Below are 144,179 nucleotides of genomic sequence, written 5' to 3'. Positions count from 1 at the left end.
GGAAGATGGTCGATGTTATAGAGGAAGGCAAAATAACAGATGGCGTGGCGATCGTAAATGGAATTATTACTTTTAGCTTAATAATTTTATCAAGATGATTCCTTATGCCTTTTTTTACTGTACATAATTTATTTTGATAACTTGATATTTGATAAATTGTTTTAAATATTATGTGAGTTAAGAACAGTTTAGATGTCATACATTTTATATGAAGAATTAAGATAAAAGCTTGCATGAAATAAAAAACATACTTCTTTAATATTGTCGTGCAATTCCCATCAAAGTTTTATAACGTCTTTTTCAGAATATGTATTCGAAGTCTCATACTTGTCCGGAAAAATTCCGTCTAGAATGTTCAACCTTATCCACATGACAGGAAGCATACAGCTTTGCTTGTTAATCCGAGTTTAATTTAAACGCTCTGTCTAAACTAATTGGCCCTTTCATTAAGCAGTGCTTAGGATACATCGCCTTAATTACAATGTAGCTTCATTTTAGCAATTTTAACACCTGATAGAAGTGTAGTATGTTCTTGTTGAAATGAAGACTCGTCTTATCTTTGTCACGTGTGACATTTAATTATTGACATTGTAATGGAATAATTTGGTTGAGTGAAATAAAAATAAAAAAACTTGACCACCGGAACATGTTATATTTTTCACAATACCGAAAGCACACGTTTTTTTATCATTATCAACAGCACTGCAGCCCTTTCTTCATCTATCTTCATCCTTTTTTACAAATTAATATGCAGTTATAAATATATTGTGTTAGTATAATATCATATGTTGTAAATAAGAGAAAAATATAAATTTGTTATTATGTGTTCACGGGCCGTAACCTGGTCTTTTGAGGCTTACACGGGGACTTGGGTCAAACATTGATCAAACATTGCCTTTTGAGAGGTTTCTTCTAATTTTGTATGGGACACAATCCAAAGCTAATTATTATTATTTATATACATACATATATGTTTACATATCTCGCTTTAATTTGTTTTTTTTTTCAAATCGAAATAAAAGTTATAATATGATGGTATAAACAAAGTGGCAAAAAAGTTCTTCATTGCAATAGCTCATCAATACTCGCCTGGTATTATATCAATTTGATTACTCATAACGCAGTCTGCCAATTGCCACATTGCGCATGATTTATTGAATACCATTGATGGCTCCATCGAATTTGTATCAATTTATAGCCAATTAACGAGATAAATCATTTAATATTAATGTAGATTTAGTTTACTTATTTCAATTGTCCTAAGATCTTTTAGGTAAAAAAGAAGGCGGGCATGCTGCATTTAAAAAAAGATTTAAGAAGAAGCCCACCTATGTCCAGCAGTGGGACACTAATGATAGCTCGGAGCGGTGGTGGTCCGGTGATTAAGACCGTTCCGTAATCGAAAGTGTTGTGCCACATTAGTTGGCATACCAATCTGACTGTAGTACGAGTAATTTTCATCGACCACCACTTGCTTGTGAAGGCTCGTGAAGGAAGACATCGCGAGGAAATCTGCGCGTTGGTGGGCCGTTTAGTTCCCAAGTGTGGAGGAAATCAGGTGCTTGGTGGCTTGAATATAATCTTACACAAGTACAGATATTAGCAATAACACACTCGATGCGAATGACTAATAAAGACTAGGAAAAAGCTAAGTTAGTTAGCCCCAAGGTAAGTCTGATAATTTTTTTATGCCACATATGCTGCCAACTCAAAAATGCTGTATTTTATACGATAGTATATAGGTAGAGACAAACGTACAAGATATATATTAAAATAATTTTCTATCTTGACCTAACCGGCAATCGCACACGGGACCTCCATCGTGAGTGTGATGACCATTATTCCACAGACGTCCATAATATAAATTTAATCTCTATTTAATCAATTAATAACCAGATTCTCATGATTCTCAATTTTATTATAACATAAATAATAATCAACATGTAATTCTTCTTCATAGTCGTATTCCTCAGGGTCCTCTGGCTGAGGGTCGTGGTTATTACTTGAAATGAAACACACACAACAACTTTCTTGGTATTATTAATGGAGTGGTTTGCCATTGCCTTCTCCATTTCACAGACAAGTTAATAATCAACCAGTGTGCAGGTTTCCTCATGAGGTTTACCTTCACTAGAAGCAAGTGGTGGTCGATGAAAACTAACTATATATGAGTCAGATCGATATAGAAACTCATGTGGCACGAGTAGGATTCGAACTTGGGACCTTTCGATCCACAGGCGGGCGTCTTAACCATTACACCACCGCCGCGTCCAACATATAATACCATAGCTATGTCTTTTGCTGTCAATTCCAGAATATCAAAATCATATCATTAATTTTATGTAGTTGATACGATTAATATCAAACAGTGTATTTAATGTTTTTTTTTCGACTATTGTGCAGGTTTATGTTTTTTAAAATATATTTCTTAATTGATTGTCATTGAAACGACAATGCCAGAGTTTGCATGTAATTTGGTCCCAACTTAGAATAACTATGTGTGATAGATCGTTGGAAGATATTTTAGACGATGATGACGTCCGACCGATTTCGGTCATGGAGACAAGTTTGCCAATTTTGAACTCGCTGGTATCTTGTGGTCGCATATGGCTTATGTATTGGTGAGACAATTCAATGTAACTTTAATAACGGTGTGCTCACATGCCCGCGATGCATGAGAACGTTCACTAATACACGTGTGAGATACCAGTTTAATGAATGACACGTACTTTTTATTGTTTTTTTTTTCTCTCTATTGTACTAATTCCTTAGTTCATCAGCAGTAGAACTTAGAAAACTATACTAGTATTGACAAGCTAACAAAAATTGGAATTACCAAGTGATTTTTTAAGCGACGCAACCTCAATTAATAATTATCAAGTTCACCATACATTGTGGTCTCCGAAATTCACTATCCTTGGCTCTGTCTATTCCGTTAGGATAGAGACGTGATATAGATACTTTATTTATATAGTTACCAAGTGCATGTACTAAAAAAAAACAGATTTAACCCGAGAAATATAGGTACAAATAATTCACCAGACCGCAGTGACCTGGCCAGATGCACTTAGGCAAATTGCACCCTATTTAGAGCTTGATTCGATTACGATGCAAGCACGGCGAGAAGCGAGCGATACAGTACATGTAAAGAGGATATAATTATCAAGTGTTCATTGCTAACACTGGTATCAGATTATGTTCAAGCCGTCTTAAAACATCTGTCATAACTTTTTGAGTGCAGATTTCTTCACGTTTTTCTTCATTGTAAGCAAGTACTGGTCTTAGAAAACTACCTTACATAAGTCATATTCGTATATAAATTCACGTGGTTCGTAGAATTCAAATCTGAAAATTTAGACCTTTCGGTCAAAGGTCCTACTAGTGAACCATTAACGCTTCACAGTTTGTTACAGTTTTCGCTTCAAAATTTGAAACAAATAAGAAAATGATATTACTATCGGTTTGTCTTTATTACAGTATGTCAAAGGCACAGCGTAGTATAAAATTATGAATTAAGAGATCTGACCCCAAATAAATTGTAATAAAGTAAAGACAAAGTAGAAGCAGAGCGTGTCAAGAGTTTCTTTCATGTGGAATGTAGGGATGTTTTCAAAACCTTTTGTTCAGTACATGTAAATATTCAGTCAATGCCTCAGCAAATCTCGTCCAACCCTTTGAATAAACGCGAAGGGCAAGGGGGCTGTAAACCCGGGTTAATCACACTCGCTCGTAAAACCTAACGTACGGAACAAAATTAGCTGTAATCGCAATAAATTAGCACAGACACGTCCTCTTCCTTTGCGGGTTTGACGGGGTCGTAGAAGTTGTAGGTATTTATGCTTTTGTTAAAGAGTTATGATTCTTTCGATGTGCACAGACTAAATATAGTAATTTTTAGATCGACCATAGACTTTTATATTAACACCGAAAAAATTATGAGTTATTTTGCAAGAATAGTCGTAACGTCAGATGAAACACTCGTATAATATAGGCTGTAAACAACAAAATTAGCTTTAAGCTATAGATTGTAACAACAATGCTATAAAAAAACAATGATTATATTTTATCATCTAGAAAGACGTTAACTATTGATAATAGGCCTCCATCAAAGACGTCCATATAGACTGAATGTGGCTTAAGTGCAGTGACCCGCGACTTTGACGATATCGTCGGATCACCTGGCTACGTTGCAGTCACCAGTTCGAAATCGCTCTCCCAGATCCCTTTGTTACATACAAAATTCAAAGCTTTGAGATATGAGTCTGTACTTCTTGAAAGACTGGCACTGCTAGTAATACTCTTGCTTTAGTAGTTAGCCTGGGCGACCATAATCACTGACCATTCGATGGATAATTTAATGTAATTCTAAGGTTTTTATCCTATTGAAGAATACAAATTATCGCAACAATTCTATGTGAAAACCGGTGAAAACAAAGTTGCGACTATACATCATACGTTTAGACAGGGGAGCGCAACCCGCAGGTTTTATTTTACTCCGACGAGAATTTATCGCTTCCACTTCCGATTGTACATTCGCGGTTCGTGTGTGCCGATATTTACCGATGTTTGCCGATGCTTATCGGAACGGTAATGGAACAGGAGTGTTACTTTTCACTGAAGTAATTATTCACGGTGGTGGTTCAATCACTTATAGAATGATTTTAATTGTCAATATTGAATAAAAGAAGTTTGTTATTCTTTTTTTGAACCGGTGGAATTGACTTTGCACATTATTCGTGTATCAAGGCACATGTTACATATTGGAATCGTCATTTGACGACCTCGGTGGCGTAGTGGTAAAGTTCTTGCCACTGAACCGAGAGGTCCCGGGTTCGATCCCCGGTCGGGTCATGATGGAAAATGATCTTTTTCTGATTGGCCCGGGTCTTGGATGTTTATCTATATGTGTATATATTATAAAATATTGTATCGTTGAGTTAATATCCCATAACACAAGTCTCGAACTTACTTTGGGGCTAGCTCAATCTGTGTGATTTGTCCTAATATATTTATTTATATTTATATCTTATTTACCCAAATATACAACAATGAGTCATTAATTGAAATAAATCAGACCATATTACGAAACTGCAGATTCAATCCAATATTATACATCCAATATTATAATATAACACACATTTCGTTGTACTGTGTTATTGTTTTGTTTTCTCGGGAAAACAGAACAATTTGAGCTATACTGAAAATCAGTAGCTAGTTCCTGGTTTTGATCTTCGAAGTCGACAATGTTGTTCAAAAATGGATTGATGGCTTGCCTCTCGATTTTTAGTCCCAGTTTGTGTTGTATGGGGAAAAAACCATTCGCAAATAATAATAATAGTGGTTGTTCTTCGGGGGTTATTTAAGCTGTCTTTTATGCTACTGTGGGTCACACCATACAAGCTTAAATTAGTTTTGTGTTTACACTATTTATTATGATTATTGTTTTTGTTTAAGATATATTACAGAAGAATAATAAAAATGTTATGTATCAATTCTTATTTTATCACTGTTTTGGTTTGAAATAATGACATCATCATAACATCGGGTGTGTCATTGCTAACGCTTGTGTCAGATTTCATTCAAGTCGCCTGAAGTCACCTGAAATAAAGTTTATGCAATCTTGATCATTTACACTTTTGACTTGGAGTTTGACTTTTAACCAACACAAAATCACTTTTATATTCTGCTGGTCATGTTTTCATTATATCAGTAAGTAACGATAAAAAAACACACCCAATACAATATAATGATATAATTACTACTGGCTTACAGTAATATTCGAAGATTTAAAACCAAGATTTATTGAATCACCAAAAGAGGGTTAACTTTAGTTAATCAAAATGGCCCATTAACCCTCAAATGCGAACGCATAAACTTAGCCTCGGCCATGTACGTAATTAGAGATATTAAATGGCTTTTTCTTGGCGTAGGTACTTGACGATTATGGCAATAAAATTAATCCGTGAATTGACTTATAATCATATATGTCGGCGCGGATATTAAAAGAGGCTTAATTGACTATATCGCGACACAGTATGTGACTTTGCCGCACCGGCAGCGGATGGCGCTAGTGTCGCAAACGTCACGTGCTAACGGAACGTCGGGGGCGACGCGTCGTTCGAGCTCGCATTCAGAGTTCGGCCGGCGCGAAGTGAACACGCCTTTATCGCGACGGATCGTTTGTCTCGTTATTGATTTTTGTTAATTTAAATTCAGAATTGTGTTAACGAAATTAAACTAAACATCTTGATTGCCGATCTGTGTTTTAGTTAGTTCCGAGTCAAAATAACGCCTCTGATAGTTAATTTCCCGACATATATTATAGTGACGCCGTGAAATCGTGACAATTAGGTTTCTGAATGAAAATTTTTCTTTCTCTTATTATCGAAAATGTTATTGCTAACACTGGTAATAGACTTTATTCAAGTCGCCTAAAAGCATCTGACATATCTTTCGACATCTAGTGGTAACTAGCCGTAACAAGTTGCATACATATTAATATAGGTATGTGAAAATGGAGAATTTATGACAACAAAATGTTTAGTTTTTGTTGAGATCAATGTGACTATCTGTGAACATATATTAAATATAAAATAAAATATAAAAGTCTAAAAATATAGGACGTTATACGGACGTATATACAGATATATAAATGCGGGACCTCTGACTCGGTCACGAGTTGACTCACAGTAGAGTGAAACAACTTCCTCAGTGTATATTTAGGTATTTGTTCAAGAGGGCTAGTTCAAACAGAGGACAGCAAATACAGATATGAAAATTATACGACTTTGGTAATTGAACTGTTAAGTTAGACAAGATTTATTTGAAGTTATACATTTAATTTAAGACTTTTAATTAATTAGAAACAAATGATAGATAGCTAATGATGCTCTTGACTGAATCAGATTTGTGTTCAGATTCTCCAAGATAAAAGTAAGGATTTTAACCTGCGACCATTCGTCTACACATCTTAAGTTCTAAACCACCAGACCAATTTCAGTTGTATATCCAACTCATAACATTATTACCTGTCGGCAAAAATACAACGACCCAATAATATTGACTATCTAGATCCTATACAAACATCATTGTTATTAAAATTTCAAAGCCTAAGGGTAGTGCGGCCATATTAGTGAATCCATAAGGCTGAGAATGTTTTTTGAACAGCTTACTCTATATTCACCGGACTTTTGTGTATTGGACGCCAAGTTTGTTTAGGATTTCGTGTTAATTTGTTTTAAATTTCCGAACGAGTAAGTTTCACTCAGAGGATTGGCTGAGCAGTTTACCCATATATCAATAAGTCCCGCTTGCATGTCAGTTCTGTTCAGCGCTTATCATAAAGAAAAGCCTAAATCGAACCCGACGTTGCTGCTGTTAAATGATTTTGACAAGAAAATAACTTTTCTAATTGACTTGAAACTTTCCAATTACCAATAGGAATAAAAGACGTAACAAAATTTACTGCATTCCATTATGCTCATTTGCCTATAACTATACTGTAAAAACGAACAATTGAAACATGCTTTTGAAAGAATAAAAAACATATTTCTCTAATCAAAACTTAGTAATTCAGCCTATAACGTCGTTATCAAACTAGACACAGACTAACGAAGTAAGAATATTCCCGTCGAATACAAACAAAGGTAACATAATGTTTCCCCAAAATATTTACAAGAGAATTCGCCGATAACAAATGTTAAGCACTAAATTAGAGACTGCGGCACTCAAAGTTGCCGAGTTGTCAGGAATCGCGCAAAAAGCTTTGCTATGTTTTATTAATGACGACACTGGAAAATATTTGACAGACATTATAAAGTAACAGACGCTTTAGTCGGTTTATGTCGTTCAAGTGATGAGAAACTACTAAAAATATAGGCAGCGTGAATTGTCGCCTATATCGTTAGAAGTTTTTGGATATACATTGCTAAATGGTTACTTCTTGTATCTGCCTGTCTGGATTAGACAATTTTCTTTAGATATGACACAAACTTAAAATACAATACGATGCTACTAATCATATCAACGACAAAGCCATTTGTCAAAGTTTTATCCCATTGTCTTTATACACTTTAGTTCATGATATGACGCAGAATAGACTCAGTGAAACAGTCAACTTTGCATCGTTAAAATTTAAGTTAATCTCAAAGTATACTGGCGCAACTAAGCTAAAAACTTTGAAAAATCTTTATAGCGTGTACAGTCAACAGCACATCAAGTTACCCTGCATGAACCTCAATGGCGCGCTAATAGAGGCGAGTTTGCAATGAATTTTGGTAGCTTGACGTACTGTTGAGTGTATGTGGTATCATCCCGCTCTCATTTTCGTGTGTTTCCGTTTACATTTGGAGCTGTGACGCCCCAAAGCCGTAACAATAATCAATTAAATTTAGAAAATTTGGTCCTATTATAGGGCGGGACCACACACTACAGTGTACGTGGTATCATCAAATCAGGATATACAAACAAAACGAAAACATTGAAACGTTTGAAAACTTTCCATTAAACGTGACGACAGCGACGGCTATAACTCAAGTCCGGTACAAGCAAAATTAGTGACTAAGTGTTCATTGCTTCTGTGAACACCGTGCTAAAATTGTTTGTCATGTTATTAATACGGTGACGACTTGAGAATTTCACTCCAAGAAATTGAAGAATTTACGCTATTTTAATTTAACTATTTACTTTGACTAATGTGAAGATGATAATAGAAACGTATTAACACAACTGATTTTTATAATTGACAAATAACAAAATAGGATTGCCTTACAAGCTCCTGTTCCCACGAAAGTGTAACGGTTTTCTCTTTAACAAAGAGTTACACGAAAGGGCCCTTCTTATTGTGACTATATGTTTATTACTTAGATACTACATACGTAGGTATGCAATTGATTTTATTGTAAATGTTGTTACTTTATAATAACAATCTAGATCATTCTCATGATTAACTCGTGTTTGATACTATGACTACATATATGTCCCGTTGGGATAGGCAAAGGTGGTTTGCGTCCATCTCTGCATAGTCTCACCGATTTCATGGGTGACCATGCTTCTTGTTATAAGACGAGGTTCATAAAAAGTAGAATGAACAATTTTATCTATACTGAAATGTATAAAAATAGTTTTTATTTCCTATAATTTTAAAATATTTAAATATGTATTAAAGTAAACACATTTTCTAAATAATTACACGTTGGCAACTTGTAGTTTGCCTTTAAATACTGTCACAACGAAAGCCACAAAAGCTTGCTAGCTGGAATTATCAGCCGTCTGCACAATAATTAGCAATTAGCCAACAGTTTGCCGCGCTACAGTCAAAGGACGTCGCGACTGCTGGTGGCGTTGCAGTACACAAGCTATTGCTTAATTTATGTTGTCTCCCTCCTGTGCGTTTTCCTGGTTCCTCCACCAGTCGTTGAGCATCGGAGCCCAGGGTCCGAATTCATACTTTTTCGTCCCCACTTCGCACGGTCGTCGGCATCCCTAGTTGTCAGACCAAACTTAATCTGTGTTCTCGTACTTTTTAGTTATATTGACGCATATTTTGCAAGCAATTCAATTGATTGTTTCAATATAAATTAACTGAGAACAAAACGTATTCATTACAAGCTAAGAATACCTTGAGAAACAAATAGAGAGGAATAATAGAAAAAATATTATACAGAGAATTAATATTATATAGAGGTATAATAGAAAATCTATTTCGAAAATTACTTTTTTACATGTACTTTTGTCCTTTTACTTCATGTCGATATTAATAATTGTTTTTTTTTTCACTCAAAAGCATGCATGCAAGCACGCCTTTTGACGCGTGTGTAAGAAGGCTAATTACGACATTTTCCACGCCACAACAATATTCCAGCAAACCAAGCAAGCGCTTGTTCGCGACAGCTCTTTGGCGACAAGCTCAGCCTTAGAAATTACGCTTATAGTTAATTATTCCTAGAATGCACAGACTCACGTCATTGTAGGCTTTGAAGATGGCTGTTTTAGGGAACGCGGGTTGAAATTTAAAGTAGTTAATAGTTTTTGTTTAAAGCAAAAAAACGGGGAAATAGTATATAATAATAGTAATAGTAAATAATTCGATTAATATACTATTAAATAAATAAATAAATAAATAAATAGATTGATTGAGCTAGCCCCAAAGTAAGTTCGAGACTTAATTGTGTTATGGGATACTAACTCAACGATACTTTATTTTATAACAAATACATATATAGATAAACATCCAAGACCCAGGCCAATCAGAAAAAGATCATTTTCCATCATGACCCGACCTGGGACCTCTCGGTTCAGAGGCAAGTACTTTACCACTGCGCCACTGAGGTCGCCTATTGATATTGATGTACAAACCTGTTAAAGTCGTTTAACCAGTCTTTAATATTTACTATGTATAGTCAACAATTTTTCATGTATATAAATTAATGAATCTCCTAAAGCTAAATTCCTTTCCTCGAGCTGAACTAATCAAAGATTCGGTCGGGATTAGACGACTCAAACAGATTAAAGTTTCAAGTCGTCTGGGTAACGAGGTTAGTACGGAAATAATTCGATGAAGGCCTATGTATTCTGTGTCCACATAAAACTAACTTAATCGACAATTAGATTGAGTAAAATAACCAATAATTTTGTTTCCTATAAATTTATTTCTGTACATTAAATCCCAATTCCACTAATATTATAAAAGCGAAAGTTTCTGAATACATGTGTTACGTTTTCACGCTAACCGTCAATATAATTTTTATAAATCTGATATCTTGGATCAACATACACGATGCTTTTCCAATCCGAAAGTACGTGATTCCCGTAGGATTTTGTAAGAAAATCTGATAGGATATGGCGCTTTATCAAGTAGATGGCGTTTCTGAGCATAAAAGTAGTTTTTTTTAGTAATTGCGCGGGTAACAATTTGAACCATTGTCAGTATTGCACCACCGAGCTCTCACTCTTTAAGTTTTAGTACTACTTATCTGTAAACATTTTCACAGTTTAATGCTCAGCTTAATCGGCATTATTCAAGAGAAATATTTCATGTTACATTAAAACACAATGTGGGTAATACAAATAAAATGAATTAAAACATCTAAATATTATCTTATGTAAAAAAGTCACAGCGTCTTGTCCATCCCTAGCTTGACACGCGTAGGATATCTTATTGTGACAAGAATGCCTCTCACCAAGTAGCGAATTCAACTGCCACATCTTTATAAGTAATGGGCATAGCGTCCAAAATGCCATGTATCGACTTTTAAATATTATTGTAATGGCTAGTGATCTGGATTGCGACAGTTTGTATACAACAAGGGGCAATTGACCGGGCATTTTAGTGCGTTAAATTTTAGCCCAATAGGGCTGACGATAGTCGATTTGAAACAGTTCAATTATAGGTCACTTTGTTTTGTGTACAATCTACAGGATTACTGACATTGGTAACCCTTAACTAAAACCCAACTCGGTTTCTAAATTTAACGTTTACGTTTTAATCGCATCACAATGCTATTCTTATTAATTCTAAAAACTTTAATTTACGAGTATAATAAATAACCCCAACCCTTATTCATAGAAATTTAATGTTTATATGTTTTGTTTGTATTGTAGAATATATTAATTCATGTCTTGTTGCCCGATTTCTATTTAGTTAATACTAGATGTTGCGCGGGGCTTTGCTCCCGTGGGAAATTTCAGATAAAAATATATAATAGTCTGTAGCATTCTTGGATAATGTACCTTTCTAATAATGGTGAAAGAATTTTTGAAATCGGTTCAGTAGTTTCGGAGATTACCCGCCTCAAACATCAAACTCACAAACGCTTACCTCTTTATAATGATAGTATAGATTTGCAGATACTATAGTTTGATATCAATCGTCCCTCAGGTAGGTAGATTACAAAGATATTACCTACGAATAATGTACGTCTAAATAGCACTTTTATCATCGTCGAACAAAAAACCAATATGAACAGTTTCACGAATAAAAATTGGATAGAGTTGAAAACCGTTGACCGTTCAGCTTAGTTTTAAAACGTGTTTAAAAAAGGTAAATTAATAACTGGACGTCGAGCCGGGCGGGCTTTTCCGATTTCGGATACATTTTTTGTATCTTTCAATCCTGATTTGGTCTATTTTTTTTTTAACTTTTAACTTTTCATCCTATATGTAGTCTGCTATTTAACTATTAAAATAGTATTTATTTACAAAGATAGTTTGCATTTTTTTTTCCTTTTGTTCCTCAAAGTAGTATAAAAAAAAAAAAATAACACTATGTTCTGATTACAGCTTGTAATGCAATTAATTATGTTATTTAAGTATCTCTATCTCTCTCTCTTTCTCTTTCTCTCTCTCTCATATCTGAGCGATTCCCCGGTTCCTTCACACGTTGAGCGTCGGAGCACAAAAGGTCCGTTATCTCTTTCAGTCGCAAATATATTTTTACATATTTACCGAATCCATGTGAAGTGAGTGGGTGTATGTTTGCTCAACTTTTGTGAAATAAGCATGAGGTAATATATCAGAAGCTAAAGTTAGGTACACACGAGTATATGTGTAACCCAATTAACTTTAGCTTTAGCACAAATTAAAGAAAATTCAGAGAGAAATCGTGTAAAATTTGCAAAATAGGTTGTCTCTCTTGTTGTTTTTTCCTTTCTATTTTAGTACTAATTTCTCTTCTATATCTGGGAGCTTACTCTCTTATTGCGATCCAGTTCAGGACCTAAACTGTACTGCATCGCAAATTCGCACCATCGAGTAATTTATGAATAAGAGTTGATGGTAGACCTGCTGCTACGTCTTTTCCGTCTTACATTTTCAATATATTTTTTTTATCATAAAAATATGTTATTTTATGACAACCAAAAATAATATAACTTATTGGAATACAGCCTTTAAACGTGGTGGCTGTCCACCAACATACTTAACCAGAGTTTGAAATGTGGTGCCATAAAAAGGTTAGATAAAATATGTTTGGAATTTGGAAATTTTCCACAAGAGCGATGCCTCGAGATACACTAACTGTGTCTCGCGGCGTCGCTCTTGTGCCAAGTTTATGCAATGCGAAGTGTCACTTTCTGCTAATTCCCTTAATTTGTATAGTTAACAACCCGACTTTCTCAAACCGCTCTGACGAAGCATCCGGTCTTTCATCGTGATAAATTATCTTGCAGACTTTTTATTGTAATAAATGATGGATACCCTGTCTCTAGTTTAGTCCTTTTTATACCGTAAGTAATTTTATTAAATTGTGTGATGTATATATATACGTTACTCTTAATTTATCTTCGAATGAATAAATTTGGATATTATTCTTCGGGTAATTTACAAAAAAAAACACGCCTAACCTGTTATTCATAAAAAAGTTAAAAAATACTTTACCCTAAAATATGTTTTGTCACTAGACGACCTCGGTGGCGTAGTGGCAAAGTGTTTGCCTCTGAACCGAGAGGTCCCGGGTTCGATCCCCGGTCGAGTCATGATGGAAAATGATCTTTTGCTGATTGACCCGGGTCTTGGTAGTTTATATGTATTTGTTATAAAAATATAGTATCGTTGAGTTAGTATCCCATAACACAAGTCTCGAACTTACTTTGAGACTAGCTGTGTGATTTGTCCTAATATATTTATTTATAGTTTAATTTAACTATCACACTTTACACTATTTGCCATTGACAGAAAGAGACAAAACATACTTTAGCTTAAAGTTTGTTATAACTTTTTATGAACAGGGTAAGAATATCCACTTGCTAAGGTCCTTATTACTTCCATGGGCCGTAGTAAGTGTACGTAATCTATACCGTATAAGCACTGTGTAAGTGAGCTATACCTTATTAGTAAACCGTGTAAGTAACCTATACTGAATTATTTTATTATTTCAGCATGTGATATTTAACATGAGGTTCCAACAAACAAGCAGGTGTACATTCATTATCATCATCGAGTGTGTTATTGCTAACACTGGTGTCAGATTTTATTCAAGTCCCCTAAAGGCATCTGACATGACTTATCTACTTACCTCCATCTAGTATGGCAGGTAGTCGCATGTACACTCGTGAACTAAACTGTCCACATGTGTGCAGGTTTCCTCACGATGTTTTCCTTCACCGGAAGCTAGTAGTGGTCTATGAAAGCTACTATATATGAGTCAGATTGGTATACAAACTCGTGTGGCACGAGTAGGATATGAACCTGAGACCATTCGATCCACAGGCGGGCGTCTTAACCATAATACCACCACCGCTTCAAGGTGTACATTAAATGCAATTGACATAGCAAATGCTATTATAAATGACAATTGTTTTGTAATGTGAAACTAATGAATTTGTCTAATTAATTAATCTGATAAAAATCTTAGATTGAAGAAATATGTAGATATGTTTTTGTTTTATCAATTTAGATTACAGATAAATCGATAAAGTTTCGGATTCTTCGAGTAAAAAGGCCGTGTTCAGGATGGATGTTTATTGCGTGCGAAACCGGATGAAGAATTAAAGAGAAAGAGAGACGGCCTAGCCGCGTACATTGCTTATAAATCATTGATTTAGCGATATCTAGTATTACCGTCTGTAATTAGTAAGAAACGAATTTTTATGATTTCTAAACAAGCCATTACTATATTTCAAATAAAGAAAATACTATCTGTAAGACCATTATGCCTAGATGGCGCTTTTTACAATTTCAATAATTATACATATATTATCTCATACAATCAATTCAGACGAGGTAAGAAATTTATCATTATTATATACCTATTTCAATAGTTTTGTATTCTATTTAAATAATTTTGAATTGCAATCAATATTACACTGAGACTTAATTATGAATTTTAGCTAATTATGAGAATTTATATTATACTCCAGAATTTAATTATTAACCTATTTTAACTTAATAAATACAGATGAAAGTAATAAGACCATCAATGGAATTTTAATTTAATAAAATTTAGCTACAAACTACTAGTATTTCGAAACGACCACTGCGGAGGAGAAGTTTAAAGTCAATAATAATGTACAATCACTTATCTTCCCGTGTTCCCGAATACATTAGGTGTTGTGATGCCCCAAAGCCCAGGTTGAGCCTAAAAATGATAATAAATTTAGAAGATTTGGCTAACTTTACAACAGGCTGCCTGCCTGACGTCAACCTCTATGGTAATGCTATTGTTGCCTATGAGCTGTTAAGGTTATGTGTCCCTTAGTCGCCTCCAATGACATCCGCGAGAGGCAATGGAGTGGTCCTATTCTAGAGCGGGACCACACGCCCAAATAATTATGTACAATATTTCCTATTGTTCCGTGATCTGTGCGCAAAACCAATAATCACATAATATCAACTAAATGGACGGGATGCTAGAGGTATTTTGGTTGGCTGGTCATGCTCGTCCGCCCGTGGAAACTGAACTACAGGGAATACATTAATGAATATTGAGTATTGAGGATATTGGTATACAAAGTTTTTTTTTAATAATTAATTTTGACTCGGGAAAATTTGTTGGGTTTCTGTTTGACCATCTAATTTTTTAAATCTCTGCTTTAAAAACTATTTTTAACTAAGGGTTCATAGTTGCTTTTCAATAAACCCTCATTAAAGCAACGTGATATAATTAAGGCGACCACTGGCTACTGTACACTAAATAGGTCTCCCACTAATCTTGTTAAGGCGAAAAATTTTGCCTCGCAAAAATTCTCTTTGAATCCTTTGACGGCAGAGTGTCGACGTAATGCCATGAAAGCGGTAGTAGGCTGCTCACACACTAGTTTTGTGGCAATGGAAATGTTGTTTACAACACCCGTTCATATGTGCACATTACTGCGAACTGCTAAGATTTGAAATTCCCTCTCTGCGTCGATATTTCCAGAATTCTTAAACTTAGGGATCTTTAATGTTACAATAAATATACTTTTTTAAGCCTGCAGGCTTAAAAAAGTTTATTATTATGTATAGTATGGCTTATTTGTCGCTCAAATTATCGATAAAAAAAAACGGAAATCTTGAATTTTTGACGTCTTACGATTTTTTGATCAGGTCACTGGCGGGCTGTTCTGAGTTTAAAATTTTATACTCATCACAAAGAGTGCACAACGCTGCTAAAGAAGTTTTCGCTTCAAAAATTCGGCGGCGTCAAAGAGACTTACGGTTGTAGAACAGTATTTCTATCGCAGAATCTTATCGGTAGTTCCAAAAATTGGTGCGATAAATAAAACAAACTCTTCGTAGTTAAACATTAGTAAAAGACACCAAAAAGAAAGGTGAGAGCTTGAAAGAAAATATCCTTCATAAACTTAATAAAATAATTTGGAAATTTAAAACATTTACTTGTAAGTGTGCAATCAGCTTTAAGCTAAAAGGTATTTGCATTAAACTTACCGTTTGAAAAGAATATACCAATGTTCCCGAGGGTAAGATGGCGGAACACCTGAGCGAAATAAATTATGTTAGTCCGAGACAGAGCGTAGTTTTACTTACCTATATTATGAATATTTCTGACTGTTACTTATTTCTCCTGTCAGTGGGACAGTTTCCAGGAAATTTATGTAGGCACGTAATGTAGGTGTCTAAGAGGGAAATATAAAAAAGGTCTCTAAAAGGATTTGTGCGCAGCGCACAATAAGTCTTATTTGTTCTTTTTTATTATTTAATGAATTTGAAGTGGATGCTAGATCAAATTTTGCTCGATATGGGTCAACTTAACCTGTATTTTAAATATAAGTGTCAATGAAAAAAAAAATATTTCTCAATCTATTTTGTGTGCAAAAATAAGTTATTTTATTGTATAAATGTTACAATTCAGTTGTATAATAGGATAATAGGTAAAATAAATCCCTTTAGCACGTATAAAATTATCCAAACGGCTAACAAAAGCCATCAAATAAGCCAAGAGCCGAAAGAAGATGTTTAACTTAATATCCTATTGGATCCTTTCGAAATCACCCATGAATATAGAACGCACCTTTTCGAGGTCGCATTCCCCTATAGATTTCGTCGCTTTAATCGTTTATAGATATCCTTTCGACCAAGAAAGAGGGATTAACACAGGTATATAGCGGACAGAGCAATAAAATACAAAAAATTGTGAATATAATCCTTTTCATCTACGCTATTTGCAAAACAGCAACCTACATTGACGTATTTATAGTGGTATAGAGGCGAGTTGTTATAGTTAAAACGGTAATGGATGAAGTTCAAGGCAAACTGGTTGTTATAGTTTAGTAATGTGGTAATGGAAGGTTCATGTATTCTTCGCACACTTCTTTTTGCTTGTAAGGAATTCATTTCGAGAATTGTTGTGAAACATTCTTATTTTAGTGAGATGTACCTATATTTTGTTTTAGGAAAAATAAGACCTTTAAAATAGATTCAAGTTTGCTATTTTGAACCGTTTTTTTTTTGTAGAAGGTAGATTTAAAAAAAAGAAATATTATTAAGCCAAAATTACTAAAACAAGGGTATGAATAAATTTATAAATTTAGTATGTTCATTACACAGAAAAGAACACATATTTAATTCTACATCTCTATCAAAGCTTTTTCAGGCTTCGATGCGTAAATCCAGGATATTTTCCAAATTCGAAAAAACAATCGGCAGGATCTCGCATACAAAAAAGCGGAAGTGAGATCAACAGGTGGAAACGGGAAAGTGAGGTGTAACGAGAAAATTACCGAGACTGTATTTGCGTCCGGGTGCAGATTTGTCCCGGAAGTTGCTCTCGCTCGCTCATTCCGCTCTTCCGGTCCCCACTCGCTAGCGCGTGATTTTTTTTTTTCGATTTATATATTTGTTTTGTTTACGTACACGATTTCATTTATATAACTTTGTTATCTAAGGTACACTCGAAACGTAGGTAATTATAAAAAAAAACAAATACCTTGTAGTGCATCAGGAATGTTTGCTGCTGCCCACACAAATCACTTTTATGCTATCATATGCAAACGCGTGGCCTCTCTGATGGGACGCCTTCGCGGCAGTAGCAGCCACATCCTGAACGCGCTGAGTGCAAAGTTGGACAGTCCAATACTGTCTGAAGCACTGGAAAGAATCTTGGCCTCAACAGGCCAGTTTCCGATTTGTCCCATAGATGTAAACGCTAACATATTATTATAAATATAGATTTATTTAAAACGTAAAAGATTCTTAATATTGATATGACAATAACTTACGCAATAACTTAAGACAGAAGGTCCCTTAAGCAGGGACTAAATAAATTAACTGACTTGGTATTACATGGATCTCACAACATTTTACGGTGGAAAAACTGAGCTGCGAGACTTGGGTTATTACAGCATGTTTTTCACGACAAAATGGAGCATTCTGAGGTGATTTTCGGTATGTCGTTGAAAATTTATTGTACACAATACGTAACGTCGGACTGACTGAAAATAAATAAATAAATATATTAGGACAAATCACACAGATTGGCCTAGCCCCAAAAGTAAGTTCGAGACTTGTGTTATGGGATACTAACTCAACGATACTATATTTTATAACAAATACACATATAGATAAACATCCAAGACTCGGGCCAATCAGAAAAAGATCATCTTCCATCATGACCCGACCGGGGATTGAACCCGGGACCTCTAGGTTTAGAGGTAAGCACTTTACCACTGCGCCACCAAGGTCGTCAATCGTCGTCAAAATAAAATACTGGTTTTTGAGTAATGAATTAAAAATGTTCGTTCCAATCTGAACGTACACGTTTGGTTCTAGGAATCAGAAGGCGTGTCGCGCGATAGTCAGCGCGATATAGAATGATGAATGTTTGTGCGGTTCGTGTCATTTGTGTACTTTGTTTACTGAGAGGGTGTGCATGCATATCGCAAACATAATGTTGAAGTTGCAAGTTATTGTTTTATGTGGTATGCAAGTAGTAGTAATGGCTATATGTTACTTAGTCGTCTCGTACGACTTCCACGGTATTTCCAAGACGATAAGACTCACTGCATGGATATGCATATGCATATTCAGTTATTTTTTCAAATTAAAATCCTACAAATATTATAGATGTGAAAGTTTGTTTGAGTTGTATGTTTGTTACTCTTTCACGCAATATCTAATGAACGGATTATTATGAAATTTAGTACACGGGTAGATTATAACTTAGAATAACACATAGAGTACTTTTATCTCGAAATTCCCACGGTAGTGAAGTCCCGGGGCTAGTAATGCATATTTATGAAATTCACAAGCTCCTGGATAAGATAGTGCTTACCAACGAGCTCTTTTAAGTAAGAAGCGAGTCACAGATAAGAGCGACCATTTTTCCTCCGAAGAATTAACCTACAATTTGTCTACGTCTAGTGTGTACAGTCAACTGCATATCAAGTTGCCTTATATGGAATTCTACGTGATGGTAATAGATACGAATTTGGCCTAACTTCTGGTGGATCTTGATGTGCTAAAACTGTACGCTGTTTTTGTTGGCACGTCGGGCGTTTGAAAAAGGTTTGGGTTTCTCCTTATAAAATTGAATGTGATACGAAATTCTAAATAAGGATTCATTTGTTTAATCTGGTTACTTGTGAGTGAGTGGAACTGAAATTATTCTTCAATTTTTTAGAACTTTTAATAGTCGGTAATATATTTGCATCATTCATACAACTACATTCATCAACATTTTTTTTCCATATACGCAATATTTTTTGCTTACAAGTTGTCACCACAATTATATTCCAAATAGAATAAAAAGCTTACTATAAAGTAGAAGACTTTACATTAATTTACAAATGGTATAGTATGGCGTTTAAAATTTATAACAAAATATCACAACAACTTAAAGATCAAATTTTTTTTTTTTTAAAAAAGCACCTCAGGTCCTTGCTGATTGATGAATGTTATTATAATTTGAACGATTTTTTTAATGATAGATTTAGATAAAAATTTTGTTAATTCAGTTAATTTTATTTATTCGATTTTGTTTTGTGGGATGATAGCATGCTCTCTATTTAAATTTGCATACCCGTGGACGGTGAAACATGTAGGATTAAGTTTTTCTTTTAACACCACATTGTACAAAAATGTAAATTCATATTTTTGCAAATAAATAATCTTTGTCTTTATCAAAAGACAGACATGACGTATCATGCTCAAAATATATTTTAAAACATTTTAATAACTCCAAAACCCCACCACCATATTATTTGCTCTATCCATCATTAACACGACCGATTCTTAAGATCCGTATTACATTACTTATTACAAATTCATACAACGTAAACATGTGATGTTTTTATTGAATTTAATCTACAACATAAGTCACAACGATGAAACAAATGTTTTGTTTTTATTCAAGATCATACGTATAGATTACATAGTAACAGTTCAAAATCAGCTGACATATTTTACATAACATAAAACAGATTAAAAAAGCGATGTTCATTCACCTCAGCTTTATGTAAAATATGACCAAAATCTTCCCGTTCTTTGATTTACACGATTGCAGACAGTTGATTCATCATTTGCATGCGATAAAATCGAGTTATTTTGTACCGCATTCAGAATTAAAATGACTAATGACCTATCAATGAGATAAAAGGAAAATGATATTATTTTATCGTGAAATTGGTGCTTTTTGCGTTAAGCAAAGAAAATAAACTGTCAAAAAAATAAAAGTACAACATATTTTTATACCTCTTAATTGTATTATTTGTTTATATTATTATCTATCATATAAAGCCACATATGAATAGGTACCTCGTTGTCTACAATATGAATTGGACTGAATGAAATAATAAATTTTTTGATTGATCTTAAAAGATATAATTATTCTTCAATGTCAAAAACAAATTCCCAATTTCAATTGGCAAAACAAATGTTGAAAGTCAAAAGTCTATTCCGAATTAGTAAGATATTTTAAACATCTATATTTCTGGACACAAAAGATCAAGTACTATAGAAAGGGTCCCCGTCAAACCCTTTTCAGTGGCAGTCAGTGCGCGAGTTTAGAACAAATGATTGCAAAGATTTTACAACGTTATTTTGAGATCTGTATTCCTGTTTTATTTGTATACCGTTTATTAATAGAAAAAATCCTTAAAGTTGTTAAGTTTCACTGTTCACTCCTCCTTTACTTTGCTCACACTTTGTTGTTTTTAGTTGGTTGCATTCGAGGCTTTGATATCGCAAGCCCTAGGCTTTGTAAAGAGCGGCGTTAGAAAAGTAAAGTTTAGTGTAAAAAACAAAAGCTTTAGTGTTGTGTACTTTTTGTGATGGGTAAAATATGTTTAATTCGCGTTAGGACACGTGACCCTGATCGAAAATTCGTAAGATGTCAAAAATGCACAACATTAATATTTAAGTTTTCACTTCTGCCGGCATTCCCGGAGTGCAACACGTTTTTAAAGTGAAAACTTCTTTAGCGCCGTTGTGCACTTTTGGTAATGGGTTAAAAATTTAAACTTGCGTCAGGACCCCGTGACCCTGAAAATGTACCCTGTACGAAAATTCGCAACATGTAAAAAATGCACAACATTGCACTCTCGCAGTGCAACCCGGTTTTATTTATATTTGGCTTTGATCCTCACCGTCTACGTAACGTCAACTTTCCATAGAAATGCTATGCATTGCTTATCAATATATAAATAAATAAATAAATAAATAAATAAATAAATAAATTATCAGTTACCAACGCTATACTTCGCTATTGAGACATCTTGGAGTGGTTCTACTTTCCTATGAAACCACATGCTACCTTTTATGTATTATAGTTCTTATAAAGTTCATTTTACTCTTTTTTAAAAGTGAGAATATGGAACTAAAATTCTGATATTCCAACAAAAACGGAGCTCGTGAGCGCAAATAATAAAATGACGTACCTACATCTGTAGCTGTCACTCAAAAAACCAGACGTGTTTGTGTAAGATATGAGAGTGCCCTTTATTCACCCTGACTATTTTTCAAATGGCGTCCTTTAAAGGGTTCCTTGTTCGTGGGATAATGCCTGCAGGCAGTTTTTCGGTCTGTCTACATCCTTTCATAGTTCATTTCTTTGCAGCCTGTGTAGTCTATAGCTTTTCTTGTCTGTGTAGACATTATAAGAAGCAATGAATGTTAAACATATTTTTATCTTGCTATACCTAGGTCACAGACAAAATTAAATAGGTATTTAATAATACAACAATAACAAAATAGCTTAGGTAAGCTATCGCTTAGATTTTTGTCTTTTGTGTGCGGTATTTTATAACCACTATAATTTATAATTATTAATTAATAATTTTATTTTGTTATTTCATTTAAATGGTACAGTCACCGGTTAGACAGTACGTTACATCTATGAATTCTTAATTTTATATGTAAAAAATACTATACACAACTCTTCAAATCAAAGATCAATATAAATTGGACAAATTTTGATACAAAATGGAAGGTATGTACTCGTGCAGGACTTTTCAAAAACCCAAATACAAGTAAGATTGTTTGTAATTCGAGGACTGTAGCCAAGGAAGCCATCAACAACTATATAGCTACAACGTAGTTAATGTCAATGTACAGCTAATCCATTTCAAATGTCCTCATAAAAAGTGACACATTGCAGTGTTATCGTCGAGTCGACGTATTTTCAAACACGTGGTCTTGTCAAAGGATTCTAGATCGTAATGTTATAGGTGTTAGATATAGATTTATTATGCAATTGCTCTGACCTTAAGGGTCGCAGACGTACAATAAGATTTTACTTTTTTCACCAAATTGCTTGCTAAGTGCTCACTCGTCTCGACCCACCTTAAATGTAAACGCACTCAACAAACTTTTATTTAAGTGAGTTTGCAAGTCTGTCTGTAATCAAATTGTAATTATTTTGACTCGGTTTTCAAATTCACTTAATTCTGGAAGAGGACTCACTATAAGCAAAAAAGTATGGATGTATGTTCGTTGGGTTACTGACTCACAGTCCAAATAATGGAGTAAAGTTTGGTAAATACTAAATAAATAATTTACTTCGATCTTCGTGGCGTGTAGTCCAGCCCTGGACTTGAACCACTCCATATCATTTCGCATTCTATAAAATATTTTAAAAAATCCAAACCGAAAAGGTCCATGGCTTCGGGACATCGCAGCACGAAGTGTAACCAGGAAAATGCAAAGATGAAAGAGATAGGTAATTTTATTTCATTAAGTGCAGCACCGAGGCGTAGCCTACTATAACGGAAGCAATTAATGATAAAAATATTGAGAAATAGCCATGAAAAACTTCGGGGCCAGTTTTTGAAGTCGCCCAAAATGAAGTGAGCCATAAAAATGGTCCTCTTCCAGCCAATAAAGTGTCTGCTCTGGACGCGCGCGTCCGCCCATCTCTCGTTTTGTCGTTAAACTCGCTTAATTTGTGGCCATGTGCTCGTCTTTTTAATATCTTCTGCTATATCCTTTCGGTTATTTATTGGGGATTTATGATATTACGTTATAAACGATGGCATTTAATTAATGTACTTCTTAAGCCTGTACATCAATCTGACTTATGCCGGTTATCATCATCGGTTCATCCATCACAATCAACTTCCAGTGCAAAACAGCATACGAAAACAACTTTGTTGAAAGTTCGATTCACTAGTGTATTATCCGACTGTTGCTAATATATCTTTAGATATTTAGGAAAAAAGTAACACCGAAATTACTCGAATAGAAAGTCTTTTACAAAAATATGAAATTTACGACAAAAAAAATCTCCATGAGAGAATGAAATACTCAGGGAATTCAAACAGCAATTTAAAATAGAATAACCGTTTAAAATATATAAAGAGTATATAAACGGTCAGAATATAAATGTTAAGGGTTGGACGGTCGCCAGCGAAGCCGAGCGATCCAGTGCCCACACACAATACTATGGTGTCTGCTAGATTTTGAAGATCTGGAATCGAAACTGAGTATTTCAGGTCGGATTTTTATAAGAGATACTTATAAGACAGTCTTACAATGTCAGTTATGAACCGAAGATAATATTTTTTTGCTTTATTTAATGTAAATTTTTTGGTAATGATTGTACCACCGCAAATAAATATATTTCTATGGTAATATTAATGACGTTCCAACTGAATTGTTGGTGGCATTAAATAAGGGTTAGTCCATTTAGTTATGTGGTATAACAGAATCGACAAAAAATTCAATATGATAACTTTGTGAATTATAAATAACAGGTTTAGAATATGGATATTCTAAACCTGTTGAATAGTAAAACAAAATGGATTTTGTTTTACTATTCAATATTTTGTTTCGCCCAAAATCACAACTTTAATGGATTTTAGCGAATTATTCGCATAAAAACTTTGTACAATTTACTCTTACATAAAAATAATACTATAGAGCATTTTTGGATTCAGCTTTGTGTTTTTGTTGTCGTTTATTTTACTAACAATTGAGTAATTCATTATCATTTCAATAATGTACAATTTTATTCGAAACTCCCAACGAATGCTCAATAACAACCACCGTATCGAGAAAGCAATCGAACGTGCAGTAATTTGATTTCCTAATTTACCAAAGCCTTTAGAACGCTCCCAGGCGCCGATTGGTTAAATAACTTCTATATACATTTACTCGCTAAACGAAGACCGACTCAAATGGAATAGTCTTGTAGCGCCCGAGATTTTTCTATATATAATTTACTTCTGTAATAAAACCTTCGCCATTTTCTATCTTGATTTTAATTGTCAGTTCATTTGAACTTTTATATTGTATTTGCTTTTGTGTTATTATTTTTTAAGATCCTGTTAAATAAGATTGTTTGGTAAAAGGAAAAATATGTGAAATTTGACTTATCAATCCAGAATATCACGCAATGAAAAGTCGGTATGTAAGTATAATTAGACAAAAGTTAATTCGAACAGTTGTGACAAGCGTATGTCACTAACTTTAGAAAACTTTGTAAATCTTTAACTAGGTAACTAAACTATAAAAAGTATTTATATTTAAGTAACTGTCACTAAACATATTGATGGTGATTTATAATTTGACAGTTATTGTGAAATTTGATAGTTATATACTATGTGAAATGACGACATTCTAAAAAACCAATGAATTGTTTTGCATTGCCTTTTAATAAATCGTCAACTATAGCATGTCTCAAATTGTTTTTTTATCAAAATAGAAATATAATAGAATAGAAAAATAACAGTAATAAACATGACAGACTGTATACATCTGAATCACAACAAGAATCACAAATGCATTGGGGTGGAAATCAGAGCGCTGTCATTACGATCCATAAATTTTCTTGAGAAAGGAAAAATTTCCAAAATCAATAATTTATAAAATTGACCTTACCAAAGTACAGATTAATTATTTTAAAGTCAGATAGTAAAAATAATTCTTGTCTATGTTAAAATTTTAAAAATCGTAATGAAAACGCGACCGTAGCTGTCGAAACGAAACGTTCTGAGAAACACACTTTATTTTTCGGGACTGTTGTATTTTGCCGCCTGTAGTCATACTGTTTCTCTTACCCTTCGAACTAGAACATAAAATTTTAGGTGGCAGATGAGATTAAGATACCTATGAAGACGAACTATGTACCGAGTATACCTCGGGTAACAGATTCTTTCACTACAATTTGAGTCGTAATACAAAGCGTACTTATTACAACTAACCTTTTATGTAGGTGTTTGTTATGGCGAACGGTTAAATCGAGTTGCATTCTTTGAGGTCGCAGCCAGACAGATAAATAATTGGTTCATGCGCAGGCCAGCTACCGTAAGTAGTAGCTATTTTATTTATTTTTTCCGTTACACTCAGTCTTCTAAGAAATCTGGAAGAACAATTTAATACACTGAAGAGCGGAACTACCTACAAGTGCTATTACCACTGTTGATTTTGTTTTGTTTCATAGTAAATCTACACCAGATCTGAAACTATGTAATTAAGACTTGTATTTTGTTGTGAAAATAATGTTTAATTTACCTATCTAAATTTATTTTACTGATACTTTGCATACAAATAATTTTCATTGATTTATAAATGTTACAATACTCGTATATGTGTTGACAGCACTAATATTTCCAACTAGTAAATTAGCAGTTTTTGTGTCATATTTATTAATTATCTGCGGTGACTACTTCTCATTGATGGCACTCTCACAGGTCGCAGGCCTATTTGCTTGCTTAGTAGTGTACAAAAGTCCTTCACTAGTACAAAAACCTTTATATTACAGAAGCGTATTTACGAAGTCTTTTTTTGATTTATAAATTTTCGTCTAATACTTCTTCAAGCAATTCGTACCGTTTTTCATCTAGAATCAAAGCACAGTAGCCGTTACTAGCAGAGGTCAGTATTACGAAGCGCCACAAAAACGCGGGAAGTCATTAAGAAGTTTTTCCCGCGACAATGACTGATCGCTGCCGGAGCTCTTTTTATTCTAACAGTTCTGCCGAGTAACGATTAGCGGGTTTGCTTTTATTGTTTGTTGTAGTGGAATGTTTCTTGTCGAGAGATTGTGGTAGGAAAAGGGATAGAAAGATCGCTTTATTCAGTATAAATTATCACATCTTACCCACCCACACATTGAGCCTTCACACCTCGTGTTAAGGCAGGTAAACAAAAACATTACAATCTCCTTTTTAGTGGTATTTCTCCACGATTTTATTTTTACCAAATTGCGTGAACATGAAAAATGACACTTTTTTTTATAATTACTTGAATTTAATTATCATCATCATGAGGGCCTATCGGTGATCCAGTCTTGGATATAGGCCTCTTCAACTCTTGGCAGTCTTGCGCCCGACTCATCCAGTTTCGACCTCCGTGCCGTCGGATATCATCCACCCACAGCTGCGGAGTTTGCCGCGTCCTGTGGTCTCCATTCTAGAACTCGTATCGTCCACCGACCCTCTTGCATTCTCGCAATATATCCTGCCCATGCCCACATTTTCTTTGCTATAACAGCCATGACATCTCTAACTCTGGTGTAACTTGAATTTAATACTATATTTAAAATTGTATACTAAACTGAGGAATCTATCTAGACAATCACATTTCTAATATAAATGGGGTGGTAGGCAGGCAGTTTTTGTATAATGCCGCTGATAACAAAATTAAGAAAATGAACGGCCATGATTGATGACAATCATTCATCACAATCCATCGGCTCCACTGTTTACCTTTCAAGCTAAATATTGGATACACATGATTGAAGTTTTTTTAGATTAAGATGCTTTTCTAAGTGTGTATGACGAGAATGAAAATATGTATATAATAAGTAAATATAGGAAGCTTAATGTGTATTCGTATTATAAAGTGGTCCTTGCTGGATTGATAAATGTTATTATAATTTGAACGATTTTTTAAATTAAAATTTTGTTAATTTAGTTACTTTTTTTTATTCGATTTTGTTTTGTGGTATGATAGCGTGCTCTCCATTTAAATTTGCATACCCGTGGACGGTGAAACATGTAGGAATCAGCTTTTCTTTTAACACCACATTGTAAAAAAATGTATACTCATGTTTTTGCAAATAGTCTTTGTTTTTGTCTTCAACTGAACCAGTACACTGATTGACAGTTTAAGTTAATCGGCTTGTATGCAATTCTTGCTATTATATGCGGTAAATGACTTTAGGCGATTTGAACAAAATGTTACACAGGTGTTAGCAATTGACACATTCGAAAACTTAGCAATTAAAGACTCTTAAACCCTTCTGGCATGATAGGGACCAACACTGTTTGAATGGGTTTCTTTCGGCATTTCTTCTCAGCAGTGATCGTTCCGAAATGCTAGTAGTTTGTAGCTTTGGTAAATATCATTTAATTTAGAATATGACGTGAAAAAGTGCCTGTGAATGCCTAATTTCTGAACTAATGATTTGATTTTGATTTAGATTTCAAAAAAGAAACAAAGAAATTTCTATTCAAGGCCAAAGACCACGTCACTGTGTTCGTCAGGACAGCAGTATCAGATCCTGACTGATGACTGAAGCCAGTCGTAAATTAACGCGTGCTGGGCGCGGCTGCGTATTGCGGCTTACGCGAGCGTTTGCGATCGTGATGGATATGTAATTAGGAGTAATATATTGCTAGATCTATTATCAATTTTATTCAGAATAACTCTGTTTAGCTAAATGGCTTATTTATTTTATATCAGTCAGATTGTAATCAATGTATGAACGCGTTGAATACAACATGATTACAATGTAAATTCTGTCAAAATAAAAAAAATGCTTTAAATAAATAAACTGTGTAGTTTCACTTGCACACAATAACTCATTATTATCGTATCTCGATTCGTTATCTGAAGCCTTCATTGTTCGAATGTAGCGATTTCCATCGAAATTCCTGTAACAACCTCTTTGCTATTCAAGCACCTTTTGTTTTTATTATGAATGCTTTCGAGCGAGAGCATTTAATAATGTCGGTTTCAAATTTATTTGCCACGTCAACAAAAATTTTATTTGTTCTGTAACGTCAAATGTAAGAAAAATTCATACCAAAAAGTAGAATATGTAGATATAGAAAGAAAATAGGTATACCAACAGTCACACCAAAAGTAAACACTTTTATTAGAGAAAATTTTAGTATCAGTTTTCACTTTCATTATAAATTCTTTGGTTTTAACACAAAAAATAAAAGAAGATTGTACTATTAATTGGATGATTGTTTTAATCCAAGACTTCTAGGGTCTCGATTAAAACGTTCAGTTCCAATAATAGCAAAAGTAGTTTAAAGTTTTAATTATTTGATTCGGACTACCATCGCATCAGTTAAAGACTAGCAGATGAAATCTAAAATTATCCACTTATTTTGGAAGTCATCTACTACCATCTGACAAACAGAAAATTACTCGTATGCTATTTAAAAAATATTATGCTGTCCATATACAAAAGATGAAGCATTCCTACCAGCAATCATACAATAAAAAAAAAAACCCAAACGGCTTCAATCTTCAGTCTTAAAATTTTATGGCACGCAATATTTTTTTTTAACTTTTTCCGTCTAATTCTCCTTAATGACATACTTAGTCTGTAATGCACGGATTCTGTGGATATCTGGAAGCGGGAGTAATCTAATAATACTTATGTCTGCATTGAGAATCAGCCAATTAACTGGCCACTTGACATTCTGGTTTTAGAAAGGTTTCTTACTTTATTAGACTTTAAGAATTAAGTCTAAAACAATATTGAATAGATTAAGATACTCCACTAATAATTGTTGAAAATTTTAATCGGAAAAATTGATTAACAAGTACCCATTGAGTTGAAAAGATTTCAATTAATATATTTTCTGTGAAAAGCTTGCCAATTTTGAAAGTCTTATTCCATTTCAGAAAATGTAATTAAATAATATCTCAGTATATTGGAAATCATCATCATTTGCCTTACCTTGTCCCATCACCTGGGGTCGGCGCAAAATGTCTGTTCCCTCCACAATTCCATACTTTAAAATAACTGGCTAAAAGAACTACCTGTTATAAGGTGAGTGGTTTATAGACACTTAATATAAAAAATAGAACACTAGAGAATAAAAGAGCAACATCGCAGCAAACCACGATTGGATAGACCTTTTTAAACATGTTAAGGAAACAAAAATAATCATTTATATATTTTAAACTATAATTATACCAAAATGCGGATTCGAAAGTAACAAGGAGTTTCATTTTCAAAAACTCTCACGCCACTAATTTCGGATAACGTGTGTACTTAAGGGGATTTTTATCAATATATTTATTTCTTAGTGAAAAATAAAGCAACATTTTGACAGATTATGTCACACTACCTTTATGTAAAAGAAAATATTGGAAAGTTATAGTTTTCCATTACTCAATGTAGTCACAGTTTACTGAATCGAAACCGGTGGCCATCAAAATCGGTTTATTGAGCTGTGACCACATTGTATTATAGAAAACTGGTATACCTACTTTTTATTAAATTTTTCATTAATTGTGTATTTTTTTTTGATATCCAGTTTTTTTGGATAATCTGTTATGATATACTTATATGTTATTTTTCGCTAAGAAACAAAAGAAATTGATAGAAATGGTGGCGCCAGTGTGCAGTACATAGAGCCTTAACCAAGAGCTTCAGTATTCAGAATACGCTCTCATCTCACCTATCCATCCTATACACGGTCGAACAATCAGTTATTCTATAACAAGATTTACGGAGCAGCTCCAAGTTTTCTCGCACGTATAAAATTGATATAACTATTTATCATGGATCATCAATTTAACATGGATCCAGCCGTCTATGTCGGTCGTTAAACCTTCCAACCAAGCTTCTATGATAAAAACATTAGATCCTACTTCTGAAACTCGATGTTAGATGAAATAAATGTAAAATTTCACATTTGGTTAATTTTTCACTAAGTTTATTTATTTAAAACTTTGTAGCACAAAATTACAAGAAAATATACAAATGTGGACTAAGCCCATACCGGCATAACTACAGTATTCTCTGCCAGTCAATCATAAGACCAAGCAGACACAATGTGGTGCAATGAAGTGTTTCTAATAAATAACGTATTACACGAAAGAAAACTTTTTCCTAATGACTAAAGACTTTGTCAAAATCACGAATGAAATAAGCAACCACGATTTAATTGCTAGATAACTGAAACATATGTGGATAATTATCAACGAACTCCATATTGTCGCGAACAGTAACCACAACCTTTATTTCTTTGGAAATGAAAACATTTTAGGCGCGCTTCATTCGTTGCGTTCGAACGAAATAAATAAATGTAAAATTTACATTAGATAAATAACATGAGTGACCAAACAACAGAAGGATCAACAGGCCTGTTGATTCTTAATATTATTTTTCACTTGTTAGTACTTATATGTGACTATTAAGCAACTATACATTTTCGAGCGCCAATAGTAGAGGCTAATATAAAAAATGAATAAACCCAAGGGGTCTTGTTATAAGCAGCTAATGTCAGGTGCATTTTGCAGAGTCACGCGCGCAGCCCTGCATGCATCACATTAATAGCGGTGTCATATACACGAACTTGCGTCGAATAAGTTATGAATTTGGATGTTCACGCTGGAATATTCTGAAGCAATTTTAACACCAAGCGTTATTTAGATGCGCCGCCCTATCTTGCTTTGTGGCTGGGATTTCTTCAGCCACAGTGAAACTTCGAGCGAAGTTGTAACAATCCTTTAAGATCATAATTTCTGTCACAAGTAAGCTACTAATAGTCAAAATACTTTAAATTAATCAACATTTACTCTGTATTTTAAATATTAGTTTTTAGCTCTCAGCAAGTTTGTTTAAATGAACAGATGATGAAAATATTTCACCGAAACTGACATTGCAACCTAAGCAAAGTCATTCCAATCTAAAACGTTCTTTGTCAAAAATATTGAATTATAACATATTATATTTATAGAATTATTATATAATTATAAATATAGAATTATTATATAATAAAAAAAATAAATAAATAAATATATTAGGACAAATCACACAGATTGAACTAGCCCCAAAGTAAGTTCTAGTCTTGTGTTATGGGATACTAACTCAACGATGCTATATTTTATAACAAATACATATATAGATAAACATCCAAGACCCGGGTCAATCAGAAAAAGATCATTTTCCATCATGACCCGACCGGGGTTCGAACCCGGGACCTCTCGGTTCAGAGGCAAGCAATTTACCACTGGCCACCGAAGTAGTCATTATTCTATATAATTATATTATATAGAATTGTTATATAATTATAAACTGCTTAAAAGATATAGATAAATCAGAAAGTTTGACTGTAAACACGTATCACTAAGGAAGCTACTATTTTCTCCGTTCCAGATATAAGGTTATTTATATCGAGATCTATTTTCAAAAGTAGATTATTTCCGTCAATAAAAGCCAGCATTTTTTTATATTACACTAGCGGCCCTTCCCGGGTTCGTTCGGGTTTAACCATACCTAATTAATTATATACACCTAAATCTCGCTCAGGAATTACATTTTTTTAAAAACTGGCATCAAAAATACATTCATAGGGACATTTAGCGACCAGCGACTTTGTTTCGTACTATGCAGAAGTATATTTGAATAATTACTGGTAATATTTCGATTATGTATTTTATATCTCAAAATTAAATGATACTGAGATGAGCGCTAGCTGCAATTGTTAATTTTTGCTCAAGCTAAAAGGCCTCCACTACTGAAAGTCTTATAATGGACCTGTCAACTTCAATTCCGACGCTTCAGTCTATGGAGCATTTTATCGGTCGCCCCGGGAGCGGACTCGGGTATAATGCTCGATATTTTCTTTAAATTTTCCTTGGTTGGTATAAAGGTGGCGATAATTGTTTCTGACATCTTCTCTAGCAGAGAAGAAAATATTGTTATTACTACTTAGAAACTATTACGCGTATTTAAAAATTAACAAAATATTAAGCTGTAAATTTTAGAAATTCTGTGTCCGTATACTATTTTTAGATGCGTGAATTATTCATATATTTTTAATATGAATGTATTTATAATTCCTTTCAATTATCAATTTCCAAACAAAAGTTCTTCACTTAAATTAAAACATGAATATTGAAAAATCTAAAATAAAAAAAATGAGCAAGTAACATTTAATTCAAATCGATCGCTAGTTACACAGTTTGACTGTTGAGAGTTTTTGTAAGAATTCATTTTATTCCAGTTAGTTTAATTGTGCAGTCTGTGACTTTTTTAACTTAAGTAAATATCTAATACCCAGGTTCAGCCCTGCTTTCAGTTATGGGATTGGACGGGCATTCGAAGTTTCTGAGAAAACTCGAGTATTATATTATTTCTTCTACCTATAGTTTCCTCAGTATAAAAACATTTTTCTCTTGATTCATATTTTCCACATTTTGGTTTTCCTAAAACCTTTTCTCACGGCTCTTTCATACAAATGATAAAAGATATTGATAGATTGATATATAAAGGTTAGATTGTGTCAGAAAAAATATCAAATTTTCTTTCATTCTTGTGAATGATTTATTTATATTTTTCCAAATAAAATAGAAGATAATATGAAGGTTACTATCGTCCGTAATTGAATCGAACTTGTTATTAAAAATAATACTTATAACAATAATATTGGACTGATATGAGTCAAGTCCCGTAAGTATGATTAAAGCAACATGGAAATTAATTCAGTTACATTACTAAAATAAAATATATGGATAGCAAGTAAACTTTAATTTATTCTAATGAAAAAAAAATTGCTAAGCGGAATGGAAATTTTATTAATGATATGTCAACGAAGTTTCAAATATCATGCTGTCTTGCGCTTTGCTATATTACATCATATATGTAAAATGTGTTATGTGTATGTCTATTTATATGTAAACTCCACAAATAACATCATCATAGTTCCGAATTTCCCTTTCGAAAGCTCCCCCGCGGGCGTGCTTTAATTCATTTTATTGCTTGGCTCGCATGTTGCTAAATTAGGGTATGCAAGTTCGACTCCAGTTCCTCTCTGTGGGAACCTACAGCGTTATTATGTGTTACATTAGCGTGATAAAAAAATCACAACTTATACTTTTATATTGAGCCTTCATACTACTGTTGAAGTGGGAGATTAAATTTCCCGGCCTTCAGACTGTTACGTGACTACGTTCTATTTCTTGTCTTTCAATTATTCTTAAATATAGACAATATAATATAATTTAAAACTACAATATTTTCATTCGTGGTAGATTGAAAATCATAAATTAAGGAATCAAGTCTAGATAAAACAGCATTATCAAAGAGACAGTCTACGGTGTAGGCTTACGGGGTAATCAGAGCCTTTCCCGTAAGGCTCTAATTACCCCGTAAGACGAAAACAACCGGTTCTCGCATTTACTGTATTTATTTACTGAGAGGGTCAGCACTTTCCAATCATCGATTGTAATCCCGAGGATCTCCATTTTATCACGTGCAATCGTGTGAAGGTTTCAGAAATTCATTAAAAATTACGAAAATAACATTTTTAAATTGCTATTATTGAAATGTTAATGTTATTTCATCTAATTGCAACACGCATGTCTAAAAACGGATGCACACGAATCTATATTAAACCTTCTGCGGTAGACGGCATCTAGATATAGCTGGTACGATGAACACTACACCTAGTAGACTACACCAATAATCAGGCTACACCTGGGTTTCCCCCAGCTGTACCTAGGTGAAGCTGGCTTATCCTAGGTGCAGCCCTACTTCGTGTTTAACTGTCACAGCTGTGTAACTGGTAGTGTGTACTTTATATAGGTTTTGTTGTGTTTTTTGTTCTCGGACAGTACTGACCAAACAAACATACACCTTAGAGAATTTGAGAATTGACTACAAAAATGGTTTTTATTTTATTTCTTTTAATACTGCATCAATGTGACGACATTCATCATAACATCTATACCATTATTATAAAGAGGTAAACGTTGGTGAGTTTGTATGTTTGAGGCGGGTAATCTCCAAAACTACCGCACCGATTTCAAAAATACTTTCACCATTAGAAAGGTACATTACCCAAGGTTGCTATAGGCTATATGTTATCACAAAATTCCCACGGTAGCGAAGCCCCGGGCAACAAATAATTATTAATACTAGTAAAACTTAAGTACCTAAGTACCAAACCATTTTTAGAGATAACCAGTTTTCGAACGTCCCGGGTGAAGCTATGAATGCTTCGTTTCACTCGCAAGCCGGCATCTGGTTTGGATGCCTCTTCAGAAATTTAGACGTTTTCTCAGACGATTGAATCTGTGTTCCATTCCTGAATTTATTCTTTTACTTCTAAAACCTCATAAATTTGGCTTATTTGCTGCCAGATATAGCAAGCTATAGGCAAGCGTTATAGAGGTAGACGGACGTGGGTAATCTTTTTAAATAATGTTTGCTGCTATTTTATGTTGTTAAAATGCATTTTATCAAGTTTGTATTCACGCGAAGCAAAGTTCATGGTTAAAAGCGATTCTCCTACTGCAACATCTTGAAAGAAATTCGTGATCTTTCCTATTTTATTTGTATGAATGAATTCGGATCTTATGTATGATTGATTTGTTTTTTAGATTTGAATCTGATTGCATATTTAGATTCAGACACAATATCAACAATCACTAATAAATACTCTTAACCACAGACGTATATGTTTGTCACGTAAGCATAAAAGATTTTAAGAAGTAGATAAACAATTTATTGATCGGAAAAACATACATTTCCGTAAGTTAGCAGAAGATTGGCTTAATACTATGCTAAAGTTTCGACGATTGATGGCGCAATAAACGGAGTCATGTGCTGTTAAGTATACACTTTTGTTTTCATTGTTATTTTTACTTTGTCAAGGATATGAAACTGATACTGATTTTATGAGACTACAGAATGTATTAAAAGTATTAAAAGATAATAACGTTTATTTTATCTTGACAATAATTTCTTATTAACTAAGATATAGAAAATTTTGCACACGCTCAGGTGAAAAATAGATCGAAGGCTCTGTGAAGAGATTATTCCTTGAAATAGGTCCTATATAGCGCCTGGGTTATAGGTAACTAGGGTCCTCCCTGGGCATATTTGCAGGCAACCTTCGAGATATAAGATACTTATTTTGCCAAAACAAATTATTTTTTTATTTCTAAAAAGTAATTTGAATTTTCTTAGACTTACAAATTAAGTAGAAATCAAATTCCTCGCTTGTCTCTGAATATAACTAAAAAGGACGACTCCCAGTAGTCGACTAAGGAATTCGCAAAATGAATTGAACAATTAACAGTACCGTTTGAAGTATTTCGGACCTTTTCGGGAATGCGCACTTTCAACGGGGTAGTAATTAAAAATACGTATTTTGAATGAATTATTATAGTACATTTCTTGTGTATTCCTCTTCTAATCAAAGAGCTGTGTCTGTATGTATCAGAGAATAGACTTTATATTAGTTTTACATCATGCAAATATTTATTGAAAGAAATAAAAATGTCGACTGTTCTATATTTGTACAGTTTCGAAATATAATGTATTTGTCAAAAATAATCCTAACTTATTTATAAAAAAAATCTTCAGGGATGATATAATTATGTGCTAATGAAATGGAGACGGTGGAGCCTGGGCTTCGACGCCAAGGTGCTGAGGCAAAACATCAGGCCATAAATTAGGCAGTGTACGTGTGAAACATTTTTTTTTGTCCCCAGAGAGTTACTCCACTCCCCAAGGTAGTGTGCATATGAAAATATTTAAAAACTCACTAATAGTAAGCGTTTGCCTGGGGCCGCTGCAAGGGTGGCAGCTGAACTTAAAATGGCCAAGTATTCTATTTTATCCAATCAGTACGAGTTTGTTCCAGTTGCCGTGGAAACGGCTGGCCCATGGTGTTCGGAGGCGAAGCGCTTTGTTGGTGAGATAGGACGGCGTTTAAGGTGTCGTGGATGTGACTACCGCTCCGGATGGTACTTGGTTCAAAGGCTATCAATTGCTATCCAACGAGGAAACGCAACTAGCGTTATGGGTACTTTTGAACCGGGTACAATTCGGGGTGGCATTTTTGATTGACTTTGCAATTATTTATGTTTTATTTTGTTTTATAATTTGTATTTTTAATAAATGAATTAAATTTAAAAACTAGGTTACAATATTAGAAAAAAGTCTTAGTGGGCAATTACTTTTTTAACCTGCTATTTGATACAGGTTTGACCCGTGTGTGACCTTTGGTGTGGCAGTGGTGACCACTTACCATGATGCAGCATGTCTGTTTGCCTGCATGATATTATAAAGGAATATCTATGAAATGTTCAGATTAGAGATATCCCTTTCTATACCTTGTACTATTTATCACATAAAGAAAGAGTTATCTCACAGATAAAGTAATACGTTACGACACACGCCATATAGTCATAATAACCGTAACCTTCCGTGACCTTATTCCTTCAACGCTTTATCTCTCACTACCCTCATTTTATGTAATATTGATATTTCTTTATTGCCTTCGAGTAATTCTTCAGCCAAAAACTAGGTCGTTATCGATGTCACCTAACTTTTTATGGGAGTTTCCTAAAGAGCGGCTATATCGCCGAGCTATATTTCATCATTTTATAGACCGTAAATAAGTTATTATTGTCCGTATTATTTGCAAGTAATTCTACGTGTTTTATTTTATTTTCCATATCTCATGCAATCACTTTATTTCTCAACACAAAAATCTACACACACAAAACTAAAATTAATCTTACAAATGAGGGTAGTTTACAAGCTAATTGTAAAAAATATGTATAATCAAGGTAAAATAGATAAGCATACATATTTGGAATCATTATGATATACGAAAACGAAGATTTTTCGATGCATCGAGCTGCAAGACGAAGAGCCTCGTAAAACTCAATTGCTCAACTTGTTCTGCGCAAACTTTGCATGTGCTACTAACACTTCCTAAAGCTATGTAGGTTAAGTGTCAGTAATCGTATTGTTGGAGATGTAGATTAATTATCACAACTCACTGACTGGACCAGATTTATAAATAACTAGCTTATGCCTGCGGCTTCGCCCGCGTGAATTCCCCCCCAGGGGAACATTTATTTTTACGGGATGAAAAGTGCCATATGTCCTTTTCCTTACTTCAAATTACATATATGCAAAATTTAAAGAGGATTGCGTAAGCAGAAAAAGCGTAAAGGGGTAACAAACATACCTACTTTTGCATTTATATATAATATTAGTATTTTTGAAATACTTAAAAGCAACATACAGTTAATAGCAAAATTACTATTTATCAAAGTGTTAAAAAATAGTATTAAAATGTTAATTACAAATGGGTAAAGTGCGTTGAAACCTGCAAGATAGTTTGTACTTACATGAGTACAAACACAGGTTTTTCATAGTTTTTATAGATATTGTGTACCAATGTTGAAATTCTACTGTTTTTTTGCATTTACGAATGTTTAATCTCACAACCTAAATACTCACATCTTGGAACCGATTTGGATGTCGATATATGAAATTAATACTTTGATGATGTAACTTTTGTATTAATAAATAAATATATTAGGACAAATCACACAGATTGAGCTAGCCCCAAAGTAAGTTCGAAACTTGTGTATGGATACTAGCTCAACGATACTATATTTTATAACAAATACATATATAGATAAACATTCAAGACCCGAGCCAATCAGAACAAGATCATGAGCCGACCGGGGATTGAACCCGGGACCTCTCGGTTCGGAGGCAAGCAATTTACCACTAAGCCATCGAGGTCATCAATATCACAGGTAATGATATTATTTTAATAGAATATTATAATAAACACCAAAGTATATATCATTTATCCACCTTTTGAACATAGACAATGTGTTTAAACAGTTTAAACACCGTAAGAATATCGTAATGTCTGGAGACGCTTGACCTAATTCCATAGTTCCGGCGGAATATAGCGAGCTAGGAAACAGAGTCTTCAATATAATTAAATTAAATTACTCTCTGTTTTGAAAGAACATGTGGGAAAAGTGGTACTAGTTTAATAAAAGTCACTAATAAAACTATTCATTAATAACTGAACCACTAGCCAATACTAAATCGTATTTTCATTCTACATGTCAAAATTGTGAAACTAGTTTCAATGTTAACGGCTCCTTGGTCCTTTAGTTCTAGTAGGTACCTAAATAATCATCAATCAAATATACAATCAAACGACAAGACAAATATTTTTATTTATTTCATTAATGGCACTATGTTGTATTTAAAAATACTAATTAAATAAATGAGACAAATTAATATACATGTAGCGTAGCTTGAATTCTGAAATTACAGAATAAAATGTCACCTTTCTCCAACATAAGTGGCTTCTCGGCCATATATAATATCTGGCATATGATTTTACTTACGTGAACCTCAACTTACGGTCAAATTTGTATACGCATAGCCGACGAAACATGTAAGATTAAATTTTCTTTTAACACCATATTATAAAATTAGTAATAAAATTGTGTTTTTGCAAATAAATATTCTTTGTCGTTGTCTCGACCACAAACAGTTTAAAAAAAGGTTACTCGACCACCACTATTTTTGAGCAGAACTCAGACTCGGCCAGTGGTAGAGATATAAATGGCCGAGTAGCCACCTTCAACTCAATCCAAGTCCTATATTGAACACGAAAAATCCAATTGCAAATTCAAAAATAGGCATTCGTTTTACGTAGTTTTAAGTACTTAAAATGAACGGAAAACGGAGTTATGTAAAACAATGGTGGATAAATTAACGCAATTTGCTTATAAACATACGCATGTAAGCCTTCATATTTGAAATATTATTACCGCTCACTAAATACCTTCAGAAATTGCGGTGATTTTCGACATGCACACCGGGGACTCTGTATATTTGTCTACTCTGCGCCGCCGCCGGTACACAGTGCTTTCATGCATCGCTTGACTTATGATTTACTTTGCAAATACTGCTTTCGCGTTATTGTTCTGTTTTCTTTATTAGAACACTGGGTTTATTGTGGCCGAGCTAATTTATGATTGTTCGTGTTTAGAAAGAAAATGTTAAAAATATTTAGTTCGAAATGGACTTTGTAAATATATATTAAAGAAAAGTAAAACAAAGTAATGTTTTCGAAAGAATTTCTTTTCATTTTTTAAGTAGGCCACAGGATTTTTTTATATTTCACAATCACTGTAGTATACAGTCATATCGAGCCAAATTCGTAAAGTATAAAAAGAAAGGATAAAAGTTTGACATATTACATCATCTAACTTTGTTACTCAGTCGTATAATGATACTACTTGTACAAATTGTACAGAATTAAATTTAACTGCGTCTACATTAGCTGCGTCTACGCTGTAGGCGCTACAAGTGCTACGAAACGTAGCAAGTGCTACGAAACAGCAAATGCTAAATGTAAAATTTAAATTTGTCAGTCGAATTGTATTTTTTTATCAATGTGGTTGTGGTTTTAGAGTGTTTATGTTTTCTCACGATTTCCTGCTTTACTATACGGCAGCATGTACCAGACAACCGATTTCCGTATAAACTAATAGAAGAAAATATTAAAGCACAAATTCATTATCAGCAAAACAGCATCTTCCTTAGAGAGATATCACAAACAAAGATGTAAATTACCCTCCCAACTTACGGCGACCCCATGAAGTGCATCAAAAAGAAACTTGCCAAACATTCAGGCGAATATATTCCCCACAACAAAATTGTACACACATGTTTATCTCTTTACTCAAAGAAACATAGCCGGAAAAAATTCAGAGAAGGCTATCACGGTCCGATTCTTTGCGCTTTACAAAAATAAAAATGGAAAATATAAACTAAAGTCAACCTTACGTTGAAGTAATACAGTCGCGCAGAAAAGCGAAGAATTGTTTGTCAGCGTATGTAACTGTAAGGTCGTAAAAATAGCGTCCCGTTTACGAGACGATGATGGCCGAAGATTACCGAATTCGCCCGAGCGAAAGCCTCGGGTTAGAGCAGGGGAACGCATAAGGGCTTTCGAAAGGGTAAACATTTTAGGTATTACTAAAGTAGTTTCTAAGAACCTACTTTAGTAATACCTAAAATGTTTACATATCATTGACATACAAATTTGATAAAATCTTATGAAATCTAATAATAAAATTAAATTAAGTAAATCGTATGATATAAAGAAAAATATTGTAAAATATTTGTGTAAATACCGCAAAATGTTCCAATCGAACTCCTATAAGCAAAACAACCTTTATCCTAAAATAACAAAACGAAACATTTATACACGTGCAAAATTTAACTTAAAAGGATAAGAGTAAATATTTTTATTACGCGCAAAACAAATTGTTACTAGAACAATATTTATTCACAATAAGCTAACATTCCCATAAATCCGAAACACAATAACAGAATTAACTAGGATTTATCGCCGAGAGATGTTCAGAGGAACCTTTAACGAGCCTAGCGTCACGGCAGCTGAGAATTCGTCATGAATCGGTGTCCATCGTGCCGACAATCGGCACACGCCATTTTCATCTCTTTTTACGGAATCTGCGCGGGCAGACATGCGCAGAAGTGGCTTAGCCTCAAAAGCCGTCAGTGAAGCGGCGCGCCTTGCCGCAACGTGTTACAACCGCGCCCCGACGAATATTAATGCAATTTCAAAATTGGAACGCGACAGAAATTGCCAGTGATATTTTTTGAAAGTGTCAACACTTTTGTACGCGATTGACTCGTGCAAACGTTGTTAGGTGTAAGTGATTGATAGTGTATGTTTAAGTGAATATGTTTAGTGCGTGAGACTTTAACGGTAGTGGATTGAAAACCGGAGTTTCCTAATGGTGAGTTACGAATTATCTTTTGCTGAACTCTGTTCAGAGTAATTTAATATGTTAAAAGCTTTTCCTAGAGACGACAATATTTTATTATAGCAATATTGGTTGTTTTGAATCACGTTGAGACGTTATGAATGGCAATTTATTTAGGTTAGTTTATATACTTCACAAAAAATCTAAAATTATTTTTTTGGATTTTATAAATAATTTAATTACGTTTTCATAGTCTCCATGTACCTATGTGCTCCTCTATAGCAGCTAAAACTGTTTGAAATAGGTCACGTGTCAAATTTCACGGCGGAGTTTGTTGAAAAACTCGATAAATCGAGGTGACCTTGTTTTTACTATGTATAGTTTTTGGCAATGTGTGAATTACTTATATGTTTTAATATTAATTTTCTGATATAGTTTAATTACCTTATTACGTATAAGGTAATTAAATTATATCAGAAAATTATTTATTTCATATAGGTCGATCGAATGAATGTTATTGAAATTTCATAGGCCAGCTATACGTAAGATATTAAATATTTGTGTTAAACCTTGCAACATAGGTATTATGTTCGCGTAAATCTAAGAAACATTTGGTAAGTAAATATTTTAAATGGCTTAAATAACTACACACGACTAAATGTAATATTTCAAAATACGTGTTCTTTTAATCATTAGATAAAACAACGGATTTGTATTTACTATTTAGAATAGTCAATTTTAATCCATAGTTTAAGACCCGATAGTCGAACTGCCATTTTTTTCCAATTAATTATTTTGATTATATGATGTTTGGAATCGTATTTTTTTGCTGATTCCGATTTATTCTCTACAAAAAATCAGATTACGTCTTTTCAACTATATTTTGTTACGGTCGGTGTCTTTACCCGCGTGAATTTCCACTTGTATTAGAAGTTCATTACAACTGCCTCTAATATTCTTTACAGTCGTCTTCCTCACAGCCGGAGGTCATGGCCAAATTTTAATTTATTTATTTATTTGCTTCAAAATACTGTAGAATAAGTGTTACAGTAAATCATCGTACGAATACGTGTAATGCTTCTAAAATTCAAATTCAAAAAAATTCAAATTCAAATCATTTATTCAGAAATTAGACCTTCACAGGCACTTTTTCTCGTCAATCTTTATATTTATAGTTATTTCTCACAAGCTACAAACTACTGGCATTTCGGAACGACCACTGCTGAGAAGAAATGCCGAAAGAAACTCATTTGAACAGTGTTGGTCCCTATCATGCCAGATCGGCTTACCATTATTGTTTCTTACAATGTTTTTTTTTTCTTTCTAATAATATATAAAAGTACATAATGTACATAGTCTAAATAGCATGCAAATATTAAATATCATTAAGTGAAATTATGTGTTCATTCCACTTAATGATATATAATATTTGCAACGACATTCTTGACAATATTATTGGAGTGGCTTGCCATCCTTCTCCATTTTGCACACTAGATGATAAATTGTCAAAGTGCAAGTTTCTCACTATGTTTTCCTTCTACAAAAAGAAGTGTTGGTCGCATTAAGTACTATTATACAAACTCTCGTAGCTGAAGAATTATTCCAACGAGATTTTTCAGTTCACAGGCGGTCTTAACTATTACATCAACACCGCTTCAAGCATACCTATATATAGCATATATAGGTATGCTTGAAGTATATATGCATAGCTGTCTTAAACTGTCACATCGTACGTTACTCTCCGGACATATCTACAGGGTTACACCACTGCAACAATTACGTGATAAGGGTAAGACTATTGAAATATTCGGTTACGTTAAAAGGGTCACATTGGGGGTGAGATAAATAGATATTGTCATGTTTGAATGATGTTAGCTGGCGTGTTCTGACTATGGTCAAAACGTCGTAATTTAAACTGGGTATTATTTCTCGTGTTTCGTGACTTCATAATATAGATAGCAAACTTCGCCAGAAATAACAGTTCAAATTTAATATCTGTACTTCTGTATACATCCATAAAGGTCAATACACCAGCAATGGGTATATGCCTCTTATTCTTAAAAATGTTCAAGCATACTTTGAGCTAAAGTATGTTCTGTCGCGTTCAGTCAATTTTATTTATTTTATTTCCCCACACCATATGATTTTGTCATTGAACCGAGAGGTCCCGGGTTCGAACCCCGCTCGGGTCATGATGGAAAATGATTTTTTTCTGATTAGCCCTGGTCTTGGATGTTTATTATATGTATTTGTTATAAAATATAGTATCATTGAGTTAGTATCCCATAACACAAGTCTAGAACTTACTTTGGGGCTAGCTCAATCTGTGTGATTTGTCATAATATATTTATTTATTATTAATATTTATTATCTATACTATGCTAAATTGCTTTGCAGTTTATTAGCAAAATAAAGAAAAACCGTCTCACATAATCTAATTCTATATGATGTATGATACTTATTTTTATCTACAACAACAGCATTACACATTGCCAACGCCAAGATTTGCCACAATGTCAAACTATAGTGATAAAACATACTTTAGCTTAAACTATCCTTCAACATTTTTATGAATAAGAAGGTTAATAAATATAACAGGACGTATTTTTATTGGCTGTAACAGGTCACAGGCGATTAGACGTCTTGTGTTGAGTACTGAATAGAAAACAGGTTATGAAAGTCATGAATCTGTTTAGTGAGTTAATGTGCAAACAGTTCCATTGTTACATAATTGTAATGATTTATTAATTTTATGTGATTCGATTAATAAACCATTAATTTAGTTTACTCACAATGTCAAATTGTGCGATAGTGAAGAAATATACTTTAGCTTAAACTATCCTTAAACTTTTTAATGAATAAAAAGGAAACGAAAGATTACTATGATCATTTGTACATATTTGATTACTATATTAATCACAAAATAGAATTAACAATAAATACAAACAGAATCATATTAATTTGAACTAAAAACTATTTTAAAAAATAACTTATTTATACATCCTTATCAATTAAAAATATCTAGTGAAGGCCCTATAGTCAAGGTGCCCATCACACTGAGAGTATTATTTCCGTCAGTATCAAATCGACGTCGAATCATTCCTGATCAGAGTACCCCCGCAATGCATCGTAGTCAAATCAACACGTAGCGTGACTGAACACGCCTTTTAGTGTTATCACCATGAATCGAAACGGTTGCTTTTTGTAATACTTTTAGTTTACAGTGAAACACTGCGGTAACGTGGATATTTATATCAAAATTACATGCTACATGGCTAATATCAAAAGATTTTAATCCTTTATAGGTTTACTATATTGCTCAGCAATCAAAATTTTTTTAGTTCCCTTAATTCACTGTAATTTAGGAATCATGATCTAGGGATCATAGAATTTTTAGGGATCATAAAGATTTTGATCTAGGGATCATAAAAAGTAAAATATTGCTTCTTCTTCTTCGTCTTCTTTAGCCTTTCTCAACCACCTTGTTATAAGCCTCCTTGAAAACATTGTTTCTTAGCGTTACATCATCATGAATAACAGATAATGCATGTATAGTATATCAATTACATAAAATTATATTACCAATCTGCCTAGCTGGTTCCAACAGTGACACAGTTATAGCTATATCAAAAACAATGTAAAACTTGAGTAACGAATGAAAAAACATTTTTTTTTAAATAAACAAAGCAGCCGTGGAGCTATTAGCAGAATGACACACGGCCGGCCGACCAATTAGTGCCGAGTGACCGATAACTGGACCCTTCCTGAGCGAAGCTGGTAAAACGCCGATAAGCCGTATCTTTTTACCCTTTGTTGCTTTTTCCAATCACTAATTTTGAATGCAAAAATTTTCCCTTAAAGAGGTAAAAAACCCGCAACAAAAGCCGTTGTGTAGTTTTAAAGATCTAGGTACATAGATATAGATAGAAAACGGGAAGCGACTTTGTTTTATACTATGTCAACCAGAGGAAACATGAATTGTAGGTCGATTTTGCAGAATATTTTGACAGAACTCAAGACTATCTCCTTCTTTTCGACTGGAATTAACAATCAACCGGCGACAAGGACGTCACAGTATTTAATATTGAACTGATTTGTTTTGTTTGATCATTTGTTAGTTACAAAATGACTATAGGAAAACCAATACGAAATATTTGGATGAGTCATCTTACAATACATGAAATTAATAAAAAATAATTTCTAATAATATAGCAACCGGCAACATGCGATGACGAGAGGGCTTTATCTATACAGATTTGGCAGTTAACACTAACAATACCAATATTCAGACCAATCAAATAATATACGAGCTTCGAGCCAAGTCAACACTCATCCAAAATCATGTTAGACTGCATGTTTGTATGTCTAAACCGAGCCAAATGCCAGATTCGGCCCTAACTGCATGTTAGGCTACCCCGCAGAGGCTTTAATGCGCAGTAATAGAGGTGAGTTTGGTGCAATTTTAAAGGTTGATTTTCTGTTGACCGTACTGACGCTAAATGTTTCTGGGTCACCGCCAATTTCAGTTAAAATAAGTCCTGTTATTTCAAATTATACGTTGAATTTTTAGGCCATCGATATCTGATGAATTATTGATGGTAATTTTAATGGGAATTTTAGAATACAATTTGCTTAATTTATTTTTGTTGTTTATATGATCGGGTCGTTATAATTTATATCTATCATTGGATCTATAATTCTACATGCAAATCAATCTTGTCTGAGAGTTTTTCGGGATTTTTCCTCAGCCATTTAGAGTCAAATTTGGATTCTGGGTATTCCTTCATTTTTTATTTATTTACAAGATCTTAACCATCCTGTTATCATGTTTATACGTAACGACATAAAGCCAGTGCTTCTTGGGTGTGCTTCTTCTGCCAGAGCCAGGTGGAAGCAGCATAGCCAGACATTTGTTCCCCACGTAATTTGCCTGTTCATGCATTGTGACCTTGCTGTTGATAGCATATGATTCGTAGCATTGTGATGAGGCTGTACAATGCAGGTAAAATCAATTGCAATCTGTATTGCTGAATAAGTCTGCAATTCATCAGCTAGACCCCAATTCATGCAAATTTTTGAAAAGAATTTGCTTTTCAAATTGCGTCCTGAAAGCGGCAATAAATAAATGTTGTTTTATAATAATTTCTGAGTTTTTACAAGTTGATTTTACAATTTTGCTTTTAGTATTGTGTTAAACATTATTAAGATTTAATTGAAATTTATAAACAGCACAGATTTTCAAGTTTACTTTAGAGATGTTCAAGTTTAGATTCGGATCATTTATTGCAAGTCACAGGTTAAAAATATGTCACATAAAAAGAAAGTACAGGCCCTACAAGGGCCTGTACTTTCCACAGCAAACATTTAAAACAAAATAGCGAGTATGACTCAAATGTTTCCCTTTGTAATGTGTACCTATTTAAATTTTCCTTTGACGAGCTCTGTGACCTAATGGTCATCATACCGGAGTGCTATACTGTAGGTCCCAGGTTCGATCCCTGGTCAAGAAGGAGCATGATCTTTTTCAGATTGTACTGGGTTTGAGATGTTTATCTATATGTGTATACTTATATAGGCTGCGGTGAAGTTTGTTGCGCCGCTTCTTCTTCACCTGCGCTTTGGAAGCCGGCAGTAGATTTAGTTTCAAGTAATTTTTTGACGTCAATAAGTGATGTATATCATCCTAAATTGAATAAAGAATTTGAATTTTGAAAGAGAAGGAAGTGATACAGAAGTTTAAGGTACAAAATATATGAACCATTTCCTTTAAACAATCTTCAAAACCTACATTTAATATTTGGAGATGGAATATATGTATAATCTATTTTCGTTTTTTTTTGACTGAATACTAAACATATATGCATATATATATACATCTATATTTATATATACTATATACATATTTATAGGAAATTCAATAAATCAGTTAATGTTAAGTTAAAAGCAAAATCAGAGTTTAGATTCAGTAATGAATGAAGGAACGGGATAATTAATACAAAGTCAATTTAAACAGACGTCATACAACTATACAAGTTATCCAACCCGGCGTCACCTGCGAAGCCTGTAAATTGGCGTTGTTATGCAAATCGTGCTCTATAAACTGCCTTCAGGCTTCGACGCCACATGAGTGAGTATACACTGAAATTTATCTACTTACTGCTTTAAGATTTGGAAATTTAATACAATTTTATTATTCAAATTGATTGGATTATTGTTTAAAAACTTGTTAATAACAATTATTATCATCCAATAAATATATATAAACAAATATTGTTTTATGTTCAGTCGCCTGCAAAAGTCTTAATTTTGAAATTTTTTGCAAGGAAATAATTAGATAATATAACTTAACTGAACCTTTGCAGCTGTACCCTACTCAGTTTTAAGTACATTTTTGACGTCATTAGTCATGTATGTATACGTGTATCACCCACAAGTTGAATAGAGATATTGAAATTTATGCGACATTTTTTGAAGTGAAAACTTCTTTAGCGGCGTTGTGCACTTTTTGTGATGGGTGAAAAATGTTAAACTCGCGTCAGGACACGTGACCTGATGGAAAATTCGTAAGACGTCAAAAATGCACAACGTTAATATTCAAGTTTTCACTTCTGCCGGCAATCCCGGAGTGCAACACGTTTTTTTGAGGAAAATAGACAGGACGTTACTTGTTAATACAAGAAAATGCATAATTAATATAAACCAATATATTAAAACTGATGATGAAACATGTGATACTCACAAAAAAACCTTTTATGTAGACTTAAATCCATGTTTAATGAAATAAAGATCATTCAAAAAGTAGTAATAAAACCATGATTGTTAGCTTTTTCACTAGACCTTATCAGCTACTGTAATATTATATTTATTAAAATTTTATTACCAGTCGATCGCACAGAATCGAGACACAATAGACAAACAATTGATTTGCCGGCGCATTTGAAAATGCACTGGGGCTACGAAATATTAACCAACCGCTACGAACATATATGAACTTTCAATGAGTGTACTGATTACCATAATCAACTACGACAAATTTAATTTATTTGCACTGTATTAGAGTCGATTGAACTAGTTAATACTAACGTTGACTTTAATCTACGCGCCGCCGTCATTTGGCGTACTTTGTATTTTTGTACGCAGGATAAAGTTACCGTCAAGGTTGACTGGTGTAGCCGACTCTTAGTAAATTAAAGTTTCTAATCGGAAATGTAAATTTAAAAGCGTTAGCTATTGTAGTAGATATTCACTCATTGTATTACCGAAGGTTATGCGAAGAACTATGAATTTTACGGTCGCCATTCCCAGGGAATTGGTTTCCTTAATTATTCAGTTTATGCTTAGATTCTTGATGCAGTAATAAATTTAACTTTGAATTCGTTTGCATAATTTAAAACTAATTCTAGTGGCCAATAACTATATTACTAACCCTTTAGTAATAGTTAAGATAGAGATAACATACAAAGGAAAAGTTTAATGTAGTTTTTATTAGCGTGTGGTCCCGCCTTAGAATAAGAGCACATATATCTTCTTGTGGATGTCGTGTGAGGCGACTAAAGGATACATTGTTAGCCTTAACAGCCAAAAAGCAACGTGCCAGTAGTAATCCCAAAGAGCATTGACGTCAGTCATGATGGCCGGTATTAAAATCCCCTGTTGTCATTTCCGTAACTGTTTTTCATTACTCCTATGAAAACAGGAGCCTTTTTTCTTAATGATGCTCAAATCTTCAAATGTTTTTTTACGCAAACTTTAATACGGCCTGTGCAGCGTCACAGCTAAGAATGTAATTTGGAACAAGCGAAGATTTTCATAGAGAAATGACTGTTCTAATTTGTTTTTTATTTATTTATAAGTGTACTTACACTTATAATTCAATTTTTTTATGTCAGTCATTCATAAAATATAAAGACTTGACACAAACTATTTAGAAACAAAAGAAATATAGAAAAATCTAATACATTTGATCAAAGGTAACAAAGCGGCAAAAGTAATGTCCGAGTGTATTAACTAAAGTGTTCTATCTCCGGCCACTGGGACCTCCACGTGAGACAACACGAATGACCAGTTAATAAACCTGCAATGGGCTTATTAAACGGCCAGTGCCCTCCAGGGTAAACAAGGCATTTCCAAGATAAATCTCTAGGAACACACCGCATTGAAGCTTACTAGTGATGTGCCTGTAGTGGGAACAAGGTCTCATGTTTTACTGACAATAACAAATTGTAGTAGACAAAATGTAATTATTTGTTCAAAGGATGATAAAATTGACGTATTGACGTTCAAAAATTTACTTAAAACTAAGTCTACTGCCGACTTTAAGCGCAGGTGAAAAGAAGCGGCGCAACATTTTTTTGCGGGGGTTTCTCCAAAGATTCTTATTTTATTTATTATTTTATTTGTTTCTTATTTTATTTGTTTTATTGAATATTCCAAAAAAGGTGTACAAATGTATATTATTATAATATCATAAAAGATACAACTTACTAATTTATGTGAGCTGCTGAGTGTTATCTTTTTTATACGTTCGATTGTAACTCATCTTAGAAGAATTTCGATTAGTGAAATCGTTATTTTTTTTTTTTTGTTATATTTTCATCTAATGATTCTTTTAAACTAATAATTTTACCTATTTGTACCAAATGGGAACATTCCCAGCCACTTCTTTTGTTCCCAGAACGGCGCATCACTAAGTCGGAGCCATGAAATTACGTTCGCGCTGAAATTTATGACCGTTGAGTTTTGGGCCTTACAAGTTGAGAGTGTACTTTTATGAAACACAAGTTTGTTGAAGCAAATTGATTTTTTTTCGGCCTTGTGTCTTGTTTTATGTCAATTTGTTAACTTAGCCTTCACTTCCACAAGATGGAAAACGTTCTAGTATCTAAAGTCTACCGTATCTCTGTATAACATTGAACTAGTATTTAGTTACGGCACGTATTTTATACAAATAAATTAGTAACTTGAAACGTTAAAGCGAAAATGCCAAACAATAAAAATCCCACAAACTATTCTCTCCAAGGCATAACAACACAAATGAATTCTGTAACGAAATTGTCTTTTATAACATTGTACGTGAAAGCGGGGATTGTTGTGTTTTACTGCTCAGTTCTGACAAAGTACAGTGACGTATTGCTCTAAAAGAATTTGATTGTCATTCATAAATATCTATATTTTAAAACTAACAATTACTCTGTTTTTTCAAAATATATAATATTACTTAGTAATTTATTTTTTCATAAAACGCGCTAACAGTGTAAATATTTTTAAATGTCTTCTGAATTGTTTTATACGTGATACGTTGTAAGTATAAATATAGCTGAATTGGTTATACCATTTTGAAATAAAGAAAATATCGCTTACAAACGACTACAATTATCGACTATGTACAACAATCAATCTATCGTAACAGTCTAAAATTTCTAAAATTTATTTTTTTCGGAAGAAATATTTAAATGAAAAATACGAAAGTATTATTTTGATAAGTTATGGTATTTCTATGACGCCATCAGTCTTCGAAATCTTTGTCTCCGAAGAAACCCGTCAAGAGTAATTTTAGTCTGTGCGGAGTCAACGCTCACGTTATAAATATTGATTATGAAGGGTGATGTATAGTAGGTAACACGGAGATAACTTATCAATTTCTTGTTAGATTGCAACGGGATTAGATATAAATTTATAAAGTGAAGTTGTCGTCTCGAAATAGGTGAAACACAGGACCATCATGAACTATGAAACTGGCAAAATAATGAAGGACACGTGATTTTATAATGACAGATTTAACGAATATTCACCACGGAGGTTTGATCTCCAGTAAGGCCAAGAAAAAATGACCTTTCGTTCTCTCTCTGACCTGGGTCTATTGAGTAAGTATCCCAACATACAAGTTTTGAAATTGCTTTGTAATATCTCAATCTGTAAGATATCGTCTCCCGGTATATAAGTGTAACTATTTCCTTTTCTGCAGCCTTTTCTGCTATGGACTCAAACTATTCTGAGAATCATCTGATCTCTGTTGTTCTTTAGCTACCACGGAGTAAAATCACAAGGAAAATCGTTGGTTGGTTTCCAATTCAGTTAAAATTTTAACCGGTTTTCCTTAAAAATATTTCCTTTTTCAAATCGTGTTCGTCATAAAAAAAGTTAAGCTTGCCATTACAGGCGAGGCTTTAAAATCTACATAAAATTAGAAATTCTAGACAAAAAATATACCTATAAAATATAATATTACTCATTCCATAGACGTGCATATTAGAAATACACGAGAAGAAGGGCGCTCTTGATGCTCTTCATCTATCACTTTGTATGAGATTAGCCGTATTGAGCCGGGAACTTGTATGGAAATCTTCTATCTCATTTGGTTACACTCATCTGTCATCGATATCTTTCTTGGTCTATATTAGATATAAACTTGTGAAACGAAAAAACAAAAAATATTTTAAGTGTAACAATCAATAACCCCCTAACATTATTATATATAAATATTTACTCAAAATATAACCATAGCGCAGAACAAAAGCCAATGGCGCTCTCTCGTTCCCGAGGCCAAGAATCACTTTGATGTCGCTGAGCTAGAGTAAGTAAGTATAATATTCAATGACTTACACGCTCAACAGAATCCCTAGTTCCGATATTCCGCCGCGTCATGCAAATACCTCGACATAATTTTTGGCGCTACCCGAAAAGGCTTCGGGGATCAATATTTAATATCCGCAGCTAAGACCTAACCCAACAGAGTATATAAGGATAAAATACGTTGCATAATAATGTAAAAAAAAAACTTTGCCGAAAATTAATTTTAATTCGCCCTAATAGATTATAATAAATTAGCTGATTTCTTGGTAAAATCAGCATTATGAAACAAAAGGTTATATACAAAAAAAAACTTACTTATTTAAATACAATACACAATAAAAAAAATCTTAGTTCGCCGAAATGTTATTTTAATACAATTTAATTTAATTTCTATTATTTAGCTGATTTCTTGACAAAATTGTGTTAAGAAACAAAATATTATGGCCGTCAAAACTGAAAACCAAAAATATGACGAAACCAAGTTTTTGTCCTAAAATTGTTTTCATATTGTATTACATTAAGCTAATCAAATTTATGGCAAATGCTGTTATTACCTCTCATCTAACATTAAGACACAACTAAGAAGTTTCACAGTTATAATTCATCTAACATATTACACAACCAGCCAGTCTTACAATGGTTAAACAAATATTTTTCTCGACGCATAGTATTCTTATCTACAATTACAAAATCAAGAAGTTCAGTATATAAAGCGCCAAGAAGTATTATATTGACAAACAAGGTTACGCTCGTTTAAAATATGGCGTCTAAGTTAGGAATATAATAAACTTGTTATTATATTTCTAACATCTACAGTCACCTGTCGCTTCTCCCCATTCCCATAACTATGTGTCGCACACTACTGTAACATCCTGAGTTGCCGATCCCTAAAGGAATATTTTATGGCCCGACCTGGACCGATGATTAATTCCGGGATCGCAACAGCGTTGCTGATTGGATGTCGCTCTCAAATTATTTTGGCGGGAAATGGGACACGGGAAAAATTCAAGATATCATTTTCGTAACTTGATCGTGTAAGATTGGATTTTGAAATGTATTAGACAGTTAGTTGAAGCGGTGGATACGATGTAATGTTTAAGACTCCCGCCTGTGATTCGAAAGGTCTCTGGTTCGTATCCTACTTGTGCCATATGACTTTGTATACCAATCTGATTTATATATAGTAGTGCTATATATGGTTTGAGGAGAAGGGGTTCCCTTAGAGATTTTTTTAAAGATATTAATATTTTAACTTTACCCTCTTAATACATATTTGACAACATTATGCATGTCCGGAAAAATTTTAACTTATTTAAAAAAGTTGGTGATTACACTGATAGAGCCTTACGTAATAAAGATAAATTGTCTGTCCCCGGGCATCGGTTGGCCAAAGTTAGAACGTCTTTTGTTGGGAACTGTATCCGTTTTTATAACAAATTGCCTAAATGGATTCTTGATTACTTTGTAAAAAGGTATATTACAAGTCTGATGATTATGTGAACGACAATAATATCTAGCCCAAGCATGGTGCAGTATCCTCATAACATATGTAATTGATTTATGGCATTATTACGTACGTTTTGTACATTACGCTTTTTATTTATATATATATTTTGTGTGACAATTTTCAATAATTTTATTGGAAATACAACTTTTATTTTATTTATTTATTTATTCAAATTTTGACATTTTTAATAATGATGTAAATTCCTCCTCCTAATTTTTAATATATATATAAGACCTATATTTGTTAATTGACGTCCTTGGAGAAAAGGCTGCGGTGAAGTTTGTTGCGCCGCTTCTTCTTCACCTGCGCTTTGGAAGCCGGCAGTAGACTTAGTTTAAGTATTTTTCGACGTCAATAAGTGATGTATACCATCCTAAATTGAATAAAGAATTTTGAATTTGAATTTGAGTAGTTTTCATAGACCACCACTTGCTTCCGGTGAAGGAAAACATCGTGGGGAAAAGTGTGTATGCGACTACCTGCCACTAGATGGCGGTTAGTAGTCGTAAAAGTCATGTCAGATGCCTTTAGGCGACTTCAATAAAATCTGACACCAGTGTATTAGCAATAACACACTCGATATATATTAACTATTTACAAAATTCTCTATATACTACAATGCAAGACTCTGGCGGGTGTTAAAACTCCTAAATAAGTAGAATTTAAACCTGACACGTTTTGATAAAAAGGAAAACGCTTTACCACTCAACCACAACTGCTCTATAAAAATACTATTAACAAAATTACATCAAGTTTATTTATTAGACAAATTGGAAAATCCCCGACTTTTAATATTCATTTCGCTACAACTTTTGAACGGCCGCATAAAAATTTGCTATCAAATAATAATAAAAAAAACTCATCCAAATCGGTTTACGTTGATGAGCTACGGTACCACATACACAGACATACACACTTAGTGGTCAAACTTATTACACCCCTCTTTTTGTGTCGGGGGTTAATAAAAATTACTTTAAAAAATGCCAGAAAACCCTACTTCAGTAAAAACAGAGCCCAATTAAACAGGGAAATTAATATTTATGAAACTTTCAAGAATCACGTAATGAGTTCCATTTAAAGGGCATTTCATTGCAAACAGTATTTGGCGTGGATTCAAATTGGTTAACTTCATTGAATGTAATTGACCGTTAATGTTTGTTTGTAAAATGTGAAATGTTTATTCCTTTAATGTTTTGGTTTACATAAAGTTAGGTAATTTGTAACTATTTCGTTATGCAATGTCATGAAATCAAAATCGATTTGGTTTGTAATCAATTTTACAAACCAAAAAAACAAACCATATAGTATCAATTCTCGATGGTAATAAACTAGTAAAATGCTCAAAAGCTAGAAAACACCTAAAAATTATCTTCCGTAGTTTAAGCGAGTATTGATTTTAAGCCCGGCCGCGCCTCGTAACGTACGCCTCGCAAAGTATAAAATATGGAGAAAGAACACAATTATTACAAAATTTTAATGGTCTGGGCGTCTGACATAACATATTAGCGTTAACCTACTTCAGTAGGTTATGACGATCTCGTCGGCTTAGGGTCAATTGTGTATTGTGTAAGTTTTGTTTATTGAATGAACTTGAGACCTGAGCCTTGGATGTTTATCTATGTATATGTGTTATCTATATATATAAAACTCATGCTTTACTGACTGACTAACAGACAACGCACAAACTACCGGGCGTAGAAAGCTGAAATTTGGTTCATGTAGGTTCCTAGGACAGTGTAGGGGTGCACTTTAAGAAGGGATTTCCTGAAATTCCCACGGGAAACGGATTTTTACTCACATACGTAGTTATGCACATATTATATGTATATGTTATAAAACATGATATCATTAAGTTAGTATCCCATAAGTCTCGAACTTATATAATATCAAACAATATATGATTGTTATCATAGTATTGTTCTTTGTATTACATTAGTCTCTTCGATCCAAAGCCGGGCGTCTTAAACATTGTCGAACCATCTTTATGATAAACTATATAATAATATCCAAGTCAAGCGTGTATCCGTCTGTTCCACCATCACTACATCTCTGTAAAGTCTCTGTTCTATGCCATATTATTATCATATAGGTGTTATGTAAAAATTTCCGCTCTTGTGTGGAATGTCTAATGGGAAGGGTTGGGTAAGGTGGTGAGTTTTCGTGCTTGAGCTTGTGTTCACATGATCCTTGACTACTGTTCCTTTTGATGTCGACGCCGGTTTATTTTGATAATATGAGTAGTAACTCATTCTAATCTATATCAGGTATCTAATTGAAAATATATTTTTTGTTAATGTATTTCTGTGTGATTGTGTTCATTTTATAAAAATATATATATAACACTAGATGTAGCCCAGTGCTTCGCTCCCGTGGGAATTTTCAGCTAAAATATAAAATGTATACAGCCTATAGCAATTTTAGATAATGTACCTTTCTAGTGGTGAACGAATTTTTGAAATCAGTTCCGGAGATTCTCAGAGGTTTTCGGAGATTACCCGCCTCAAACATACAAACGTTTTTTTTTTTCTTTATAATAAAGTATATAGGATTATTTTGTGTCATTATTTTTTTTTAAGACTTGGACATAAGTTGATTACATTATATTAAAACTTCGAAATTTTGCTGTCAGTAATTTTGTAGATATTCTTCAAGTTACCTGGAAAGCCAATTATTTTTTAGACAAAGGTACTGTAGCGATTATGACCGCTATTAATTTTCAGATAACATTTAATACCTAAAGGTAATCTTATTCAGCTCTGGGGGCTGACTGCGTCAAAACATACATCAAATAAAATCTTGTTGGTTTTTCTGTTCTTCGTTCGAAATGCATTAAAAAGTTTTTTACAATGTAATGAAGGAGTATCATTCAACTAGCTGCTGTAGGGAAAAAATAAGTTTCTCCCTTGAGAAGGAAACTTATTTTTTGAGATGATATGATTACAGACTCGAAAAGAAAGAGACCAATCTGTCAAACTTTGACGTTAACTTTAACCTGCGCAGAATTTTTATCTAAGTTGCGGCGGCGTTCATATTAATATTAACGTCCAAGTTGGTTGGTGCAACCTACTCAAGCTTTCTGTTAGTTTGCAAACTCTAAGTAAAGCTTTGTGACGTGTAAGACTTTACTGAAGCTAATTGTCTTAAATGCTTACACCAGTAAAATTATGGCGCGAGAGTTTGCTGAATTCGATTGTTATTAATATTTCAGTGCATAAATTACTTTCATAGTATACAAAGGCAAAAAATAGACACAAATATACATATATGTGCAAAAAGCGGTCTTATAGCTGTTAGCAATTTCTTCCAATAATATAAAGTAATATGTGAACTAAGTTTTCATAATATTTATATAGAACGATATGTAAATAATATAAACCGTATTAAAATCATTATTTAATATAAGTTTTTACTACTCTTTTTTAGTTAATATAATTGGTTAGCGTACATCGTAAAAAATAATAAAATGTATTATTGAATCGAAAAATGGTCGGAATGGTCTTTTTCAAAAACGCGAGAGACAAATATTTTCCAGTGGAATTATACATTAAAATGTATTCCTCGCGTTTGCATTTTGATCACAAGAAATTTTCAATGATCGTCTATCCGATTGTTCACGGCTTTTAAATAATAAAAATTTAAATTGATGACGTCACAATATCTGATGGCCGTCAGCCGGTGACCCGGATCTTCACGCTCGGATGACCCGATTCTGCCGATTGTTATTGTCAGTATTTGTGATTTTATAGAAGCAAACTAACTAAATAAGCTGATTTTTGAGTATTTTTTCTAATGTAATACCACTCAATCTGCAAAGGGCCCGCGTGGTGGGTAATAGCATACTCCTTATCTATCCAGAAGGCCAACAGCTCTTGTTCGCCCTCAAAAGTTCTGATAATAAAAGTAAAATTATAAGTTTTATTCATAATTAATCATATATTTTAACTTGGTTATTTTAACTTGACACAACCCAATACACATTATAGAATATATTAATTGACATTACACCCACAATTTGAGTAAGCTGATGTTCATTATTCGTGCGTAAAGGTGGCTTACCACAACGTCAAATTACACACCATAGAACAGATTTCAATTCGCCGAATTCCTTTCAGAGCAGAGACTACAAAGCACCGAGGTGCTTTGTAATCTCTGCACTGAAATCTTTCAAGGAGAGAGAGAGATTCCCCATTTGAGAGCACATATTTTAATAGCTCCAACTTATTTGAAAAAAGCGTTATTTCGAAGAAATAATGATGTGTTTGATAGAATTCAAGGTAAACTCAACATTTGGAAAACAATATTAACGAACTACTAGTCTCACTATCATACCACAGATTTTGAACTTATAGCACGAAAACACCAACTTTTGAATTTAAAGTGGAAGTCTTGTGTTTTTAGTAAAATTTTAGTAAATAGTTTTTGTGTAGGGAATCAAAATAGATACTATTACAAGTGGGTTTACACAGGTTCACTTGTATCGGTGAAAATGTATGGGGGTCTTATAGTACAGCATTTCTACTTACGAACCCCACATAGATAGATATATATTTGACCCAGTTATCACCGATACACGCGTCTCAATCGTTTTTAATTAAGCCCGGTATCGACTTGTGTACACGTATTCAGTAGAGTCACTCACATTTGCTTGATACATTTCAGAATAAATTATTTATCGTTATTAGTATCAGTAGGCTTCTCAGTCTGTCTTTTTTCTGAATATTTCATAGAAAACTAGCCCTTTCCCGCGGTTTCGCCCGTGTGAATTTTCAACTGGAAAGGTACTTTTTCACGGAATGAAAAGTCGCCTATGTCCTTCTTTAACTAATTATATTTAAGAGAAAAATTGGTTGAATAGATAAAGCTTGAAAAGGTAAGTGCAGTGAGACCTAGTTTTAGCCGAACTTCGGGATTTAGCCATAAAATATATAATATTATATTATATTAGCAATCCGTATACCAATTAATAGTGTGTATCTAATTATTATTATTATACACACTAATTAATTGATATACGGATTGCCCTAATGCATCAGACAATAGTGCCATATAATAATTGTGATCTTATGTTAAGGATATTTATATAATGTACACGGTATTTTTGTACAGAGTAGTATATATATAGTACCATATATTATGCACGAATAAAAACATTTAAAAATGATTTTCATAAAAATTTTACCATTCAGTGACAACGATCCCGATTTTTGCTTTGGACATTTAATAGCAGCTAGTTATTACTTGAGCCATAAAATAATGGTAACGTTGGTTATACGACCAACTTTATCCACTGAATAAAACTCATTGCTTTTATTCAATGCATAAAGTCATGTGAGTTATAAAAACATCGAATGCGACCCAGATATGTCGCTGGTTTCGCCTCGTACAATTTTTAATTAACTTTATCTAAGGCGCTGCACACATGATTTACTTTGAGCTTTTTTACGTAATACTTTTTATGGTTACTAAAAGGATTACATTAAAAAAACGTCTGCATATTGTTCTCTTCTTCTTCATAGTCGTATTTCTCTTGGCTGAGGATCGTGGTTATTACGTGGAATGAAACACACAATGGCTTTCTTGGCACTGTTAATAGTGTGGTTTGCCATTGCCTTCTCAATTTCACATACATGTTGATAATCAATTAATGTGTCGTCACGATGTTTTCCTTCACCGGAAGCAAGTGGTGGTCGATGAAAAATACTATGACTCAGACTGGTGTTCAAACTCATGTGATACGAGTGGGATTCGAACCTTGGACCTTTCTATTATATTTAATTTTACTGTGAGTAATCATTAAAATAAAATATTGGGAAGAAGTGGTTAATTGTGAAGGTTTTAATGATTCTTATGAATCAATTTCGACAAATATTGTGTTACATGTTCATAATGTGTTCACTACAATACAACATTAACTTAGCAACTCTAAAATACAGTGTGTTGGTTGCGTGACGAAGCTATTTCCATTATCAGTTAGTAAATTGGGTCTGCAATTTCTATATATTTTAAGCTAATATTCTTAAAATAATATTCAAAACGTTATGTATAGTTACATACATTTTACTAGAAAACGGTACAGAAATGTTGGTCTAAGAATTTGAAAATACAGTCCTCATCAATAATATTTTATACTTGTTAATTTGTCATTTTATTATCGATTCATGTGTTCGTCTTTCTTCAATTTTTTTTAAGAACCAAGTTTATTTGTTAGACAAATTGAAAAAAAAAAACTTTTTAACGATTTTCATTAAACATGGCTACGAACCTTTGGGATAAAATAATCTATGACACAAAAGATACTAAGCGAAAATCGGTTCATCCGTTTGGGAGCTACGATGCCACAGACAGATACACAGACAGACACGTAAAACTTGTCAACACCCCTCTTTTTGCGTCGGGGGTTAAACATGTGATACTTTTTACGTACCAGCGCAGAATCAGTATCCAATTTCAAATTTCATCGCACCATACGATTTGTCATCAATTAATATATTGGAATCTTTTCATGAGTTACGAAACCTCTCTATTTGAGGTAAAAGAACTTTATTTTCTCAAAGAACAGAGAAAAAAAAGTTAAGATTACTAAGTACATTTGTTGGTGTGAGCATTCAAATACAACCATTTGATAAAAATTTAAGTCGGTAGTAGCGTATCGGTAGCAATAGCCGCTCGCTTCTCACTTATTAACAAAAGACTCAAGCAAGACAACATTAGGGTGCTCATTCACTGGCATGCATTAACTAAAGGACAGATTATTAGCCTGTGCTTAATTTAGAATTAACATATAATATATAATTATAGCAATTGTGGATTGGTTGAAATAGTATTTAAAAATAGGTCGGTTTGGCTTATTTTGATAGGTACTTTAGTTTTATATATATATATATATATATATATATATATATATTTTGATTAATAGGATTTTGTTTCTGTTGATAGGATGAAATTTTCCATCTCATCTCATGCCATCTCATTAGTATTCCTCCGCGATCCCAAATCCGATACCTTCCTGATCGATCCAGGCGAAGTTGCCTACTAAATCATACCAACTTGTCTTAACTTGAGTAAATTTGATTCTAAACTTTGCACGTTGATGGTAATTATTTTAATTACGTACAGGTAAGTAACGTGTTTTAATGTTATCTAGCACGGGCGTGTGATATAGACAGGCAAATGTTAGTTAAACGGTTTTGTGTCTGTCGTAATAAAATGATATGTATTTTACAATAGCTAATTGTGTTCTTTTTATGCCCAGGTAAGTAAGCAAAATGCTTTTTATTTTTTAAAAACGCATTATAAAAAATAAAAAGCATACGGTATCCTAAATTAGGATACTGTATACTTTTTATTTTTAGGATTCCTAATGTACGTATGTCATTATCGCACTTTGGCACTGACCGAACCAGAGAGCTTAAAGTAGGCTTTATTTTTTTTATGAATAACAAGGTTAGATTGCTCGTGCCTTAGAATTTAAATTTACTAAAAGCTGGTGTTAAAAAAAATATACCAAAATACTAAATATGATTTTCAGAAAAGCCAGCGCAGACTAAAACAGCCACTACACACACCTACACACACTACATGTACCGTTCTAGCTAAAAAATAGTGTTATTATACTAACGTCATATCACGGAGTTATTCGACAAGAGCGTGAAAAGATTTATCAAGAGCCTGGTGTTACAGGCGTTCATAGGGTGCGGTGACCACATACCATGCTTGTTTGCCTCCTCAGTCGTATAAAAAAAGCATTAACTACACATGTAAAAAGCTACGCTTTTTAATCCCGATACGTGCGTATTTATATCGTGTGGGAAATCCAGTCCACTTGATTAACGATGTGCCCGTTAATCGGACCGACTCGATACAACTCAGACTCGAATAATGGACATTCCGAATATGCGCTTTAATACTGTTCAATTGATATAAATTATCATTTTGGGTGTCAATAATGTACTTTTAGCTATACACAGAGTATTTGTTGCCGCAACAGTCAGGATTGATCTTTATCAGCCATTAATCAATCAATTAAGCCAGCCAATATTAGATAGACAACTCATTTAGTAGTAACAAATCTTTATTAACATTCTTGTAGCTATCGTAAAACTAAACGGTTCTATTGGGACTGCGGTAACTCACAAAAATAAAGAAGTAGTAAATACAAATAGATAATATTTGACGCAATTTTCAAACTGATAAAAGAAATGTTTTGCGCTGATTTTGGCTTTGCGGCATCATAGCTCCGAATGAAGGAACACATGAAGATGAGAGCGAGTATGGTACAAAAATAATGATAAAATTAGTTATACAGGTAGGTAGCAGTTTATAATGCATACTTAAATTGTAAATGAGATTGTCTGTAATATTTTCACGCCCAAACTTGATAAAATTTACATGTAGTTAATAACTCGAGATCAAACAGGCTACCGCGGGCGGAGCTACGGGCAACAGCTAGTAGTTTATAAAACTCATACAGCATGAGGGAGGCAGGATTCAAACTTTGGTCCCTCCGATCACAAATTTAAGTTTTAACGACTCGACTATCGGCCACTTCAAAGTTAGCTCAGTTGCAATTTGTGAGCCGATTAATTTCACTAGCTTTAGATAGTGAGCACTTGGAGGTCGCTTAGCTATCCTTAATCGTAGATACAGCCATGAATGTGAAATAGAATATCGAGTCAGATTACGAGCGCATCGTTAATCAAAACGCCATTCGATATTGGACGATTATTACGCTGGCTTATCGATATAATGGGGGTATTAAAAATCTAAGTTGAAAAGAAAAATTAAGGGTGATTAAAATACTTTTCGAGAAATATTTTATCGTCATTTTTTACGTCAGGAATGAGTGTTATTAATGTACCAGCTTTGTCTGTACTGTACACATGTATCATTATGACTTGATAAATTATAATACAGTCTACGCAATATTCTGATTTACATCACTTGCCTAAACAGGGTTATTATACACATAGAAGTTCTTTTTGAATCATTTTATTAAAGTCTTAACAAAAGTTATGTAGGATTGTGGAAAATCTAATGCGTGACTAGTATTATGATTTGTTTTTGCAAAATAGTAACTTATTAATGGTTGATTAGAAGAATACTTATGTACTTTTAATATGACATATGTTCTCTGTACACAATAAAGATACCATTGAGTTATTTTCTAATGTGAAAAATGTAGAAGATAAATATTAAAATACTCTTGGTGTTTCTCAGAGCGTTTCGAAAGACAAGAATTAGATTTACAATCTGACTTTAAAATAATTAATCTGTAGTGTAGTAATGTCAGTTTTATGAATGATTGATTTTGGAAATGATTCCTGCCTCATGAAAATTGACGGATTGTAATGACAGCGCGGTCGAAACGCTCTGAAATTAGAGACTCTACAACTGGACTATATAAGATTTATTTTTGTCTGAATTACATTTCCACGTTATACCACCGACAAAAGCAAGGCTTAATAATAGGAAGAATGCTGAATATTGTAGGTACTCGTAATAAACTGACTATTGTTCATAGTTTTGTTATGAAATATAATGAAATTGTAAATTTAACTGAAACTAACAACTTAATTTTATTTTTATAAATTAAACATAATAAACAATTTAGTTCGTTGGGTTCAGTGTTTCCATTTTAGCGTTATATCAAATTTATAATGCAATTGTTTCCCGTTGAATAGAATTTGCGGGGTGAAATCATTATAAAACATCGTGAGGAAGCCTGCACACTGGTTTATTACGAGTATTGACTTGTGTATGAAATCGAGAATGGCAATTACTCCATTAACAGTGCCAATAAAGTTGTTGTGTGAGTTTCATTCCACGTAATGATCACGACCCTCAGCTATGAGGAAATACCACTATGAAGAATATGTCACAAAAATATAAATATAAATCAATGGCAAATCAAAAGCTGTAGCGGTTCCTTGTATTTTTTGTTTTTGTTTATAAAAAAGTTGATAAACAGAATTTGGTCACATGTTATATTAAAACATTGACCTAAACCGGATGTGGCTCGAGCCCGGACATTGCGGCCGCGCCGTGCCGACCGTGAATCTGTTGCTGTACTGCTCGTATTTACTCTGTGGTCACTCACAGAGTAAGTAATTATCGTACAGTTTATTTAATACTGCCTGTTAACTGAGTCTACGATCGCATGGCTATTTTTTAGGAACGAGCGAACCATTCTTCTCAAAGTTTCTCATACACATAAGTATGTGTTTTCATATACATATCTTCTTAAGGTTTTTTATATCTATTCGTATATGTATACTATTATTAGGTAAGCGTTTGTGAGTTTGTGTGTTAGAGGCGGGTAATCTTCGAAACTACCGAACCGATTTCAAAAATTCTTTCACCATTAGAAAGGTACATTATCCAAGATTGGATAATGGCTATATTTTATGTACTTTATGTACTTCTAGTAACAATATGTCCCTATGAAAAATTTCAAGAAGATTGGTTGAGTAGATAATTAATGCGTAATTCGCATTTATAATTGGGATTACTTAACGACTCATTTCCTTTCTTCTTACTCTCATCCAATTCTGTCGCCAATCAGCAGTGCTTGCATTGTTGTGTTTCGGTTTGAGAGAGGCTGTTTAATTATAGGTTACAGTAGCAAAAGACTAGACCCCAGAGTCGACAACGCGCGTGTTACACCTCTATGTTACGGAATGCTAAGTTGCGAAAAAACGGCTTAAATCACATCATTAACTGGACAACTTCCAACTGAAGAGCTCAAATTATTCCGTTGCGAATGTATATGGCGATATTTCTTTGGTAATAGTACCACTAACTCGTATCTTCGGTTTGCTCATTTGAATTCTACCCACGACCGCTTAGATTTGCCGCACTAGTGTATTCACACTGACAAATTGGACAAATTAACGTAAAATATAGACTAGATATAGCTCACTCGCGTACTTGAGATAGGTTGACACTTTTACTGGCAAAAACAAAATTACTCCCAAGTATTAGCATAGCCAAACTATTTGCTTTATCTGTTTGTTTGAAATAACTTTATATACGTAATAAAATACAATGAAGTACAGGAATTGTTAAAGGCAATGGCAAACTTATCTAATGAACCGTTCGCTTTCAGTCAACCGGTAAGGGAATAAAGAAAAACACACATAAACAGGTAGCAGTTGTGCGAACTGTAAAAAAACAAAAAAAGAATTTAATTTTTATATACGTATTACATGCTGTTCGTGCACTTTTGTTTTATTTTCATCGAAACATTTTCAGTATTAAAAGAATGATCATGAATTACTTGACCTTCACGAACTAAGATCACAAAAGATTCATATATACCAACTTGTCTTCGTCTTTCGTTATAGTATTCGTATATTTCGTATAGTAGTATGTCTATATGACAGACAGACACGACAGGGAGGCTTCTTTATCAATATATATCAAACTCATCCGTTACTGAGTTACTGACTAACTGACTGACTTACAGACAACGCACAGCCAAAACTACTAGGCGTAGAAAGCTGGAATTTTATGTGTAGGTTTCTAGGACAGTGTAGGGGAGCAGTAAAAAAGGATTTCCTGAAGTTCCCAAGGGAAATGTATTTTTACCCACATACTAAGTTGTGGGAAAATGCTAGTACGATATATTAGTATAATTTCGTAACATGAAGATTTCTTAAATTAGCTAGCAAATTGTAATTTCCTACAGCTTACGATACAACTTTCTTGGACGTGGGAAGTTATTGGAAATTTGCGGTCACAATAGAGGCGGACTATTGTTGTTGAGCAAAAGGCAACTGGTCAAGGTCCGGAGACATCCGGGCATCTTCACTAGTTACTTAGAAATGAATATTCTTGAGGAGATACGTTTTGGTTAATATAAATATATTTTTAGAAATTAACCTAACTTCATGTATTAAAATGTGCACTATTGGATTTTTCTTATTAAAATTATTTAAATTGTAAACCGATTTATACTAAAACATATTAAAACATATGATGACCTCGGCGATGCAGTGGTAAAGTGCTTGCCTCTGAGAGGTCCTGGGTTCGATCCCCGGTCGGGTCATGATGGAAAATTATCGTTTTCTGATTGGCCCGGGCCTTGGATGTTTATCTATATGTGTATTTGTTATGAAGTATATTTAATTATGGTTGAGTTAGTAGCCTATAACACAGATTTCGAACTTACTTTGGGGCTAGCTCAAGCTGTGTGATTTGCTAATGTATATATAATATTAAAACAACGGTCACTCTAAACAGTGGACATATTGTAGTACCGATGTTGTTTGGATGGGATCTTCTGTACTGCCTGTCTCCTGGTCTTCCCATGACATGATAACGTAGACATAGTTAAATTCTTCATTACACCATGTACAAAAGAAACTGATATTATAACTTGGTATTCAAATATAAATGAGCGCTCAACCTTTTCAAAAAAACAATTTCTTAATTCTTCAATGTAATTAATTTATTCATAAATGTAACCTTGTAACGGAGGGCACACAATATTTATTTTTCCAAAATTAGAATTACAATTAGATTTTCCATAGTCATGTAAAAACACTACACTGGAGGTCCCCGGTTCACGGTCAGGTAAACATGGAAAATTATCTTTTTCAGATTGGGTCTTGGATGTTTATCTATATATGTATATGTTATAGAATATAGTATCGTTGAGTTAGTATACCATAACACAAGTTTCGAACTTACTTTGGCGCTAACTCAATCTGTGTGATTTGTCCTTATATATTTATTTGTGTGTTGATCTTGTCGCAATATTATAAAGGAATTTTATATCGTAAAAAAAACTTAAAGTATTGCCTTTAAAAATCAAATTAAAATTATTAGGGCATGCACGTAAGTCAGGCTTAACTAAAACCCATAAACGTAATAAGTTTTAAGGTCGCCGTAAAGGAATTAAGTAGTTACCACATTGCAATACTTCCAACAGCTTAATTACGTCACGTTTTTATATGACAACTTTATAGAACCCTGCGACAAGATCACCCGGGACCCGAGTCTGTAGTATAATTGTCAATCCTACATACACAATGTATGACAGTGAACTGTTGTAATGTTATCTACATTTAAATATTCTTCTCCTTCAACGTGTAGACCTTTTTTCGACGACAACATAATTAAAATATTGAATTAAATTTTATTTTCATTTATTTATTTATATCAATTATTATACCAAAAGATAAAATAAAGATTCCATGTTAATCCTCTATATGAAAAATTTATATTTTCTATTAAAATTTTATGTCTTTGCTTTGAGATATTTATTTACTTTTGAATATGTTTGTAAACAGAACGGTAGAAGGAACTTTGAAATTACTTTTTTGCTAGCTTATAATAGTATTTTTATAAAATAATCCGCAATACATACATGATTAGTTCAATAATTGACAAACTGGATACTGAATCAGGTGCGAAGTACCTACCGAGTAGTGTAATGGTTAAGACACCCGCCTGTGGATCGAAATGTCCCAGGTTCGATCCTACTCGTGCCACATGAGTTTGTATACAAATCTGACTCATATATAGTAGTTTTCATCGACCACCACTTGCTTCCGGTGAAGGAAAACGTCGTGAGGAAACCGTGTGCAGGTTGTATGTGGTTGATTACTAATAACTTGTGTGTGAAATGGAGAAGGCAACCACTCCAGTAATGTTTATTTTACTGTTTTTTATTATTTTATTCATAATTTTCATTTTTGTTATAACAATTCATATATTGTGACATTTAAATTTTATTTGTAAAACATGTACGTGATTTGTGATCTTCAAGTGTCTGAATTATACTTCTATTTCGACGAATAAGAATTGTAATTATGAAGTCGTGGGAATCGAGTGTGTCATACTCACTCAAATGGTCAATCTGGTGGTGGCGTCGTGGGCCGGGTCGTGAGGTTCCCTCTATTATGGTTGACCTACGCGATGGCTGGCCCATGCGTCAACTCGTGAACGGGTGCTGCCAGAGGGAACTGGTCATCTCGTTTCTCATATATTTTCATGTAAGTTAATTGTGTTTCACTATGAGAAATAACTATAAATATAAAGATTGACGAGAAAAAGTGCCTGTGAAGTTCTAATTTCTCAATAAATGATTTGAATTTAATACCAAGAAAGTTGTAGTATGTGTTTCATTCCACGTAATGACCACGAGCTTCAGCCATGAGGAATACGACTATGAAGAAGATACTGAATCCAACTGACTGTAAATAATAATAAATAGACGAAAAATTATAAAATCTTGAAAGGTGTAAACAAAACATTTCACAGAAATTGATTATAGTGTCAATAAAACTCATCAATTAGATAATAAAAATATCTAGATCTTATAATTCTAGAAAACTATGATAAGATAAAATATATGTATACATAATTTGTAAACATATATTTGTCGAGCTCCCTGATAATAATCGATTAGTATAAAATAGAATTAGTTATGTACCGTTAGATTATCGAAAAACGATTTCCAAATCATTGCCGATACTCTAGGGAGTTGTCAAGTAAATACCAACTTAGTATTAAATTGATTTTAGTTAATGCTATATTAGTCTTGGGCCCCTGGGCGTTACAAATTAGCATATTCACATGGATACAGTACGTGTCTCATTTACATGTGGTTAATGCAAATCTAAAATTCATGTAATTGTGCTAATAGGGTATATCGGTGAGTATATTTTTGAGCGCGATCATTGGGAGATTATGCTGCAATAGAATATAATACTTCATTGTGTTACATTTCTCTTTCCAAATCCTAATCCTAACTAATATTATAAAAGAGAAAGTATGTTTGTTCGTATGTTTGTTTATTTGTTTGTTTATAACCTCTTCGCGCTCTATATGCTCAACCAATCTTCTTGAAATTTTGCATACAATAACATGTAGTTTGAAGTGTTGAGAAGGACATAGGGTTTGGCACCTTTCGTCCCGGAAAAGTAACCTTTCCCGTGTAATATTAACGCAGGCGAATCCGCGGGCAAAAACCAATAACCCTTAAATTTACTGATTCCGTCTATATGAAGAAAAACATTTGCAATTTCTTAATAATTAAAATTTAAGAAGCATTGTATCCGTTTATTGCTAAATGTCTTCTATAAAATAGTACATAATTATTACATCTTCCTTTTTTTTTTATAAATATAATACCAAAATTTTGTCAGAAATGGCGTATTTTAATGTAATTTGAAACCAACTTCGTGACTGAAACCGATTTCATTCAGAATTATGAAACGGAAAGTTGGCACAAATTAATGGCGAATCAGCTTAAAACTTTGCCGTTATTAAAATAATTATTGTATAATTTGACATAACTCGTTTATAGGTTTTTAGATTTATCAAATTAATTACTTTGAAAATGAATAATAAATTATTTTTTCTATTTTGAGATGTGTCTCGTGACTTGACCTAAATCATATCGACGGCAATTGCAGAGATTAGCACGTTTAAACAAACACTATTCTTATAGCAATTATACTAACTCAACTGCTTAGAAGATAAGTAGATTTTACATTATGTACCTAAGTTTCAAAAATTATAATTATACAAATACATACAAGTTTCGATGCATTTCAAAATAGCTAAAATGGCACAAGCCCATCGATAATTAAATCTCTTGTTTCAAAGACCCTCCGGACAGGGTATTAGCTGCTATTTGAAACAGGATTATGGATAAATTTGCTTAATTACCATGTCGTTAATGATAAAAAAAATACTTACAAACACAAATTAGTGTGGGCGGATTGGAAATATCTAACAGACTCCGGGCTCATGTGGTGGGATGTCTTACAAACTATAATATTTAGAATAAATATGGAACTTTCTGAAATAATATAATTGAAATGCAAAATAAAATCATTGTTACCGATATAAAATCATTATAATCAAATAGAAGTTCAATAAATCAAATAAAAATCAAATTTTTCATTGTATGTCCATTGCAATTTGTTTTCAATCACTACTTAAACTATATCCGATAAAATATACAGTACAACGTTGTATCTGTCAAATGCTTTGCAACATTTTACGGCCGAACTATAAAATTGGCTATGCCCTCACAAAGATCCGGCAAACAGATTCGATGTAAAACTTAGTGTTGATCTGTTACCGCACCTTGTTTATTGGTCCAATGTTAACGCTTTAGTCAAGCAGACAAAATTTCTTCGGATTTCACGTCAAAGAGACCTGAACATTATTAAATATCTACGTATGAGCTTGATGAGGGAGTTGATTACTCAAATGAAAATCTGCATAGATTTTTTTCTTATGAGGACAAATTCAATCCTTTTGAACAACATTTGTTATATATTAAAACACCAAAATACAATAATTAAGAAGTCTAAGTATTACTTAAGTTATACTTTTCATTTAGTATTACTCAAGTTTAGTTGACTGTCATTAATCTGAGTATTTTCCTGGTTTCTTCATTATTTTATTTAAACATGACTTTATTGTTTTATTTCGCTTTTATTTTTAAGTACATAAATCTTATATATACTTATGGCCCGTGTCAACTTCACCATTATAAATTATACGCCTAAACCTTCCTCAGAAAGCACACAATATTTTGGTGCTTTCTGAGGAAGGTTTAGGACAGATAGTCGCGACTACGTAATATAATACGACGCGATATTATAAAAATAATAAGGTTCTATAAACTTATCTAAATAAAGACCCAAGAATTACTAGTATTAAAGTAAATTAAATTTAATCGAATTAAATTAACTTCTAGACCATTTCGAAGATATTATTTACATGTATTCTGTTTAACGTCGTTGTAATAAAAACAAAACGGCTCGTTCCACAGAATCTACAGAAATCCAGTAAAATTTGCAAGAAACTAGTGTACTTTTATCTGTACCATTCGTTTGTTTGTTCGTCTATCCTCAACCATAAATATTCACGGAAGCGTATCTACTTTTATGTCTGTATTCAAGGTTTGAAAAAGGTTTTACTGAACCATGTTTGTATGTTTATCTGTTTATTTATTGCACCAATAACTCGGAACTATCTGGGTTGTCCACGTTAAGAAATTGTTTTTTGTTTGTTTTGCAATGCGTTTTTTTATACAACTTATTGCGGATTTTATGTGTTTACTTCTAAGTACCTATATCATCATGAAGAAAGCTGCGCTCTAACTGATGATTAATCAGCTAGCTTGTGAAATGGAAAATGCAATGGCAAATCCGTCTGTATTTTGCCAGAACCGAGCGAGGCCCACAAATCAACATGGGGCAAAATAAATTTTTTGTATGTATGTTTGTAACACGAACTTAACCGTTGGTCTGATTGTGATGAAATTTAAAAGGCATATAGGATCTGTAATAGATTTTTTTAAGTTCGTGAGGCAATAAAATCGGTTAAGTAGTTTTTGAAATATTCACAATTTTGTAAAAACTCATTATAAATTTATTGTGTTTGCGAGGTCTGAGGATGTATGTTCGCGGCAAACAATTAGTTATTTTACATTCCATATAATGATCCTCGGCTATGAGGAATATGACAATAAATTCCTAAATGCTAGAACGACAGTCGTGTTTATTTATTTAAAAACATTATTGCACAAAACAAAATTTAAGTTCATTCAGTCATATAAGGAAAACTAAACAAAAAAGTTTTTTTTTCATGTCAACAGGTTATGTATTATTGACTAAAGAATCTTGAATTTGAAATACGAATTCATATAAGTACATGTAATGACCGTACTTGAGCAGAGTTCATTAAAATCGCAAAAATAATCGGCACACGGTCGACTAAATGCAGAACCGAGGGCCCTTGACTTGACGAGTAAAGTAAAGAATAAATTACCTTAATTATATTTTCAACTAACTGCGGAGTTCAACAATAAAGTTGATAAGTCTAATGAAGCAAATTTTGAACTTTGTTCCGATCTTTAATTAGGAAAATGGCTCATTACACCGTTTCTAAATAAGGGTCTCTGAATTGAATAATTTTATTTATGTTTGTTTCGATACAAATTATACAAAAACAATAACAGTTTTTCTAATCACATGAAACCCATACATTCACCTATTCTTACCAATATTAAAGTTTTGACCGCAGTGGTTTACCACTGCGCCACCGAGGTCGTCAAAACTCGAGTTCGATGCCCGGTCGGGTCATGATAGAAAGTGGTCTTTTTCTGATTTGCCCGGGTCTTGGATGTTTATCTATATATGTATTTGTTATAAAATATAGTATCGTTGAGTTAGTATCCCATAACACAAGTCTCGAACTTACTTTGGGGCTGGCTCAATCTGTGTGATTTGTCCTAATATTTATTTATTTATATACTAAAAGTGTATTTGTTTGACCTTCTTTCACGTCGAAATGTGTCATAGGATTGAGTTAATTTATAATGTGGAGATAGAGTAAAAGAATGACATAGGCCACAGGTAGGGAGAGGAAACAATATTATCTATATATTTTAAAAGCGAAAAACACTCTAGTCGAAAACTACTCAGCCCATATAGATGAAATTTGGAAGGTGGATTCTGTCTAGAAGATTAAGGCAGGATTTTTGAAAATTCCATAGTTAAGGAGGCTCATTGATTACGCGACAAAAGGATGATTGAAATTATACTTCGATTCCTTTTAAGAAATGAAATTGACGCGGGTGAAGTAGCGGACAAAAGCCAGTTATAAAAATAAATTTTGATGTTTATATAGTCTAGTTATCTTACTTTGGAATACATACAAACTTTTGCATATTAATGAGATATGTTGAGAAACAAATGAAGTAAAAAGATCTCAACTTGATTTAGGTATCAAAAGTTTTGATTTTTGATGAGTACACTCAAAAAAAGAAAGAAAAAGAATCAAATCAAATTATTTATTTAGAAATTAGACCTTCACGGGCACTTTTTCACGTCAAATTTTATATTAAACAGTAATTTCTTACAAGCTAAAAACTACATTTCTAAATGACCACTGCTGAGAAGAAATGCCGAAAGAAACTCATTTGAACAGTGTTGATCGCTATCATGCCAGAAGGGCTCACCATTATTGTTTCTTCCAACTTAGCTACTTTAGCTTTAGCGCGCTAAGTACTTACCTAAATGCACATTTTTATACCAAAACTAAACGTAGTCAACACGAGAAAAAACTGTTGTTAACAGGAATGTTATACCAAAATCTGAATTAAATAATAAAACTTTTTATAAGTTATCACCTAATAAAATCATTGGAACTAGGTACTCCGTCGTAGAATACATCGCATAAAATATTTGTCTACCTCATCTCGCCCATTGCAATGCTTGACAAGGTGCATATGACTATGTTGTTATAAAATATAATTAAGTCACATGCATATGTAATGCAATTAAAATAAATAAGTCTAAATCGATTAATTCTAAATATTCTTGTTCCAGATAACCAGTAAATGGTCCGCAAAAGCAGCACCAGTACACAAAATGGTCGATTTATAGCACGCAGCGATCATTACATAGAACGGTGGCGGTGGAAACAAAAAGATGTTAATGCTGACCATACTCCACTTCATAACTCTGCCAGTGCTCACGTCAAAGCTTGTGAGAGGAGAAACCACAATGGACGAGAAGCCACCACAACCAATGATCAGTTCTAGAGTAGTCAGAACCAAATACGGTGATCTAAGAGGATTTATTGTCACTCCAGAGTCAAGATATTTAGAACCGGTTGAGGTATTTCGAGGAGTCCCTTACGCGTCACCTCCTGTTGGATCTTTAAGATTTATGCCTCCCGTTTCTGGGGCGCAGTGGTCTGGAGTCAAAATTGCAGAAGAATTTAGCCCGGTGTGTCCACAGGTGTTGCCAGATATAAGGAATGAGACGGCTGTGCTGAAGAGGATCTCAAGAGGGCGGTTGGAATATTTGAAGAGGATTCTACCATTCCTCACGAATCAGTCGGAAGACTGCCTGTATTTGAATATTTACGCACCAGCTCAAGGTAATTATTCTTCTTATCCAATTATAGTAAGACTGTTGAGATTTTTTTCTTCTTTCGTTATAATCATAATCATAATTTTTATTTGAAAATGAATTATAATATGAATAAATTAAAATGAGTTATGAATTATAATCTACGCGTCGATACATTTAAATAGTTCTCTTGAAGTATGATTACGAATTTATTAATAAAAATATTGACTCATGACATGAGTCGACTCCAAAGATCAAAAGCTTTATAATATAATACAAAATAATGCTATAATAGAAGAATAAACAAATATAACAGCATTTACCGTCAAATAACACACATAATCCATTTCATTTTGCACAAAGAAAGCAAATTTAGAAAATGGCTTTGTAAAACGTTTAGACATAGGGGCTTACAAAAACTTGATTTATTAAAGGTCTGACGCTCGAATGAGCTAATTTTCAAAAGAGTTCTGCTCTGACGAAGGGAATCACATTCATTTCGCGTAACGAGAACCGGACGGAAAAATTGTGAATGGAGAGAGGAAATTAAAAATAAAATGAATGCTATATTATGAGACAAAGATATGCCCGATTGAATGTAAGAGAAAAGTAATTAATTTTTGCTCGACATTTCGGTTATTCTTTATTATTATAAAATTATGCCCTCTACCTTGGCATATTCGCGATAAACTCAAAAACTACTGCTCGGATTTTCATGCGGTTTTCACCAATAGATATTGTGATTCTTGAAGAAGGTTTGCGTAATTTCGAATCGAATTTGACACGCGCATGTCCAAATTATCAAGTTATGTGTCGTAAATAGGATAAGAATGTGTTTTGTTAGTTAAACAAAGAATTAGAATTTTGTACTTTATTAAATAATGGTTAATATTTATTATCAGTGTAAACAATGACTATTAGTTACACGGGACTAATCTTAACATGAACGTGTCCAAATTATCAAGTTTTGTGTCATAAATTAGATATAGATAACTATGTATTTAGTTAGAAAGTAATATTTTGAAAATGCTAAACTATTTTATTGTTTCATAGCAGTGTACAATGTCTGTTAGTCCAATTTATTTTTAATTTGTTATCTGTTGTCGACAGATAACAATTTTTTTACAAGCTTTTATTGAACTTGCAATGTAACTATGTCATTAATGTCCCTATAATATATTCTGTGGAATCTTGCTACTCAATTTTGAAGCAGGTATTTCAACCGATTGACTGAAATTTTATACACAGTTTCAATGCATTTCAGTATGAATGCGTGCATCCAGGAACGGCACCAGACGTGTAAACTCCTCAACGGTTTACTGCACGCATATGTTTTTTTTTTGCCACACATTGAATGCAATAAGATCTTTATGACAACAATAAAAACTTGTGTAAAAATGTAATGTTTGGAAAAATATTTATTTATAAGTTTAAATATAGAAAAAAAAATAAAATGTTTAATTTCATACACATACATACAGAGTTCGCATGATGTAATTTTTTTTTCATTTCACAGTCGTATTCCTCATGACTGAGGGTGGTCATTACGAGGAATTAAACACACATAACAACTTTCTTGTTATTAGTAATGGAGTAGTTTGCCATTACCTTCTCCATTTCACACATAAGTCAATAATCAACCAGTGTGCAGGTTTCCACACGATGTTTTCCTTCATCGGAAGCAAGTGGTGGTCGGTGGAAACTACTATACATGAGTCAGATCGGTATACAAACTCATGTGGCACGAGTAGGATTCGAAGTTGGGACTTTTCGATCCACAGGCGGACGTCTTAACCATTACACCACCACCGCTTCTTGATGACGTACTTACCTAATATTAATAATGAATATGTACATCAACTGAACACGCGGATAACCATTTTTTCATGTTCATTTAGTGAGTAACCCGACATTTTCGCACAAAATGGCCGTTGTGTTTTGCTAATTACAGCAACTGAAAAAGTTTGGATGATGGCCAGCTCAATTCTGTTTCGCTATGTGGGTCAATAGTGGAAACGTTCAACTGTACGTATAAAAACTACTGTTTCAATCCAACCTTAGGCATTTCCTCCATTCGTTGGGAGGAAATCGCTCGACCTACTTTGTAAAAAAATTTTCTATTATGTAAACTCTGTAAAGCCCCTTATGTAATCAAGCAGCTTCCTCCGTTAAAAGGCTATTTACACGATGTAAATAGAACGAATAAAGTCGGATGAAATGATGCATATGTGAAGATTGATGTATGGAGTATGTATTGAACAATTAATTATGTATGAAAGTAGCACTAGTGAATGAAAAGTTGAATATTTTCAGGTTAGGATGGTTTGGACATTGTAAAAAATATGATCATCATTTCAATGTTTTTTTTTTTAATATATTATAACTGGCTTTTGCCCGCGGTTTCGCTCGCGTTTTAGTCTTAGTTTTAGTTGAACGTATTTTAGTCAATATCACTAACTTCAACATTGTAGAAATTTCATATAAAAGTTTTTCACCCTTTTCACCCCCTTCGGGGTAGGATTTCCAGAAATCCTCTCTTAGTGCTCACCTACACTCCGCAGGGAACCTTCATGCAAAATTTCAGGTTACTAAGCCTGTACGTTGTCTGTCAGTCAGTCACTCAGTAACGGTTTTATATATATTGATTTTGTACATATTGGTATCACACAAGTTTTTCCGGAAGCAGAGGCTGGGCGTGGGTTTGATTCCCGCTCGGTTCCAGATTTTTTCGTGTCATTATTATTTTCAAAAAAGGTGATAGTTATGTCACTAAAAAGGGCTTAAACAAATAGCCGTAAAACTTAGAACTGAGAACTTAGTCCAAGTAGCCTACTACTTGGAGTAAGTTCTCTTTTTTTTCTTCCTTTAATCTTATAACTTTACGACGATTTGTACGCCCTTTTTAGTGACATAGCACAGGCACAGCTAGAAGGAACACTTGGTATTATAAACAAAAGCGTCGTTACTGATAAAAACTTTATCCCTCTTTCGAAAACCCCACTGCATATTCGATGTGAGGAAATTGGATTCTGGCGACTGTCAGTGCGCGTCACTCGGATTCTACACACGTCACTGTGGTTACAAAAAGACGAGCGAATTTTGACGGAAAGTCGGGGCGCGTCTGATGGTTTCGACAGCGAATTTAATTTTTTGTCTGCTTAGAGATATACGAGTTGTCACATATTCTTAGTAATTTTAGAAATATTATTAGAATGTTAGATATATGTTAACTCGTCGCCGACTGATCAGTAGGCTGATATAAATTATTTAACTCGTTGATGTTTTGCAATCGAGGGATTAAAATAGAAAATAAAATATCGTAATAAGAAAGAAAATAAGGTACTATAAATTTTGACTGCTACACTGGAGGTCCCGGGTTCGATCCCAGATTATGTCATCATTAAAAATGATATTTTTCATATTGATCCGAGTCTTAGCTGATTATCTATAAATAAGTAATGTGTATATTATAAAATATATTTATCGTATTATTGTTAAATTAGTATACCAAAACACAAGTCTCGAACTTATTTTGGGGCTAAGTCAATTTGTGTAAATAAAATCCATATATATTTATGATTATATAATTCCATCTTCCAAGAAACTATACCCCTCTACCAAATACAAAGTTCAGTCGTATTTTAAATGCCAAATGACTTTTGTCTCGCTCTTGACCTTTCAAAATAAAAGACAGAAGCGATCCCTCACCTAAAATAAAAGCAAAACTCCCAAAACCCGCGCTGCAGATATCAGGCGTTCTGTCGTCTGCACGATTTTGTACAGGCTTTTGTTAGCTCTGTACGCTACGAGGAGATTTTTCGTGCGGTACAAGTGATAAGCGTAAACCCCTCGTTGACGTCAGGCAGACGGCCGGTTGTAAAATCAAGTTTTAGGAGTAACATAGGCTATTAAAATAAAGCATTAGAATAAACAATCGTGAGTTATATGGCAACTAATATATAAACAAAAATAAAAAATTAAATATTTCATCAATCAAATAGTTATTTAATATCTTACTACAACACAATTTCACAATGCTAGCTAATTTAGTTTGGCAGAATAATATTTATTTTTATTCCTACTTAGTTTTATTTTACATAGTTTGATACTAATAAAGGTTTGTGTATCAAATTAACTATTGGTGTATGAATTGAAAATATTGACATTTGGTTCGACGCTTTATGTCTTCGAGATTTACGAGAGTAGTAATTTGAGTCTGTCTTAAGAGCCGCTTAAGTCTCATTATATTAGTTTTCTTTAATCTATTAAATATTTATTAATTGTCCTATAACAACAACATTTACGCTTGTCTGTATGTTTATATATTTCTCCTATATAATATATTTTTTATTTTAATATTTTATTTCTTGCTTTAATACTGTTAAGTTTAATGCACCCTCTTAGTTTACTTGTGTCTCTTTCCATCCAAAGGTTGGCTGGAAGAAATTGCATTAGATAACGCCTTTGCACTCATTATGTTTGAATATCTTGTTGTAACTTATAACTAACTCTATGGTCTGTGGTTTATAAATTGGGCCACACAAAGAAGTGTGGTTTCGGGGACAACCTCGAAAATAGTCTTTTAGCTTTAAATAAACGTGGAGCGATGCGCCCGCGGGCGCTTTCTGCGATTTTCATTAAGACAGTGCTATATTACACCGCCATTTTAGGAATGTACTTACTTTTCTTTTTAACATTGTTATATTACTATTGTATGAGATTTCGAGGATGTATGTATACTCGAATTTTTTTTTCTTATTAATCTCGGATCTCCAATTTTTTTGCTGTAATTAATTTTATCGGGATTGATGATTTTGGAGTTGGTTTAAACATTGAGAGAATAAGAGAGAATATTTAATATTGAATATGTCACCATATGTATTTATTATTTCATAAAAAAATTAAATGCAAGAATTTTAAGTATTCCATACTTTTATAATTATCTTTTTATCAAAATAGAAGAAAATATGTATTTGAAGTCAATTTTGGATTTTTTTTTTATTAAATATCTTTTAATAGCTACACTTAAATACCAAATTATCAGCATAAGTAAAATTGCTTGTAAATCTCAACCAAACCTAGAGTGTCCACAAAAACCGCAACTGAATATTCAACTGGAATCGCAGCAATAATTTATCCACGCTATGCTGATCAATTAGGAATTTGCATATCTTGGCCAGAGACACACGTTCCTGGTTCTGAATCGGCCAGAATCGGTGCAGGATTCGGTCAAATTCGGCATTCAATCGGCATTCGATGAATAACGGCGAATGGAGGGAAACGCTCTAACTAAAATTAGATTTTTTCAAAAGGCAATTTTCAACCCCTTTCTAATAAATAATACTTTTTTACCCATATTTCATCTCCCTCCTACTTGGCTTTTTTTCTGATATAGGTACATAATAAAATTATTGAACTGGTAGTAAAGTAGTAAACAGATAACACAAAGAGCTTAAGGTGTAATATATTAGAACAAATCACACAGATTGAGCTAGCCCCAAAATAGGTTCGAAACTTGTGTTATGGGATACTAACTCAGTATATTTTATAACAAATACATATATATATAGATAAACATCCAAGACCCGAGCCAATCAGAAAAAGATCATTTTCCATCGTGACCCGACCGGGGATCGAACCCGGGACCTCTCGGTTCAGTGGCAAGAACTTTACCACTTCGCCACCGAGGTCGTCAACTGCACACACACACACAAACGGAGTCATCATATTGTGTTTATTTGTATAAAAATCAACTTTTAATATTTTATACCAAAACTACATCAATTATTATGCCAAAAAAAATTAGATTCAATCAAAATAATAATGACAAAATAGCAGGCTCTTGAATGTAGAAGAAAGCAAAGGGAGTCGATACTGATCGCTTTTGAAATAATCCACTTTCAGACCGTCAGTCGCTGATCGAAACTCAATGGAAAGGCTTGCATTCTGTTCTAATTCTATTGGTTATTCGATTATGATCGATTTTTCATCGTGGTGTATGAAATTGTCTGCTGAAATGGTCCATAGATCTGATTATTCATTACGGGACCACACAGAGCTGCTGTGTCGTGGTCTAATGGTAAAACTCGAAATAACCGTGACCATGAATAGGTAGCAAACAAATTTACTGTCTCTTATACATATATTTTTTTTAATTTAAAAAAATGTGTTTTACATATTAGTTAGGACACAATGAAGTCTAAAAAAGCAATACATATTGAAGTGTATCGCTTTTTTATACTTAGATTTGTGGCCACATAGTGAACAAACAGATCCAGCCCTGACAAAAATATAACTAACTGGCTTTTTGCCACGGATTTTCCCGCATTTATTTTCACACACCTAAGTTTCATGATTCTATTTTGAAAAAAAAAAATTGGCCCATATTTGAACGGTAACAACCACATGAATCAAATTTCATTAAAATCGGTCCAGCGGTTTAGCCGTGAAAGCGAAACAGGCATTCTTTCATATTTATAATATTTAGTGTGGATAAAAACAAAAGATGTAAGTATTAACATGTTATGTTGTGACTCAAATAAATCGAAAAACAATATTAATTTTACCAACAGTTCATTTCAGAGAGGTCATGCAATTTATTGGAGTTTAAAACAGATCCGATTAACCATCGAATTTATAATACCCTCATCGGTAATTCTATGAAAGCGAATGAAATGTTAAACGATATATTTAAATATGTAAGTGGATTCACAGAGATTGTTTGTTTTATTCAGTTAATTTAACACATTAGCGAATATATCTTACTACACGTATAAATAAAATTAAAAAAACTTTTCCCGTAGTTCATTACGTTGAGTATATCTACAAAGTAGGTATTTTTATTTGTAGTCTGCGTTCCCAAGAAAATTCACGTAAATCCCTACGATATAGCTAATGACATAGTTGGTGAAGCAAGCAAAGAGAAATATTTAAAGAGCAGAATATAGTAAATCTGTTTAGTTTAATCCATTTCTCTGAAATACCAAAAATTGAGCAATGGGTAAAATTTTACCCATTGCTTCTTTAGCACTTCTTTACGACTCCAAATAGCAGACAAATTATATTCATTTAAACCGGTTTCGGTTGTAATAGCAGTTGCCTTGTTTTTGGCCTCATTCAAGTCTTCTATGGGGCAGCATAAAGAAAGGTGAACCCTTCTAGCATGATAGGGACCTACACTGTACACACTATTGGACTATACTGTGAGTTTCTTTGGTAATTTCTTCACAGCAGAAGTTGAGACGAAATGCTAGTAGTTTGTAGCTTTGGTACATAATTATTTAATTAAGAATATGACGTGGAAAATAAATAAATGAGGACAAACCACACATATTGATCTAGCCCCAAAGTAAGTTCGAGACTTGTGTTATGGGATACTAACTCAACGATACTAACTGTACTTTATAACAAATACATATATAGATAAACATCCAAGACCCAGGCCAATCAGAAAAAGATCGTTTTCCATCATGACCCGACCGGGGATCGAACCCGGGACCTCTCGGTTCAGTGGCAAGAACTTTACCACTGCGCCACCGAGGTCGTCAGAAAAAGTGCCTGTGAAGGTCTAATTTGTGAATAAACGATTTGATTTTGATTCAGGAAGTGGGACAGTTTGAACAACAGTTTTGGAAGAGGCAGAACTTAGCTTAAGATTATCTACTGCGAAAAAAAAATGCTGGTCAGATTCTTGACTGTATTGATTTTTGGCTAGTAGTAATTTCGAAAGCTATTTTGTAAACGTTTCAAATGAATTTTATATATGTATAAGTTAAACAATGTAGTATCGTTGAGCTAGTATCCCATAACACATGTCTCGAACTTACTTCGGGGCTAGCTCGATCTGTGTGATTTGTCCTAATATATATTTATTTTTATTATTAAACAGAAAAAATGTGACGAGTTAAAAACGCTACAAATGCAAAAAAAATATCAAAAAATATCAAAAGTTTCCAAAATATAAACGTAGATTATGTAAATCCGAATAATGCTTCGCCTGACGTTATCTGCTAGTGACGGATGGTAAGCGTAAATCAAATTATAATGTTAAATCTGTTTTGACTATCTAACTACATGTTTATGTGGATTTGGTCGAATGATGTTGCAAATAACATACCTCTATATGTACAGAGTAGGGACATTTATTTATTTATTTGTACATTGGTAAACACAGAAGTAATGGTGTTGAGTACAAACAAAAGTTATAACATGTTATTCTTGTTATACTACTCGTACAACTAAAAACCAATTACTTGCACTGTTAGTATCACATTCAGGTAGTGATCTCTCAGTACTCACAATCTCAAATATGTTACTATACAATCAACAATCTCGTCTTCATAGTCGTATTCCTCATGGCTGAGGGTCGTAGTTATTACTTGGAATGAAACACACACAACAACTTTCTTGGCATTATTAATGGAGTGGTTTGCCATTGCCTTCTCCATTTCACACACAAGATGATAAGAATCAACCAGTGTGCAGGTTTCCTCACGCATTCCGCAAGCGGTGGACGATGAAAACTACTATACATGAGTCAGATTGCTATACAAACTCATGTGGTACGAGTAGGATTCGAGCCTGGGACTTTTCGATCCACAGGCGGGCGTCTTAACCATTACACCACCACCGCAATTAACAATAATATAATATAAATATAGGAAGTCTAATTATTACAAAAGGTATTAATAGTATACGCTACATCTGTCGGTATTACTCTTCTGAAAGTTTTCACGCTGGCCTATGCAAAAGAAGGCTTAGAAATGGATATTCAGACATAGGACAGGCAGTATTCTAGATACTTGATTGTTTTTATTCGATAATTGAATAAGAATCGTGTTTTGAAAACAGTATATAATTTCAATAGATTAAGTTGTATTCGTTCCTTGTACAAAATGCGGAAATTTGTTTCGTTGCTTTTTTAATCGGTTTAGGCCAATAGTCTATTAAGTGAAGTTTGTTAGTTTTAATAAAACATTTAATGTATTCCGTCCAACATATTAGGGTGAAATAAAAAAAGAAAAGAATAAAATGGGAGAAAGGCGGAAATATCTAATATTTGGTCCCAATAACCTCTTGGATCGCTGATCCAGCGAAGAAAGGGGAATTAAACAAAGAAAACAATGAAAAATTAGTCCATTCCCAAATTTTCAGCAAATTATTTCAGGGCCAAAGATAAAGAGCGATCTATATAGATGCCTGTTGATGTTTGATGACCTCTAGTAACTAAATAGGTCACCACGGCCATCCGCCATTAGGAGGTCCTGGATTCGATTACCAGCTCGGGCAAATATTTGCATTTGTGATATTTGTCTGCGGTTCTGGGTGTGTTACTCCCAAATCTGTGATTGTATCCAACAGACCTGCGATACAAGCTTAGTGCAGTGTGGAATTATGTGATGTCCATTTCTTTATGTACATATTCTACACATGAATGTTGTAGAATATAGAAACCTTTAGAAAGAAATTCTGTAATGTCCTTCACATTACAGAATTTGTTTCAACAAGTTGACAAGCAATATATATCTGAAGTGGTACATATTAGTTCGGAACTAGAATTGAGCGTGTTAATATAGCAAGTTTTTCGATCATGAACGAGCGTTGTTTCGCATTGTTCTAACAATGTCCCGATGGCTCTTCTAGGAATATTGGATTTGTTTTCTTTGTTACTATTGTTAGTATTTCCTTTTTCTAAGGAAATGTCCGATCTGATTGATAAATATTAATCGTTTCTCTTCGAAAAAATCTCTTCCAAACAATTGTAATGTGTATGTAATTTAGATGTTTACAAGAATCAGGAAAAAAATATCTAGCTGTTTCTGGAATCGATAAAATGAGAAGAAATCGATTTCTGATTAGTTTTATATTTTCCAAATAGATTATATACTTACATAATTTATCAAAACATAGTTTAATATTTATATTATATATTAAAATACTTTAAGACGAATCAAACAAGTCCAAATATAGAGTTACCTATCATTAAATAAACAAGAAACACACAAACACAATAATGACAGGTGCATTAAAAGTATACGTATCCCTTTCTATTCTCACAAAAGATCATTAATGAGTGCGACAATAGCAGCTGAGTGATGTATATCCGTCCCGCTCTCCTCATTACTGCCATTTGCACTGCGACGGAATCTCACAGTACTTAGGGGTTTAGGGTCGGGTATAAGTGAAAGGATCTACATAATATTACTCTATATTTACATTTGAATGTTGTTTTAAGGTAAAGTGGGTTAAAGATTTTTTTCTTGCGTACTTGGTTTTTAGGATGTTTATATTATTGTATAGTAATTCTAGAGTAGAAATAGGTTAAGAACGAGAAAGCCGCACGATAAAGATGTTTTTTGCTTAATTTGCGGCAGTTCAATATATATAGTTATTATACAAACTTTCATAAAGTTAGATTATATTTATAAATATTAACGTTATAAATATTAGCTTGGCTTGTGTCCTATTGCATGGCAAAGACTTCTATTTATATATACCTGTAGAGATTAATTATCAACAGTTTTAAAAACCTTTTTTAAAACTGTTGATAATTTAAAACGTAATCATAATTATACTTGAACTGAAATGTAATATGTTTTCCTACATCCATTCCATGTTGTATATATACCAAAATTTAGTTAAATATTGCTTTAGCAAAGTTTACTCTCAACAGGTTGAAACCTGTTATTATAATACCAATCTAAAGTTTCATGAGCAACTACTATAGACGATAATAATATTAGTTTTGAATATCAATATTTATTGGGTTACTCCCGGTCACAGAAACAGTAGGTACCTACGAGTACGTTAGGAAATTATGAGATTTTTTAAAGTAATTCCTACATTAACTTCGGGTACGTCTGTTAAACAAATAAAATATATATATTAGGATAAATCACACAGATTGAGCTAGCCCCAAAGTAAGTTCGAGACTTGTGTTACGGGATACTAACTCAACGATACTATATTTTATAACAAATACATTATATATAAACATCCAAGAGCAATATACCAATAAGTTTAATAAATAAAATTGGAAAATATAATCACTGTCGGCGTGGCTATGGCATAAAATTCTTCAAATTTATTAGTATGTATGTAACAACGAATGTACACTGTACGTTCTTTGACTGATAAATTATACTTATGTAGCTAGATGCCCCATGCCTTATGGTAACTAGAAAATATGGCAATATACATTATAATATGTCATTTTCCTAATTTAAAGTGAGATTAGACAAAAGCTTGTAAAAACAACACAACTGCTTTCAACCACCTCCTTATATAACGCCCTTTTCACAAAATACCCTTATACAATGTCCCTTTGGCAAATTTCCTTATTGCAAAATGCACCTTTCGCAAATTGGCCTTGCCGCATAATATCCCCTATTAAGAGAGTAGTGTATAATCATTGTTATCTTATTGTAAAAAGTCACACTTAACAGAACCGCATTCAACCAATACGTAACATGACATATCGGGATAACACAAGGAATCTACCCACTCATCGATATTTGTCAAGATATTTGGGAAATGTGTACGTTAACGTATAAATTTTAAATTCAATAGCCCTGAAAATAAGAGTTCTTTTTCGGGCAGTTGTGTAAAAAGAAACAAGTTCTCTTGTGCCTTGAGTCGAGAGAGGAACAAAAAACGTTGATTTATCCGTTTCTTTCCAATCCATCACGGGAGATACCATCTGCAAGGGCGAGACTCTCGTTATATCCGGGGTAATTAACAGAAATTCTTTGAAGATCATTATCTTTCTGTCATTATCCTTGTTTGGAGCAAAAATAATAGGATTACACCTATCAAAATTAGTCTGTAAGCGAAAATTGTAGATTAAAATTCATCATAAGATCATAGGATATGTCCGCCGTTGTATGCTTACCTTCTCTTCGATGGTTTAACATTATGCCTCTTCAAATTCAAACGCATATACGTTTTATTTCTACTATTATATATATATTTTTCTTCATTTAAGTATGTATAGTTACGACTGACTATATTTACACACCATTCAGTTAGGCATATTGATTCAAAGTGTTTTAAGTTTTTTGTGTATAAACTTTCGTGTTTTGCAAATAAAATATATTCTTTCTCTTTGTTTGTTGTGTAAGTACTTTTAACATGTGTCCTTTGTACAATAAAAATACTTCAAACAAACAAGATTTTAAATAAAGGCAGTATATAAAATGATAAAAGGATTATTCCTATCTAATTACAAAATGCTTTGTAATATGATGACAAAGTAGGAGCTCTTATAATGACTCTTTAGTTTCACTATCAGAAAATCTTCGTTATTTGTTTGTCATCAAATTAATAAATATTCAAAATCACAACCTTCAGTTTGTTTTAAACCTACAGCCGATCTCGACTTCGTCAGCCATTTATCATAACTAAAGGTCGCCTATAATATTCTTGAATGTATAGTCTATCTCTACGCTAAATTTCATCAAAATAAGTCCGGTAGCTCTTTAGTTAATTTGTTACAAATAAAACTGAAAAATTTAATTTTCTTTTGTCTTTGTCGTTCACAACTCTTAATGGGGTCGCAATTACCTCCATAACAGTTCCAAAATTTGAATTATTCAACAAAATCTGATAGGTACTGAAAAAAAATTAAACAGAGGTTTTCCTTCAAGTGTGCGGAGAAAACACATCAGTTTTCACTGTTAAAGGCGAAATGAAACTATGTAATAAGACCTCGTTTCTCATTCTCACAAGATAGTAGTCAAGCCACGTGTAAAATACATAGATTGCAGTGGATATAAACACAGTCCAACTGCATCTCAAGTTAGATTCGCACGGAATTTCATTGCACTCGCGTTTGACTCGCAACTTAGATTTCCCAATGGATGAGCGAGTTTCGGACTCCAGTAGACTGGAGGAGATTTGTGAATGTTATATTCTGGAACTATTTTATTGTCATTGTCAATAGTATTCTAGTGTAATTGTCGTATGAGTCTGAAACGGTTCTCCGACAATTGCTTCGTCCACGAACGATTCTTCGACAGAATGTTTCAACATCGGACGTTTGAACGACAGAACCCTTCAAGTACGAACGATTCGCCGACAGAATGTCTCCCCTATTCGTTCGTAGATGAAGGGTTCTGTCGTTCAAATGTCCGATGTCGAAACATTCTGTCTGTTCGTAGACGAAGCAATTGTCGGATAACAATTATTACTAGCTCAAACTTTACGTATACGAAGAGGTAAATAAAAAAATTGTTGACTTGATGACGTTAAGGAGGAGCGTACTACTGCTCTGGCAATTAAGCATGTCGAAGATCGTGTTAATTCCAGAAGAAAAAGTAGGAAAGCGGACCCTGGGCTCCGATGCTTAACGGCTGAGAAAATAACAACAAGATGAAAGGAAAAGAATAATGCTAAGTTAAATAACTTCAAACAATCAAACACCGCACTGCACATATTAAGGAATATATTTAATCTTTTAAGTGAAAATTACTGCACACTTTATTTATTACTTTAATAAAAAATTGGTCCACGATTGTATTCACTCGTGTAAACTGTCACATAAAAATTTGTATGTTGAGATGAGAGGTGAGCGAGGAAGTTTCTTGATACTCAATCGCCCAACGTCTACTGGTTGGAGATGTCATTGAAATTTGATACACGATTAGAATATAAACTGGGATGTCTCATAGGGCACTTTATACTAAAAAAAAAATACAACAAAGCCGTGAGTGCAGCCGGTATTAATATAGATTAAATACAGATTTCAGTGGAAGACTTCATTTCAGGAATATTCCACTGAATTTCCATCGTTCAAAATAAAACACCATCAAGTTTATTTAAAAATCGACTTTAAATATTTTTCATCCCCTTCGGCTAAAAATTCCGTCACAGAGGAATTCTTCTTCGCTTTGTTAACGTGGTTTCAATGGAGCTTTTGTGAAGGCTTTGACGATAACATTCACTGGCAGCGTCGGGCCGTAATGGACTTTAAAAAAAAAAACAAATTTTCTCAATCTAAAAGCCCTGGACGTATTAAAAAATTAGGCCCGACCTTTTCCCAAGTTAGAACAGTGTTGTTGGAAGAAGGTCAAATATAGTATAAAGAGGAAGCTGATGTCGCAATAAAGGTTATCCGCAGATCCAGCTTTGTGAACAAATAGGGTCGTTTCAGTCCATGAAGCGAATTAGTGGGCGGGGACCATAACAGGACAATTTTGAATGTCTGAGGTAGTAATTTGTTTTTAAGAATGAATTGGATACAATCTGTGGATTAAAATACTGGCCAGTCACATAAAAATATTACAGAAAAAATGCCATAATTTGTATTCTCATTTCTATAATTCGCCTGTTTTAAAATACAGATTACCTAGACATTAAATAGTATAAAATAAAGACCTCTGTCTCTTTCTAAGCTTTCATCGACGCGACAGATTTTAATGCAGTTTTAACTGTTTTATAAATAACAGAGAAAAAAAAACATTCGAATTAAATATTTGTATAATATAGTGAACAAAAAACAAATCCCGCTAAAGGCACTTTTCGAGATATTATTCAAAGGTCCCCGTGCCAAGCCGGGACGAGTGGCTAGTTCAAGATAAAGATAAATTCATTCCAATAGCTGAAACGTGTTACTTATTATTTTTTTCCATATTTAAAATTTAAAATATTAATGTCATATTTCCTTTCCCAGCTGGGGTCCGAGACGCTGTCGCGCGGTACCCAGTCCTGGTTTTCGTCCACGGTGAGTCCTACGAATGGAGTTCAGGCAACCCATACGACGGCACCGTCCTCGCCTCACAAGCTGGGCTGGTCGTGGTCACCATCAACTACAGGCTCGGGATACTGGGTGAGTGACCTCACTTCTACATACTCTTTCTGTCTCTTTTCAGCATTCTCTCGGTTTGCTCCCGCCCCATGGAGCGCAGGAGCTCAAGTTCCGTTTTCTTATTCTTCTTCTTCACTTGTTAAGATGATAATTATCTAAAGCCTAGCTCTGTTATTTAAAAATTAATGTTTACTTTAAGCTAAACTATGTCTTGTGACAATCGTAATACTTATCAAAAATATTTTAAAGTTTTTTTTTTATGAAATAGGGTAGGGTCTTTTCATAGTTCTAAATAACCGTTTATTGTCAATAAAACTTCGTAACAAAAAAGTAATTTTTCGATTTTTTTTATTAACACTTCAAAAGAAGATCGATTAGTAAGATATCCCCCACTCGATCAAACACAACACTAATATCTATTTTGCGTGTCCGCTCGCTATATTGAAGTAAAAGTAGTTATTTGCTATAATTATGGTAACACCACTTAACATTTGATTACTTAACTTGGCTCGGTTTAATAGTTATTTCGTCTAAATGGTATTTTTTTTTTGTTTTTATTATACACATTCAATTTTGATTCTATTCTTGATTAGAATTATTTAAAATATTTTTTTCAAAGCTTATCAAATATGTATATTTATATATGTGTACATATAAAAGATTTTATACATTTATTTCATCATTTAAATATAGAATTGGAACATTCTATCTCTAAAATTACTACTTTATTATATTAGTTAAAAAGACATGAAATGTATGTCTTAAAGTTTGTTGAAATCTTGATTTAAATCTCACGTATCTCAAGAGAGAGGCACTCTAATTCACAAGATAAAGTAAGTTTAGTAACTCTGTTATAACAATTCTTAAGTATAACCACTTCGCCTCAATTTGGCGAGGTCAAGGGCTGGAAATAAATAAAGTAGGGATGAAACATTGATGTTTATATTATTATAGCGATAATGTTGAAAGTTATACAATATGGTTACTCTAAAATATATTCTTGGAACGAATTTGACTAAAAACCGATATCAACAGGCGCTGTGAGTAGCTTGTCATGAATTAACCTGTATAGACTCGCGATACCCGCGATATACGTGATATTTTATTATATGAATTAATTAACTATAATATGAAATAATATAATGCTTTAATAGTAATAATAATTTAATATTTAATATTATATAACGATAATTAAATTGCAACGCCCATCCAGGTCTCATTTGAGCACTTAAAATGTTACTTACAATAAGACCTAATGTACACCAAATGAAAGCAATAAAGAACTATGAACTATCCTAAAATTAGGCACACCCAGTCTAGTTTCGCATTATGAAAACTAATATTGATATTTTATTTAGTATTTCACACGGAAATCTGTTGAGTTCCCGTCTGTACACTAAATATTTAACACAAAGAGTGTGCAAGTGACCCTCTGGCATTTACTGAGATTATCCCGCGTCGGACACGTCGAGCTGTCAAGCTGTCAGCGTTATCTTAAGGTGACAGTCGTTAAGCCAAGTTAACTTAGCGTTTTGACGTTTGTGTTGAATGTTCGGTATTTCCCGAAAACACCGCACAATCGGAGCATTATAAACTGACGAGGTTCTCGTGGGATTTTTATGAATTATTCATATTTTTTCATTAAATTTAATTCAAAATGTATTCATTTGTGTGACAATGCATGATTTGAAGCTATTTGTAAATTTTGGATATCGTGTCAATCATAATACGTTATGGTAATTATCAAATGAATTCTCATTCAATTTTGGTCAAAAATGTTCTTCCTATTTAAGACACGAGGTCCCATGTCTTAAATTAGACTAATCTTCTCGGTGGAGTATTCGCGACATCAGTCTGTTCCTGGATTTACATTTTAGGCTTTGATACGACACTACGCTCGCCTTCTCCTTCAGTTCTACTTAAAAACCTAAGCGTGGAAATTTGAAACCAGTAAGATTTTTTTTTTACATCAGTTACCGAACTTCGAAAACCTCTTAATGTTTACCTGTGTTCGTTGAGTCGCTTATATAGAATAACTAAGTTGTTTAGGTATTTTACGTGCGTTGATTTCAAAAAACCGGTGTTTCACAAGTTTGCAAAGTAAACCGGTGTTTCACAGTAATATCCATCTTTGCATAACGTTGCTACCCAATGTCACTATCACAAAACTGCCTAATACAAGCCCAACATATAATTTTACGAGACACAGTTGTCCCAAACTATTTACTAACAAATATAGCGCAACTGTGGAAGTACTTATTACACACATTAACAGTACAGTCCCGTGTACACCAAGTTACTTTGTGCAACGGTAATAGTGGCGAATTTGCCATGAATGTAAATAATATAATTTGCTGTTAACTGTACAACACTCGAGCAAACAATAATAGGAGAATTAGCAGTTATAACAGGGATTCCGTTAATATTAGCGTGGAAATTAACATTGATTCGTATTGTCCTCTATTCCCTTAGCGGAGATTAGAGATGGGTCGGCTCTTTCGGTACCAAAACTGTATCGGTAACGTGCCTTTAGCATAATATGATTTTCTTAGTATACGCCAATGTCTCTATCCATTTTTTTTCGCTATAGAAATAAAGGAGTACCTTTGTATTTATATTCTCAAATATATATTTTTTGAGGATAATATAACTGAGCGTAATTTCAAATAACAGCAATTTTACGAAATAGTATTCCTCATATTGATTCCACTTAGTGTCGAAAAATACATATCATTGGAACTGTGTTTTGAAACTGTATTTTTCCAGTATGTGTTTTGTGCAATAACAAACCGGTACCGTTGTTTTAAGTTTACAATACCGGTTTTTATTATTAGTTAAAATATTCCGTTGCCCATCTCTAGTGGAGATCAAGAAACTATTTAGTAGATACAAGGGTATCGTGTGTATATATATTTCATACTTAATTAGAAGTAAATCTCATCCGATACTTCTGTTTATTCGATTGCGTTGATACAAATATAAATGTTGTAAAAATTGTAAATAACTATTTTATTTTCTACTATTTTTAATATTTTTAATGTGTCATAACTAATAATGATAAAAAATATTTTAACGATCAGTATGACCAAAGTTTTAAGCATTTTTTTGTCTGTGGATATTTTTTTTTAATAGTTAAAAAGCCAAATTCTGTGGAAAACTATCATGTTATGTACTTACAATATATATTCTACGGAAAATTTGGAAATAATCGTAATAAACCAGTTATTTGTATCGTCTAGAATTTTGAAATTTCCTGAATGCTCTTCTCTCTATGGTCATTATATCCAAAACTATTTCCTTTACGATGATCTGTCCCATCTTTGGACCCTTGCGTGGCAATTTGAAATGTGAATCTGATGTAATATTTCGGTTGTAGGGGTGTGAATACTTTTATAGGGCTATATAATTAAGCAATAATCGAACTGAACTAAACAAAGTAGGTATAATAACAGAAATCCCATTAGATTGCCAAGTTGTTTGATTAGATTGTCAATATCCTTCAGGAGTATACTCAAGATTTTTGTATATTAAATTGATACAAAAAACAAACTGAAAATTATAGAGACAATAGTTTTAATTCCAAAAAGCTTTAATTAAATTAATTCATCGTTTATCTCCGGGACGGCAAAGAAAATCCTGGTTGTGACAACCCTATCTCGTGCCATTGTCTTGAAGGATAATATTCCACTTAGTAGACGATCAAAGTTTATTTCTGTATTATTCGAGCAACGTTTGTGAGGACTCTTACATTAAGGTGCAAATTATAAAGAGAATAGACGTCGTATCAATTCAATGTCTGCTCTATATCCTACATATATAAATATAAATATCGTATATATATAATATAAATTTATTAGGAGAAATCACACAGATTGAGTTAGCACCAAAGTAAGTTTGAGACTTGTGTTATGGGATACTAACTCAACGATACTATATTTTATAACAAATACATATATAGATAAACATCAGTCCCAATCAGAAAAAGATCATTTACTATCATGAGCCAACCGGGGATCGAACACGGGACCTCTCGGTTCAGAGGCAAGCGCTTTGCCACCGAGGTCGTCATATTATGAAGGACTCAACTGACTTAATAGCTAACGCCAAAACTTCACTTAATATAAAATAACCATCAGACATCGACATGAAAATAACAAGTCTAGTTGTTCGCCACGAACATAAACCTTGTGAACACAATAAAATGTTTATTTACAAAAATGAGAATATTTCAAAAGGACCTTACCTATATGCCCCGCGAACTTAAAAATTTCATCTTTTATATTTCATCAAAATCGGACCAACGGTTCGAAAGTTATCGCGTTACAAACATAAATAAATATTTTTGGCCCAAGTAGAATGTTAGAACTCGCTCGCTTCGCTCGCTCGATCAAATATATAAAAAAAAATAGGTTTAAAAGTAACTTTATTCTTTTTAAACTTAACTAACTTCTTTTTAAATAGGTAACTTATGAAGGTACTATCTGTTCTATGGTTATTTTGTTGTCAAAGGTTTTGAAGATGTTACGTATTTAGGAGACATGGCGTTTAAAACAATGGAGCGCTTCTAAGTGGTCGAATTGTTGAAGGGGAAAATAAAGATCCGTTTAATTGTCGCGAATTAAAATTACACGCTTGAAGTAGTTTGATTATACCTATGTATTCATACGTAGTAAGTAATTTTTATAAATTCTGATAGAGATATATATTCTATATTAATTCGCTATAAGTCTACTTTTACATGTTTTATGTACTAACGTGCAGGTTATGTAGAAAAACTGATCTACGAGTAGATCTCCATGCTAGTGAGCTAATTAAACGCATGTTTCCACGAGCTAATTAAACGCATGTGCGTCGCTACGGTGGGGCAGGATGGGGCACTTGCCCCACCGCTTGGCTCTGTATTTGTAAGGTACCTAATTTAACCTAAAAATCTTAATTTAGGTACTAACTACAATACTTAAAATACAATAGTAAGAAAGTTCACTCTTGACCGGCTTTTTTTTTTGGAGTTACCCGTAGACATCACACATATTTTAACGATACCTACTCACTTCCAATTGTGTACTATAAATAAAATAAATCAATACATATAATAAAATTGAAGAAAGGTCAAATTTGTACATTGGATTTTTTTTTATTCTTCATGGAATATACTTATTTACTGATATAGATGACGAAAATATAGTTTTGCAAATTTTTGTCTGTCTGTCTGTCTGAACGCGCATCACACGCGAAATGTAGGTTTTTTACAGTTCCCGTGATATACGGAAATTAAATGTTACCGTGGGAAATTTACGCGGGCGAAGCCGCGGGCAAAAGCTAGTTGATTAATAAAAAAATTCTTTAACTTTACTAACAATCTAAAGGTTTCAGTTTTAGTCAAAACTCTTAAAAATATATAACAAAACACTTTGTTTCTTAGACTTAGAATGTAAGTTAAATCTAGGTTGTGTTCATCATAAGGTCAGTGTCACATGGTAGATACAGTTTTATCATTTTGAGTATGACAACCAACACTATCGATAAAGCAGTATCTACATGTGACACTGACCTATATATAATAAACACAAACTAGATTAAACTTTGATGCTAAGTCAGTGAAACAAAGTGTTTCTTTACAAATATATAATTTAACTTGTAGAAAACAACCCTATTATACATATAGCTATGTACTTATACGAGTACAATGAATGGCGTAAACAAAGTGTCCAAGTAATTTCTACGTATTTGTAAATTTCCCAACAATGTTACAAGTTCGCTTCGTTAGCGAAGCACCGTGACAAAAGGATGCCTTATGAAGAATACCGAAATTTTTCACCAACTTGTGTGTGCCACGATTTTCAACAGAATATTTGATGAACTGGCTAACAACCGTGATATTTTCATTACGTGCACACAAACTATTCAAAGTAAAATCCAATTATTATTTTTGAAAAGTCCTCATCTACCTGTGTCGAAAATATGACATTTATACCAAAAATTTACCATTTTCAAGTGGTTTATATTTTTAGAATTTAACTTCTTCATAGTCGTATTCCTCATGGCTGAGGGTCGTGGTTATTACGTGGAATGAAACACGCATCTTGGCATTATTAATGGAGTGGTTTGCCATTTGCCTTCTCCATTTCACACGCAAGTTAATAAGAATCAACCAGTGTGCAGGTTTCCTCACGATGTTTTCCTTCACCGGAAGCAAGTGGTCGTTGAAAACTACTATACATGAGTCAAATTGGTATATAAACTCATGTGGCACGAGTAGGATTCGAACCTGGGACCTTTCGATCCACAGGCGGGCGTCTTAACCATTACACCACCACCGCTTCAGAAATTAACACAGAAGAAAAAAATACTAGCCAATAAAATATGAATAATAAAAATTTCAAAAAGGTGCCTGTATTACTATGCCAAATTCAGGGTTTGGTTCCAATGGTAAGCCCTTCTGACATGCTAGTGACCAACACTAGTGTTTAAATGAGTTTGTTTCGGCATTTCTTCTTAGCGTCCTTCGTTCTGAAATATACCTACCAGTAATTTGTAGCTTTTTAAGAAATTACTATATAATATAAAATTTGATATGAAAAAGTGACTGTGATGTGAAGGTCTAGTTTCTGAATAAATGATTTTGTCTTTGACTAAATAACCTTACTTGTGAAATTAGACTTTAAATTACTTTATTATCATAAAGACGTAAGCGTTTGTGAGTTTGCATGTTTGGGGCAGGTAATCTTCGAAACTACCGAACTGATTTCAAAAATTCTTTCATAATTAGAAAGGTACGTTATCCAAGATTGCTATAGGCTATATTTTTTCTCAAAATTTCCACGGGAGCGAAGCCCCGGGCAGCATCTAGTGTAATATATTTTTATTTTAGTTGGAGTAATTGAAGTTTCAACAAAATTGTTTTGAATAATAAGATATTTATGCAAATTAATTCCGCCCCGGGTGGATTAAGGATAAGACTGAAGATATTTTTGTTTCAAAAGTATTTTTTTCAGCCTTAGGTTAATTAGATGAGACTGCGACTTAATTTTGAATGAAAATAGCCAATTTTCCAGCCGAATGATTATAAAAAGGTCGGAAAGTTTTACCTATTTGCTTATAAATTGTTTTACATAATATCGTCAAATTCAGATGATTTTGTTTGAAGTATGAGTAACATTTTAATATAACCTAACACACTCTGTTTTAGAAGAAATAGATAGCTAAAACAATGTCACTATATTTTAAAAAATTGCATGTTTCATTATTATAATCATCGACAGCCATTAAAACATCCCCACTGATAGGTCACAGGTTTTTCTTTATGCTTTGATAAGTAATATTTAATAATATAACATATTTAAGACGTTTTTCATATAAATAAATAAGAATAATTGTATATACGTAGCCACAATACAATAACCTTCAAATTAAAAGAGTCTTCAACTTTTGCGCGGACCATGAATACATTTTCCTTGTAAATTGTCGTTCCTCATTCTAATCGGAGGCGTTAATTATTGTTTTTTATTTTTTAAAATAAGAATCAGCCAATTTGGGCTATTACTAACTTCAAAGAGCCTTAAGACGAATTACTGACTTTGAATTCCCTTGCCTTAATAATGATAAAATATAATGAAAAAAGTTTCATATTCTATTTCAGAAAAAATAATATTTTAGATTATTAATACTAATATTATACGAGTACTTATTAAATACAGTCATCTAACCTGACGTTGATGCTCACTGTGGACAAACCTCTGTGGTTTTTGTCAGTATTCTTATATTATGTACTATATATATTTGTTCTTTATATGTGAAATAAATAAATAAAAAAAAAAACAAAGAAATTTCATAAATAAATTGAACAAAAAGGATAAATTGAAGAAAGGTTCTCAAAGTAAGGTTATGAGGAATCAAACTTCCAAAGAACATCCTTTCAACTTCTCTGTGGTACCAATCAAACCAAGGAAAAAAATAAAAAAGTACAATTTCTAAAATTTAACTTAATTAAATTTTTACGATTGATTATTATTAGGTGAATCTGTTAATAGCCAATTAAATGTTCATTCTGTCCTCAGGTTTCCTCAACCCCCGCTCAGACGACTACCCGCGCTCGCCAGCCAACTACGGGCTGATGGATCAGATCGCAGCCTTGCACTGGATCAAGGAGAACGTGGCCGTGTTCGGCGGGGACCCTAGCAACGTGACCCTCATGGGACACGGCACCGGCGCCGCGTGCGTCCACTTCCTACTCACCTCACTGGCCGTGCCTGAAGGTGAAGCTCGTGTTTTATATTTAATAGGAACCAACAAACATTTACAAAAAGATTAACTGGGATGCATAATTTTGTAAACGTTATGTATTCACAGATTTAAGCACAATATTGTTTAAGAAGTTACTGTGTTTTACAACAATATATCATATACAGTCTCATGATGTATACCAGAATGTAACATATAGATTAAATATAAACGAAGAAATACGTAAGTCGTTTAAACAAAAAAGTTTAAATAATAACAATGGCTAAGAATAAAACATCACAAATGTTAGTGTTACAGCGATTGCATGAGATTCTAAATAGGGTAATAGCATTGCGCTACTATAATATTGATTTTCATTTATTGCTTCAGTTCTATACCATCAGGAAACCTTTACCCAAGAGTCATAAATACAAATCGTGTGGAGCAAATGAAAGCATCCTACTATCATAAACTGTTCCCCTGGAGGCCTCACACAAAGACTCGAAATCCCGTTAATATAACACTGCATTTGGGGATATGCACTGAAATTAGATTTGGGATTGCAATCAGAACAGTTTTAATGCAGCAATTTGTTTTCTACCTTCGCTTTTATGGTGGAATGAATTTTAACTCGATTATTAAAACGTGCTCGAATATTTGAGTCTCTTTTTTTCTCTTATTTAGCGGATTCTTGGTTCATCAAAAATGTTTATGTCAATTGTCGTTTTGGTTTAAGTAACGCTCTGGCGTTTTAATTAAAGAAAATGGTTTTGAAGCGCGGCACTCACGCAACAGTAAATGTAATATTAATAGACTTATGGCTCAAATAACTACCAACTAGTGTGATGTCCTGAGCCAAATATCTTGAGCCTCGTCTCCGAAGAAAACTGTTAAGAAAAAACTGAAAAATTTGTGATTTACAGGCTTATAAGGAAACTATTACTGTCAATTTGTAATAAATATCATCAATACATGTAATAAAATTGAAGAAAGGCCAAATTTGTACATTGGATATATTTTTTTAATTCTTCATGGAATATACTTAGTTACTGATATAGATGACGAAAATGCAGTTTTGGAAATTTTTATCTGTCTGTCTGTCTGAAGGCGCATCTACTCGAAATTTACTGGACCGATTTGCTTGAAATTTAGTATGTAGGTGATATACCGAGTTAACATCTTAGATACATTTCATCCCGGTAAATGGTCATGTTCCCGTAGGATAATTGGAAAACTAATTATGAATCAAAAATGCCTCGGAATTCCGGGTTAACATCTTGTAGACATTTCATCCCGAAAAATGAGGGGGTCCTGTAGGAAAATTAAAATAACGATCCACGGAGCAGATTTACTTTAAAATTTTGTAGAAAGGTGTAAACAGAATATAAACAAATTGCTTTTATCGATTAAAGTCTGATATAGATATAATGGGCGCAGTCTGTACCAATATATCAGTATAAAACTCTTCCGTTACTGAGTGACTGACTGACAACGTGCACCCGAAACTGCTGGGCGGGAAGAAGGATGAAATTTAGCATGTAGGTGAGTGTAGGTGAGCACTAAGAGAGGATTTTTGGAAATTCTACTCCGAAGAGGGTGAAATACTGTAAATGTGAAAGTTCTACACCGTTGAAGTTAGTGACTTGAAAATTTGGATTTTGGTTGTTTACAAGAAAGTAATGAATACGTGTCTCAGATTTTTCTAAAAATTAACCCTTAATCCCTTTATAAGGGGAGTGAAAGATTGTATGGGACTTAATACAATTTTCAAGATAAAAAAAGCTGAAAGTTGGCACACTTACTTTTTGTAGCAAATAACAGTAATAGTAAATACAAAAAATGTTTTATTTACGTTTGTGTTTAATAAAAAACCGGGAAGTAAAACGTTATGGAAAATGGGACGGCACGCGTTGCAGAAAGCTGGAGTGGGAGTCGGAACGGGAAATGGGAAGGAGACACATATTGGGAAACAGGACGGGACACATTGCAAAAAACATGATGGCACAATATGTAGGAAACGGTACGGGATATCTACTTTACATTACATAGCAGGAAGCGGGATTGGACAAGTTTGCGGGACGAGACACGCAGCGGGAAAGAGAAAATTGAACAAAAGATGAGAAAAAATGCGAATTTGAATCATATATGTTTACCAGTCTTACAGAGTATGCGATAAAAAAAATACTGAAATTTTGTTATAAAATTCACTCGGGCCAAGCCGCGGGCAATAGCTAGTTTTAAATATTAATCACCCGGCCGCGTTGCACGAAGCTTTCAAACATTTGGAAATAAATTTTCTAAATAACATTGAACACTGCATAAAAATCTGTGATTTAAAATAGTAAAGCTTAGAAACAGTCGTGGAGGACGGCTGTGTTTTATGATATGTATTAATATTCTTCTTCTTTTCGTTTGTGTTATTACTAACAGTGGAGTCATATTTTATTCATGTACCCTACAGGCATCTGACTGACAGGACTTTCGACTTCCTACCGACATCTAGTGGGAAGTAGTCGCATACACAATAATGAACTTAAACTGTGAACTAAGTTCACTCACGATGTTTTCCTTCTCCGGAAGCAAATGATGGTCAAAGAAGACTACTATACAATAGTCAGATTGGTACACAAACTCATGTGGCACGAGTAATATTCAAACCAGGGACCTTTCGATCTCAAACGGACGGTCTTAACTCACACTCTGGTCCATGTAGTAATATTATCATTAAATAAATTATAATTTAACTAAAACACACAACGTGTAAAAAATATAAAACATTGCCAGAGCACTACATTAAAAGACTAAGAATAAATGAGATGAGTTCCGAATGCTCTCAGAATAGTGTTACACGGATTTTATTGTGCATTTTCAGGGTTGAAACTGAGATTTTTCTTGAAAGCAGAATGTGCATTTTGTTCACTTGGCTTGTGCATTAAATATATTATGTGTCTGCGACCAAGTCGTGCAGCTTTTAAGGTAATAATTTTTATATTCACTTGGATGGAAGAGTGAGATATCAAAGTCGTATTTTGTTGATAAATTTTTTAGTAATAATTTTCTCTTAATCATTGCGAATGTCAGTCTATAAAGAAAAGAGAATTTAAATAAAATGATTAGTTGTTTTTCTTTACAATATATTTCAAAATTTCCATTTAACATAGATAAAGAAATCTGTAGTACGCAACGTTGTAAGTATTTAAAAGCACAAAAATATTTTCAATTATTATTTTTACTGCTTATATACAAAACTTTAGGACTGTCAACATCTCTATTTAATAAACTGAAATAGTTGAGAACATTTGACTCGGCTAACATACATTTTAAACAAAACTTTAACAAAACCATGATTCCGCGCACGGTAGCACCCAATTGTCGTACATACATTACTTTGTGTTGACGTGGCCGGTGCGTTAACACGAGACAAAACCCAGTAATGTACGTCGATTGGCCGCACAACGTGGGCCCACAACAATAAGTATTTGTGCCATGTGGGTTTACTTAGGCCTGTTTACACAGTATTACGGATTCCTTAGCAGAATTTCGTCATGGATATAGTTGAGTTGTTAGTTTGTTTACTATGTGAAAATGGAATATTTATTGCTGTGATTTAGGTCATTGACAAAATGCCAGATAATGTTTATGAATAAATTTGTCAGTTTAGTAAAACAAAAAGGTGTTAAGTGTAACATTTGAATTTCATTATTACTACCACAAAGTTCTATTTCTTTCTCTCTTATCTTCGCGTGTTCTCAGTTGCATTCGGGGTTGTAATACCGCAAAACCCGCGCCTGGCATGGAGGACAAAATTAAAACAAGTTTTTTTTACAAAAATGTCATTTTGGCCACAAGCTTTTACTGTCATCAGAGAGATCTTATGGCATTTAACGCCTGACAAAAAACCCATGTCCGTGCTGTAAACGTGTAAGGAGTTCCCTCGTTTGGAGCTCCGGTCGGGCTGCACCATCAGGTCATGCTCATCATAACAATGTATCGTCACGGAAACTGAAGCCACGTGGGAAATTTCAACTCTGTAGGTCGACTGGAAGTAGGAGAAATCTTGCAAGATTTGATTATAAACAACGGGACTTGTGACTAAATTCTTCGTACTGGTATGACTCTGTCAAGGAAGATTACCTAGATACTAAGTTCATTAAACTATAAAAAACTACTAAATCTCGGCCTACTTAAATTTTTTTTTCTCTTAATTGCTTACTAACCTTTTGTTTTGTTTACTTTACATACACACATACTAAAGTAATATTATTTACCTTTTTTTACGCCTCTCTAGTATATTATAAATATTATGTTTAAAAGCTTTTAGGCACACATCTATTGGATTATAAAATCAAAATCAAATCATTTATTCAGAAATTAGGCCTTCACAGGCACTTTTTCACGTCATATTCTAAATTAAATGATATTTACCAAAGCTACAAACAACTAGAATGAAATGCCGAAAGAAACTCATTCAAACAGTGTTGGTTCCTATTATGCCAGAAGGGCTTACCATTTTTCAAATATAAATTTGTGTATAATTTTTTATCAGTAATATAACAATGTAAGTACACAATAAAGTACATGGTCAAAAGGTATACTGAAACATATTATGATTGTGATCAAGTGCTGATGAAAGGAAAAAATATATATAACCAAACAAAAAAAACTTTTAATAAAAGATCGAGCTGACACCCGTTCGCGAGTTGACGCGTGAGTCAGCCATCGCGAAGCTCAACCACAATAGAGGGAACCTCCCGACCCGATCCACGACGCCGCCACCGGTTTGACCATTTGAGTGTGCATGACATACTCGATCTCCATAATCTAACATAATAGATACCTATGTTACTTTCAGACACTTGAAGATCACAAATCACGTATATGTTTTACAAATAAATGTAAATGTATAATTTTGAACAATACCAAAAGACACTTGTAATTTATCAATTATTATATTGTAATAGTTTTTTGTGTGTTAATAAATAAATGGCCCAACTACACGGTCAAAAACAGTGGAAAAAACAGCTAAGCGGAACTTGTACTGGCACTGAGGAAGAAACCAAGTAAACTCTCAGATGAGACTAAATCATTATACAATTATTCGACTATTGAGCCACCGATACTGACTTATCGTTAGCAGAATTGATACTCACGTTCTATCCCGTGCAGTTCCAGACGTATTGAAATTCTAGCAGTGTGCACCGCGAGACGTGCCCGATCCTGCGGGCTATTGTGCCATCTGAAACAGATTTTGATTAAATAAACTAGATCAATCAAATGTACAAGTCTAGAAAACATTTAGCTGGCAAATAAATCTAGATGATATAACAATATACAATAATTGGCAAAATATTAATTGGATAACTTAAAGTAATTAGATGATATAACAATAAAAAAATATTGGTAGATTAATAATTGGATAATGTAAATAAATAAATAAAAAATAAATATATTATGACAAATCACACAGATTGAGCAGCCCCAAAGTAAGTTCGAGACTTGTGTTATGGGATACTAACTCAACGATACTATATTTTTACAACAAATACATATATAGATAAACATCCAAGACCCGGATCAATCAGAAAAAGATCATTTTCCATCACGACCCAACCGGGAATCGAACCCAGGACCTCTCGGTTCAGTGGCAAGAACTTTACCGCTGCGCCACCGAGGCTGTCAAAATAGTATATTGCAATCTCATCTAGATTTATTGATGTAATGTTAATGTTAACTTAACATAACATCACCAAATCTGTAGGTAGTCATAGAAATCATGTCAGGTGCCTTTTGGGGGAATTGAATAATATAGTAATTACTAGTGTTTAGCAATAACCCACTAGAAAAGGAAGAAAGAAGAACATAACCAAACAATGAGGCCATCAGCACACATCATTTTTCATTTTGATACATAGCCTTATATAATTTGGTAATAATTTTGGTAATTTGATTTCTAATAAAATTGTATTTTGTGCAATAGAATTTAAATTACAAATCTCGTTAACTTTTATACTGCATAATCTGTACAATAATAAAATATATGATTCCTCAAAACATAGTACCCCTTTTTAGGGTAGTTGTGTAAAAAGATTAATTTAGAAACAATGAGTTAATATAGAAACTATGAGGCAAATATCTTGCCCGTCCAGCGCAGTCCCGGATCTTAAGGTATTGAAATTCTCGCAGAATATAAAGCGAGACGTGTCCCGCTCTACCGGCTATTGTGCGATGTGAGACTGATTTTTACTGGCTTTAGGATAGACTTTCCTTTTTATTTTATTTACTTAAGTGCACATAATAAATGGCAGTTAACACAGTACATTTTAGGTTAATCATAAAATAGAGATTGACAACCTCGGTGGCGCAGTGGTAAAGTGCTTGCCTCTGAACCGAGAGGTCCGTCCTGGGTTCGATCCCCGGTCGGGTCATGATGGAAAATGTTCTTTTTCTGATTGGCCCGGGTCTTGGATATTTATCTATATATGTATTTGTTATAAAATATAGTATCGTTGAGTTAGTATCCCATAACACAAGTCTCGAACTTACTTTGGAGCTAGCTCAATCTGTGTGATTTGTATATTTATTTATATTTATATTTATTTAGTGAACTAGAGGTAAACGCAATCCAAAAATTGCAAAGATATACAGATCATATTAAAATGCAAACTATAAGCAAATAAGCGATGGAATATCATATCATATAAAATGGTTAGTAGTATCCTAATCTTAACTTATGTTATAAAAGCGAAAGTAAGTTTGTTTATCACCTCTTCATGCTTTACCTGCTTATCCAATCTTCTTAATATTGCATACATTTAATTTGAAGTATGGAGGAGGATATAGAGTTTTATCCCAGAAAAATAAATCTTTCCGCCAGAAACTTAAGCTGGCAGAGCCGCCGGCAAACGTTAGTTATACTATAAATAAGTCTGACGATATCGTCAGACGCAGGAAGCTGGACACAAGCTGTTTTCAATTGTTCTTTGTGAAAGTGTTTGGGAGAGGCCTCTGTCCAGCAGAGGATTTTGTGTGGCTGAGATGATGATATGATGATATTGCTTTATATAAAAAAGAAAAGGAAAAATAAATGCCTGAAAACTTTTCATCGCTCGTCTCAAGTGTAAGAAATTTCATAAGATCATCCTCTAAATTACGAAGAAAATGCACTCGGAATATGTAGTTAAATGGAAAGCAAGTGTACCTTACGACACTGTATTTTATTCCGCTTTCGCTTTGTGTACATAACGTGGATTAAATTCAAGTCTTCGTGGGTAAGGAATTTCTATTCAAGCTTGCTGTAATTTAGTTCGGAAGTTTCCTTTTATAAATTTATTAAAATAAAACGTCTTATGCTATAACCATTTTAATTTATTTGTGATGAAAATTTAATGCGTTTTGTTACAGAAATAGTTTATTAGATTACAGATTAAATAAATTTGTTTTGTGTGTTAATGTGAAGACATGTGAACATTTTTTTTTATTATTTTAATTCAAAGTTTACTTTGATTCATTACAATTTAAGTTATATGCTCCTTCGAAATATCGCATCGTCTTGCGTGCTTTGAAATATCTCAGCTCACATTTATCCTCATACTTTATGCATACCACACAATAGAAAGATAGTATATTATTTTCAGTCAATCCCTCATAATATATCAGTCGAGGTCTCAGTATCAGCTCAGCTTCCCGCAAATCTTGGCGGGAATTGAATGCGGGTATTGAAACGTGTAGAATATTCCCGGATAATACGGCGGGACGTGTTTCTGGCTGCCAGACTTCAATGAGAGCTAAATTCCTTGACAGAATTAGTAAAAAGAATCGGAACTGATTTTATGACTAGCTTTTGCACACAACTTCGTAAGTGAATAAAAATCGATTTCCCGTGGGAATTTCAGAAAATCCCTTCTTAGGGCTCCCTACAATGTCCCAGGAACCTGCACACCAAATCTCAGTTTTCTACGCCCAGTAGTTTCGGCTGTGCGTTGTCTGTCAGTCAGTCACTCAGTAACGCATGACTTTTATATCTATAGATTATATGTGTACTTTAATAGTATTTAAACACGATGTAAAATTGTTAATGAGAAAAAAATATTGATTGATATGAAATGAATAACAAGGCAAAGGTCGTATCGCATAGGGAGGTTAAATCTATGGCAGAGAACAGAGTAGAATGGAAGATACTCCTGGTTCATAAATTTATTGAGCTTTCAACCGCGGCTTCGCCCGCGTGAACTACCCACGAGATACTTTATCCCGGAATAAAAAGTTGCCTATGTTCTTCGCCGTCCTCTATGTACGGGGAAGAACAGGCTATGCTCTAACTATATGGAAGAGAAATTTTAAGAAGATTGGTTGAGTAGATAAAGTGTGAAGGGGTAACTAACTTATTTTTGCATTTATAATAATAATTTTTGTGATGATTAACATAGCCTTATCGAAAATTACATTAGTAAAAATTGGTTTAACAAATAATTTTAAATGGATACGGAGATAAAGGCACGCGAAAATAGAGAGAACGCGAGCAAGCGATATTTATATAGAGCGAATATTCTAATCCCCTGCGATAAAAGTAATTCTAATAAAACCAATACTTTCTCAATAAACGTAATCCAAATCCAGTTGAATCTACACTCGATCAATTGGGAGCTGTCAATGCGCCGATTTATTTGGAAAACAAATGATATTTTCATTGCATTTCAGTGCCAATAGCAATGAATAAACTGAGCCGACAACAATTGGAAAATATTGAATTGGATTTAAACTTGGATTGAATTTACATACTTCAAAGGCTACGGTAACAGATTACCAGTACTGTAAATAAGTGACAAATATTATTTTTTATCTGTGTATCCACAGAGACAAAAAGGAATATTTGCCATGTTAAATTACCAAAATGGATGCAGTCATAACTATGTATCCCTTTTGCTGTTGCCTTTTGCTTTTGTGTGGGAGTAAAATCTTTGTAAATTTTAATGAGCTGTTGTTTGATAAATAAACTGTTATGATTATTAATGTTTCATTGCACAATAACACAATTTTCTTTTATCGCACTAGTGACTATACTTCCTGCAACGTTACTACTCTTCAATGTCAAATATATATTTTTATTGATTTGTAAATTAAAGATTGTATTTTATATGATTAAAATAAATTTCCATTTAAATTTGTGACGGAAAATCGTTAATGAAAATAAATTAATTTGTTTTATAATACATTTCATAGTGATAAAATTTTAATCTTGGGTTTAAAGATATTTATTTCTCATAAAGAATTACAAAATTCACTTGGTATGAGAACTACAACCAAGTGTCCTATATGTACACTTTTATACAACACGCGCATACGGCAAATCCTTAGTTCATAATTACATGCGAGATAAAAAAGTAACAAAGAAATCACAAAGAATCCATAACACACAAATCACAGTCACTTAACATCGCACCACATGTTAGATTTAATAACTTTTCTATAAGATACATTCTAAGAAAAACATTACAAGAGTATAATATAAATCACATGCCAATACAAGGTAGGTACTGCTTTTTATCTCAAAACTGCAATGATACCAAAACTTGAGATCACAGCTAGTTGAAAACAAATTACAGTGAAGATTGTGAACGAAAACAACGAACAAAACAATTTCTTTTAATCTCCAACCGCCCCAAGCAAATAGAGAAGAAACTGAACACAATGTAACTATGTGCATAGCTCGAGATTGAAGCTGTTTTGAGCTATTTTGCGTAGACATTGGCGACAATACACTTACAGTGGGGAGAAATTGAACGTGATACCGATTTAAGTTTTCCATTTTCGTCGTGTTTCAATAAGTTTTACTGCTTGGAACAACGATTTTCTTTTATAAGATTCAATATGTATTGTTTTGGTTTTAGACTGACACTAAGAGTTGGTTCGTCAACTTTGACGTTAACTTTAATCCATGCGCCGTCGTCATTTATATAAAATGGCGTACTTTGCGTTTTTATGCGCAGATTCAAATTAACGCAAAAGTTGATTGCTACGACGCAAGTAGATTACAAAACAATGAACTAAATATCGGGTTAACTTATTAATACTTTATTATAACAGATAAAAAAAAAATTACGATAAAACTCCGAGCACACAAAATCCATAAAAAAAATTAAAAAGTATTTTTTTTTTTAAATAAGTAACACTTTAGAAATACTTTATGAAATAAAAATAAATATAATAAAATCTTAGCTAAACAGTTACGAATATTGTAAATATAAAAAGTGTTCTAAAAAAGCGATGTCTCCTTGGGGACGTCTGAGATTAAGTGCTTCATACAAAATCGCTTGCTTGTACAAGAATTACGTTGGATAAAATTCCCCGAGTAAGCGAAATTCGACGGTTTTGAGATAATCTCCGGGGAGATTGTCCATTCATTTCAATATTTAAGTAGTTAGGTATCTGTCTAAGCTATGGACAGGAAATGTACTTTTAATTTTTTCAAGAAATTCGTCTGAATTAATCTGTGCTTTCAATAGGTTACGATAACCTAACATATAATAAATCTATGGCGATGACCAATTCATTAGCCAGCCTTCTTCCCAGAAAGATGGAACTACCACACAATAATGGCGATTTAGGGTGATTTTTTTATTTAAATACTGGCTGCAAACGTTTTTTTCTTAAATGACAGGATTTAAGAAAAAAAAAAGTTTGCAGCCTGTATTTAAATAAATAAAAAATAAAATCTTTTGTTCCAGGACTCCTGTTTCACCGAGCGATCCTCATGTCTGGTTCAGGATTGAGCCCCTGGTCCCTAGTAGCCGATCCTAATAAGTACGCAGCGTTGGTGGCTAGCCATGCCAACTGTTCTCCAGGTTAGTACAATTGACTAGTTAATATTGAATAGTTACTAAAAGAATATTCAAAAATATATCGCGCTCGTCAGGACTTGTTTCTGGATCTAAGCTCGCCCAATGCAGTGTATGAATATGACTTATTGTTAGAAGATAATATGAAAAATATCAACTAATATCGCATGACCAGTCGATTTTTTAAAATTTTTTGAAATGAATATATTATAATGGCCGGTGGCTCCATATAGTGATTGATGTGAGGTTGTTATGTCATTATTTTGCATTTTTTATTATAAAATAATTACAATGTGAAATTTTAATCTGAATTTTTAATAAACACACCATAACAATTTGTTTTTTTTTTTTTTACTGAATCCATACGTATTTTATATAGGAGTTATGAAAATCGTGTCTGTTCAGATTTAAATTAAAAATGTGTTGTTTCAGAATTGAATCCACCCGACCTCTTGCGCTGCCTCCGAGAGAGGCCGCTCGAAGCGCTCCTGTCAGCACCAGTGCAAGCGCCCGACTTCGCTTACGCTTTCGGCCCGAGTGTTGATGGCGTCGTTATTGGTACGTCAGTTGTTGTGTTACTCACGAAAAGTTCGCCGAACTTGGGCGAGTTCGGCATACATTTGGTGATACGCTGGTTTTCGGTGAATATATAGCCCTCATACAAATTACGCATTGGTCATGCATTCGCGTGTTCAACACAATTTTTTCTTTTAGACTCGCGTTTTCCTAGTATTTTTCTCAACTATACCATCTTGAAGCTCATTTCCGCTTAATAAGTATCAAAATTTTGAAGATTCGGTTATGATTTTACGACCACCTGCCTGATGCCAAGCCTCTTTAGGTGTGCTGTTGCAACTAAGGCTTGTTATGACTTAGTCGTTCGATTTCTAAAGGAGAATATGTAGTGGAATAATCCTATTTGAACAATTTTTTTACTTAGGTGTATTTATTATTACTGTAAACAGTATCGATCGACAACGGGCGAAAGTCCCAATTATACTGTTGAACTAAATCGAGAATGATTTATTATGAACAATAATACGCTCTGCCAAGTAATAAATAACTTAAATCAACACGAAAGTGAACAAAAAAATAAAGAGAGTCGCGCGTGGGACGAATAGAGTCGTGTTTTGAATATTTTATTATGCAAATAATATTGAGGTCTCCATGTTCAAGTAATTTAAAGAAACGTTTTTTTATTTGTATTAGGATCACTTTAATAACGAAAATAATCATATTAACTTTTTTGAATTGAGACCCATAAAATACACTATACCTAAATGAGTAAATTTGTATTTCCTTAACGAAAAATGTACTTAAAATTTGCTTTTAGCATAGCGTTAATTAAATTACTTAAATTTATAAGCTTTAACAGAAAAGATTTTAAGAATTTAGTCTCTTAATTAAAGAAAAATATTTTCTTCAATATAAATTTAATTTAACAGGTAAATCTCAATACGACAAATCTTATAAAACGTTATTTTTGATGTTGAACAGGAGCTAACAAGAGATAACATTCGCGTCTTTTTTTTAATATATTTTTTAATTTAATTTTCATATTGACACGGCGGCATTCCTATGCAGCAACCATATTACTGGCCATATACAACGAATTTTTCAATAAATTTCAATTTTCCTCTCATGCAGACTTTCACACTTGATAAATTGCTATAAAACTCAGCTAATTCAGGTTTATCTCGTGTACAGTTTCAAACAAGGGCCATTCATCAAATTCTTTCCCCTATGGGCGACAGCATTGAGTTTATTCCGTATTCGAAGTCTCACAACTTGCCAAAGACAATAATAACCAACTCGTCGATTGGTTTGGTGAAGTTTGGGAAATTCTGTTATTCATCTTGACAGTATATTGAATGAGTTATTTGTGGAGATTGAAATAGAAATGGGATTGATGAAGAAAATAAGTAGAAATACACAATACAATCTATAATAATGTTAGAAAAGAATGTATGAGATTAGTTTTTTCAACCAAGGTTGAAATTATTAACAGACATTGCTAATAGTTAATCATCAATAAGTTTGTGTTCGATTGGCGGTAAAATTACGTATAGTTCAAGAAAATATACAAAAATAATCTTTGTTATTAAATAACAAATATTATTTTTGTATATTTTCTTACAAAAATAATCTTTGTTATTAAATAACAAAGATTATTCTTGTATATTTTCTTGGACTATGTATATTTTACCGCCAATTTTAATTAAAATTAAGTTAAATTTTAACACCATTACATATTTTATTACATAAAAACGTATACGGAATAATGTTTTTCTCAATTGAAAAGTTAATTTCTCAAGCCATTTTTCTTCAAGAAATACCAACTGAACATTCACTTATGTCTTAAACGAAACTATTAATCATCTCTGGTCCGTCACTTGTCAATGTTATGGATACCGCGTTATTACAAAAACTTCATATAAGCTATAATCCCGCAATATGTTGTAGTTGCTAAAGTTGTAAGCAATAGAGCAGCGGTGTTGTATCTTCTACTCTGTAAGCATTTTCGTTGTCAACCAATGCGCGTCCACGTATTATTAAATTGTCTCGCCAAGTTTTCTCATCTTGGGAACGACAACATTTTCACTCAGCCCACTTTACTGTTCTAACGATTTTTAGGGTTCTCAGATCAAAATAGCGCGTTTAGAACCCTTTTACTAAGAAGAGAGCGTTAGAAACGTTTTCGATTTGAAGCTATAAATTCTGTTTATAACACGGGCCACGAAGGAAAGTGAGATTGGAGAAAAATTGACAGTAGCTACTATGGCCACCGAAATCTTTATAGTAGACTGTGACTACATTGTGTAATGGAAAACTATAATAATACTTTGCAATAAATTCCTTTATCTAGTGTAGAATGATTTGGAAAGAGGATTTTTTAGTTTTCTCTAATAAAAGAAATTGGTAAAAACACTTTAAATTCAGACCGGTTCGAACTGAAGAATATAATATCTGAATATCGTAATTGGCGTAAGGAACATTTGGCCACATCGATCATAAATCACTTGCGTTATTGGTACACATTTTTTCTAGGTATCTAGACTGGTCGGTGCGGAACCTTGAATTTGCAAATCCAATCCACACTTAACTGAGTCTTATTGCTTTCGATTTAGCCTCTTGTTATCCAATTCCGTGCTAATATTTCCCGGCTAAAGTTATGACTGCCGATGAGTACACTAACAATACAGCGTTTAATTGAATGAGTTTACGAACTTGGCGAATTGTTTTCGTTTCCTCAGTATAAACAGTTTTGCCAAGGAATTTATTAAGGGTGTCTCGTATACGTAGAACTGCGACGTAGTACTGGACGGGAAGTAATTTCATAAAACCCAGTTTTTTGTTTGTTCTCCCTTATAAAGTCAACCGAAAAGTAATGTTCAGTTTACATGATATCCTTACATATTATAAAACTCTGTCTGTTCGCGATAAACTCAAAAACTACAGCACGGATTTTCATGCGGTTTTCACCAATAGATAGTATTAGTCCACTCGAACGAAGTCGGCACGGGCAGCTAGTTTTCTTGTAAAAGTCTATAATATAATAATTATAACAGAAAGTTGTTTCGGTCGAGAATAGGATTCTTTGTTTTATGATTCTCCTAGTCAAACTCCATACAATACAGAAACATTTCATGCACATAATAAGCAATATACAATTATACTAACTTGAAAATACTAGGCATATTTTCAAAACATCACTATGAAACGTACCTACCTATTTTGTTTTTTCTTAGTCTTGATATGAAGTTACGATCGATTTCTTATGTTCATAAGACACACGTATCTCTCCAGGCACCATTCCAATTACATTCCAACCTTATGTAGGCTCCACATTATCGCCGAACTAAAACTAATCGCACAATACATTGCGTTGTTTTTAAACGTGTTTTTATTTACCACAATGAAAAACCAGCAATGTATCCGCTAAATTTGGCGAACTTTTCGCGGAAAGTGTGTAGCCGGCATAGTTTTTGAATCACTCAAAAACGAATAGGATTATCAAACGAAACATAAAGTATGCTAAAACAAAATGTATGTCACAAAGTTGTATAATTGTATGCTCTAAATTTTGTGATATTTCTGTATACCCACTACCCACTATTAAAAGCATTTACAAAATCATGTTGTTATTTAACACAATTACATAATTTATTACATAAAAACGTACACGGAATAATCTTTTTCTTAATTGAAAAGTTAATTTCTCAAGTAATTTTTTTTTCTCCAAAAAATACCAACTGAACATTCAATTATAATGTTTTGAACGAACTATTAATCATCTCTGATCACGTCACTTGTCAATGCGATGGATACCGCGTTATTATAAAAACTTCATATAAAGCTATAATCCGGCAAAATGTTTTTTTTTTATTATTTTTATTTAATAACATGGACCACAAACAAGTTCACAGTAAAAAAAGACAATCAAGTAACATTGTATATCTAGTTAAATATTACTATGGACTCAACAACACAGATGGTCACAATTTAAGTAAATAGTTATTACAAGTTGTGGAGGACAGGAATCTAGGCAAAATACAAAACGTATAAGACGAAAGTTTAGACCTAACTTATCACTAACAAGCTCGCAACATAACACTTTTATCATTCGAAAGTGTATGAGTTCGAGCATATAAACAAGTGAGGAATGAAAAGAATAGATCTGTATCCTGTATCACTCGCTATATTCGCCACGATTGTACAGAAAGTAACAGATGTTGTAGTTGAATGAAAGTTATTTTTTAATACAGACACCGGAGATCTTCTGATTAACCCGGATCCAAATGGGTACGAATGGGGAGGGCAGACCGTCGCCAGACTACCCACCGGGAAACACGGCCAGAATGCGATCAACATCATTAACGCTGTGCTGATGAGGAAGAGCGCTATCGCACAACTGACCAAGTAAGTCTGTCTCTCTCTTTCGCCCTCACATATTCCCGATTACATTCGGCCGCAAGCCTTATGCCCCCGTTTTTACTTTTATTTATACTTTTTAACTTTATTACAAAAACATGTGAAAGGCAGACTTAAAGTCTAATCCTGTTAATCATAAAATATAATTAAAAAGTAAAAAAGAGTAATTATTATATTATATCTTAAGTATACGTGCACTTCTCTAAATTTCTTTTTACATTTTTCTATTATTTAAATCAATATGTTTTTAATGTTTTTATTTTTATCGCTTTTCATAATTGTTTATTACACACGTTTTAGCTTTTAAACTCCTGAAACACAGGGTGATTTTCACCCTAGCTCAGGCAACATTTATTTCTGTACTTTTTTGTTATACATGTACAATTGTAACATAGCTATTAAGATACTTGAATAAAGATTTTTATTTATTTATTTAAAAGCATACTTTAAGCTCAAATATGTTTTGTCACTATCGCACTATGTAATATTTGCCATGTACAGACAGAGACAAAACATAGCGTAAAGTATGTGTAGAAGACAGCGTCAGCTGGTTCAAATTATATTTCAATGGATATAATTGCGTGAGTTAAACGATGCAGCAGTTTTTTGCAACCTTTATTTTTCTCAACAGTTTATTTTGAACGACACCGTCAATATAGTTTTTTTTTCTTTAAGAAAACGTCAAAACCTATTGAGGTTTTAAGTCAATGTGGCCATCGCCAACAGTATGTTTTAACTTTTTTATAAACAACAGGGTAAGGTTTTGTTAGCTTCGTGACCAGCAGGATTTAGATGGCGAAAAAAAACTCAGGAATACCTTTGTTGTACTATATTGCGATACAAACTGAGACGAAGATCCCTATCTTCATCTCAGTTTGTAATTCCCTAATTACAGGCACAATTAGCTTATATATGAACTTAAGAATAGCTTGCGCCATCTAGAACTAAAATAATTAACCAATTGAAGTAACATCCGTAGGTTTATCTTAAAGTATTATTATAGATAATCGATATTTATTTTCTCCTTGTAGTCTGTGCAATCTAAAGCCACCTAGTGAAGGTGGCGGCAGTGTGATAACAGGTTTCTACCAGTCAACCAATAGGTCGTGCAGAATATAAAGGATTTTATTGTCTACCAAGACTTTTCTCTACCCTCAGTTGCCTAATGCGATATCCTTCCTCGAGTATGTACTGCGAAAGAATATGGAGTAGTCATATTCCAGTATGGAACTACACTCCGCAAGTGATCATACAAGTAAATAAATAAATATATTAGGACAAATCACACAGATTGCGCTAGCCCCAAAGTAAGTTCTAGACTTGTGTTATGGGATACTAACTCAACGATACTATATTTTATAACAAATATATATATAGATAAACATCCAAGACTCGGGACATTCAGAAAAAGATCATTTTCCATCATGACCCGACCGGGGATCGAACCCGAGACCTCTCGGTTCAGGGGCAAGAACCTTACCACGCCACCAAGGTCGTCTGTTTAAGCCGAGGAAGTATAATTACAAAGGTATTGAACCATAAACCTTCATCAAACTTGACTCAAACAACATGTCAAATTACATGGATGGTCAATGGATGACAACCTGTTAAATAAAATAGAATGATCACTGTTAAATAAAATAGAATGAGAGAATGAATGAGTTCTGTTTTATCTACACCCAGCTGTACATATTCCACGATAATTTTATTCCCTAACTTTAAAATTCCCATACGAATGTAACATAAACGATAAAATTATATTCATTAGTCAACATTAATTGTTACAATGCAAATAAAAATCTCTAACACGAACGAAGCAGTAACTATTAAATTTATTAATACTAAATTACAAATATCAACTTGCCTTAACAAGTTCCAGATCTTATCAGAGCAATTAAACAAGAATTTTAGTGGTATTTTCTAGAATATAGCACAAAAATATTCGTTTAATTGCTAGTGGTATAAAAAATATGTTATATATTTTCAGTGGTAAAGTTGGAAAACACGTCTACTTTTGATGACCGTTTATTTTACGAGCACAAATTTTTACAGGCTAAAAATAATATAATTATTTCCTACATAACTTGTACTTTTACTATCAACTTATTTTTTGTTTTCAAGTTCTATTATTTTAAGGATAGCAGGTTGCTGGTGATCTGCTTTAATGTGTTTAGTTAATATTTTTGACTTAAAATATCAACATTTTAATTTTGCATTAAATTTTATCTTCTAACAAAAAGCCTAATCCTAGTGACGTAAAAATTTACTGTCACTCGAACACAAAGAAAAATGGCGCCAATTAAAAATATGGGTCCTGAAAGTATTTATTATAAATAGAATCGAAAGAATTAAATACAATTACAAAATATTCAACCATTGCGTGTTCACACAGATACGACCTGATGTTCGGTGTAACAAAAGCGGAAGCCTACTTCGCGTTTAGCGGTGACGACGTCCAATACGGCATCGAAGCCGACAGGAGATCGAAAATCCTCAAGTCTTTCGTTAGGAACACGTACAGCTATCATCTCTCAGAGATACTGGCCACTATCATCAACGAATACACTGACTGGGAGAGGCCGGTGCAACATCCTATCAATATACGGTAAGTCATAGCTAGTTTTTTTAAATAGCAACCATCATTAAATAACAACAATCACTTTTGAGAATTTAAATATGGAATACCATTTAAGCACCTTTTAAGTGCCTGCTTTCTGTCCTAGGATCTTTTGCCACAGTACCCTGTAATACACTGACATTCTCCGCCATTATAGATGTTATTGTAAATTCAAATAGTGTCTTTAAATCGAGTTTAAAAATAAAATCATGTAATCTAATCTTTTAAATACGTATTTGTACATTACAAAAAAGATTCTGATCAAAACTAATAAACATTGTTAATGAAAATAACAACATTTATCACGTTAGTCAATTAAGTATGATTACAGACGGAAAAATATTATAGAAGACTTTTAATGGAAATAAACTGTATTTTAACGATAGACAACTATATAATTAATACAACTATGTATGTAGTAGATTACATTGGCAATGTTTCTTTAAAAATAAGCTTAACTAATATTAAAAATTTTAAAATGTCTAACAAATTCGGGCGTAATGTTTATGGCATTCACGTTTCTGAAAGTATAATAAACACTGAATTAAGTTAAATCAAACTTAGCTAAAACATTTTTGTAGTTACTATAATTTAAAAGCTTTTAAGTTTACCCTTACCGCATTAGCAAATTTAAATTAGTGGTTGGAAACGCGTTCGTAATACTGTTTAAACTGTGATTCACTACAGCCAAAGTCGGGAGCGTGGTGCGAGGCGAGTGCTATTTATTTGTTTGCATTCATAAGCGTAGCAATATTTTTCAATGATTTTAAAGGATTTACAACTCGGAACTCCGAATCGTGTGGCAGGGAGCCAAAAATATTGGTTTTACTGCTGCGGTACTAATATTTTGTCGAAAAAAAAACATTAGGGGTGTGAGTTATTGATATATCCGTAACGAAATATGCATTAAAAAAAAAGGATTTATTAACGAAGTTTTGGCGCTACGGTTAGGTACATAAAATAATAAAATTGCAGCGTTGAGTGGCATTTTATTATCCGTATAGAATAATGGTTGATTGCGCATAAAACTGTAGAGTGAAAAACCTGATAATAACCAATAAAATATGTCTTTTAAAAATCGGTATATTTAGGTAAAATATTCTATAATAGGTAGATTACTTTCAATTTTACACCAACTCTTATAATGTTTAAATTAAAGGAAGCCGATGTGAGATAATAAAATCGAATACTAAGATTTGATAATAGCGTTTAATTTATCAAATTAAATGCGGCATGTAGCAAGAAAATGTGTTTAATTATCATTAAAATTATGAACATTTTCAACACACTCCCGGATCCTGGCAACCCTAGAGATTAAAGGTTTTAGCGTAAAAATAATTTAGCTAACAAATCCCTGGATCAAAACTTCAACAATTTATTACTGGGCAAAGGCAATTACTTACTAAATACCCGTTTTCGTGGCAATTCAGAATTTTAAATGTCGTCGGTATAAAGTCCCAACCCATGTATGGGTTTCTGATGAGAGTGCACGGTTTTGTCGATTTTTTTTTTTTTGAAATTTTCGTTCCCTCTGTCCCGTTTCAGCTAAAATAAATATATTAACTGTGGCTGATATCAAATAATCCTTGCAAGTGTGAGCATAACATTGCTCAATTTCTAAAGTGTAGATGGAATGAAACAATTTCTGAATCCAGCTTTTTCATTCGGTTTGTTTTCAGTTCATTTCTAATATTTTTTGAAAATAAAATTTTACAGAATACCAGTAAAGATTTTCTTAAAACAATACTTTTTATTTACATGACTTTGGAAATCTAAAACATAATATTTAAATAACAAAAAAAACAATGAATTACTCATAACAAACTTGAAAGACAGGCTGCAAATATACACTTCTTCTTGCACCAAAATTAAAAATAGAATTTCAAGTATATTATTTTGTCAACAGAGACGAAACATTGGAGGCGTTGAGCGATGCGCAAGTGGTGGCCCCTATAGTTTTGACAGCTGACACCCATTCGGCGTTGAGAAGAAACTCCTATTTGTACGTGTTCGACTACCAGAGCAAGTTTGGAGATTACCCTCAGGTTTGATTTTATTGTATTTTTTTTAATATTCCACATCCGCATAAATACTTTGTCATATTTTTCTATCTGTTCTAAAAATTCTAACTAGATTTTAATCTTCTGTTCCTGGTTCGACTGGTAAATATGTCAATATCAAAATGAAAAAAGGAGTACCATTTTGAGTAAATCCATATATAATTTTAGAAATGCAAAAGTCTGTCTATCTATCTACCTATCACGTTAATACGACTAAACCACTGGGCCGATTTGGATTTGATGATAGCAAATGACCCGTCAAACATATATGGGCATAGCTGCGGCCAACAAATAGTAGTAAATAATTTCAAACATTGAAGGTAAAGCATTTAATCAGACTGATGTTGATTCATAAAGCTAGAGTCTTTTAATGCAATTAGTTGAAAACCTTTACATGTTAGTACTCACTGAACAAACATACTGTCGAGGTAACTAAATTCACCTTTGGACTACCTTATTGGCTTATTAATTAACATGCCTCCGTTGGAGAAAATGAGACTACAACGTGTGTTAATATTGTAATAACTAAATTAAAGAGGATCCGTCGACTACCAATACACCTTACGTCACGTGTTCACTTAAAATGGACGTGTAATATTCTGCAAGCAGGACAAATTGGAGAGGATCCTCCACGTGTCAAAGTTCCATCACTGCTCGTGTTATAATTGATTTATTACATAAAATAAGGCTGTTCGATGCTGTGGATTATTAAAGGCGAGGAAATTGGTATTTTAGCAATTTATTTTTGACGAAATCAATATAAACTAACTAGTAATCTCATGCTAAACATACTAAGCTTCGTTTCCGATGGTTTGTTTTCTCTCTCTTTTTTGACTGTTCTTCTCTCTTGTTTGACTTCTTAGCAGTGTTCGTTTCGAAAATATAGCTTGCAGCCATAACATTAATCACAATAACAATAATTTGTTATGGCTACAAGCTATATTTTCGAAACGAACACTGCTAAGAAAAAATGCCAAATGAAACCTATAATATATTTATTCATAAGCTTTGGTCCTTATAATGACAAAAAGTCTATTAGTTCCACTCGCTATGATATGGTCAAATAATGAAATAATTTGAACATGGTTGTTATCGACGTAGGAGTTAAAGACTATTCAGTTAGGTAGGGTTTGAGGTTTAAAAAAAAAATAAAAGAAATAAGTACTTACTCGGAGTTTATTTGTATCCAAATGAAACATATCCAACACAAATCTAAGTTAAGTAATATCATTATTTCTTATTTATGAATATTTCACAGTAATTGCACAATGAAACCACATTTATTTATCTATGACGCAAGACAACCTCTGCTCTTCACAGTCAAAATCATAATGCCCGCTTGTCTGCTTGCACGTGGCTCACCCCACCGTCCCCTCTCTTATATCTCTGTGGTGGGGCGAATCACGCGCAAGAATGACAGTTACATTCAAAACAATAACTATTTTCCAAAAGATAGTTTTTGATTCCTTAAAATTAAATGGAAATTCCATCAATAAATAATTAAAAATGAAGTAAAATATTTATAATTATTAATATTGCGAATTAACATGGTATACGATGTTTTATATATGTTTAAGTGAGCGTATGCTGATGCGTCAAATGTTGGCGAAAACTATGTGAAGAGAGATGGAGCGATATTTTTAGAAATCGACATTTTGTCCACAGCGCCAAGGATGCATCCACGGGGAAGAGTTGCCATACATCTTCGGAGCCCCGCTGGTGGGTGGGCTGGCCCACTTCCCCAGGAACTATACGAAGGCTGAAGTGGCCTTATCCGAGTCTGTTATGTTATACTGGGGCAACTTCGCAAAGACTGGGTAAGTAAGTGGGTTTGTTTAATGAGATGAAAACATTCTAGGCTCAAGCGGAAATCGAACACACGCTCCACGCTTGGTGATTATAGGTCTCGATAAATACCTCAGATAATGTGAAGGAATGTATTCGATGTTCAATAGAAACCAGATTTTTAAATCTCATTTCATTTAAAATTTAGCATAGGTATAGCAGCAATTTTATATTTGAAATTTTTAAGGCTATCAATAGGCTAATAAAAAAAAATATATCTATATATTACGTACTATTATATCACTAAAAGCGGGTATTTATATTTTAGAATTAAAACTACTTTGATTGCATTCAAAACCGTTTAGTAGCTAATTGAAATGATTAATTCGACAACCGCATTCAGTTAGAGAGTCGCCAAAGCGAGTTTTCAATGAATGAAACGGAAAATTCAAAATCTTTGAAGTAGGTAATTGATATTATACGAAACTAAAACGTATATTCTTTTAAACATTTTGTACTAAAGGTTATAAAATGTTTAAATTTTTACTTTGTAAATGTGTTTACTTTTTCTTCTGTCACTCTATAAAATGGGAAGGCCTTTGCCCAGGCAGGCATTTATTACCTGTGATCCAAGCTTCGCTTGGAGGTGTAATAGTATACAATTTTATGGCTAGGTACTGTTATGCAGTTAATAAAGGTAGGAGGTATTTCACGCGTCTCAGAATTTCTAAAATTTTCCAAGTACCTATAAGTTTTTCTAGAAAATTATTTTTCAAGTGTCTACTAGGAATCTGCTCTTACGGTCTACCAATTTTAATATTGCCAGTGATTTAATATTGCCACTGTGACAATTCTTATACGTATATATAAATATGTACATAGTGTACAAAAGTTGCAACAAAAATGAGAGATAGCAAGTTCATAAAAAGTGTTGCTATATGTTTAGCCAAGATTAATTAATATGAGTATGGAGTAAAAATAATTTAAAATGACGACGGTGGCGCAGTGGTAAAGTGCTTGCCCCTGAACCGAAAGGACCCGGGTTCGATCCCCGGTCGGGTCATGATGGAAAATGTTCTTTTTCTGATTGGCCCGGGTCTTGGATGTTTATCTATATATGTATTTGTTATAAAATATAGTATCGTTGAGTTGGTATCCCATAACACAAGTCTCGAACTTACTTTGGGGCTAGCTCAATCTGTGTGATTTGTCCTAATATATTTATTTATTTAAAATTTTGATATTGGTTTACATTCGGACATTGTTATTGATGAATGTATATTATATGTACTTAATGATAACATAAACAGATAATGAAATTGGATAACCCTTCGAGCCAGGAGACAATAAAGACAATTATACTACAGTAGGAACGCGGTCCGATAGGGCAGTGCGAGAACTGAGTAGTAGTTTATGGTTTTGATATTGGTTAACGCCCAAGCAATGTTATCATTTATTTTGAACTAGGTTTTGCCCGCGGCTTCGCTCGTGTTTATTTTCGGGGATGAAAGGTACCCTGTCCCTACTCCATACTTCATACTACATGTATGCAATTTCAAGAAGATTGATTTAGTAGATAGAGCGTGAAGAGGTAACAAACAAACTTACTTTCGCGTTTATAATATTAGTTAGGATTTAGTTGACGTCGTAAAATAATAATTTAACTTAGATATATTAAAATATCGTTTCACACAGGAATCCGAACGAAGCGCAAGAGAGCGATCCAATCCGCGCCGGGCGTCAAGAACGTGTGCGCATGAAGAACATGGAGTGGACTGCCTATGAAGCCGTACATAAAAAGTACCTCAACATCGACACTAAGTCCAAGCTCAAGAATCACTATAGGGCTCATAGGTAGGAATGAACTGTTATTTCAGGAATACAGGAACACGTGGAATTAAATTGATCTAGTTGGATAGTGCCAAATATTCGCCGGAACGACCAAATTATGAAGTAAAATTATTTGCAGGGAAAGCTTAACGTCTTGGTCAATTTTAGATATAGGTTTGTGACATAAGTACCTACTAATGTAAGATTTGTAGGGGATGGTATTATGCTCTCAGAGAATACCTTCATCGCTTTTAGATGCATACAATTTGTAAAGAAATAAGTACATAACCATTTATTAAAAATGTAATGATGAAAAATAAATTCATATCAATTTACACAAAATTTACTTTTAAGATTTTTTGCTTCGTAATTTTATTAGGTTTAATTCACACAATACTTTAACACAATACGCTTTCATTTCGAACGGTACTCTGCTCCAATCAAACTTTGAATACGATACGTTTTTAGACTGTTTTAATTGAAAGTGATAAAGTAGCAATCCAATAAAATGTCATATAAACACTAATAGATTTCTATGCAAAAGTTAAATTTGTTTATCATACTTTATCAGTTCTGATTTTATATCGTCATGATTTTTGATAGGTTTTATCGGTTAGTTTATTTTAAAGTGCAATCAAAATACAATATCGATTTGTATATATAAAATTTTAAATGAAATTTTACTTAAAGACAAGATAAATCAAAATTAAGCATATAATTTAAATATTACGAAATAATATGCAGTTAGTTAATTAGGTATAGAAATTGAAATATAGAAGGTATAGATTACATCCAAAGTAATTGTTCACAGGCTATCATTTTGGCTGAATCTGGTGCCAGATCTTCACCGCCCGGGCGGTGATGACGTGCCCCCGTCTCATCACCAAATAGAACACGAGGATTCATCACCGCAGCCGACTCTGAAAACATTCAGCCCACCTTTCAGAAAAGCAACCGACATTGTCTTGACTGAAACTGGTCTTGCAACTAAAGTTCCTATACTAAACGTTGTGAATATAACGTCACCTCTAAACTTCAATATAATTGGTCTAAATCCACCAACACAAAGCAGCACAGGAACTGAAACGCACAAACTAGATATTTCCACTACAGCATCTCCTGAAGACGGATTTGCAGCTTATTCCACCGCATTAAGTGTTACAATAGCCATCGGCTGCTCATTACTCATCCTCAATGTCCTTATTTTCGCCGGAGTGTACTATCAAAGAGATAAAACAAGAATGAATGGCCAAGACGGGCCGAACGGCGCGCATTTGAAGAAGAGAGTTGAAAATGGACAGATGCCAAACAACATTTGCGGTGATTTAGAGGGCGCTCTGACCTATCAAACAAGTTTGAAGAATGATCCGGCCACGATATTGAGCCATCACCACACCCATTCACACCATCAATTACCGCCGCCCGAATTCGCAGATTTGCCTAGTAACAACGTCGCAAGTATGGCGACCTTGCCAAGAGCGCCGCCTCCTCCGAAAATAGGGAAAAGTAACATAAATACTTTAGCTAGCGGGCAGCTGCAGGAGAATCAACCTTTGTTATCAGCTCATCAGATGCAGATGATAAATACAAGTACGTTGACGAAGAAGAACACGCAGTTGAACGCCAAGTCGAACGTGACGATGGAGGAGTTGAGAGTGTGACGTCAGAGGGCATGACTGCAACGAGCCGGCAGTTGCAGCGACGTTGTCCACCACGACGAGATCGTGTGACTTGGGCCGGACCTTCTCAAGTGTGTGACAGATTACATATAAACAATGGACTAGACACAGAGGCGAAGGCGGCAAATAGTATCCTCAAAGTGAACAATATTGTTACGACAAACATTGCGATACACCTCTACGTCTCTGTGTATCTTTAGTGATTCTGTGCCGCTTGAACTTGGAAGGGTTATTAGTGACAATCATATCTGTATACTGAACACTTGTGTGTAATTCTAAATAGACATTTGGTGTAAATTATTGTAAATATAAATTAACGTTTGTACATAGTAAAGCAGCTCAGCCGCATATCCATCCTAAACACAATTATTGTAATCTCGAATTAGATGAATTATATGAAGATAATGTGATGAATAGTATTTATTTCAGTGTGTCTATAAAAAAATCCGTTATTGGAATAACCGTTAGGAAGTACAATGATTAAGTTTGGTATTCGGCAGTCTTGGTGCGGATAATGCTGTCTATCAAAGTGATTGAATCACATTGATTTTGTATTAGTAATGGTTTTGAATAGACGACTGAAGTAAGAATTGGGTATATAAATATCGTGTAAATTAGAAGTTCTGATATACGAAACACCAATTTTCGCAAGTTTATCAATTTAGAAGCAATAAAACTTTCATCGAAAAGGTCAGTAGTGTTCAATTTTTTTTACCTTTGTACCTATATTTTAATTTTGAAATAATGAATTGTCACAAGTGCGTTTTATGCTGTTTAACTTTCACTTTTTTTATAATTTTTTATATTTAATAATTTTTTTTCTTAATTTTATTTGCAACATATCATTGTTTTTTTTTTTCAATTTTGAAATTGACTTCTTTTGAGTTTAATAATATTAGGCATATAATAACGGAACAAAATTTAATTTGAAGTCTATTTATGTAAGTTGTGTTTCAAATACATTAAAGAGTAACTTTCATTTCTAATATAGACGGACCAATAGTGATTGTACATATGTAAATACATAGGAAGATGACAGGTTGTACCCCAGTTTGCAATACGACAAAAATAATTGTTTTGAAAATTTTCAAGATTTTATTTAGAAAGCTACATCTAATAGTTTTCTCAGTTATAATTGAAATATTAATTTCTGGTCTGTAGCGTACAAATTCAGTACTAGATATTTATGTTTCAATTATATTCTATCAAAAAAAACTCTTTAAATTTTAGTTCGATAATCAAAATCGTAAATTTACTGGTTTTATGGCACATTTCAGATATTTATTATCATTACCATTATATAGGCATAAAAATATTAAGTTGTCTTTGTTTACCTACGAAACCCTCTTATTAAGCATGTATGTATGTTTATAAAAATATATTATGTTCTGTAACATGAATTCTCAGAAACCATCAAAAAGTTAAAAGAAATATTTTTCTGTGTGTAACACCAATTTTTGAAATTGTTGACATTTCATCATCATAAATACTTCCATTAAAATGTTTTCCATTAATATTTATATTAGGATGTGTTATTATTATTATTAGAGTATGTATTAACATTTTTTTATGTACCTACTTAGAGTTTACTATTTAAAAGCAAATATATTAGGGAAATTTTGTTACATGAATTTGATGAATTTATTCGATATAATCGCCATCTTTTGTTAAAACAATAGTGTATAGTTAAATATCGGTAATGTCTGTACAGCGACAGCGTTATAAAATACCTACTTATTGAGAAGCAGACTAAAATTTTAATATAACAAATTGAAAATTTATCGTTTTTTATTTCATGCATTTAATTTGGTATGATCGATTTATTTCTGGGAACAAGTCCATTCACGTCCTTTTATAACTTACGTGAAATTAATTTGAATTTGGTTAAAGTGCAAGGGCTAACATATTTTGATTAACCCGTTGATCGCGGAGAATCCAGACAGAATAGACAAAAGACCGGCTACCAGGTAGGTGACGGGTTAAACTGCCGAATCAATATTTAACAGACTAATATCTACGGAATCTTCTTCATTCCTTAACAACACATTGCAATTGGGGTCAGTTCCCCTGTACACCTGAGCCAGACAACTCTACTCCATTAATCAGTGATATCTGTATACTTGTAAAGTTGTTTGCGCTAAGTATCAACCCAAGAACCTATAAAATATCTACCAGATACACACTCCATGGATTTTGCCAAAAAAAAAATTGTGAAAGTTTGAACATCTACTAACAGTAAGCCTTACGCATGCAAAAATAACGGGATGTTAGTGAAACTATTCTTTCAGTAAGTACTTTTGGAACTGATCAAACTTTACCCACTAAAGATGCATAGGCTCTAAAGTTACGCCAGGAGATATGTGGCAATAGCTACAACAATTAACTATTACGAGTAGGTACCTTTTTTAAATATTTTTTTTATATTAAGTAATTACCTTTATTATATTTACCTCGTTACTTTTAACATATGTTCTTTGTACAATAAAAATATCACAAACAAACAAACACACGGGGTCACTATTTTGTGCTAAAACTAATACTTTTAACTTATTATATTCTGCAAGCAATAAATTGGCAACATCGTAATCGACCATTTTTATGATCCACTGGCTCACCAATGAGGACCACGGCTGGGGAACTAGCCTTCTGGATGTATATGGAGTAAGCATTCCATTATTTTCCAAAAGAAATATGTATACGAATAAACATACATTACCTTGAAGCAAGATATATGGATACTCGAACATACATTACCTTGAAACAAGATGTATTCTTATACCTATCAAAACATAAAAGACTACCATTGTAAATAGATCTTATTTCCACGACTAACTAAATTAATTTTGAGATGCAAATATCTTAGATCTCCTTGGAAAAGAAAGACGACAAAATTTCAGTTTATGCTCTATGTCAATCTTTCGCAATCTCGATCCACTTCTATCAATATCAGTGCATTTAAAGTATTTCCTACAGGCGTGTTTCGCCCCATGACCTACTCCATTAGAGCCATGAATTGAACGAATTAATGATTAACTGTATGAGTTTTTCGATTTCTGTCTGAATCCATAACATTTAAACATCTGAACGATAGCCAATGATATAACCTGTAATCGCTCAACCTGTAATCGCAACATCTCGTGACTTGAACCAACTGAAATGAATGCGGCGTCGTACCAAATAAACAGAATAATGTTGACAGTCGACCATTTCATAATTTATTTCCCATTCCTACACGAGTTTCAAACATCGCAAAACGTTTTGTAAATTTCGATTTTTTTACAATATTACTTTTAAAACATATAATAGATGTGTAGCAAAATATGTGACGTGTTACGGGCAAATGATATATATAGATTTCTGCTGATGAAAAGCCAGCTACACCCAGGTCTAACTAACCGAGACCGGTTACACGTAAATCTAGCAAACGTAACCTAGACATAAGTAGCTCATTTATTCATAAAAAAAAGTATTTCTTTTTTAATTACATTAGATTATTGAAATTATATTATACCGGGTGCGCCCCGGGACTTCGCTCCCATGGGAATATCGGTATGAAAAGTCATACTGTCCAGTAGATTTTGCGTGAAAAAGTAATAAACATACTCCCATAAAATCCTCACAAACTTTCGCATTTATAATATTAGTAGGATGAATACAAATTATAAAACTATTTGTACAAACACAAACTCATGTGGGACGAGTAAGCCTGGAACATTTCGACCACCAGGGCATGCGTTTTACCATTCAATCGCTGCTTTACTAAAAACTTATTTAGTATAGTACATTACAAAGCACCTACCTCGTATGGACCGTGACTGGGAGCTGTTTCAAATGAAAACAGTACTAATCTCAGCCAATTTGCCGAAATGAAGGGTCTTATTGATTGGCAGGTTTAGGGTGACTGATGGCAGTGTTCCGTTTAGGCAAAACGCTTCTGCGATTCTATATCGGCAGTGGGTCTCGCGAAATTGTCCTTGAAGTTTCTCAATTCCCTTTTAAAATCGTCCAATTGAGAGCGGTGTAAGTATTCAATAAATTGATACAATAATTGAGCTACTTTTACTAATAATACAAACCAAGTATGTATGGTTACTGGATGTTTTTTTTTTTTAATACAAAGGCATAATTTTGTCTTTAAGCATTTAACTTTTAACTTTTTCTATACGAGCAACCCCGAAATGGTGAAAAAAAATCTGATGCTCTATACACAAATATATCTAACTTGAGAAAAATGTATGGATTGGTTGAATTTTGAAAAACAAAATTTACAAAATAGCTTCCACGCACGCATCCTAATAAACAGCCTATGTTGTGTTACGGCGCGCGTTTTGTGTCTCAATAAATTAATTATTTCGTACAATATACGGGACTAACTTACTCTTATAAATAGAACCAGAGATTCGCATTTGTTTTGAAAATTTTAATAGAAGTTAAACGCTTTGATTTAATATTTTAGAATAGTAACACTATAATGTATATCTACGTTTCGTTCTTATTGTCTTCGTTGTTATTGTCAACGAATCTCTTGTGAACCGTTCTTTCTTCACCTTAACACTGGTGTTATATGGGTAAGGTATATGAAAATTCATTAATTTCCTTCTTATCTGGAATAGAAATCTTTTATACGTCGAAGAAATCAATTTATTATGACTTTTCAGTCATTATGTCATTATGTTTTTTCACAACTTCAAATAAAACAGTATTATTATTTACAACGTCTTCGAAACAACGAACAATACTTTTGCGCGTGCTACAATTTTTTGTTTTACATTTTCAAAAGTATTCAAAACCCAATATTGAGTAGAATCAGGCGAGATTCACAGAGAACAAGATCAATCTAATTCAAAAAGTATCGTCTTAAAGTAAGCAAAACAAAGGAGACAAAGTAATAATGAAAAACGCCACAGCTACAGGGCGCCAGGTGAAAACGTAGATCAGTTCTATTACGTGCTCTGTCATCTCCCTTCTGATTTATTTATGAATGTCTCTACCGACGTCCCGGTTGCTCAAGAAATACTGCAAGGCAGCGCGACGTTATGCGACGCATCAGCGACAATTGACGAGAGCTGTGCTATGCAGCTGTGTCAATTTCTACGTTTCAAACATGCGATACAATTTAATTTGTCAAAAGATACGAGACTGTGTTATTTTAGCTCGGACAGTGCACCGCTCACCTATAGAAAAATAAGAGAATTTCGTAATTTTTGATAAACGAAATTCTATTAGTTGTTCGAAAATTAGCTTGAGTTTGCACAGCATAGCAGAGCACCTAGTCGAGTTCGGCCTTAACTAGCGCCCTAAGTTGTCGCTGTAATCTGTTTTATTTATTAACGCGTAGCGTCGCGTCGTTTTGCTTTCCGCCGCTCACCTAGGATGCAGGGTCACTCTCAAAAGGTACACGGTTGTGTATTTTATCATCAAGTGTATTTTTACTTTCATAAGGCGTTTTGATCCCGAAAATTGGAGCATTATATGTGATATTTTTACTAGAGGAAAAAACCCTTCGCATTTTTTCGTAGGTACTCTAATAATAAAACTGCAGAAATACCATTTCTATTTTTATTTGGCACAAAAACATTAATTTCTCTTCCTATCTACAATGTTAAGCAAGTCTTACAAAGTAAGTTAGTAAGGAGGTTTTAATTCAGTTGCATCCCAATATTCTTTTAAAATATATATATAAGATATAATATAAATATTAAAGAAATTATAATATTAGGACGAATCACACAGATTGAGTTAGCTCCAAAGTAAGTTCGAGACTTGTGTTATGGAACTCAACGATACTATATTTTATAACAAATACATATATAGATAAACATTCAAAAAGATCATTTTCCATCATGACCCGACCGGGGATCGAACCCGGGACCTCTCGGTTCAGTGGCAAGAACTTTACCACTGCGCCACCGAGGTCGTCAAATTTTTTTTTAATGTTGGTTTTTCGTTAATGTATTTCTGTGTAGTAAAAAAAGCTATTCACAAACTTTCGCCTTTATAAATACTATTTGTTCGCCACAAATTTAGACCTCGCGTCACTATACATTTTGATTAGTTTTACAAAATTGTGAATATTTCAAGAACGACTTAACCGATTTTGATGACCCACGAACCTTGTAAATTTCATCAAAATCAGACCAACGGTTCGAAAGTTGTCGCGTTACAAACATACATGCATACAAAAAAAAATATTTTTGCCCCAAGTAGAATGGTGGAAAAATTTGTGTTAATTTCGAAAAAAATTGTAAAAATGCTATGTTAATTAAATCTATTTTCAGCCATTTTAAATAACTTCTAGAATATTATCTATTTTTACAACACTTGAAGAGATTTTTTCTGAAATAATTAGACTATTGTAGGTACTTCTTTTTATTGTATACTGTTTTATATAATTTATATACGTGTATCTTTAAATGTAATATCGAATTTTGGTGTGATTAGCGCTTAAGTCTTTTGTGGTGTATGAGTTTTTTTTATTATTGAAACTATATTTTAGTTCCATTAAGTATGTCATTAGATATCTAGCCCTGGCAGAAGGGGCGAATCTAAAAAAAATTAGCTTGTTGTCGTCAAAGATACGTCGATATAGGTGCCAATAGTCTGACAACTAGGGATGCCGTCGACCGCGCGAATTGGAGATGAACAAGTAGGAAAGCGTATCCTGGGTTCCGACGCCCAATGGCTGAGTATAATACGCTCAGATGAGAGAGATCATTGAAATTGATTATAATTATATTTCACATATAGATAGCGACGTGCCACGGCTTTGCACGGGTGCAATATTTTGCATGTTGCTTAGATATAAACCTACCTCTTTCGTCTATATCTATTGATAAAGCCCACATCAAAATACGTTGCTTGGTTTTAAAGTTCCAATCATAAATAGGGACAGACAGACGTGAAGCGACTTTTTTATGCTATGTAGTGGTAATAAAATGATCAGAATTTATTTTTCGCGGTGCTTGGAAATCCTTTTATATGCATTGACCTTAAAAGCGTAACACGTAAGAATAAAATGAAAAAAATCCAGTACTAGAAGCCTCATATCCAGGCCAGAAGCCGAAAATTTCATTACAGCAAGAATGGTATGACGAATTCACATGCAAAGGTATGCTAGTACAGTGTACAGCACGTCTAAGCTACCAAATCTATTACTAATTCGCCGCTATGACGATCACATATGACTTTGTGTGAGAAAACTTGGCGCGCAGTTGACTGTCCGATACCTTGCATGTCAACTGAGTGGAATTCATTGCAAAAACGCCGTTATTACCGCTATATAGAGTCTCAGTCCATGCTGGGGAACTCCAGGTGAGTATGTCCGGATGCCGGAAATTAACGTCACTGCCGGGTTGTCGGTTTTAATTTCTACCATCATTTTGAGCCACAAGATTTTTAACTAGAATTATTTCTGATAAATATTTAGAAGGAAAATTTATAGTTATATGCAATAATTGAGAAATACATAGTATATTTTTAACAAAACAAAAATCTATTCTAGGTATAACTTCAGTAGATAAAATATTACTTACATTACATTATATGTAACCGTTTCCTTAGGCGGTCTGTGACAATTTCTTGCGCTGTTTTTATTTTTTAACAAAATGGTAATTAATACTGGTCACTTACATTTCTTTATACGTTGACTTCCCCTTGACATACTGGCCGTTTTCCACCATAAATAATTCCAAATTTAAAATCTCATCGTCACGCGTGACAGCTATCAGTTTAGATTGATGTATGCGAGTCGCCATTTGCATATTAATATGGCCGGTCGAGGGGGTTATTTTTAATAACGCGCCATTGTGATTTATCGTACAGGGAAAGTCTTTGGGTGTGTGTGGAGTTTGTTTAACGTTTAGGTTGTATAAATTTACATTTTAAAATGTCATATTTGTTCACTGAGAGCCAAAAATCTTTCCATGACTTTGTTGTTTGAAAGTTTACTTAATCGTTTATATCATAATAAATATTTTGATTATAGTTAGTATATGAAATAAAGGATACCGATTTTAGTTCCATTATACATAAATTTTACCTATTGAATATGAACAATTCGAAATACGAACAACACAAAATGTACTTCGGTTGCGAAACTTTATACGAAGCAGCCAAAACAATACAGCGATTCCAATAAAAGAAAATTACCATATCGTGATTCCGGCCAGTTACCGAAAACACAATGAGGAATGGGCACGCTTGCATATGAAGAAGGTTGGTGACCTCCACGGACATTGTTCACAATGATATAGAAGTGTCAATAGTCGCTAGTAGTTTGTAGCCTTTTATGTAATTTACGAATTGTAACGGATCAACGCAGAACGACGTAGAATTTGCATGAAATTTCGACGCACACGCACGTCTTAAAGAATTTTAAAATCTTAAAGAATTTTAAAATCTATGGGAAACAATGGAGCACAATATAGAGCTGCAACGTACTGACTCGTCGCAACGGAGCACGACTGAGCAATGGGACATGGCTCTTACAGGCACTTTTCACTTCAAACTCAGATTATATTTTTCGTATTTCTCTCTTAAGCCACTAATTTCTAGCATTTAGGAGCGTAACATGAGACCTTAGACGAATTTTGTGAATTGTGACGTCTTTGGAGAAAAGGCTGCGGTGAATGTATGATCATCCTAAAGTGAATTAAGAATTTTGAATATTTTTTTTTTGCGTGGAACATTACAGCTAATGCCATTTCCTTTGTCTTATAATTCAGATTTCAGCGGCAACCACTGATTAATGCTTTGAGTGTAACAAAATGATTTGTATTTATTAATGTTGGAAATTTATGGCAGTCTTTCTATTCCTGTGTTTAGTCATTAGAGTAATGAAATGGGTGGTTTTGATTTTCAGAAATCAGATATTATGAGCACAATGATAAGAAATATGACACATTTATTGTGTTTCGATATCACATTCGGGTATACATATGTTTAAAAAAAATCAGATGTGTTTTCTTTAGAAACATATATTTATTTATATTTATTATACAAAGATTACTAATCTCAGGATATCAGAAATATTTTGTTCTTAAATTGTGATATAGTTTAATCTTATCCCAAAATGGAAGCTTGGCAATGCATACCCCAAAAATGAAAGTTAAAAATTTCTTTTTTCTTTGTATTCTGGATTTACACCTGCCAAATTTTACAACAGCTTTGGATTCGCAAACATATTATAACAAAAATTGTCATGTTTGTTTTTCTCTGCCGTAATAAATGTATCGAACAATTTTATATTTAGCTCAGCTATATATAAACCATTATGAAGCCAACAATGCAAATTAAACTAAGGTGATGTAAGATCGAATTCCCTGTGTCCATTTGGGTCACGGGTGAATCGATAGTGTAATCGTGTGGATGGTCGCTCTGAAAATAGAATAGGGTCCAACCTCCCACGATGACCAATGTTCGGGACAAATGATATGCATGAGCGATGGAGCTCAGAAAACTTCAAATAGGGTCGTCAACAAGTCGAAACATATACTTTTTATAATGTTACATTATGACATCGAAAACCGATGTTGGCGTTATTTGTTTTAGAATTAATTTGCGTTATTTAAATAGTGAAATAAAAATAATTTCAATACTCGAGCGCGGGACATTGCTCTTAAAGAATTTCTACATGAAATTTCCTTATGTACCTACATTAAAATAAAATTTTAGGGCCTGTTACATCGCTTGCTATATAGTTTCTTGAATCCTATAGTGTCACACATTGAACTGATTAATTGTTCATATTGTAATGCCATAATTTGAACATTCTGCATGCCGAACTCGCACGGCCTCGATAGCTCAGTGGTTTAGAGTACTGTACGGATAGTCAGAGGCGTGAGTTGAATTGTCACTTGATTCCAAAATTTTTTTCATCTCATTATCAATTTCAAAACTGAACACTCTGTTTCACAAGTTTACGTCTATATCTAGCGGGTTAAATTATGTCTTTGATTAGAGTACGCTATTTTATCAGAAAGTGATGGTACTAAATCTGTAAAGCGCTGTGTTTTTTTTTCAAATGCGTGAATTTAAGTGGAGAAAACAATTAACAAACATTCAAATACGGGTACATACATAGCCAACATTCAGTCGAACGCGTCTCAAGCGTCAAACTGTGCATTACTGTGCAATAATTGAATACGTATCGATTGATTTGGAGAGTTACACTGTGTTTCTGATTTGTAGATACCACAAACAAAATTTAGTAAGAAATGCGCCAATTGGTTTGAAAAAGTTATCACTTCGCGTCACTTTCGTTTTGTCACGTTTGATTTAATTTTATGGCCCCATCGATTGAGCCAAACGACGGTTTTGCCAATGTCACGTTTGAGAAAGTCTATGAATTGTTACCTATCAAGAATTTTAATCAATTAGCAATTCTAAAACAGCTATCGACCGGTATCCAAAAGCTCGGAAAATTTAACACAAAAGTTAATATAAACCTAGCCAATATTAGTAAAATGTCATGTCGCTCTAGTCCAGATATTTGTTATTGAGGTATTACTATTTCAAATGATAATTTAAATTCTATCCGCGTATAATTCGCCTATTGGATTTTACTACATTGAGCAATAGTGTGTATGTGTGTACACACACATACACATACAAACTTTCGCATTGATAAATATAAGTAGAATTATTATTGAATAATAATATTGTACTAAATTTAATAATTAGCTACAACGGACAATAATAAATTGATCAATAAAAATATTCAAACTTGGAATCTTCGCACAAGTTTTCTAGAAATCTATATCAAATGTTTTTATAGAAAATCATTTTCAAGAATTTTATATACGCCAGATTCCGAAGCAGACGTCTGGTGTACAGTCAATAATATATTAAATTTACCTCTATAAAGCTTCTGTTACCGCTGCATAGAGCTTTCAGGGTTGACGAGCTCATATTGATTGCGACTGTACATAGTGCACATTGAATTTGAGAGGTTGATATTACGATAATCATTTTAGTTCTGAAGCATCGGTATATTGAGTGAAAGTTTCAACCGATATTTACAAAATCATCGAATGATTTTAGCACACGAACATTCTACGTATATTTTATTTGCACAGTAACAAGTTATTATCCATTACGGGGTAGACAGAGCCAATAGTTGCATTATTGGAAATTTAGCTGTATGGCAGGTATTTCTTATGTACTTAGCTATTAGAACAACATTGAGATGTATATATTTTTACTTGATATAAAATCATACCTTCAAAGGTAATGAATGGGTTTTACATTTTATTTTATTCACTTTTCCGCAACACAATGCATTAAACTTGTAAGATGAACTGAACATCATAATCTTCATTACAACCCCTTTCATATCCATGACATCCTGTCTCTAGCCTTCTAATATGTAATTATTTATTTATTTATTGGCACATCAACAATATAAACATATGCATTACATTTTTACATTAAATCTTAAGTCTAGTTCTAATGTTTACATCTTTTACAGACGTGCACGGCATTCACTACAACTTTTATTACGTTGATACTTTCACATGCAATAAAATATATACCTAGTATACCTATATAGATATCTAGTATAATCAATAAAATCAACGATTTAACAACTTTTGGAATTTAATTTTAGATTTTTATTTTTAAGTATAGTTTCAATTTTGTAAAATTTTGTTTTTCATCATTTTAGGCAAATATTAAATATTCTAATAAAATATTGATAAGATTAATAATGTTGACAATAATAATTAAAGTTTCTATGCTTGCCTTTTACCGTTTACCTATTGCGATAAAACAAAACTGTACTAAAGCAAACATTCCTTTTTTTTTCCTCATAAGTTTATTTGTGTTTTTTTCACTTTGTATTTTGATGTGAGCAAAATTTAAGCATGTTATATATACACATATTGTTGGTCAGTTTGGTTAATTCGTAGAAACTATGTAATTTTCGTATATTTTATGTGCATGTACCCACCTAACTTACTGTTTTGTGTACTTTTGAATAAATAAAATAAAAGTAAAAAAAAAAATACAAGAACCTGGCAAGAAAATTACAATACAGTACCTACACGTAAAGGAGAAAATTTCAAATTGTTATCTTCCCGCAAACACTGAGACAATGGGCTGAACACACGGCGCGTACTTGTTCCATTGTCAGTGTATCTCAGATCCTGTATAAACATGTTCTGACGTTTCAAGTGCCGCGCTGAGTGTCTTCCGCCGCAGGCTTGACGATGGCTTTTTATGCTGCTTGTAGTTTGTACCGATGATGTACACATTTCAACTATTTAATGACAATTTGTTGATCAAGGTAAATGCACAAATTATTTAATACTGTTTTACTGTCACATCGTTTCCGAACGAACCGTTGCGAATGTCTTAAATTCAAAACTACAGAGTTTCCGTTCGACATATAAATATTATTCATAAAGGTCGAATACCGTATTTATATAAAAAGCTATAGATAGCTTGCCGTATATCTAATTATCTAAGTCGGTAAACATTAAAGTGAGCAAACTTTTTTTTATTTGTCGACATATATATTTAAGACAATTTAATTAATGGCAAAGGTTACAACTAGGTTGCTATCATTATATCAGTGGTATTCCTTCATCGGGGACAGGCAGTCTACACTGGACGACGCTTCGTAGCAATGTGCTACCGCCTCAGTTATTTATCTGCTACGCGAAGTGGTCGTAGCGTAGAAGTCCTAATACTAAGCGCGTATACTGTCTTACTTTTTATTAATTTATTTCATTTTTGTTATTTATTGCTAAATTAAAAAAAAAAAAAACATTTTTCAATTTCTACAAATTATTTTAACTATTTAATATTAGAATGTAATGCAATGATATATACATATATTTTGTTGTAATCACGATTAATACGATTAATAATAGTATTCACGATAAAAGAAATATAGGCTGTTTTTATTTATTGCTAGTTAGCTTTTTCACAACATATAGTTACGTTTCTGTGAATTCTCACAATTTTAATGAACAGGAGTTTCTTAGTAAAAATATAGATAGTTACCCGACATTCTTGTATTAATGAAAGCTTGATCTATTTTTGAATGACACATTAACTTGTAAATAAACATACTTGTATTATGGAGTTGCCTAGGAAACGTACATATTCAATAGATTAATACATTATCCTTAAGTGCATGTCTAAACACATCGCATCGCTGAACAATTATTGACGGGTTAACAATGCGAAGACCATCTACTTAATGTCAACATGATGGACAGAATAGACAAGCGATTATTACGTAGACAATTTACTTGTAGATAGCCGCATCAATATAATTTGATTGGGTATAATACGCATTAGTTTCGGCCATGATATGATTAAACGCTAAATAGATTAAATATAAGAATTAAAAATTTTATTACATAATTTGATTAATTAAATATTTGACGAAGCATGTTGTGGATAGTCTTCTATAAAGTTTTTAATGACAAGTAAATAATAAAAGAATTAAAAATATTTATTTTCATTATTAAAATATTACATAATAACGCATCCAAATCGGTTCACACGTTGATGAGCTACGGTGCCACGTACACAGACAGACGTCTAGACACACTTAGCTGTCAAACTTGTAACACACCTCTTTTTGGGTCGGGGGGTCCAAAGCTGGCCAAGTGCGAGTTAGACTCGCGCACGAAGGGGTATGTCATGAACAATTTAAAAACAAAAAGAAGTGATTATTTATCACTATATTTAAGGGGGCAACAAACGTGAGTTTGTTAAACTAAGGTACTATTATACGTACACGATAATCCTTAGTCAGGTCACAACACAATTACATCGATGAGTTATTATAAGTAATAATAATTAATAGAAATAAATAAATATATTAGGACAAATCACACAGATTGAGCTAGCCGCGAAGTAAGTTCGAGACTTGTGTTATGGGATACTAACTCAACGATACTATATAACAAATATAGATAAACAACCAAGACCCGGGCCAATCAGAAAAAAACCATTTTCCATCATGACCCGACCGGGGATCGAACCCGAGACCTCTCGGTTCGGTGCGGCAAGAAGCTTACCACTGCGCCACCGAGGTCATCAAATATATAAGATATCAAGCAATGTACAGTAATCTCATGTACATTGATTGAATATTTTATATCCACGTTTCTCTCCTCTGTGGCTTGGAGCTATCTGTCAGATAACGACTGACGATGTAAGACCGGACATTTACAAGTGCAGTCGTAAGGATTGCCCGACTAATTGAAACCACGGCGAACACCTTACGCTCGTGTAGCTTGCTGTGTGGTACAAGCTTTATATATAAGCGGTATATATATATATATATATTGAAAAAAACGTTGTTCTTGTCGATGGAGCAGCGTCTGGAAATCGTTAAAAAGTGACAGTATTGTTATTATAAAAACGCTTTTAATATATAATTATAATTTTATTATGTCGTTTACTTTTATTGATTTCTACATTAGTTACCTTCATTTATTCCGAACTAGCGACACGACCCGGCCCCGCACGACGTCGGCGTCTACCTTCGGGAAAAAAATATGTAGATAATAATTACAACTATAATGCTATACATTTTATAATTTAATATTATAAAATGAAATACAAATATACATAATATATTTTTTTTTCAGACTATAACAATGAATTACATGGTTGTAATCATGGGTCTGGACCCGTGCTTCACCTAAGTTCTCCACCTGGGTGAAGCACGGGGACTTCTAAGGTACCGTGCTCCAACTGATGACGTTATTGTTCAGTGAATCAGCATACGGTATACATATGATTCAAAAAAAATCTAACCCATTCTTTAATAGGAGTTAATTTATATGTATGTTTTTGGCGCACAGAATAAGAGTTTGAGTTTTATTTACAAACCTTTTTGGTGCATAAAATTAGTCTGCTTGAGGTACGGAATCATATTTAATTATGATTTTGATCGAGTGCTGATGAAAAATAAATTGATATATAATTGACCAAATGAAATACTTAATAGGAGATAGACTAACTAATACCCCAGCAGCGCCCGTTCACGAGTTGAAGTATGGGTCAGCGATCACGAATGCTGGAAAGACCCGAAGATCAGAGATATATTTTTAAAATTCCTTTTGGGCCATACCTGGACTGCGACGCTCGAGTTTTATTGGTAATTCCCGAAACCCAATAAGCCGGGACTCAACACTTTCGGTGCAATATTTCTTGGCGTGATACAAATAAATGTTGTACCTGAACTGACAAACCATTTCTTGAAATGTATTCTGATACGATTGTTTTCACATGGGAATGCTTTATGAAATTTCATTTATCGATTAACGCCAGTTGTGGCAACTAACGTTAATAAAAAACTTTAATAACTTATTAAAGAAGCGGTGTGGTGGTGTAATTGTTAAGACGCCCGACTGTGGATCGAAAGGTCCCAGATTCGAATCCTACTCGTGCCACATGAGTTTGTATACCAATCTGACTCATGTGTAGTAGTTTTCATCGACCTCCACTTGCTTCCAGTGAAGGAAAACATAGTGAGGAAACCTGCACACTGGCTGATTCTTATTAACTTGCGTGTGAAATAGAGAAGACAATGGCAAACCTCTACACTTATAATGCCAAGGAAGTTGTTGTGTGTTTCATTCCACGTAATAAAACGACCCTCAGCCATGAAAGGAAAACGACTATGAAAAAAACTTATTAAAATATCTCTAAAAACCTTTTCATTTTTCAACTTCTCATAAAAATGTTTTTGTGAATTTAATCTAGCGAATGAAATAGCTACCTTTAATTCAAGCTCGGGTAGCATTTTCGATATTTCTTAAGAGCTATTTAATTCAGACAAAGGAATTCAGTTTTTATCAACGACTGAAAATGAATAGGCGTTTCGGGATAACATTTTGCTATTTGAATACTTTTTGCTTGTGTATGTTGACTATTTATTTTATAAGTTTTATAAACATCAATTAAAAATATTATATGTACCAGTACCAAAAACATACATGTTAGTAACAAATAGACAAATTAAAAAACCACCGACTTTCAATATTCATTTCGCTACGACTTTTGAACATCTGAACCGATTTTGATCAAACATATCTAAGAAACATCGCATAAAAATTAGCTATCAAATAAAAATAACGCATCCAAATCGGTTCACACGTTGATGAGCAACGGTGCCACGTAGACAGACAGACGTCTAGACACAACTTCGCGGTCAAATTGTAACACACCTCTTTTTGCGTCGGGGGTCCAAAGCTGGCCAAGTGCGAGTTAATCGCGCACGAAGGGACATGTCATAAACTATTAAAAACAAAAAGAAACACGTTTGTTGCCCCCTTAAATTGTTTTATTCTGATTTCAGTATTTGTTATTATGTTGGCAACATATACATCGACTAAGTGTGATATATTAGTATAGATGGTTTTTCGTATAATCTCATTCCCACTAATATATAAAGGCCAACTTTGTGAATATGTTTGTTACATATCACTTACGTTTGAATGGCAGGGTTATTTTTTATGAAATTTGGTATTGGAGGTAGCTGTTATCTTGCATAAACACATAGAGAAGGTACATTTTATCCCGAAAATACGTGATGCCCATTAGTCAATGGTGTAGTTACCGCTCTTCTTCATAATCGTATTCCTCATGGCTGACGGTCGTGGTCATTACGTGGAATTAAACACACACAACAACTTTCTTGGCATTAGTAATGGAGTGGTTTGCCATTGCCTTGTCTATTTCACACACAAGTTAATAATCAACCAGTGTGCAGGTTTCCACACGATGTTTCCCTTCACCGGAAGCAAGTGGTGGTCGAACAAAATGTGATCCATGAGTCAGATTGGTATACAAACTCATGTGGCACGTGTAGGATTCGAACCTCGGACCTTTCGATCCACAGGCGGGCGTTTTAACTATTACACCACCACCGCTTCTTGTTGGCGCTACTGTGCATAAAATATTAAGTTCTTTTGATAACAATAATTACAGCAGTTAGTTTTCTATATGCTGCTCTCGTATGTGATATAATTGTATTATACGGCAGGTGTAAACAGCGAACATAATATAATACTATGTATGGTGAATCCTGATTCATTAGATACTTATTAGTGCCACAAGTTCACCACAATCACTTACTTTTTAATTGTATATTTCTAGCTTAGCTATGATAATAATTAAATATTATTATCATATTTCATTGCGTACTGAAAGGCACTAGTCGTTTATAGGCTTTGTTAGTCTTTATTGAAAGCCGTCTTTATTTTCTTACTAGCTCAGCTCACTACAAAATTGCAATTGGCGTCTTTGCCAATAAAGTTTAATTTATACTTTTAATAAAATGTGTAGTGGTTCTATATTGAATCTTCGAAAGTTCACTCAATTCAATATCAAATTTGGTGTGATTACCTAATTCAATTAGGATTATAGAATTAAGTGTCCTTGAGTGAGATTGAATTGAATGTATGAATAGACTGTTTAATCTAATCTTACAATAAATTAAATTTAAATTATACACTTAAATTTTTCTCACACACTACACATTATGTTATTACTATTTGTTTAAAACATTTCATATATTTTTTAAGAGTTCAGATATTAAAACAAGACTCAAAGTATTCTTATAAGTTTTTAGAATCTCACCTCGCATTCTGAGCATCTCGACAAAGGCGACAAATTACATTCATAAGTAGAATATTGTTGTCGAGACACAGCCTGAATGTTTTATGTGGCAGCGGAGAACAGGACCGGAGCACCGGCTTTTAGGCTGTTACGAGTACCTAAAAGCCTAAATTCCGGCCCCGTGCCTGTGCTGCCTGTGCTATACAATTATAAATATACAATAACTCGATTAAATTTAACACAAACGTGATATTTTTAAAGAAAATCGACAATAACAGTCGCCATTCTTGTTTTTATGTTGTTCTATTAATAAGTTTGGGCTCATATCAATGTTTTACAACTAGCACGTTAGTAGAGATTTTTATTAACATTCAGCAAGCTTATAACCATTATTTCATTACACTCGTGAGTAATAGAAAAAAAAAATGTGGAAAGATAAAAAAATTAACTTTGTCACACATCTTGTTAGATTAGTTCAACACAGTTTCAAATGTTGTCTAAAATTCGTATCAAAATCAAATCATTTATTCAGAAATTAGGCCTTCACAGGCACTTTTTCACGTCATATTCTAAATTAAATGATGTTTACCAAAGCTACAAACTACTAGCATTTCGGAACGACCACTGCTGAGAAGAAATTCCAGTAGGGCTTACCATTTTTAAATATAAATTTATGTATATTTTTTTATCAATAATATAACAATGTAAGTAAGGCATACTGAAACATATTATGATTGTGATCAAGTGCTGATGAAAGGAATATATATATATATATATATGTTTATATATTTTTTTTCCTTATCTAAACAAAAAACTTTTAATGTATGATTTTTTAAAGCAGCAGGTCCGTTAAATTAGTGCTACTGGCCTCTGCTAGATTCATCCAGCAATTGGACCCAGAGCCCTTCAAATACAAGGGTCGCCCCTGGTGAGATAGGTGTAATGTTGTTTATGCGAATCATAATTTTTGATTACACATTATTGAAGCGGTGGTGGTGTAGTTAAGACGCCCGCCTGTGGATCGAAAGGATTCAGGTTCGTATCCTACTCGTGCCGAATGAGTTTGTATACTAATCTGACTATTGATGTAATCATTGCTAACACTGGTGTTAGATTTTATTCAAGTAGCCTAAAGGCATCTGACATGACTTACGGCTACTTACCTCCGCAGGTAGTCGCATACACACTAGGGAACTAAACTGTCACCCAGTGTGCAGGTTCACTCACGATGTTTTCCTTCACCGGAAGCATGTAGTGGTCGATGAAAACTACTATACATGAGTCAAATTGGTATACAAACTCATGTGGCACGAGGAGGATTCGAACCTGGGACCTTTTGATCCACAGGCGGGCGTCTTAACCATTACACCACCACCGCTAATTGTAATAAATCTTAATGCCATCCAATTGCATCCGGTGCATCCTAACTGTAGTGTAAGCTATTATCCGCGGTAATGGCTCATCAAAGTTACGTTAATATCAAATTACAGTAAACTGTTGTAAGTGGATAGATTAACATGAAATTACTTAATGATGTGTGTTGTGAGATCATTAATGCCTGAACATCACTATGAGGAAGATTATGAGCTATTATATAAGTTTGCGACAAACGGCTCGCGACAAAAACCCACGGAAGACAAAAGCCTTTGCCCAGCATTTGGACACATTAACAGGCTGTGTAAAAAAAATACACCAATCATATTGCAATTATTTCTTGGGGTTCCCTATTTTTATGCATACAATTTTAAGTCACAATTTAACATGACATTTTAATAATTTTTCTATGGCATAATGATTTTTAAGCAAAACGTTCTTACGCATAATGGTTTACGCATAACAATTTAAACCATAACTAACCTAACTTAACCCAATTATGCCACATTTACGCGTATGCCAAAAATCAATTATGCCTTAGACCTATTATGCCAAAGAACAATAGGACAAAAATAGTTTATACGATAAAAAGTGATCCCATTTATTGATGGTGTAAAAAAGCCATATGTATCACGGCAGTTTTCTGTTATGGGGCGTTATTTTTAAATTGGAACTCACCAAAAACGTATCAGTCGAATGACTTTTCCTTCAATGTAATAAAAGAAATTAATGAATAAACAACATAACACCTATCTAACCAGGGGCGGACTTTGTATTTGAAGGGATCTGGGCCCAATTGTATATTAATTATCATTTGAAGCGAGTAATTTGATAGGCTCTTATGCCAAAATCATCAAATGATTTTATACTTGAGGTTAATATATAAGTCTGTGGTTTTATGTACAATAAATGATGGATGGATGATAAATGAAGGATGACACAAATACAAGAAACTCAAACATAGCTCTCCCATACAAATTGACCATTACATAATGTTAATTTGTCAGAGTCCAGTCCTCCTTCTGGAAGTCGGTTTAAAATAATTGTTTCGCCATTAATTCTTAATAGCTAGTATTCAAATTTCGTACATTTATAAATTACTTACAGAATATGTACCTATTAAGGACAGAAATCCTCAAGACACTGAGATTTTCTTTTATTGCACGAATTTATTACAATGTATTCATATATTTTCGCAATTTAGCGAGATAAGACGAGATAAAAGGAATTGGTCGTATTCAAATTGTTGCGGATTAAAACTAGGGGGGATGAGGCGGGTGGGGGAGGGGTTGTTGATCGTCTGTGGGTGACATTTAGGTAGTTTAGCTGGGATGTTATTAGCTATTGTACGTCTTTTTATGATATAAAGAAAAGGTTTATTTTTTTTCATTTCCCATAAGAATTTATCCTTAGTGGAAAAAGGACATTTTATGAAATATTTCATGTACCTAGATTTGTTATGCTTATAAGGCGTGAAGAGGTGACAAACAAACTTACTATCGCATTTATAATATTAGTGAGAATTGAATGAATATTTTTCTTGCTGTGACAAAAGATACTAAAAAACAGAATAAATACATATTTTAACGGTCCACCGTTAGTTATTTGTAAAACAATAAAAAAAATGATGTATGGGGTCAACAAATATGTATTTTAGCAGGGATGGATCCCGGCTTTGCTCGGATAAAAACATAATGAAAAATGAAAAATTTTTATTCATTATACTTACAGAGTGGTAACAAAAATAGTGGCTGAATTCTCCTTTTAAGTAAATAAATAAATAAATATATTAGGACAAATCACACAGATTGAGCTATCCCCAAAGTAAGTTCGAGACTTGTGTTATGGGATACTAACTCAACGATACTATATTTTATAACAAATACATATATAGATAAACATCCAAGACCCGGGCCAATCAGAAAAAGATCATTTTCCATCATGACCCGACCGGGGATCGAACCCGGGAAGGGTAAGGTTCTTGCCACTGAACCGAGAGGGTTCAGTGGCAAGAACCTTACCACTGCGCTACCGAAGTAAACAAAATAATTACTATTATTATTATTATATTTTATTTCATAATAAATTATACACCCTAAACTTTCCTCAGATCTATTGGTAAAAACCGGATTATAATCCGTGCGGTAGTTTTCGAGTTTGTCGCGTACCGACAGACAGACACCCTAAACTTTCCTCAGATCTATTGGTAAAAACCGGATTATAATCCGTGCGGTAGTTTTTGAGTTTGTCGCGTACCGACAGACAGACACGGCATAGGGCTTTGGTTTGTATTATGTAAGGATGGCACGAAAATGACTCCGATTTGCTTGGCTGGTATTATTTAGTCCCATATATGAGAGTTCATACAAACTTTACCACTATGTATTAAGCTAAATTGACCGGACTAAAAACAAAACATTTCTCTGGCAAAATTAAACAACAACCACAATTTAAATAATCACATTGCTTATCCCAAACTTGCGCCATTCGAATTCATTCAAGTTGAAGTAGTCACGTGGTGAAGTTAGCTCTCGGGACATGTGAAGTGTTAGAATTGTGATTACGGGCAACATAAACGTTATGTGATAAATATAGGATCGTGATAGTGATGTGCGTGTAATGTTTTTAATTTGTATTTAATTGACTAGTTTTCAAAAACTTTTTTCTATGTGTATTTATAGCTAACACTGGTGTCAGATTTATTTCTAGACCTGTTATCATGATATTTACAAATACCTACGAATATAAAAAAAGTCATATCAGATGCCTTTAGGCGACTTGAATAAAAAAATCTGACATCAGTGTTAGCAATTACCACACTCAATATGATGATGACAGGTAGCAAGTAGTGGTTTATGATAACTACTGTCTGATTTATTATTTATATTGTATTTATGTAAATTATAATATCAACCTCAATAAATTTGTAGTAGATTTATGATAATGGCAATCAAAATCATTACGATGTTATTGGTATGATACACGAAATGTATTCTAAAACTTTCCAATCACAAGCTATTGTGAATTTTTGAAACAACCAATCAGAGGCCAGCATAACATCTTTGCTGCAGGTAATGAATAAACCATAAATTCCTATTGGCTCTTTGCAACAAAATGTCATGTTGACATTTCTGACATAGGCAGCAAGGAGGAGATAAAAAAACATACTTTTGGAGAGAACAGCGATTATTGCGTGGTTGATTTATAAGTTAAGATTCAGATGAAAAGGGATTGTGTTTAGTTTTCATTAAGTTGCTTAGTATTGTTGTGAAATAGTTTTAATAAATGTAGCACATATCTGATTTCCGAGGTGTGGCGTTGTAATCAAGTATTTGCTAATCGATGTTATTGGAA

At 33.4% G+C, this 144,179-nt stretch overlaps 1 protein-coding gene across 1 annotated transcript; it reads left to right on the top strand.

The window, feature by feature from the left end:
* The first annotated feature begins 40,923 nt into the window (after positions 1-40,923).
* Positions 40,924-123,635, top strand: Nlg3 (Neuroligin 3). Its single transcript, XM_053745622.1, has 12 exons — positions 40,924-41,172; positions 72,577-73,132; positions 87,773-87,928; positions 95,965-96,162; positions 106,852-106,968; positions 107,395-107,520; positions 111,729-111,882; positions 114,287-114,499; positions 116,418-116,556; positions 118,237-118,388; positions 120,052-120,210; positions 120,998-123,635. Exons 2-12 carry the CDS (start codon positions 72,679-72,681, stop codon positions 121,845-121,847), a joined length of 2,718 nt encoding a protein of 905 aa, XP_053601597.1. The 5' UTR covers positions 40,924-41,172; positions 72,577-72,678; the 3' UTR covers positions 121,848-123,635.
* Positions 123,636-144,179: the final 20,544 nt, after the last annotated feature.

The sequence above is a fragment of the Plodia interpunctella genome, chromosome 5, assembly GCF_027563975.2.
Source record: "Plodia interpunctella isolate USDA-ARS_2022_Savannah chromosome 5, ilPloInte3.2, whole genome shotgun sequence".
Taxonomy (NCBI): domain Eukaryota; kingdom Metazoa; phylum Arthropoda; class Insecta; order Lepidoptera; family Pyralidae; genus Plodia; species Plodia interpunctella.
The sequence above is the reverse complement of the archived record's forward strand: the minus strand, read 5'-3'. Positions and strand labels throughout refer to the sequence as shown.

Coding starts and splice junctions, on each gene's coding strand:
- Nlg3 (XM_053745622.1), top strand. CDS start 72,679: ATGTTAATGCTGACCATACTCCACTTCATAACTCTGCCAGTGCTCACG. Junction 96,163..106,851: donor CTCACTGGCCGTGCCTGAAG/GTGAAGCTCGTG, acceptor CTTTTGTTCCAG/GACTCCTGTTTCACCGAGCG. Junction 118,389..120,051: donor GGCAACTTCGCAAAGACTGG/GTAAGTAAGTGG, acceptor CGTTTCACACAG/GAATCCGAACGAAGCGCAAG.